The sequence below is a fragment of the Cebidichthys violaceus genome, unplaced genomic scaffold, assembly GCF_023349555.1.
Source record: "Cebidichthys violaceus isolate CVI_PGR_0920_01 unplaced genomic scaffold, fCebVio1.0.p SCAF_11, whole genome shotgun sequence".
Classification (NCBI taxonomy): Eukaryota; Metazoa; Chordata; class Actinopteri; order Perciformes; family Stichaeidae; genus Cebidichthys; species Cebidichthys violaceus.
Genome location: NW_027176274.1, coordinates 17,064,960 through 17,207,733, shown reverse-complemented (window position 1 = coordinate 17,207,733; position 142,774 = coordinate 17,064,960). Strand labels below are relative to the sequence as shown.

The 142,774-nt window shown below is 40.8% G+C and overlaps 8 protein-coding genes across 16 annotated transcripts in view; 5 read left to right on the top strand and 3 right to left on the bottom strand.

Moving 5' to 3' along the window:
* Positions 1 to 11,860: 11,860 nt before the first annotated feature.
* Positions 11,861 to 24,104, bottom strand: LOC137891364 (alpha-1,6-mannosylglycoprotein 6-beta-N-acetylglucosaminyltransferase A-like). Its single transcript, XM_068735935.1, has 16 exons — positions 24,006 to 24,104; positions 22,467 to 22,650; positions 21,515 to 21,576; positions 21,190 to 21,279; positions 21,021 to 21,086; positions 18,143 to 18,319; positions 17,601 to 17,770; positions 17,302 to 17,430; positions 17,042 to 17,175; positions 16,768 to 16,901; positions 15,326 to 15,469; positions 13,975 to 14,121; positions 13,666 to 13,779; positions 13,456 to 13,530; positions 13,215 to 13,372; positions 11,861 to 12,686 (listed from the first exon to the last, which is right to left on the bottom strand). The coding sequence occupies exons 1-16, from the start codon at positions 24,102 to 24,104 to the stop codon at positions 12,485 to 12,487; spliced, it is 2,085 nt and encodes a 694-aa protein (XP_068592036.1). The 3' UTR covers positions 11,861 to 12,484.
* A 22,138-nt stretch (positions 24,105 to 46,242) lies between these two features.
* Positions 46,243 to 52,301, bottom strand: LOC137868401 (gap junction gamma-1 protein-like). Its single transcript, XM_068705179.1, has 3 exons — positions 52,131 to 52,301; positions 46,851 to 48,030; positions 46,243 to 46,740 (listed from the first exon to the last, which is right to left on the bottom strand). The coding sequence occupies exons 2-3, from the start codon at positions 47,995 to 47,997 to the stop codon at positions 46,727 to 46,729; spliced, it is 1,161 nt and encodes a 386-aa protein (XP_068561280.1). The 5' UTR covers positions 47,998 to 48,030; positions 52,131 to 52,301; the 3' UTR covers positions 46,243 to 46,726.
* Positions 52,302 to 73,075: 20,774 nt separating this feature from the next.
* Positions 73,076 to 75,898, top strand: cxcr2 (chemokine (C-X-C motif) receptor 2). Of its 2 annotated transcripts, none has more exons than XM_068735925.1 (2): positions 73,076 to 73,173; positions 74,034 to 75,898. In XM_068735925.1, the coding sequence occupies exons 1-2, from the start codon at positions 73,099 to 73,101 to the stop codon at positions 75,105 to 75,107; spliced, it is 1,149 nt and encodes a 382-aa protein (XP_068592026.1). In that variant the 5' UTR covers positions 73,076 to 73,098; the 3' UTR covers positions 75,108 to 75,898. The 2 variants fall into 2 exon arrangements, with proteins under 2 accessions (XP_068592026.1, XP_068592019.1); XM_068735918.1 differs by having other exon boundaries at positions 74,031 to 75,898.
* A 2,630-nt stretch (positions 75,899 to 78,528) lies between these two features.
* On the top strand, positions 78,529 to 83,744 carry faima (Fas apoptotic inhibitory molecule a). 5 transcript variants are annotated; one of them, XM_068705176.1, is made up of 5 exons: positions 78,529 to 78,645; positions 79,645 to 79,768; positions 79,867 to 80,095; positions 82,253 to 82,302; positions 82,438 to 83,744. In XM_068705176.1, exons 2-5 carry the CDS (start codon positions 79,655 to 79,657, stop codon positions 82,585 to 82,587), a joined length of 543 nt encoding a protein of 180 aa, XP_068561277.1. In that variant the 5' UTR covers positions 78,529 to 78,645; positions 79,645 to 79,654; the 3' UTR covers positions 82,588 to 83,744. The 5 variants fall into 5 exon arrangements, with proteins under 5 accessions (XP_068561277.1, XP_068561274.1, XP_068561278.1 ...); XM_068705173.1 differs by having other exon boundaries at positions 79,642 to 79,768; XM_068705177.1 differs by lacking the exon at positions 78,529 to 78,645 and adding an exon at positions 79,345 to 79,392.
* Positions 83,745 to 83,754: 10 nt separating this feature from the next.
* On the bottom strand, positions 83,755 to 89,502 carry parp9 (poly(ADP-ribose) polymerase family member 9). Of its 3 annotated transcripts, none has more exons than XM_068705170.1 (8): positions 89,080 to 89,502; positions 87,075 to 87,947; positions 86,709 to 86,912; positions 86,148 to 86,378; positions 85,793 to 85,853; positions 85,046 to 85,545; positions 84,733 to 84,895; positions 83,755 to 84,585 (listed from the first exon to the last, which is right to left on the bottom strand). In XM_068705170.1, the coding sequence occupies exons 2-8, from the start codon at positions 87,930 to 87,932 to the stop codon at positions 84,302 to 84,304; spliced, it is 2,301 nt and encodes a 766-aa protein (XP_068561271.1). In that variant the 5' UTR covers positions 87,933 to 87,947; positions 89,080 to 89,502; the 3' UTR covers positions 83,755 to 84,301. The 3 variants fall into 3 exon arrangements, with proteins under 3 accessions (XP_068561271.1, XP_068561273.1, XP_068561272.1); XM_068705172.1 differs by having other exon boundaries at positions 85,046 to 85,542; XM_068705171.1 differs by having other exon boundaries at positions 89,234 to 89,502.
* parp14rs1 (poly(ADP-ribose) polymerase family member 14-related sequence 1) lies at positions 89,279 to 100,130 on the top strand. Of its 2 annotated transcripts, none has more exons than XM_068705169.1 (17): positions 89,279 to 89,546; positions 89,730 to 89,830; positions 90,406 to 90,436; positions 91,200 to 91,481; positions 92,380 to 92,604; positions 92,708 to 94,959; positions 95,122 to 95,352; positions 95,479 to 95,700; positions 96,184 to 96,253; positions 96,380 to 96,526; positions 96,700 to 96,762; positions 96,967 to 97,143; positions 97,271 to 97,489; positions 97,592 to 98,209; positions 98,535 to 98,671; positions 98,882 to 99,056; positions 99,290 to 100,130. In XM_068705169.1, the coding sequence occupies exons 1-17, from the start codon at positions 89,372 to 89,374 to the stop codon at positions 99,574 to 99,576; spliced, it is 5,412 nt and encodes a 1,803-aa protein (XP_068561270.1). In that variant the 5' UTR covers positions 89,279 to 89,371; the 3' UTR covers positions 99,577 to 100,130. The 2 variants fall into 2 exon arrangements, with proteins under 2 accessions (XP_068561270.1, XP_068561269.1); XM_068705168.1 differs by having other exon boundaries at positions 91,197 to 91,481.
* Positions 100,131 to 101,565: 1,435 nt separating this feature from the next.
* esyt3 (extended synaptotagmin-like protein 3) lies at positions 101,566 to 115,093 on the top strand. Its single transcript, XM_068705167.1, has 23 exons — positions 101,566 to 102,163; positions 103,169 to 103,210; positions 103,452 to 103,586; positions 103,759 to 103,835; positions 103,954 to 104,023; positions 104,156 to 104,245; positions 104,340 to 104,395; positions 104,518 to 104,638; positions 104,885 to 105,061; positions 105,528 to 105,610; positions 105,801 to 105,849; positions 107,838 to 107,927; positions 108,045 to 108,107; positions 108,207 to 108,266; positions 110,915 to 110,989; positions 111,193 to 111,279; positions 111,588 to 111,737; positions 112,076 to 112,410; positions 112,549 to 112,647; positions 113,090 to 113,221; positions 113,389 to 113,494; positions 114,102 to 114,151; positions 114,360 to 115,093. Exons 1-23 carry the CDS (start codon positions 101,813 to 101,815, stop codon positions 114,397 to 114,399), a joined length of 2,538 nt encoding a protein of 845 aa, XP_068561268.1. The 5' UTR covers positions 101,566 to 101,812; the 3' UTR covers positions 114,400 to 115,093.
* Positions 115,094 to 116,464: 1,371 nt separating this feature from the next.
* The window catches only part of dnah7 (dynein, axonemal, heavy chain 7), a 71,784-nt gene continuing 45,474 nt past the window's right edge, over positions 116,465 to 142,774 (top strand). The window contains exons 1-30 of the mRNA XM_068705166.1: positions 116,465 to 116,536; positions 116,655 to 116,751; positions 116,840 to 117,008; positions 117,098 to 117,185; positions 117,701 to 117,881; positions 118,030 to 118,099; positions 118,318 to 118,443; positions 119,108 to 119,227; positions 119,369 to 119,552; positions 119,735 to 119,914; positions 120,432 to 120,704; positions 121,047 to 121,174; positions 121,364 to 121,442; positions 121,685 to 121,909; positions 122,068 to 122,214; positions 122,862 to 123,041; positions 124,293 to 124,433; positions 124,599 to 124,966; positions 126,516 to 126,702; positions 133,059 to 133,252; positions 134,987 to 135,185; positions 135,414 to 135,554; positions 136,467 to 136,679; positions 136,764 to 136,873; positions 137,669 to 137,837; positions 138,274 to 138,376; positions 138,863 to 138,990; positions 139,518 to 139,730; positions 140,683 to 140,781; positions 141,780 to 142,028. Of these exons, the coding sequence (XP_068561267.1) occupies positions 116,465 to 116,536; positions 116,655 to 116,751; positions 116,840 to 117,008; positions 117,098 to 117,185; positions 117,701 to 117,881; positions 118,030 to 118,099; positions 118,318 to 118,443; positions 119,108 to 119,227; positions 119,369 to 119,552; positions 119,735 to 119,914; positions 120,432 to 120,704; positions 121,047 to 121,174; positions 121,364 to 121,442; positions 121,685 to 121,909; positions 122,068 to 122,214; positions 122,862 to 123,041; positions 124,293 to 124,433; positions 124,599 to 124,966; positions 126,516 to 126,702; positions 133,059 to 133,252; positions 134,987 to 135,185; positions 135,414 to 135,554; positions 136,467 to 136,679; positions 136,764 to 136,873; positions 137,669 to 137,837; positions 138,274 to 138,376; positions 138,863 to 138,990; positions 139,518 to 139,730; positions 140,683 to 140,781; positions 141,780 to 142,028 (4,833 nt within the window). The remainder of the gene's footprint in view (positions 116,537 to 116,654; positions 116,752 to 116,839; positions 117,009 to 117,097; positions 117,186 to 117,700; positions 117,882 to 118,029; positions 118,100 to 118,317; positions 118,444 to 119,107; positions 119,228 to 119,368; positions 119,553 to 119,734; positions 119,915 to 120,431; positions 120,705 to 121,046; positions 121,175 to 121,363; positions 121,443 to 121,684; positions 121,910 to 122,067; positions 122,215 to 122,861; positions 123,042 to 124,292; positions 124,434 to 124,598; positions 124,967 to 126,515; positions 126,703 to 133,058; positions 133,253 to 134,986; positions 135,186 to 135,413; positions 135,555 to 136,466; positions 136,680 to 136,763; positions 136,874 to 137,668; positions 137,838 to 138,273; positions 138,377 to 138,862; positions 138,991 to 139,517; positions 139,731 to 140,682; positions 140,782 to 141,779; positions 142,029 to 142,774) is intronic.

The window sequence follows — 142,774 nt, the reverse complement described above, 5'->3', positions numbered from 1 at the left end:
GTCGTTCTCTGTCCTTTCTCCACACTGCACTTGAATGCACCACTGACAACAATGGAACTTTGGAGCAGACCGAATGTGTCAAAGTTCACCTGATGACACCACCCAAAAAGAGAAGCGCCATCCGCAGGTTCTGCTCGTCTGTGGGCAAAGTGTTTTGCAACATCTGCAGGTTCTGCTCGTCTGTGTGCAAAGCGTTCTCCAACATCTGCAGGTTCTGCTCGTCTGTGGGCAGAGCCATCGCCACCATCTGCATCTATGGACGTGGTGTTAATTAAGTAGGTGGAGGTAATGTCAGGTTTACTTCAGGCGCTCTACGGATTTCTTTTCTTAAAAAAAAATCTCTTGAAAATTAACCCAATAAAAAAAAGTTCATACACATTCAGTGCAACTAATAACTGACTTAAAACAATTTATAATATGTAAACAAAAAAACTAATAAACATAATAATTGTGCTTATCTCACTTAATATGTTTTGGCCTTAAGAGCAGTAAATAATCCTTTCAGAGTAAAATCCTGTTAGTTCAGTGAATTTCACATATAAAGTACAAAAAAAGTCAAAAACACTTGCATCAGCATTAAAGTTATAGTCTTGACCCAAAATAGAAAGTGGATACGTTCGATTTTAGAGTTTCAAAGGGGGGGGGGTGTCAGAGGACAGTCAAGGCTATATAAATATAATATATTGTCCGGGTCACATGACCGCATGAACCTTCTAGAGCAGCGGTCCCCAACCTTTTTTGCGCAATGGACCGGTTTCATGTCAGACAATATTTTCACGGACCGGCCTTCAAAGTGTAGCGGATAAACACGATGAAATAAAATGATATGGCCGGCATGAAAACAAATATAAAACGCATACAAAATACAACTCACCATAACGCTGAAAAGAAGCTCTCCGAAGACATTTGTTTTTTACTCATCGCTAGCTTGTGGGCTTAATTTTTGAGGTAACGTATCACATGACTAGGGATGGGTATCGTTTGGGTTTTTTCCGATACCGGTGCTAAAAACGATACTTTTAAAACGATACCGGTGCCTAAACGGTGCCTGAACCGATACTTTAAAAAAACAAACACACAAAACGACGATTGACGACATTAAAGAAAGGCTTTTTTTTTATTGCCAAGGCAATTTGTTTTCTTCAAATTGAACAATATATTAACTGTTTGAAGTATACTATAAATATAAATAAATACAAAACACTTGGCTTCAAACTACAGCTTCAAACTTTTTAACTTCAAACTATGAACAATATATTAACTGTTAACAACAGTTTACAGTATACTTAATTAAATATAAATAAACTTAAGCAATTCTTTTGCAGAAATATGAGCATATTTGCCTTGGCACCGAAAGGAAGCACCGAACGTATTTCAGTCGGCTCAGGCACCGAAAGGAAGCACCGAACGTATTTCAATCGGCTCAGGCACCGAAATGAAGCAGCGAACGTATTTCAATCGACTGAGGCACCGAAAGGAAGCACCGACATCTGCGTTGCGTTTCGGTCCGGTAGGCACCGGTGTTACGGTTTAACTAGGGACCCTGTTAACTGGCGACCTTCAGCCGAATGCGTCTGTTGTTGTCGTAGTTACGGCAGCTGTTGTAAATAGGCAGATAACACGTAGTTGTCCTCGTGAATGCCGCATTGATTAGTTTTGCATTATAGTGTCAAACCTTCTCATTTACAGTCTTTGGTCAAAACATACCGGATTCCACGTTGGAGAGTCTTTTGAGAAAACGAGTCCACTCGAGTTTGAAACGTCGCGTGTTGTTTGTGTTGAAACAGGAAGAGAGCACGTTGCTCTTCTTTTGAAATAATAGAGTTGGTAAAAAAAAAACACATAAACGTCTTTGGAGCCTGTTTTGTTCAAACATGTGTCACGTAGAAGAACTATGTAGCACAGTTAAAATAAGACAAATATATATATATATAAATATAAATAAATCATATTTACGGGATTCGAACACATATTGTGTGAGAGGAAAAAAGATGGTATTCAGAAGCACTACCACTACGCCACCATCAACTTAATTACCCGTCTTGGAGACTAAACTCAAACAACGTACAACACAGTCAGCGGTCGCTCTTCAGAGCAAAGGACACCAGATCAACTTGTGACCACACTGTGTGTTTACCGTGGAGCACCCTGTCGTGTACTTCAGAAGCATGTTAAGAATATAGCTGGTTTCCAAAACAAATGGGCGCCTTATTAAAATCAGACAATTCAAAACGTCTTCATGTCGCTGCACATTAATGAGACAAATGTTTGTGATGTTGTCATGAGGTGAAAATACACAATGTGGACATAACGCATCAGAGCAAACAAGAAAAGTCATAAAATGAAGAATTTAACCAGCCAATACCACAGATATGTCAAACAGTTGAGTTCATTTGAATTTAATAAGTAAAATACATAATCAAATTTAATTTCACTCACATAGCATCACACTATGTAATACATGATGGGACTATTTGTGTCCAACTTATTGACCAGGTTGAATGGTTGTCCTTAAAACTGTATATTGTGTGGAAAGCTGATGGCCTCTCTCTAAACCTTGGCTCGGTTTCTTCTTCTGTGCCCTCCATATTACATAGTGTGATGCTATGTGGCTCTGCACTGAAGTACAGGACAGAGTGCTCCACGATAAACACGCAGTGTGGTCACAAGTTGATCTGGTGTCCTTTGCTCTGAAGAGCGACCGCTGACTGTGTTGTACGTTGTTTAAATTTAGTCTCCAAGACAATACATTATGTTGATGGTGGCGTAGTGGTAGTGCTTCTGATTACAGACTTTTTTTCCCCCTCACACAATATGTGTTCGAATCCCGAAAATATTATTTATTTAAATTTATATATATATATATATATATATATATATATATATTTGTCTTATTTTAACTGTGCTACATAGTTCTTCTACGTGACACATGTTTGAACAAAACAGGCTCCAAATACGTTTATGTGGGTTTTTTTTACCAACTTTATTATTTCAAAGGAAGAGCAACGTGCTCTCTTCCTGTTTCAACACAAACAACACACGACGTTTCAAACTCGAGTGGACTCGTTTTCTCAAAAGACTCTCCAACGTGGAATCCGGTATGTTTTGACCAAAGACTGTAAATGAGAAGGTTTGACACTGTAATGCAAAACTAATCAATGCGGCATTCACGAGGACAGCTACGTGTTATCTGACTATTTACAACAGCTGCTGTAACTACGACAACAACAGACGCATTCGGCTGAAGGTCGCCAGTTAACAGGGTCCCTAGTTAAACCGTAACACCGGTCGTATAGTGAGGCGATGCTTATGTTGGCTGTAACGTCCGTTTTAGGCCACCAGTGGCAGTATTTCAATCGGCTCAGGCACCGAAAGCAAGCACCATATTGGCACTGGTTTTCGGTACCCAACCCTACACGTGACCGAGACAAGCATCTTGACATGTGTCAAGAGGCACAGGCGGATGTAATTGGGAGAGAATCCGGTCATTTTTCAAAATAAAACAAAATAAATAATAAAACAAAAATAAAATAGAAATAATATAAGTTATTTATTCTTTCTGTGCAGCCCGGGACCGGTCCGTGGCCCGGTGGTTGGGGACCGCTGTTCTAGAGCGTCCAATAGGACGGCTTTGTTGTTAGAAAGTCACTCAAAACTCATTTCACAGTTTCAATATATAAAATAGAGTTCTCAGTTTATTGTTTATTCATTTTATTGACTTTTTATATGTGTTTATACAGTATGTATATATATATACACATATATATGTATGTATATATACATACATATATTATATGTTTATACAGTATATATATATACATATATATCTAAACATATATATGTATACATATATAGCATTCAGATATATATGTGCATATATATACACATATATGTGTATATATACACACACAGTATATGTATATATATATATGCACAATTGTATGTATATATACAGTATATATATTTTTTTTATTTTAAATGAAAACAAAAAAACAGGGTTGTCATATTTAGTTGGCTTGTAAAAATACTTCAACAGTGAAAAACCGGATTAAACTCATTCGACCAGCTGAGGTGGTGAAGTCATCAGGTAACTGCTGTTTCAACAGCAACTCGACAGAGCAACTTGATATAGCAACCCGACAAAGCTACTCGACAGAGCATTCCGTAGAGCATCCCGTAGAGCATCTCATAGAGCAACTTGACAGAGCTACTCAATAAAGCAACTCGTAGAGGAACTCGACAGAGGAACTCGAAGAACAACGTGTGATCAGGGCTTAGAAAGAGACATTCTTTTGACACTCAGCATCAAAATGTTGCTAATTTAACACGTCGCAGAGCAACATGATCTTTGTCTCCTGAAGGAGTTCATATTTCTACTTCTTTTCTTTCATGATAAAAACTCTGTCCATGTTGTACTTTTGTTGATAAACTTGTATCTGTGTACTTGTACTTCAGTCTAATTGAATCCTGTTTATTTTACTCAAAGTATCACATATCAGCATGTACTCTAGTAGTACTGATCAACTTGTTGCTCAGAAAGTTGTTGATGTGCTACTGAAGACAGTACATACAGTAGTACACAGTGCACTCCAGAGTACTAGTATATATGACTAATAAATAAGTATGCATATACTGAGTAGTCAGTACAAACAGTGTGTATATGTGTAATAATGTACTATAAGTAGTACTACATACTGATACCATAAAGTACACACTGCTGCTGCCGGCCCTCTGCCCGCATACCTGAGACACACAGATGTCAGAGGTCAACGGTTAGCCCCACGTCAGGTTTATAGTTAGGGCTGGCTCAGGCTTAGTTAGGGTTGGCTCAGGTTTATGGTTAGGGCTGGCTCAGGTTTATAGTTAAGACTGGTTCAGGTTTATAGCTAAGACTGGCTCAGGTTTGTCTTGGACCAGCCCTTAGATAAGCTGCCATAGGCCTAGACTTCTGGAGGACTTCCTAGGATACACTGAGCTCCTCTCTCCTCTTCTCCTTCTATATGAATTCACATCCCATTAATGGACATAACTGACTTTGCTCTTCCTCAGAGTCTTTGTTCTTTCTCTCCTCACAGGTTTCCGTGGATCGTGGTTATACCTGGGCCCTGGTCTTGCCTCCTGCCGTGGTCCCGCATGACTCCCATTGAATGTGTTGTAACGCTGTTGTGTTGTTCATTCTGTACACCTGACATCTATCACACTTCATCCTGAGCATCAAAACTATCTGAGCCAACCAAGTTAGTAAATGACAACAGAACAGCATCTAACCTCAGCTTGTAGCAGGTCTGTTATTCATATTCATATCCAATGATTCACTGCTGTCTCCCTCTTCCTAACTTGCCGGATGTTTGGCATCTGCAAATACACATTCATTTGGCACAGTAAGAAATTAAATTTAAAATTAGTTTTAAAACCACAATACATGTCTCAATAAGTTGAATAATTCTATAAATTGCCACATTACCATGTATAGACATGCATATTTAACACATGCATAGACAAATATATTTACCTTAAACCATTGCAGATTTACAATTTCTATATCCATCTTTTCTTTTCTTGATCCTCCTGTAAAGGAAAAAACTCACACAGACGCACGTTACCTACCTTTCTTACTTTAACAGCTTCTTCCTGTCTTTTCTACTTGATTCTTTTCTGCTTCTTGATGTCTCCTTTTGCCTCTCCTCTTCCTTCTCTTTGTCTCTGTTCTCTATTTTTTCAGGCAGGAACATAAACCACAAGAGAGAAATTTGAGTCAAAAACATTACATTTTGGTTAACCCTATGTAGTGAATTTAACAAATATCCATTTTATCTTTAAAGCCACTGGGGGGCGAACGGTAGAACTTGTTCGGACGCGTGTTCATGCCACAAACATTTCACTGTCCAGAGCGCTGTCTTTCTTTCGATCCGTATGATCCGTTTATTCAGCTTGTACATTGACACCATAGCAGAACACCACAGGATACTGCATGACAGTATAATATAACACCTGGAGAAGCCACGCTGACATGCTTGCTGACACGTCACATTGACACGGTCAAAAACTGTTAGCTTCCCGTCCACACAGCTGATTCTCCTCACCAGGCACTTACCTATATGCACTTTTAACTCAATGCGCCACCCTGTGTTCACTGTCAGAACTGCTATGTGTAAATCCACCACATGTTCCCCTCAAAGACAAAATAAAACAACAAAACCACATTATGGCTCCAACACCCTATATATAACCTAGCACTGTATTATATTGGAGGTTTATCTACATAAACAATATTTATAATCATAAGAGCCACTGCTGGCTTTCAATAAATGTACAGACAGTCTCTCTCTCTCTCTCTCTCTCTCTCTCTCTCTCTCTCTCTCTCTCTCTCTCTCTCTCTCTCTCTCTCTCTCACCAACATTGTTTGCATTATTTATTAGAATAATTGTCCATGAATATACTTTATGTAGCCTGGCTTATGAAAATCAAGAAAAACATTTTATTTTACATTTGTCTGCCGTTATGTTTCAGAGCTAACAAACAAACAGCTGCCTACCTTTAACTAGCACTACGATTCTTTGTTTGTTTTTGCCGCGACCACAACTTTTTTTTCAGACAACATTTCTGCCTCCCTCCCCTCGACTACAGATTATGTCACACATCAATGCTATATTTTCATTGGCTAGACAAAGTAGTGTAAAACTAGCTACAAACTACACTCATATGCTAACTCATATTAGCAATACGATGAAAATACAGAGACACTTTTCAAAGTAAAGACCGTCGCCCGAGCGTTGCCGTTGCATGCACCTGCAAAATGTTTGTATTACAGTCTACATAGTCCAACTTAACTGAATGCAAAGGTGTGAGGATAGCTGTACTATTACAGGTATTAAACATGCGACTTGTACAAAAAATGCAGCATAAGAATGTGGGATTGCCGACAAAAACCTGGTGGTTGTAACCGACAATGCTTCTATTATGGGCGTTGCCATTCAGTTAGCGGGATACCTGCATGTGAAGTGTTTCGCTCACCCGGTCAATCTGTCCTCACAACGGGCGTTAAATCTGCCGACAGCAGCCAGGCTCATAGGGAGAGTGCGGCGCGTAACAGCACGGTGGCAAACGTCCGCATTTGATTTAAACGCGGAAACGTCCGACGCGGACGGCGCATTTCTGATTTCTTTCTCCGATGCCTCCATCTTTGTTTTGACCAACTTCCTACCAATCACGCTGACACGGGACCTCTGCTGACCTCACCAGAAAACAACTCAGCACCATCTAGTGGACTGAAAAAGCAATTGATTTTATTTTTCTAGTATCAAAAAGTTTATATAATAAAAGATCGATACTTTGCTTCCCTGTATCGATATATCGCCACGCAAAATATCGCGATACTATGCTGTATCGATTTTTTCCCCCCACCCCTAACCAGTATTTGTGTATCGGGTCCGATGCTGTGCTGATGCACTTGTGATGTACTTGTGATGTACTTCGATACAACCGCACCTGATACCACTAAGACAACATGACGTTAACCTCCCGTCTGTTAAGCCTAATCAGCCGCTCAGCTGCAATGATACCCAAATGCACCAACAGGTTATACTAGGGCCTGGTGATAAATCAACATAATAATTGATTTCCTTTAAAAGTTCGGCAAAGTGGGAAAGATATTCACAGATTCAGGTTTTCCGTATCAATAACTCTTTAGCAAAACACTGTTAAAACACAAACAATGCCCCTCTGTAACCGTAGTAAGGTGGACAACGAGCTACATCCTCATGAGACGAGTCTGTAAAGATCAATGCCGAAAAGACATACTTCAAAAATATTCAACAGCTTCATTGTCATGGAGTGTAGTGTAACCAAATACACTTTGTACATCAATAGGCTCCTCTTGGTTATACTACCATGCTTATTTTAGAAAACAATTCTTCTGCATAATTTTGGCAAATTTATATTCAATAACTTCACTGTTACAAAGTGTAGCATGCCCAACATGATTTCATACATCAATGGCTTCCTCCTGGTCTATAATTTCTATAATAACTATAACAGTTATTATAGAAAAATGTGTAGCATGACCAAAATCCCTTCCTACATAAATGGGCTGCTGCTTTTGATTAATTATGTTAAATTTGTATTGGGAACGTATTCAATAAGTTCTATGTTATCATCACTGGATTGTTGTTCATGAGGACCCCTACTATGTCCATGTCTAATTTCATGAGATTTTACTGTACACTTTTGAGAAAATTAAAGGGTATGATTATAAATCAATAATATACATCAACAAACATCTATCAAACAATTACAAGCATACTACCTAAAAGGAACAAACAATCATGTGTGTGCGTGTGTGTGTGTGTGTGTGTGTGTGTGTGTGTGTGTGTGTGTGTGTGTGTGTGTAGGAGGGGGATGGGGGGGTTCAACCTTGACCTATAGGTTCCTGAGAGCAGTCTCTAGACAAAGTTTATTAGTTCAGATTGTGTCATTGCTCACTACTAATATTTCTTTGTAACGTCTCTGTGTGTGTTTACTGTTTTCCTGCCGACGTCCAGCAGCTGTTGGTGGTTAAAGAAGAGGTTCCCCCTCAGCAGCAGGAGAGGAGCTCCAGTCTGGACCAGGAGGATCCAGAGCCCCCACACATTAATGAGGAACCGGAGGAACTCTGCACCAGTCAGGAGCAGCTTCAAGGGCTGGAGGAGGCTGATATCAAGTTCTCATTCACTCCAGTAAAGATGATGAAGAGGAAGCTCAGTCCTCACAGCTTTCTCTGCATTTGACCCATCCCTGTACCAGGGAGCAGTGGGCTGCCCATGACAGGCGCCCGGGGAGCAGCTAGGGGGATAGTGTCTTGCTCAAGGACACTTCGACTCAGCTAACATCCCAGCCAAGGATCAAATTGCCGACCGTCTGGTTCCCAGACAACCCTCTTAGCCTAGTGAGCTAGTCGCCCCCTGATGCTGATGGAGGGGACTGTGGAGGACCAGAACCAGACAGGAACTCAGATCCAGATAGACATCCAGAACCAGATACTGATGACAAGACTGGACACTCTTCTGACACTGATGACAGTGATGATTGGAAGGAGACCAGAGAACCTCAGTCAGGTTTAAACTCTTTGAAACCTGATGATGTTTCTGTCAGTGATTCAAGATATAGTGCTGGTGAGAATCTATTCAGATGCTCTGAGTGTGGGAAAACAACTGGCAGAAGTGGAAATCTGAAGCAATACATGAGAATCCACATAGGAGAGAAAACTTTCAGCTGCTCAGTTGGTGATAAAAGATTTTTGCACAACGCAGATCTAAAGGTACACATGAAAACTCACACAGGAAATAATCACCTTTAGCCCTTTTACCCAATCACCCCTCCGCATATCCCTTTGAGCGGTGGACCCATAGGGCGTTCTCACTCACTATTTGTTTTTTATTCTCAGGCTTGGCAGAAGAATTAGACCGATTTGATGTATCTGATGTTGAAATGGCTTTATCATATCCCAAAACTCAATATTGGATCAATGTCATTAAGTCATTAAAAAAAGTTGTTGACAAGTTGTTGTTAATTTCATACTGTATATTGTATATAAACCATTAAATGTTGTAATTGTATAATGACTCATTATCTTTGTATATTGAACTCCACTCAATATAAATGTTCAAACTTCACAGCTTTATTTCAAAGTTCTGCACATCTTTCAGACATACTGCACTGAATATTACGGTTGAAAGCATTACAGTTGAAATAAGCCCTAAAAATAATGGAGCTGAATATCACAGTATCACAACTGCAATGCTCTCAGCATTAATATTTCAGTAGTATTCAGTAGTATTTAAGTAGTATTTCACTTGCAAAACACAAATACTTGACTACCACAATACTTCAATTGTAATGTTTTAAACATTATTTCAACACTTACTATTTTAGATTCAAAACCTTTCAGTGCCTCATAGCAAACTGTTGTGTACTTTTTAAAACTTATAATACAACTGCACTGCAATGCACACTATTTACATTTTCAGTGTAATGAAATGGTTTTAAATAAAAATACAACGAAAATGTATGTTTGTCTATCACAAAATATATTCGTACAACTCTATTGCCTTAATGCAAATAAAAACATTCAAATATTTAACAAAGAATAAAAGTAATGTCAAAGAGAAAAGGCACGATTAAGAATTCCTCTAAAGAAACCTGTTAAACCTTCCATCTGACGATAGTAAACAACATCCAGCAACAGAAGTGCATAAATGTCCAGCAAAGATTGTTAGTCTTCTATCTGAACATAATAGTGCACAAATGTAAAAGCTTACCTTTGTTTCATAGACTTTCATTTAATGCATCAATTTGTTTTTTTTATGTGAAATTTCACTCCCTTCCAACTCCTCCATTTAAGGAGGTTTGTTTGTGATGACCCTGAATAAAATGAGATAGTAATTTAATGTTATTCAAAAACCAGCAAGTACTGAGGCTACGATGACAACAGGTCTTGACTGTAGCAGTACACAAAATACTAGTAGAACAACCTGTAGTTGCAGTAACAAAAGTATTTGGAGCAACAATATCGGTAATACAAGAAATAGAACTAGCAGCAGAAATATAGAAGGTAGTTGCAGAAGTATGAACAAAGGCAAGGTTTACCAACACCAACACTAGTTTCAATATTACATGACATAAGTGGAGTACTTCATTTAAAACCACTGGACATTGTCCGTTTAGTCTAGAGGACAATATGTGACAAAATGTAGGACTACAAGAGATCTACTGACCTGAACTAATGAGTCCTTTACAGAGATGATTCTTAATTCAATATACTGGATGATGACCAGGTGCGTGTTTGTCATACAAACGCAGAGAGATAGCATCAAAATAAAGCATCAAAATATCCTCTAAGTATCGAAAGTTAAAGTATACTCACTATAGTTGACTATCATCAACTTCCACTAAGTCACCGAGAGGCTAAGCAGGGGAGACCAACCTGCGGACGCGCTGGGCGTAAATGATTCACGCCAATCCAGTGGCTGAATGTTGTGAGTTTATTCGGGGACGACAAACAAACTTGATTCTGGATAGCATACAGTCAAACAATGCCAATAGTAGTGTATATAGCTTGTAAAATAGCGTGTATAAAGCGAAATACACTATTCTACATCTCAAAGTCCAGTATAGCTTTAAACTAAATGAAAATACTCAACTTAAGTGCAAGTACCTACAAGTTTTACTTAAATATAGTGTTTGAGTAAATGTACCTTGTTACATTCCACCACTGCTAGAACAAGAGCACAAAGTTCTTTATTGATCTAGCCTCTTAATGTTTCTCTATCCTGTGGGTAACAATACATTATGGGCAGTTATTACATTATGACTTGCAACATACGTTTTGTCTCTTGTATATCAAATGTGAAAATGCCTTGCTTAATTAAGTACTTTACTTTTTGATTATTAGACAGGATAACAGGTAGTACAAGTGAAACAGGGAAGTATGAAAAGACAGGTGAGCAGAGGAGGAGAGGCAAGACGTCTTGATGCATTTTATTAAACTTAAGTCAACATCTACAACAGAACAACTGTGTCTGAATCCCTTCTCATGTCAGTGGACTCACAAAATAACTTGCAAAAAATACCTCACTTTGAACAGATTCACTTTTTTGTGTGTGATTCGTCAGAGACCTCCCCAACCAGCAGCATCTTTTCATCCAAACTACCTAAAGATGGAGCACAGATACCCATTCACCCCATAACTGCTGTAGCAAGGATCAGGCCTACACAAAAAGCTCAGTATGTTCCCCATTGGATTTCTTATTGAGAAAAGTATATAATGAGCTCTTTACAGATTTCTTTGCCTCTTCATTGAGTTTTATGAACTTACTATCTTGCATAAGGAGGAGTCCTGCGCTCTTGCTGCTCTGGAAAGATAATGCACATTAAGAGCACCTCAAGTAGATGGATGGAACATGGGCATTCATGCCGTTTTTATCTTTATCTTTATCTCACAGGCGACTGTGAAATGCTCCGGGGCGTTAGCATCATTATCAGACAGGCAGCGGCTGAATTCTTGTGTCTGGATGATGGCTTTGCAGACTATTTCTCATCCCTATTAGTTGGCAAATTAAGTGCTTAGAAGAAGTGAGTGAGTGCCTAAAGGGTTTATGGACTACATTTGGACTAAAATATATCTTTTAATTAATGCTGCATCAGAGAAATGGTGAGGAAAGGTAGGGGAAAGTGTACCAGTGTAATTTACTTCCTTTTACTTTTTTGATCACAATCTGAAACGGTATGTAGTCCAGCTGGCTCTTTTGTATTAAACAGTGTTGTTGCCCTATCAAGGCAACATGTGAAGTCATTACACCTTTGTGTTTGAGCCATCGTAAGGATGCCAGAGACCTCAACCAAAGTCTTTAAGAAAGTGTGAGTGACGAGTCAGGACATTTCGGATAAAACCCACAAAAATACTATTTATTTACCTTTATGTACAAAGGGTTTGTTTTTTATCTAGGACTTAGATACATGCTTTGCATAATGCTATCTGTTCCTTAATGTAGTCTCTACAGGGGCAGATGCGGATCAAGGACCGGTCAGATCTCACGCAGCTGAAGAGCAAGGGGTCGGACTGGAATACACAGTGTTTACTGCTGCTGTTGTAGGCTGGAAACACCAACCGGTTGTCAGAGAGCTCCGATGTTTGACAATCTATGCTGTGGCTGGAAAAAAAGAAAGAATCCTCAGTAGCTGTGTATCAAATCATGAAGTCATAAAGCATTTAATACTAATAATGTTGGAGAATTTCAACTATACATCAAGAGGCGGATTTGAATTCACTGACTCTCGCTCACAAACATAGACTGTATTTAAGAAGTCACTCATTGGTTTGTGGACTACGGTTTTGAAGCATCTAGTTTGACATCACCATCTTTGACGACAATGCTATGGAAACTCCCAGTCAATGATGCGGCCAACACTGTCTGTATCCAGCGTGATGAATTAAACAGTGATAAAAGTACGTTGACTTAATGGTTGCTACATAACATTGTCATGGTAAATGGACATGCAATCATATATTGTACAAGTCCACATTCACCCTATTCACACACACATACAGGCTTCCATGCAAGGAGCCAACCTGCCCATCAGGATTCAACCATTGACTGTATATAAGAAGTGGACGTGATCATCGTCAGGATTCCTATGACTGAATTCATGTTTATGCAAATTAACATGTAAGTACTTACATGGCAAGATTCTTGGCGTTGTTAAGATTGGGGAAGAATGCAGGTTCACAGATCAGCCCTGTCTGCTGGCATGCCTGTTTACAGGAAGTGTCTGCCTCTGCCTTCACAACCTGGAGCGCGCTCAGTGGTGGCCAGCTCCCCGTGTTGTTACAGAAGTCCTGAGGTAAAGATGTGAACGAGATGAGAAGAAAAGACTCTCTCTCTCTCTCTCTCTCTCTCTCTCTCTCTCTATTCCTCCAACCTGTTTCTCAATCAGGATGTTGACCCTCTGGAGCATCCCTTCGCAGGAGAACTCATAGGGAAGGTGCGGCTCAATCTGAAATGTATGTGCAAAACAACGCATCTATAGATAGAGAAAAATTGCAGCTCTGTGTTCATCAAGCTGAGTGTCATCTGTATTTTCGCTGTGTTCTTTGGGGAAAAGGTAGATTTGTCACTGAAAGCTACTTGCAGTCTGATTGAGGATAGCAGTGAGAGCTCTCTCCACATCTGTGGAGTTGTGCATGTCTACCATCCATACGTAGGGCTCTCCTATGGCCTCGGCATAAGGATGCTGGGATGTCACCTGCAACACAAATACACCAACAGTAGATTAAATTGCCTGTTGGATCAACTAGATCATTATTTCATTCCTACTTGTTCATTTGTTTGAGGTTGAAATGGATTTCTGTACAGTGTTTGTGAGGTTCTACACATGTACATTTGTTGAATTCATCATCAGATCACAATAAGTGACTCAGTTTTAAATATAACCCCTGACCTCTCTAATGTTGGGCTTCCCCTTGAAGAATTCTGTGTTCAGGCTACTCTGCGGAGGGTGTAGCCTGGGATTCAGGAAAGCACAGCCATTGGCTATGGCCTCCAACGGGGCGGGGCCTTCATATGGGAAAGACAATCCAACAAAAACCTACAACAGACCACAGATTAAAAAATAAATAAATAAATAGGCAATGAAGAAGTATAACGTAACCACATGCACTGCCTTTCCTGTCACCACACGGTTTGAGTCAACACCAGGACAATCAATGAAGAATTCAGCTCCTACAGTCAGTGTTCTTACAGCATGTGCAGAGAGGGTTGTCATTTAAATGTTGTGTGGACCCACAAAAACAAAAATATGATAATATTTTGTTGTTTTGAATTCAAATGCTCTATAAAATGTTGTATCATGTAAAATGCAGAAATAAAGAAGTGCAATGCTGCTTACATAGTGTTTTTAATCTGTAATGTTGTTGAAACGTGTTTTATCATATTCAGACTTCATGATTCTCCCTAATTTTATGAGAATCGATTATAAACATGTTACAGATATGTTTCAGAAGTCTTCTGCAGAAAATTATACAATACGTCTATATGGGGTGTCATTTGATGTTTAGATACAGCAGATCTACATTCTGTATGATCTACATCTGTGATTGATGTTGACAGTACTTTTTAGACAGCGCTCCCTCGTCAAGTAAGTCTACTTGGATTTATTTATTCATTTGGATCCCCATGCATTTACATACTGTATATAATTACATACAAACACTTTCATGTAAAAAAGGTAATTCAATTAAATCAACCAATACTACTACACTTTTTAATACAACCAACAGTACCGCAGCATACACATTGTAATCAAATGCCCACCGACTAGAAACATAACGTAGACCAATACGCTTGAACATCTGTTTTTGTCATAATAAAAGCCTGGATTCAATCTATGAATATTAAACATTTCTGAAATCTTATTTTTTACCATGAAGAAGGATAAAGCTGATACAATTTTAACTGTCAGAAACTTGTGCAGATTTAAATGTCGGATTTGGATTTGACAGATGTGTCAAATCCAAACATTATAAAATCTGCTTTTATATTCCTAAATATAGAAATGGGTAACACATTTGGATTGCAGATTTTGCTCTGCCAATTTTTGCTTTTATTTTGTCACCGCCATCAAATGAGGAAAGGTTACTCCTAACTTTATACTACATAGGTACAAAGGTCACATTAAAAGAAAAAAATATCAGAGGAGAAAAAGTACTATACTATTTTTTGTACACTTATAGCAGTGTGCTTTTAAGTGAGAAAGAAGTCAACAAGGGTACAATTAAGGGAGACACACTCACCTTGCTCTGTTTCAACAGGACCTGAACCTCAGTGCCTTTGACAATGCCGTGGTTTATCACGTAGTTTGGGATCGAAGTGCTGTGATCAACTGTCCCATGGATCTCCAAGTGTTTGTGGATAACGTTCAGATATGCTCCTTTACCCTGCAGTGTAACAGCAGAAGAAAGCAAAGGGTGACTTGCTAGAAAGACAATGGATGTCAATGGAAAAAGGCACAAAATACATCTGTCCATTGACAGAAGTAAAAAAGATTTATTTATAAAGCGCTTTTCAAAGACATTAGTCACAAAGTGCTTAACAAGAGCAGAATTACAAACATAAAAAACACAATGTGACCATATAAGGGCAAATAATTTACATTTAAGAATGCACAAAAAACAGAAAGTACAAAATTAAAACATGGTTTAAAAGCAGGTCTAGGACATGAATTTTTACCCAAACGCCAGTCTAAACAGGTGTGTTTTGAGCTGATTTTTGAATGAGTTCACAAACTCAGCAAAAGGTAGGGGTGCAGGCAGAGCATTCCACAACCTTGGTGCTACTGCCTCAAAAGCTCGGTCACCATGGGTCTTAAGGCGAGTGTATGGGACAGACAGATAACCTAACACGTTTGACCTGAGAGCGCGGGGGGGGGGTTGAATAAGGGTGAAGTAGTTCAGCCACATATGTAGGAGTCTGACCGTGTAGTGCTCTGTAAGTGAGAGTGAGAATTTTAAAGTAGCCTGTGAAGAGATCGGAGTATGGGAGTGATGTGAGACCGTTGATTTGTCCTAGTGAGTAATCTGGCGGCAGCATTTTGGATTACCTGCAGAGGGTTAAGAGCAGCTACACTGAGTGACGAGAAAACTGTGTTACAGTAGTACAAGAGATAAAGGCTTGTATAATCATCTGTAGTTCAGCTGTTGATACTACAGATATCAGTTTGCTGATATTTCTTAGGTGGAAGAAACATGATCTGGACAGCTACTTAACATGGGGCTCAAATGACGTGGATCGATCAAAAATAACCCCTAGATTTGAAATGGGCAGCAGAGGAGAGTGGACCAATACTCTTGCTTGATCACAGGGACAAATTCATCTGGTGCAATAACTAGAACCTCCGTCTTGGTGCCGTTAAGTTGTAAGCAGTTTTCTGCCGTCCAGTCTCTAATAGCATTTACACAGTTCAGGAGCCTAGTTAATGCAAAAGCCTCACTGGGTTTGAATGACAAATGGAGTGTGTATTTCATGGGGATATCTGAATGAAAAAAAGGGATCCAACAGAGTAAATATTGTTTATATTTGGCAATCACACAACTTTCTGTTGTGAACATGATCGTTTTTTTCCCCTAGAACCTGAATATTTCCTTAATACCTTTACAAATAAATACTGGTGTGTGAAGAAATACACATCTAACATACTTCAGAGAAAAACAACATTTTGTTGTCAGCCCAATATTACCTCCCAAAACGTGGCTCTCTTGCCATACACAACAGCCTGGTTTTGCCTTCTGGTTGAGTTTAACTGCTCAGTTTCTTCAGCTCTCAGATGGTGCTGCACCACAAAGCCCAGGAATGTGTTGTCTGGTGTATGAGCTGCTCACAGTTACAGAGACTACACATTAATCAAGAAAAGTACAAAAAAAGTTGCCCTTTTTGTTCGTCTCAGATCAAGCAAACATCATGTAAATCACCCGATTGGCTGTTGGAAAAGAAAAAAAGAAGCAGAAACATACGGAACATGGTGTAGAACTGAATTGGGATCAGGTTGAGGCTGCCAAATGGACTGTGAAGGTTGTGCTTTTGGGCCCAGGCTACATGATTGAAGTCTGGCTCTGTGCCGAAAGTGTCCAAGATACGAAACCTACACCTGATCAACAGACACAACACAGGTACACAGTTCCACCCGCCAAAACATTAATATGTACATTTGTGCAAAATGTCTCACTCTCATATAACTCACAAATACTTTCAATATAATAATGTCAGGACCCACCTGTATTTGATCCAAGACGCCTGTAGTACTTTCTGAATCTGTTTAAAACCAGCAATGTCTGTGTAGATCAGGTTTGCTTTCACTTTCAAATGACGAGTTGGGCAGCCACCTTTCTCTATCCCTAGAAAACTATATATAGAGAGGGAGATAAACACGAGAATGGATATACATAAATTGAGTTATTATAACACTTATGGGAAAATAATAGAATAAGTGAAAATGTACGATGATGCAATGACACCAGTCACCATGAAAGAAAGCAGCCGGTGACAACAGGCTCTTTTTGTGTGCATACTCACTGCTTGAGGTCGGGTATGGAGACAGTGAGGTGAACATGGTGACCCAGGATGTATAGTGTGGAGATGAGGTCACTCCACTGGACTAGTTCCCCAAGAGGGCCCCCACTAAAGGCAGCCTCTGCTATTCTAAAACCTGATTCATCTGTCAGAGCTCCAGGATGCACCAGAATCTGGGAATTGGTAAAACTCCATGGACAAGATGCAACAACAACTGTTCTCTCTCCTTTAATACAGTTATTTAATCAAGTGAACTAAGACCACAGACAGGGTTGAGACCACATTAATTGTTAAGATTTTCTCTGCCCACCTGTTAAGCTTGGATCCAAAATCAAATCTTTTTAGAATTTCAAAGTAATATTGTCTCATAATAAAACGAGTTTAGACACCTAAGAATTGTAAGAACTTTAAATTAATTTCAAGTGGAAATTGTGCCCCTATCATCAATATAAGGCATATAAGGCATTAAAACAGTATCCAATGGGGGCGGGTTAGTAAACTGTCAACTAGTATTCCAATAAAAGCAATGGGGAGGTATACATTACCTGTTTAGCTTTCCTCCCTGTGATGTTGTATTTGGCTGAAAGAGAGCGTCCAGCCATGACCCAAATCTCTTCCATACTGCGAATTCTTTGGTGAATCCAACGGAACTGGACTCTCTTTTGCAGAGATAGATACAGATCTGTTAGATTTTCCCTTACCATTGCAGGTTCAGTCTCGACCTAGAAAAATAAAGCAAACACAGGTCAGCATTCAGTGTGTAAATGTGCCTTTGTTGGACCATGAACGCCACTCACAGCATTTTAGTGACAGGTTCTAACTCGCACAGGCTCCGCCCTCTACTGGACTCAAAGAGTGAGACACTCCTCCGGTCATTTTCCCATTGGAAATTGCCTACGCATAAGTGTAGCCGACTGTTCAACGACGATTTTACCCACTGACTGTTCATCTCCACTGATGGAGTCGCTGCTTCAAGAACAGCGCTAGCGCCCGTCACGTCCTGGCCTCAGTGCCGGGACGGATCTTCACAACACCTGCTTCCAGTGCCTCAGCGCAGACCACGCAGAGAGCGATGTTCAGCCCATATGAAGGCAAATCACTGTCAAAATCCGAGAGCGCAAATGAGATCCACGCGCGCGCGCAAATCAAACAGCCGCGCGCGTATTTTACTTTGACGAACGCTTTTACATCACTCTGCGAGCAAAATTCACTCTCGCGCGAGCGAAAGTCGCTCGCGAAACTTTACCTTGCTCGCTCGCAGTTTTTCTTTTAGACAGTAAGTGGGCGGACTCAGTCTCCATTGTATCTCTATATCTAATTGGTTACAATCCTCGTATTTGGATTGGCCGGATATCACTCTGACACAGACTCTAGGCAAGTACATTTTACTGTACGGGTACTTTTATTTTCTGCACTTCAAGTACATTTTGCTGATAGTAACATACTTGACTAAGGTTTTGAATGCAGGTATTTTACTCATAGTGGATTATTTCATCAGTATGGTATAAGTACGTTTACTGCAGTGAAGGATCTGAATACTTTTTCATCCACTAATTACTTGTCAGTGATTTAAGTTGGGCAAACAGTTAATATACAAACAGTGGTCCCTAATCTTGGCTACAGATCCTTGAGCAGGTCCAGATTGTTGCTCATATTATATACAACTACATTATATATCTTCTGTAAACACAACAGTATGATTAAATATGATAACATCATGTTTTAATCAATTAAGATCAAAGAGCTTCTTTGAGCTGTTTGTCAAAAGAGGTTTGACTATCAAAATAATAGAATGATGAGTGAATCAATCTGAGCAACTTGACTCCATTTACAAGAGAAACACATTTTTCTTTATTGTACTTCAAAACGCTATTAACATAATTTGTATTTCATCAGCCTCTACAGTCTGAAAAGTTTACAAAACCTGTCAGACAAATGTAGAACATTCTGAGTAGTGCAGTAGTGTTTAGTGGCAAATTGAAAACCACCTCTAACAGACAGTGTCACAGTGATATCTGATCTGTCCAAAGACGAGGATTGTAACCAGTTAGATGTAGAGATACAACGGAGACTGGGTCCGCCCACTTACTGTCAAAAAGAAAAACTGCTGCTCAACACGCAGAAATGGGACCCCATACTTCTCCTCTGTGTGACCTAGGTTATAAAGAAGTAGGTTGGATGTGGCGACTATCGTCTAGCTCAGGAGTGTCAAACTCATTGTCACTCTGGGCCACATCAGCTTCATGATTGCCCTCAAAGGTCCGGTTGTAACTGTAAGACTGTGTAACTGTAACTACTCCCTAACATATTGTTAAATAACTGTCTCTGCATTTGATTATTGTTTATTCAAGTGTAAAAAGATTGTACATGCAGTTATATACATGTAAAATTATATTTAAGGACATTTCTGTTATTATAACATAAATCATTTTAATTTAGGGTTAATAAACCCACATTACTCTATCAAAGATCAAACTTTTAAAGAAAATAACAAAGACAAATATCATCAAACATTAACTTTGTTCAAAGCTATTTTTGTCCTCTCTCTGCATCACTAATGTCCCCCCCCCCTTGTCATCCCATTCATGCAGCTACATCCAAGAGCTCCTCACTGACGGTCAAGTCTGCCTTCAGCCTTTTATAAACATTGATAGATGTATGATGTGTCCGTGTTGTCTGTGCTTTCATCAACAGCTAATGAAAAAGACAAGTACCTGCTCGTCTCTTCAGCTAGCTGTGTTGTTAGATTGCCTGCTAGTTCCTGAACTCGGTCTGCGATGGTGTTTCTTCACAAAACTGACATTTTAAAAGTCTGTATCTGGTCGGAGCTCACCTGCTCACATACCTTTAAGCATGCACTGGGCTGTAGCTTTTGAAAATATATTCTACTGCAATTGCAGTCTGCCTTTTAATTCTTGGACAATTTCATTTTTTTCTTGGAGGCTAAATTTATCTCCGTGATTGGTGTCAAAATGCAGACGTAAATTGTATTCCTTCATCACCGACACTGCCTCATAGCACAGAAGACAGACTGTATTTTCTCCTTGAAGCACAAACATGTATTCGCCTTCCCAACTTTCATAAAATGTTCTTCCCTCTGCATCAATTTTTCTCTTCGTGTACATTTTGGGATTATTTGTCGACCATTTTCAATTCAATCACTTGTTGGAAAACCGCTTTATGGGCTGATGCCCCTCTTGTCCACCTGTTGTGATATGTCGGCACACAGACAACATGCTATCTCCTAATTTCGACTTTCTATCTCACAATTTCGACCATGGGGATATTTTTATTACTTTCAAAAAAATTTTTTTTTTTTTTTTTTCTTTTTTGAGTTTGACATGTCTGCTCTAGCTGGTCAGGATCAGTGTGGTTGGTTGGGTGCTATCCCAAGTAACACACATTCCTTTGCCTTTACTTTACCTCTAAGTTTCCCAGTACAGCTACAGGAATCACGCGGCCTGGAAGCACTGGACACCAGGACTCTATCTTAAAACAACACAGAAAGAAAGAGAGAAATTGAACACGAATGTGGCGAGGTCATCACCGCCACATTCGATGCTGATATGAGAGCTTGAAACCACTTAGGTACCTCACTCAGGTAGATAAGGATGGAGCACAGAGACCCATTCACCCCATAACTGCTGTAGCAAGGAGCAGTCCTCCACATGTCTTTCATCCACTGGAAAAACAACAGAGGGCCATAATAAAAAAACAAGTATACAATCATGATCAACACAATGCTTTATACTGTCTAAGTTACACAACATTAACATAAATGATCTAAGAGCAGGATTCTTGCTGTATCGTTCATAGTTTTACCTCTTTGAAATATTCTGTCGACATTGTTATGATTTATTTTTACTAATGGGGTGTCAATGACAGATTGCTTTTAAAAGGATTAAGACATTTGTTACCTTCAATTTCGCTTTACAGTCTGGGTATCCATCCAAGGGTGGCAGTGGGCAATTTTCATCCCCTTTGATTTGATCATCTACAAAACACACGAACAACAGCACGTTTGCTTGTTTAGAGATGCTCTACGAATTTAAATGTATTTAATTAGTTAGTTGTTTGAGTCCAATTCGTGATATCATTAGAGAAAGGACTAAAGGAGATTGTTTCATTTTTCTTCTGCATGACGTATGAATAAAGTGTGAATAAATGCCACTAATGTAACTTTTCTATTCATTTTATTCATTACAGGTTGTGATAACAATTAAGGTATGTTGAGGATGACAACCCTCATGTTTTCACCAACAGAAGTTGTCTAATTTCTTTCTCATTGGGTAATTGCCAAAGATTCAGCCCCCTTGTGGGGTAAAGGTTGTGCTCTTAATCATTTTGTAAAATCCTGGACACTTTAGTTTACTTTGACTCAATCCCACTTACGTTGTCCTGTTGTAAACTCGCTAGAGCACCAAATGTGTCTCATACCCCGGCTGAAAATAGTCCCGAACAACAGCACCATTTACTCATTTGGGATATCATTTCATATAAACTAGTGTCCAGCTGTGTTGAGGAGCTACTTAGCCTCTTTTGAAAAATCTAATTTTGCATTTTTGACATATTTGTGAAGATATATACGTCTTCAGTAGGGAGGGCATAGAGAAATCTCAACATACTTTGGACTTGTCATTGGATTTGTTAATGAGAAAAATAGTAACATTCGCCTTGTTCCTTATTCTTAGTCAATGAGATACTTCTAGCCAATGTTTATAACATTTTCATATGAACACATCTGAATTCATCACTTATGTGCTGACATAACTGTAATTGCTTTAGACTATCTACTGTATTGTCACTTGTTAGAACCGTCCACTGTGGGAAAACAGTTATCTTTCTTAGTTTGATGAAGAGTCATTTTACCAGTTTTGACTTTCTTCTCTTCCTTCTCTTCCTGTAGCTTCAGGAGTTTCTCCACGAGAGCCACCTGTTTCTGCAGTTGGAGTTTATCAGAACGCAGGTCCTCAATCATCTCATCCTTCAGTTTGTCTTTCTCTTTTTCTGCCTCCATTTTAATCTGGAGAGACTGAAATTCTTCTTTGTAGTCCTTCAAAGGAGGCGGGGGAGAGACTTAGAGAGAGAGTCGCAGTGTTAATCTGAGTATTTATCCCGCTGCTTTGTGTTGGAGAAATTTATCATACCGTTCTCTTAGTTATAACTTGTATTGCTTAAAACCTGCAGAAACGCAGACGAGGCCAACCAGACTAATTTAAAAGCTAATAAGAAATGATCTCTTATTAAAGGTATTTTAGCATTTCTGGCTTGCTGTAGTGCCATCCTGATCTCACCACCTAACCCTCTTCCCACCAGAAGACTGAGGACATGGCCTTGGTGGGTGCATCGGCAGACTGCGAAGGGGGGTGAAGGGAGAGGAGACAAGATAATGTGTATATATACTCTGTTTTGTCTATTCATTGTTGTTAGACCTCCGAACCATCCGTGGGGAAAGAGCTCTATCCATTCAGCTGAATTATTATTAGTGTTCAATAAATATGTTTTTTATATTTAAGAGTTTTCTCATCTAGGTTATTTCTCACAGGGAGGTTAAAAAGATTTTTTTCCACCACACTTTGAACATGTGATCAAGAAACTTGCATCTGGAAAGAGCTGTTTAAGCAATCAGCCACACTATACAATTAGTATTCATAGAATATAGATTTAATTAGTATTACCAGGAAATTCCTATTTTAAATAAGATTTAGTGTTACTTTACTGAAAATACATTTTAGTTACAATAATTATAAAATATTAACTGAGAACTGTGCCATAAGTGTGGAATTGCACAGCAGGAATAATCCCATGAAATAACCAAAAATACACAATGACTTATCTATTAACAAGTATTGTGTTTGTAGATTATTACTCTGCTTAGAGCTCCATTGTTGTCAAAAAATGATTAAAATCACAACAGTGAGCCAAACCATGTTCCCTGACATTTTCCTTCAGTATGAATGTAGTTCAGTTTATTTTGACCATTTACACTGTCTTGCTGTTGTAAACTTGCTATTGCCACAAATATGCCTAAATCCACCGCTTAAATTAGTTCCCTAACAAGAGCACCATTTACAAATTTTTGGGTGACATTTGCCAAAAACTACAGTGCCAAGCTGCTTTGAGAAACCATTTATCCTATTTTAAAAAATCTAGTTATACATTTTTGACACATTTATTAAGGTGTAATTCTTCAGCAGGGAGGGAAAGATAAATAACAACATTCTTTGGAATTTTCATTGGACTTCTCGACAATGAAAAAAACAATTACTTTACTTATAATTTCTAGCCAATTTCTAGCCAATAAGGTTATTCTAGCCCTCTACTACTATATTGTCATGGTCTGGTTTCTGCTGTGGGAAGACAGTTAGCGTTCTTAGTTTGATGAAGAGTCATTTTACCGGTTTTGACTTTCTTCTCTTCCTTCTCTTCCTGTAGCTTCAGGAGTTTCTCCACGTGAGCCACTTGTTGCTGCAGTTGGAGTTTGTCAGAACGCAGGTCCTCAATCATCTCATCCCTCAGTTGTCCTTTCTCTCTTTCTGCCTCCACTTTAATATGGAGTGACTGTAATTCTTCTTTGTAGTTCCACAAGGGAGATGCGAGAGAGACTAAGAGAGAGAGTTTTTTGTTTTTGTTTTGAGGAATCATCCTGCATGCTTTGAACATATCTTCGAGGGGCTTGCAGCTGAAATAAGCTTTTGTAGCAATAAGCTTATATATGTATTAGTGCTGGGCAAGTTATCGCGTTATTATCGCGTTAACGCATTAATTAATTAACGGTGACAATTATTTTATCGCGCGTTAACGCAGTTTATTTTTTATTATTAAGCAGACATTTTTAACACAAGAACCGGTGTTATGGTTTAACCAGGGACCCTGTTAACTGGCGACCTTCAGCCGAATGCGTCAATTTGCAACAGTTGCCATAGCTACGACAACAACAGACGTGATTGGTTAAACCATAACACCGGGCAGCGAGCAGTGAACAGCTGTTTGTGTGTCATCTCTTCCGTCTCTTCCCGTTTCCTTCACCTACATTCCCCTGGGTCCTAAGTCCCTATATTTACAGCTTGTTATCACCCTCTATGTACCAACGTACATTTATAACTAATACCACACATATTACATGGTAATCAGCGTTGCATATGTGTCTGACCAAAATACCAAAAAAAAGCAAAAAAGAAATGATTCATTAAAATTATTTTTTTTAGAATTTTTAAAGTGTTTTTGTTTGGAATATGTATAATAAGCATATTATACATATATAGTTATCGCTACTGAGAATTTAACAAACATAAAAAAAGAAAAAAAACATGACGTAGATAGGTTTGCAGTTTTCAAGGTGTATATTTGAAATTGCATCTATTACACACGTGAAAATAAAGTTGTGAACCGGCTGAATATCTATTATCAGAATCATTATAACTGTATTTTATCTGTTACAGTGTAAAGGGAATACTGCTGTTAAAAAGCACCTTATTTCTTTAAAATGTTTTGTTCATATAGCAGTACTTTAAAAAATAAAAGTGCGCAATACACTACTTTTGAATTCATTATTGAATTTTACGCATAACAATGCGATTAATTGCAAAAAATCATGCGATTAATTGCGATTCAAAATTGTAATCATTGCCCAGCACGAATATGTATATATATATATATATATATATATATATATATATATATATATATATATATATATATATACACATTTATTACTCAGAATATTCAGTTAGCAAACTCTATCAGGACATTCCTATTTCCATTAGATGTAGTGCTACTTAAAAAAAAATTATGTCATATTTACTTAGAACTGTGACATAAAAAAACTCTTTTCTGGACAGTTTGCTTACAGTTATAAGAGGACGATGTTCAGCAGATCATCCGCAACCTTTATAATACTCTTAATTATTACTAGGAGAATACAGGGTGGGTGGGAAAAAAGGAGAGAGAAGACAGACAGAGTTGAGCTGGAAAGACGGGGAGAATTAATAGAGAGAAGGAGCGAAGGCTGACAAGAGGTGACCTTTAAAAAAACAATCATCAGAGGTGCAATATGCATGATTAAGAGCATTAATATAGTAGCAAACAACTATTTTCTATATAAACATATATTGGAGTATAGTGAAGCCGTAATGGCTGTGCATGATTTTAGGGCACATTAGTGCATGTGAGCATACTTGTATGCCTAGGTCACAACCGCCTCACTGCACTGCGCTTATATGTAGAAACAGCTGATAGACTACGTCGTCACTGAAGCATAGCGCCCAACTACCAGTTGAGATTATTTCATTTTCACAAAGGGACATGTTTCATGGTTATATAGTATTTATATTAAATCCTTCTGCTGCTCTGTCACAATCCTTTTCTTTCTCTCTTTTACTACTGACTCCTCCCATTCTCTCTATGCTCTTTGTACCTTCAGGCCTGTGTGTCTCCACTTTGCCATGCTGCCTCAGTCTGTTGTGACCGGTCATTCTGACGTCCTGCTGGTCAGCGTTGCTCTAGAACCAGTTTAGACAAACAAGTCGCACGTTACACAACAAAATGCTGGTTGAAAAAAGGCATGTTTGAATTTTATGTGTGTATAAGGAAAACCGTTGTGTTGTTGGTTGAATGAATTATTGAATGAATGAAGATACAAACCAGGATGAAATATGACAAACTCAGACACCAGATGAAAACAATGCCCAGGAGCATCCACAGAGTCCTCCACAGGGTGGCTGTTGCTTTTCTCATGGTGCAAATGGTCTCAGCCTGATGGATGACATGGACCTTGTTATCAAAAAAGTAAAGTTATTCTACGATAAATGCAGCGTTTCCTTAACACATTCTTTATCATTCTGATGAGACATGAGTGAAGGAATGTGTCTTACGTGTCAGACAGAGAGAGATTGACAAGGAATAATTTAGCAACAGGATTTTCCTCATCAAATTATGATATTTGGGGATTCTGGGTGATTTTCCTTAGCGTCTATCCTTAATCATTGTAATACACATGTTATCATTACATTGTTTTTCATCAGACAGCTCAAATATCCACAGTAAGTATAAATATCTTTAACACTTACCTTTAGACAGTTGGGCAATCCGCTCAGTATAACCAAATGAACACAGTGACTGCTGACTGTGCTCCGGCAGTATCTCTCAGATGCAAATAATCTGCAAAAGGACAGTTCCTTAGGCTTCTGCTTATTTTTTTTTGCAAAGCAGTTTGTTTGCATAACTTGTGAAGTTCCCTACCAAATAAACCAATAAATAAAATTATGCTTCTGTTTCATTCCACCAACAAAACCAGTTTGTTTGCATCAATGCAATGTTTCTCACAGTAATTTTTTGCTCCCCTCCAACAAAACTGATTTTCTTGTTTTCAATGTCACGTCACTGTTTGCTTTTGTTTTGATCCATATAAAATATACTGTGTCATCTCTCCTAGGCACCAGAGCTTGAGTGGTCCAGTCCCATACTGTGTGGCCTTGATCAGCTGGGTACATGGTTGCTGTCATTACTGTTTGTCACTTCTCTTATGTTACATCCACTTGACTTCTTTTGAGCTGCATGTATTAAAAGTTGTATTACTTCTGCAATTAACCTAATATTTATTTATTTATGTTTGTGTACCAAACATTAGGTACATTTTATAAAACAGCATGCTAAACCTTCAATTAAGCTAATCACAAAATGTTCTAAATTTCAGTATTTTGTTTAATTTCGGTTGGAACTGTGAACATAATAAAATGGCTCTCTTATATTCTGAATACCAAAACAATTGCACATTGTATTTTGTTTCAGTGCTTTAGAATTCACTCATAGCCACTCAAACCCTGTTATCATCACCACTCCTAAAAGTTTTGGTGTGGATAAGTCAATAGCAAGTGGAAAAAGGAAACTTGCATCATCATACATTCAGAATACTACAGTAAACCAAAAACGCAGTTCAGGGCAAACAGCTCTCTGTTCCATTTTCTGTGCATGGAAGGTCTTCATGCACTTCACTCAGGGTCCACTAGAGGTCAGTCTTCAATGTTTGTTGCACATGACAATGACAAAGGTGTGAGAGCGTTTCAAAAAGCTTCTTGTTTGAAGTTTTGCATGTGATCAGTTTACATGGAAATACAAATTACTACTGACTCAGTATCTGAAGAAAAAATAACTTTTGTCACTGTATTTTATTAATCATATTAAACATACCATAGTGTTACAAATGGGGCTTCAGAGTAATGAGCTTTCAGCATTATTCTTTATTTTGTTTTATTTTTTTCAAACCAAAACTGCTCTTGAGAAAGAATATTTCACCCCATTTTTTGTGAGGGAGCTTGGATGTCCTTGACAATACATCCATCATAAAATGTGTCCTGCCTCATGTTAAATAAACATACAAAACACACTTTTTTTCATAATATTACTGCATAGTATTTGCCCTGCATGAGGCAACAAGCAAGAAAACCCAATTTTAGTGTATAAATAAAAACAAAATAGGTCTTTAAACGATCAAACATACTTCCTTACATGCATACAATTTGTTTATAAAGTAATTTCCCCCTGGGGATGAATACAGTTTATATCTATCTATCTATCTATCTTAAATCTAAACATGTTAAAAAAAGTGATATTTATCTTATCAATTGTTGGCATCGTGCCCCATGCAGCTTTGCTTCCACCCCCAGACAAAAGGCCGTGCACATTATCTATTCCCCCAGGTGGTTTCTGTAACTTTAATGCCAAAATGCTTTGACTGTACCTGGAGGACTGTTGGTCCCTCTACAATTAACTTTTTTAAATAGCAGTTAAAGTTACTGGGATTAGAATATTTGTATTCATTCAATACTTCTTCCAAAAATATTAGTTTGAATCCAAATTAAATAAAAAACAATGTATTGTAGGAAAAAAAATACGCTAGGTTCAATAATAGCATGTGCAACACAAGTTATTTGTATTAACTCCAGCTTACTTTTGTCAAATGTTTCAATGAGGTCAGAATGTTCTGAAGGGCCAACATATTCTTACCCCAATGCATCAAATACCAAGCTGCTGTACTGCAGGACACAACATTGCAATTGAGCTAGGTTCACCAAAGTATCAATCCAAAGTATCAAGATGAATTCGTTGAATAATACCCAGAATTCCCTGAGTTTGAAACTTAGACGATGTAAAAATATGAAGGCAAATCACTGTCAAAATTCGAGAGGGCAAATTAAACTGCCGCGCGCGTATTTTACTTTGTCGAGCGCTTTTACATCACCCCGCGAGCAAAAGTCCCTCTTGCGCGAGCGAAATTCCCTCTTGCGTGAGCGAAAGTCCCTCTCCCTCGCTCGCGCGAGAGGGACTTTTGCTCGCTCGCGAAACTTTACTCTGCTCGCTCGCAGTTTTTCTTTTTGAAAGTAAGTGGGCGGACCCAGTCTCCGTTGTATCTCTACATCTAATTGGTTACAATCTTCGTCTTTGGATAGACCGGATATCACTGTGACACAGACTCAGATTTTCAGAGATTTTCAGATTGCACTACCCGTGCAGTAATTATGTACATTTTACTGCACGGGTACTTTTACTTTCTGCACTTAAAGTACATTTTGCTAATAATAACATACTTGACTAAGGTTTTGAATGCAGGTATTTACTCGTAATGGATTGTTTCATCAGTATTAGTACGTTTACTGCAGTGAAGGATCTGAATACTTTTTCATCCACTAATTACTTGTCAGTGATTTAAGTTGGGAAAACAGTTAATATAGAAACAGTGGTCCCTAATCTAGAATGATGAGTGAATTTAAATCAATCTGAGCAATTTGACTCCATTTACAAGAGAAACACATTTTTAATTATTGTATTTCAAAACGCTATTAACATAATTTGTATTTCATCAGCCTCTACAGTCTGAAAAGTTTACAAAACCTGTCAGACAAATGTAGAACATTCTGAGTAGTGGAGTAGTGTTTAGTGGCGGATTGAAAACCACCTCTAACAGACAGTGTCACAGTGATATCCGATCTGTCCAAAGACGAGGATTGTAACCAATTAGATGTAGAGATACAACGGAGACTGGGTCCACCCACTTACTGTCAAAAAGAAAAACAGCGAGCGAGCGAGCAGAGTAAAGTTTCGCGAGCGAGCGGAAGTCCCTCTCCCTCGCTCGCGCGAGAGAGGGAATTTCGCTCTCGCCAGAGGGAATTTCGCTCGCGGAGTGATGTAAAAGCGCTCGACAAAGTAAAATACGCGCGCGGCTGTTGGATTTGTGCGCGCGCGTGGATCTCATTTGCGCTCTCGGATTTTGACAGTGATTTGCCTTCATATAAAAAGACTCGTTGGGTTTTTCACTGACAAAGTTATTCAGACATTTCAGTGATCCTTCTTGGAAAAACCCCATTGACAAATAGTATGGTAAGTATGATATTGCAGCTGAACCAAAAAGTCTCCATTCTCTTCCACTCTGTTATCTTCCTTCTACATCAGTGGTGGAGATGACGGTAGACTTGATCTCCATTTTTCTATCCAGAGTAGACAGAGGGGGGTCAGACCGAGAATAGACTGAGAACCATTATTTTGCATAATGTCAAGCAAGCTGCAAGGACAGAAAACAGCTTGAAACCACAAAGATACAACAGTGTGACCCAACAGGATGAACAAAAACATGCAGAGTGATATGCGTGTGTATCCAACCCTTTCATTGAACTTTTGTTTTACAGTTGGGCGTCAGCATGTGGAACTGTTGGATGTGAAGAGTTCAGTTTAGCAGACATCATGACCTTGAGTGGACGGAGAGGCTTGTATGATACAAAGATCCTGAGCGAGAGTAACCTCCTGGTGAATTATATTTCCGTGAGGCTCAAGTCAAACAATAACTTATTAATGCATCTTATAACAAGTACTCCCTGCACAATTTATGTTTAGTAGATTTAAATTTCATCATTTTTTTCTCTTCTTTTTGTACAATTTAGACCTCATTTTATTGCATATAATACACTTTGTAACTCTGTCAAACATTTTTCAAAAATAACTTCAGAACCAGAGTTGTTATTCGTCTTGTTGTTATCATCGTACCTTTTGGAACAACAATTGATAACTGTGGTGGAAAGAAAATCCTATACCCGCTTTGCGTGAGTCTTTTCATGCTGAAATACATAATACCAAAAACCAGGTTGAGGGATATTTCTGTAGGCGCACCTAGCATAAGTGTTGTGAACCAAAAAGAGTAACCTGATAAAAAAAAAACCCGCTTTGCTTAGTCGTAGCATCAGCTGCAGCATTTCCTGTTGAAATGGGATCAGAAGCGTTAGTGTGAGCATCACATTTCATAACACAGACAGTTTTAGGGAATACATTCTTTACTTGTCATCTGAATATAAGAAGTTTTCCTATGACAACTATGACAAATTAATTCATTATTTGTCTTTACTTAAGCATGAATTTGCATTTATTGCCCTATCAGAAACATTGTTTACTGAGGACTCTAGATACATCTTTAAAATAACAAAATACAGTTAAGTTCACCATGCAAGAGAGAATGGATCTGGAGGTGGAGTATCTCTGTTTATTCATGGTGACTATGAATTCAAAAGTTTGTCTTTACTCTAGTTACTTTTTCCTCTTATTCATAAAGCAACATAAGTTCCTGAAAATTCAATGACTTTGATTGACAACATCGTAACCAATTCTTTGAGTGAAATAACAAAATCTGGAGTCTTGTATTCAGACTTGTTAGATCATTTTCCCATTTTTCAGTACTCTGTATTCAAGATTAATAGAGCTAAACATATTAAGAAAATAATGGATAATACATCGTTCCACAGTAATGTTAGGCACATCTAATGTATTAATCTAATCTAATGTGTGAAACGGCAGAAAGGAACCATGAGCTTCCCATGTTCCTGAGTCAAAACTGATGTCATGTAAACGTCTCTTTCGTCAACGTACTGTGTGAACGGTGTGTCAAGTTTAAGCAGTTAAGTGTCAGAGCTGACAGTAATGCATCCTTTACGTCATTAAAGGCAGCAGTCGAGGAGTCACCCCAGGTCAGCAGAAAGATGTTTACCATGAATCATGGAAGAGAGGAATGCCTCTCTTTCTGAGTAGTTTAGGATCCACTGATCTAATATGACGTCATTTATATAAAGCTCATCATTTGTTTCTTAGTTGTGTTTTAGGCACATTTTGAATTGCCTGTATTCTCTTAGGAGAGAGGGTTTTGCCCTCTGCTGTGATCACATGTCCCAGATATGAAACTTTATCGAGAGCAAATTTCAATTTGACCATTTGCAGCCAAAATTTAAGTAGGATAACTGTACTCTATCTGCATGCTTCTTCTGTGGGGCTGCAAATCATGATGTCATCAACATATTGTAACAAGGCAGAACCATTTGGTAACTATAAATTAGCCAGATTGTCTCTCAAGACACTGTTTAACACCAGGGCATTCTGGATATCCCTGAGGACACCGGGTCCCTTTAAATTAGAAGCTACCCAAAATTGACTTTGTGCACAGGTACAGAAATAAAAATCTAAAAAAAACATTGACCAAGTCGAAGACGGAGGAACTGTGTCTGGAGGGATGAGTGACATAATGGTGTGGATTTGAGGTGCTCGCGGTGCACCGAAGCATTAACTGATTGTAAATCTTAGACAAATCGTCACTCAGTCGGTTCCCCCAGGTCTCAAATTTTCTTTACCGGAACGATTGGTGTGCGCACCACCAGAGAATCATCACAAATCAGATTTTGGGTGAACCACCAAAGGTGTCACACCCCTCACCAGTCCTACGTCATATTTGTGTGCAGACCATACTGTAGAGAGGAAGGCACAGCTCAGCCATGTTTACAGATGGAACATTTCAAACCATGGTGTGTGTGTGTGAGAGAGTGTGTGTGTGTGTGTGTGTGTGTGTGTGTGTGTGTGTGTGTGTGTGTGTGTGTGTGTTTTTATCAAACATAAGTTGAGTTACTCTTTTACTGTTAACATTGATGTACATCATATTCTATTCTGTATACATCACCCTTATTACTGAAGTGAGTTGAGTCTTACTGTGCAGCCAGTCAGACATGTCCTTCCATCTCCAATAATGGGCCTTGTGCATAGGACACATAGGACACATGTGTGAACTCCCTCTTAAACAACTCAGATTGTGTGGGAGACAGAAACGGAGACAGCAGCAGCATTTTCTGTCCAATAAATGTCAATCATACATAAATTCTCTACCTACTAAATTTATAGGGCAGTGATCAGACAGTAGAAATGAATGTTTGTCTGTGATGTTATCTAATATACAGGATAAGGGCTTTGTGTACGTTTCACTAATTGGTATTCCCCTGAGCCAATCAAAAATGTAACATATTTACCTTTAATAGTTAATGTGTCTTGTGGTAACTTTCTAAAAACTTAATTTTTGTTCAAGTACATCTGGCATGTGGGTTGAGTGGTGTTTGTATGGTTTCTAATGTGTGTATTGATGTACAAGTTTGTCATAGGCAGAATCTAAAGTTAACTCACCCTCTGTTGTAATGTGTGTGCGTCGAATGGTCCATCACTGAGGTCCGCCTCGCCGCGCCTGCTCCTCCCCTCTTGACTGCTGATATTGAGCCCTCCCACCAGTCCTGCCTCCATAGAGATTGTGGGCCGTCCCTTAGACAATGTCCAAGTTGCCACTTTTATGGCACACAAAGTTTTCAGCTGGTGTCTATTTTCCAAAGTCAATTTTCCGCCTCGCCTATCATGGCCTGATTACATTGTCAGCTGGGCATCCTCAAGTTTGCGCTGATGAAAGTCTTTGCTTGTTCTCTGTCATTGTACTGCTTCTCAGCGTGTTCAGCATCTTGTAATATGGTTGCAGTCTTCCATATCACACAATTCTCTTTAGTGTGATGTTTTTCAGATTCATAGATGGCAGGAAAGCCTTCTTACAAAGTTCTGTCGTATATAACATATAGGTTGATTACGGCTGGTGTGAATGCCGCAGATATTTTATGATAACGCACAAAGGAGGTCATAGTTCTCTTGAATTCTGTGAAGTTGCTCTTTGAACTCTCCACATAAGTCATGGCTTCTCCTTCTTCACGTCTTCTTTCTCTGTTGTAATATCCTCATTTCAGAGTTTCAAGATTTGTTTCTGGCACAATCTGAATAAAAGCCATTGCTCTAGACTCCCAGTCCAAGCCTTCTTTGTAGACGCAGCCATCCTTACGGACTCTTAGTCTCTTTGGTCAAGCGACTCCAGCGCTTAACGCCTAACCCCAAGATAGAGCAGGCGCCAAATGCTCACCTCTGTTTCCCATCATAGGTCAAAGGACTTCAGCGCTTAGCGTACCTCCCTCTAAGGCTAAGGTCTGCAACATGCAACACTAAACCCTCATCCTTGTTTTCCAGTTCTCCTCTTTTCTAGACAACATTTACTTACAGACTTTCGTCTCACAGGTCCAAGGACTGCAGTGCTCAACGTCTACCTCCTCGAAGGTCTGCAACATGCAACTCTAGACACTCATCCCTGCCTCGTTATCTACGGGTCAAAGGACTTCAGTGTTTAGCTTCAAATCCCAAACACTCACCCTTGTTTTCCAGCTACCCAATCATCACTGCTCAGAAAAACGCTAAAATACGAGTTGCGACAACGTCCTCAATAAAACCCACAAAACAAAATTAAAAAACCCAATGTGAACAATAATAGACATATTTGCTTTTCAGTCCCAGGATCAATTTCACTCATACGATTATTTTTAATAATTTCAGCGACTCACCAAATGACAATTTGTAGTTATTTGGACTCAACGGGTCCTTCAGGATCCCAGTGAAGACGACCAGGACAGGGATCGGGCCTCTCTCTCTTAATTTTGTCTGGAGGTACGCAGAGGCAGAAGGGCCAGTTCACCGATCCCTGTTGGCTCCTGACGATCTTGCAAGGGATCCTGTTGTGGTGACGCCAATTGTGGTGGAAAAAAAATCCTATACCCGCTTTGCGTGAGTCTTTTCATGCTGAAATACATAATACCAAAAACCAGGTTGTCTTTTAAGTATTTATTCTCTGCGCAGAGAAGGTTCAATCATCACAACAGAATGCGTTCCGTCTCAGTGAGGAAGAACCTTGAAAAAAGTGAACAAGCTTTCTTTATACAGAATGAGCAAAGGTGGGGGCCGATGACCAACGTTACAGACATTTCGGTCTCAGACTTTTGGTCTCAGACTGATGGGAACAACAAGTGAAAACAAACGGCCAGCACCCAAAACAAGCGGCCCAAAGGCCTTGGCATGGAACATTCTCATACAACACAGTTAGTTATCTATGTGAACAGGCAAGGGAGAATCCTTCTTTTGCATAACAGAGACACGGTGAAGTTCAACAAAGTCCAGAGCAAAATTACTTCTGCATGAACACAATATACTGAGGAGAAATATATACTATATAAAAAATTACCATTACATAACAGCATTGTGAATGGCTGAAGATTGATGCAACTAGCTTATTATTCTTTGCCATTTGGGTTGAATTCAGAGCAGCTGTGCTGTCAATGGTACAAGCAAACTGGTGCATCTCTGCTTTTAGTGCACAGCTGATCAAAGTTATAACTTTGATATATATAACTGATGAAACCACAGCAGATGCTTTCAAGAGCATTGTCCTCTTCTTCTCTCACGCAGCACGATAGGAGAACCCTCACAACCGCATCACTGGGAGCATGTGTGTGTGTGTGTGTGTGTGTGTGTGTGTGTGTGTGTGTGTGTGTGTGTGTGTGTGTGTATGTGTGTGTGATGTAAGACAGCTGCATATTTAGCCATTTGCAATGCTACAGTGCGAACGTGGAAAAATATGCGTAAAGCAGAATTAGATTGAGCCAAAAAAATCAAGTATCCAGGTGGGAAAACCAAAACACTGAGCTGGAAGATGCTAAAACTACACAGCAGTTTAATCATTCTTTTTGGGTTCAGCACTATGAAAGACCCATTTCATATACAAGAAGTCATGTGATTCGTTGTTGGAAAAAAAAACAATATTGCTTATAGCCAATTTAAAATGGTTTCAGTTTATTGAGAGTATTTTTATGGATTTATTGCATTTCATCTGTATTTGAAATTTGGAATTGTCGTTAAACCGCATGCAACTTTAATAAAAATGGATTAAAGGATGATAGTGATTACATTACATTATAGTCATTTAGCAGACGCTTTTATCCACAGCGACTTACAATAAGTGCATTCAACATTGGTAATCAAAAGAACTACTAGTCACCAGAAGTCATAAGTACATCTCCTTTTCCAAACAAGCATCGAAGAGCATGAAGCAGAGCATAACTCAGAGCCAAAGTACAGTACAGAAACAAACAAAAACAGTAAGTGCAAAAAAAAAAGTGATACGAATACAATAAGTGCAACAAGCTATGAATACAATAAGTGTTAAGTGGAAGGTTCAGGGTAGCACTTCCTGAAAAGGTGGGTTTTCAGCCTGCACCGAAAGATGGGCAGCGACTCTGCTGTCCTGACGTCAGTGGGAAGTTCATTCCACCCAGCGTCGGAAATACACGAGGGCAAAGGGCAAAACTGTCCCTAAGAAATATAATTTTGCCCCTGATATCACTAGGAGAGGGGCAAAAAATGCCCCCATAATTTCCTCTAATAATAATGATAATTTAATGAACTTGTCAAAAACATCGTAGCCTATATGACCCGGTCCAGTTGCCATAGAATATTTTAGATTTTCGACTTGACTGATGATGCGTGTACGTGAAGAACCGAACGTTCTAAAAAAATAAATAAATGGAGCGCTTCTTAATACGAATGCCCCCGACCGTCCCTCTTAATCATGGCCCCAGTTCAGAGAAAAAACCCACAAAATAGAACCGGAGTCCTATTCCATTATTCATAACTGCGGTATTCTGGCGACCGGGCCTGCTTTGAACACTCTAATTTGTTCAAAGTAAACGCTTCGGACCCCGCGGGACATTCAGTTAAGAGCATCGAGGGGGCGCCGAGAGGCAGGGGCTGGGACAGACGGTAGCTCGCCTCGCGGCGGACCGTCAGCTCGATCCCGAGATCCAACTACGAGCTTTTTAACTGCAGCAACTTTAAGATACGCTATTGGAGCTGGAATTACCGCGGCTGCTGGCACCAGACTTGCCCGGGTCCGCCCACGGTGAAGCGAGCATCGGAGTGGGGGAATGATGCTGGTAGGGTTTGAGAAATGCGTTTCCCGGAGCACCTGCCGTTATATGTTTTTGTTCTTTGTTTTGTCTGTCCTATCTGTATTTCCTGTACTAGGTAGGTACAACATGATTAAAGGTAACAAACAAAAATCTATAAACATAAAAAGTTATAATTGTTAAGTTGTTTAAAAAATTTTATAATAATAAATAACCACAAAGAAATAAGAATACAATTTAATATGATTGTCTGATTTATTGTTTATTGTTATGTTTGTTTTTTGTTCAAAAAAATCTAAGAAAACACTTTGAATCTGTAGACTACTGCCTAATAGTCTTATTATTGCCATTTGGTGACAATTGCTCACATACTGTAAGCCTAAATAAGTATATATATTATTTAAAAATTATATATATACTTATTAATATTAAGTTTCAAAAAGTGCCCCCAATTTTTTTTTAATGTCCCTGGATTTCAGTCAGTGGGGGCAAAAATCGCCCCCTAAAAAATATGTAAATTTCTTGATTCCACCATTGTGGGGCCAGGACAGAAAACAGCCGTGACCGGGTCGATTGGCCGCAGGGACCTCTGAGCGACGGGGCAACCAATCGCCCCGAGGCAGCAGAGCGAAGTGGTCGGGCGTGTAGGGCTTGACCATGACCTGGAGATAGTGATGAAGACTAGTGATGAAGTGTAAACCCGCACTTTAATTTTTCGCAACAAAAACATCTTCAATTATTGTATATATCTATGTTTACAATAAATCTATGAATGTTTTTCATCAGTGGTGTAAGTTTTGGCTAAATCCTATAACCTAAAGCTACTGTGCCATTTGGCTGAAGCTGCCCGTCTCTTGTTTCAGCTCTGTGTGCGACAGATAAATGCATTTATTGAGAGAGCTGGCTGCTAGGTAAACATTGCTCCACTGAAATGGGTGAGAGAAGCTCATGTCAGACCCATTTAAAAGCAAGATGTGACCATGTTCGTTTATGAGAGCATTAGATGAAGGGGTGAAACTGTATTACTCTCTCCACTGCACGAGCAGAAGTTGAATAGTGTGATGCTAGACTATGCCATTTGGTGTTTGAAGTGAAAACAGAGAGGATGTGCTGGACATTGGTCCACCTGCTGATCCTGACGACACTCAGCTGTCAGTCTTGCGCTGAGGTTAAGACGAAGGTTCCAGTTTCCTGCCCAGACTACTAGAGGGCCTTTGGAGGCTCCTGCTACGAGTTTGTGGATCTCCAGCGCAGTTTTTCTGGTGCACAGGCTTAGTGCGAGCAGCATGGTGGACACCTTGCATTTATCCCAGATGAAAAAACTCAATATTTCCTTCAGAGACTCTCGGATTCCGAGAAGGACGTGTGGCTTGGACTGGCACCCTCTGCCACTCCAAACCTGCAATATTCTGCGACCCTTGAAGGTAAGAAAGCCATGTGGAAATGTGGAATGTGCTAAATTACAAACTGTGAAAATCTGCTCTCATGCAGATGCCCATAGGTATTCATCACCTTAGATGGATGTTTTGTAACAAAACTGTCATGAGTAAGTCTATCACTATTAGATTTTACGTTATTTGTGTTGCTGATTCATGGCAAAAGTCTTAAATTTGGTACAATTGTGTCCAACTACTTTCTCTGTTTGGACTGTGTCTGTAGTGTTCTTGTAGTGTGTACAGCGGGGTGGTATAGTGGTAAAGATTTTACCAACATATCTCTAAGGTTGCATGTAAACTATGAAGGAGTGGAAAATAGTTTGGGCAAATTATGTCTATGCTGATTGTATTCCAGTACCTCTGAATCCAGTTTTTATGAATCCAGGTCCAAAATAAAGTTGACAGAGCTGTGCGTGAAAGTTAACGTCTGGTGATGGTGCTCTTGTTTTAATATCCTAATAAACCTTTGAACCAGACAAAAAAAAAATAAAGGTCTTCATCAGCAGTCCCTCATCACCGTTTCCAGTCAGAATGGTCTAAACCTGCATTTAGGATTTGTCAGTCAAAAATGCTTTGAGCTAAACTTTTAGATATGTCATGATGATTACATGAGAGCACATACGGAGCTACTAATTAAGTACGCGTGTCCATTCAAGATATATCTAGCATGAATGCATTATCAGACTACTCTCATCATGTGGGAATATTTCACAGTACAGCGGTACTGCACACTATTTGATATTACTTTTAGAGGTGGCAGTCGCACTGTGTTTGGTGGTGGCTTTTCTACAAAGTGCTTGTAATGCATCTGGTCAAAAATTAATTCATCAGGCCTTAACCCTTACATACTGTTCATATTGAATGGCTTCACAGTATGGTTCGGGTCAATTTTGACCCAGACCAAGAATTCCCTCATAGTAAGTGTCTATACCAAATTTGAAACTACAGATCTATTTAGAATGTCTAAATAGCCTATGTCTCATTAATACATGTATGATGATTAATCTTTAATAAATGTTTCAGAAAGCAGGGAGAGTGTATTTTTTAAGTTTTACAACATTCGTTTTTGGAGAAAAACATCTACTATTACACATTATCCTGTCCTTTTTTACATAAGACATAAAAACATAAAAGACATAATTACTTAAATATATTTTATTGAATTTGAAAATGGCATGAACAATTTGGAACTGTTTAGGGTATTTTTACTACTGTCAAATGTCAAAAGGAGTCAAATTTGACCCTACGGGTTAAAGCCTCTGGTTGACGTCTGTTTCATGGAAGTGGAGATTGTGACTTTTTCTAATACATGTCTTCTTCCTCAGCTGACTCCTTTCAGCCCCTGAGCACTGAGCGCTCTGATGCAGAGATGCCTCCTGATGACCTGGTTCTTCCTGAGGATGAGGAGGAAACAGTTGGTGTTGATCAGGAGGCCGAGCCTCGTGGAGGTAATGGAAATCGTGTGCAGATGCCTAATGATGACCTGATCCTGCCTGATTACGAGGACAGTGAAGAGGAGGAAGCTTTTGGGGACGACGGACTTTCTTGTGGAAGAGGAGACCGAGATTGAGGTTGAGCTCCCCGAACTGGATCCTGAGGATAGAAAGACAGCCTTCTTCAAAAGGTCAAAGGAAGACTCTTCTGATGATGACGAGCAAGTGGTTCTTACATCTTCTTACACAAAGAGACGCAGGGAAGAGAGCGACGGGTAGGAGGCTGCCGCAAAGAGGCCAAGGTGGGATGATGAGCGACTCGGATTAGCTCTACGATAGATGAATATCTACACCCTAGTTAGCGTCTTGCACTTTATTGTAGTATCTCTTTAACTTTGTGCGGTGGATCGATCAACCTTTCTCTCATCCTAAGGCGATGCCCCAGCTAGCCCTTGCGACTGACGGGGCTGTCGACACCCCGTGCATGTAGTCTTTGCAGTCTTGTACAGCAAGGGTTTGGGGTTGATTCACCCACGTGTCATGCCCTCCAGCTGGCAGTACTGCTGTGTCTCAATTCAGGGGCTGCATCCTTCGGAGGCTGCATTCGTAGACCGGTTGCGTCACAGCGCTGCGACTAGGCTGTCCAATTTCGCAAGTTTGTTGAAGACTCCTTCAAATGCAGACGACAAATACAGCCTTCAGGTCCCAAATTTGGAGGCCACATCTGATGTATCCTTCACGGCCCAGCATATCCCGAGATGCATTGCGTGCCGATGAAGATTTTATTTGAACCAACATGGCGGCGAGTGATGCGGGAGCTGGAGAAGCCGCAGGATTCACTTTTAAATGTAAGTATTGGGTTTTAACTCACTAGAATGTCACCGATACTAATGTTAAAGCTAAATAAGCAACCTTATAACATCATATGTGTGTTAAAATGATCGGTTAAGTTTTGTGATGTGCGTAACTGACAAGCTAACTAGCGTTAGCCGCTGCGCTATAACCGGCAGCTCGTCTGCCTGCATCCGACCGTAGTTAGCCTTAAAGTAACTTTTAATAACTTCACTTTCAAACCTCAGAGGTTCACTAATATCTTACTGAGATTGTGACGATTTTACAGATGATTTATACTTTATATTATGTACATAAGCGGACCAACGGGAGCTCAGGTAGACAGGTTATCAACCTGAGATATCACTTTAAGTCCGGTAACGTTACAAACGTTGAGATTATTTACACGAATACACTGAATTTGAGTAGTTTGCTAAGTCTGTTCTTGTTTTGTTATATAAAAAATAGAAAGTATGTGCATATGTGTTACTGCAAGTTAATAAACATGTTTGCTGAATTTTTTTTGCTGCTGTTAATGTTAACTGTCTTGATTGATTTCCTCTGCCTTATGATTGTTTTGTGTATATATATATATATATATATATATATATATATATATGTATATATATATATATATGTGTGGATGAGATAAAATAAAGTTATTGATAAATACATTGTTTTAATTACACAAACTATAACTGATTGAAAATTAGTTATTTAACATAGTAACTGATTTAATTAACTGATTATTAATTTCGAAAAAAATATTATGAAAAATAACTGAGTTAATTATTGAATATGATTAGAAACACTAATCTAAAACCTTTACAGTATATACTATATACTGAAAAGGTTTTAGTTTAATGTGTTTATGTGTGTGTATATATATATATATATATATATCAGTGGCTGACCGTGCATTTTATACCTGGGCCTTCTGTGCTGTCCTACTAGACTTGAGCCATCTCCTAATAAGCTCATTATGACGCCACAGCTATGGTTATTTGTTTCTAGGGGTGTAATACTACACGTATTCGTATTAAACTGTTTGGTACGAGGCTTAAATATCGAACAATATGTTTGAATAATACTAGTGCATTTGGAAAATGCAGAAGCTTAAATTGTGGGAAATATTATGTTTTCGGTGGACTGCGCTCACGTAACAGACAACAGGCTTTGTGACTTCTGAACCCGGAACAATAACAAAAAACAGCTGAGGCTGTGGCACCGCGCGTGTCTTCAGAGGGGCTTAGCTAACTAGCTTAGCGACGAAACAACAGCCCGAACATTGTCCGGACAATAACCCCGCGCATGACGGGATGCTTCGTAATTAACGGACACTACATATAGTCAAAATCAATGTCAAGAAAAACTCACAAGAACCAGTCACATATATTTATATGACAACAAAGCAACAAATCAATCCAGCAACACTGCAGCGCTAGAGCACGAGCCATTCATATTATTCATAAAAACGACACGATAGACAAATGAACACTGTAGAAACGCTACTGCAGATGTAAAGACTCAAATTCAGTTAACTTACCACAGCGGCTCTTCACTTAAAAAGTCCACTCAGGTCTCTCCAAATGTTTTCAAAAGCACGTAGCTTGTGCATGTCCTCTGCCTTGGTTAGCGTAGCATAGCTCCAAACAGCTCCAAACACCATGAGCTCAGTTACAAATGAAATGCATTCTTAGCCATGAAATGTGCAACGCTTCTCCGCCGCTGACAGCCAGAAATACCGTTCATACAAATCCTTTTGCATGCTGGGTCAAGGCTGCTAGCTGTGGGCTTGACCTGTCCTTCTCCAAAAATCTATTTAAAAACGCTAAAAATGTCATGTCAATGTCATAACTTCTTACATATGTTTCAACTTGAACTCTTACTAAACACTAAGCTCTGCTAGCTACCTTTCTGTTTGACAAAAGTCACGCTGGCCCACTGACCAATCACGGCGCACCTTAATGCTGACATACTTAGCAGGCTACCTAGACAGCTCTGGCATGTCAAAGAATACGCCCAACATGTCAAATTAAAGATCTAATTGGTTGAAGACGATGGCAATCAACAATATCGTCCCCATATACTTTAATCTGCAAGGTTTACCTAGTGGACCTCGGGCCTCTCTCCTTAAATAGAGAAATAGAGGCTGAATCTGATTGGATAAGAGCTCTCATTAAAACAAGCTGCACTGGAAGCGGAGCAACTGAGGAAGACAGGAGCTGTGCAATGAGAAAATAAGCTAATGGGAAAAAAATTATAATACTTGTAGTGTATTTTTGAAAAATTATTAAATTATAAAATAGCTATAACTTTGTGATTCTGTTTAGGCCAGCAGAGAAGGCTTAGCTGGCCCTGACAGCCCAACACTGATAGATAGATAGATAGATAGATAGAGATAGAGATAGAGATATATATATCTATATATATAGATATAGATATATCTATATATATAGATATCTGCGACGGGAGCTGTAAGGGGGGCTGGAACAGCTGGTGATGCAAGCAGGAAGTCCTCTGTAGCATAAGCCGTCTCATTTCGGAGACCGCACGGTCCAGCCTTCGTGGTCCTCAAAGGACGCGGCCGATGTAGACCGCGAAGGCTGGGTCCTCCGAAGGATGAAGGGTGTCTGCAGTCCTCTCCAGGGGAACACTGAAGATATCACTGATATGAGAAGAAGCGGGATTGATTGCCACTTGACTGGCAACCCACTGGACACCTATAATACTCCTGATACAGAACAAAAATGAGTGAAACTCATAACCAGGAAATCTCTCCAAAGGCAGTTTGGTTTAAGTCTATTTGGTAAGTATGCCTCTAGAACAGGGGTATTCAATTAAAATTCCAAAAGGTCTAGATTGAGAAAATCTCCTCGTGCAAAGGTCCGAAACATTACAATAATATCCAACTTGCGCTATTTAGTGTGATATATATATACACAGTTGTGGTCAAAAGTTTACATACACTTGTAAAGAACATAATGTCATGGCTCTCTTGAGTTTCCCCGTTATTTCTACAACTCTGATTTTTCTCTGATAGAGTGATTGGAACAGATACTTCTTTGTCACAAAAAACATTCATGAAGTTTGGTTCTTTCATGACTTTATTATGGGTTAACAGAAAAAGTGATCAAATCTGCTGGGTCAAAAATATACATACAGCAGTGCTAATATTTGGTTACATGTCCCTTGGCCATTTTCACTTCAATTAGGCGCTTTTAGTAGCCATCCACAAGCTTCTGGCAAGCTTCTCGTTGAATCTTTGACCACTCCTCTTGACAGAATTGGTGCAGTTCAGTTAAACTTGATGGCTTTCTGACATGGACTTGTTTCTTCAGCATTGTCCACATGTTCTCAATGGGATTTAAGTCAGGACTTTGGGAAGGCCATTCTAAAACCCTAATTCTAGCCTGATTTAGCCATTCCATTACCACTTTTGATGTGTGTTTGGGGTCATTGTCCTGTTGAAACACCCAACTGCGTCCAAGACCCAACCTTCGGGCTGATGATTTTAGGTTATCTTGAAGAATTTGAAGGTAATCCTCCTTCTTCATTATCCCATTTACTCTCTGTAAAGCACCAGTTCCATTGGCAGCAAAACAGCCCCACAGCATAATACTACCACCACCGTGCTTGACGGTAGGCATGATGTTCTTGGGGTTAAAGGCCTCACCTTTTCTCCAAACATATTGCTGGGCATTGTGGCCAAACAGCTCGATTTTTGTTTCGTCTGACCACAGAACTTTCCTCCAGAAGGTCTTATCTTTGTCCATGTGATCAGCAGCAAACTTCAGTCGAGCCTTAAGGTGCCGCTTTTGGAGCAAGGGCTTCCTTCTTGCACGGCAGCCTCTCAGTCCATGGAGATGCAAAACACGCTTGACTGTGGACACTGACACCTGTGTTCCAGCAGCTTCTAATTCTTGGCAGATCTGCTTTTTGGTGGTTCTCGGTTGACTCTTCACCCTCCTGACCAATTTTCTCTCAGCAGCAGGTGATAGCTTGCGTTTGTTGTTATTTGGAAGATTTTAGCTAAAAAAAAAAAAAAAAATGTAATTATTATTTAGTCACTTTTTTTCTTGTAATTATGTAACATTGCGTTACACATATATACATATATATATATATATATATATATATATATATATATATATATATATATATATATATATATATATATATATACATACACATACATATATATATATATATATACACACATATATATATATATATATACATACACATACATATATATATATATATATATATATATTCAAGAAGTCTAGTAGTAGTAACGTGTAGTCAACAACTGTTAAATAAAGAAAGTGTACATCAATTATATTTTAACAATTATTATTCTCAGTTTTCAAATTGAACTGGATGGATTATAAATAATACATAAATAAATGTTCTTCTCATTTCAAGTAAAATAAAGGCTGGATTAAAGAATAACTGACATAACTGAAAACTTTTAAAAAAAATGTGCATTTTAACCTCAGGTTGATAGCAGACCACCTCAAGGTGTCACTCAGAGAGAACCAGGACATTCTGATGTAGCATTTCAAAATGAAAGCCCTTCAAAATCTCATGCATGAGACAATGTATCTCATGCATGAGACAACTAGTTTCTACTCACGTGCACAGCCAGGGTGCTAATGGAATTGGAAGCTGGACAGTTTATTTCATGTCAAGTAATACTATCAGAATGAAACCACTACCACACTACAACTGTTTTGTTGAAAAAGATTTATTTTAAAAACTAACCACAGAGTACTATCGATACAAAACGTATAAAAAGTACAAAAAGCATTGTTCAAAAATAACTTGAGATGACAATATTTGAGTTGGCACTAATTGGCACTGTGGGTATGATTCAGAATACAAAAAGATGGCGTCTTAGCAGAGCGCGTTCAAGGCATTGACTTCACATTGAAATGATTATATGGTTTACAACCTTCATTAATACTAATCCACAAAAAATAGGCACTTTCAGACGTGAAAGTATTTTTCCCTTATTTAGCTTGAAGATAAAATCAAATCTAGGTCCGTACGGAAAAATGGAAATGTTTGCTGGCCAGAGACGATGTGTGAATAAGACATTAAGCTGCAGGTTATCCATATTTTTCTTTTTTTTGAAAATGCAAATAAACTGAACTCAAATTGTACCGAACCACTTTCAGAACGGTTTACAGACGGGTTTGAAGAGAACTAAGACAGCAGTGAATGTCATTCGTTTAAAGTCAAAATCATGTCTGCCACAGTGACAAGAGCCGCTCGTCGGTACCACAATACTCACTAATACAAAAATAAAGAACAGTATCAAATACAAGTTTAAACAAAGCAAGACGATATCAAGAGTTACATGTTTTTCAAGCATTACCCAGGTTTGTTTGTTCCTTTGGACAGAGGCCCCCTCCCAAGTGTGTTCCAGTTACCATCGAAGCACCAGGCTTGGGAATGCTGACTGGTGCGGTGCCAACATTGTCAAAACAATTGAAGGAAAAAAGAGATTTGATACACACTTGAGAGAAGCCTTTGTATGAATATTAACTGTTCAAAAAGTCTTCATCAGCATGACAATCGCTCCAGTACCTTTCTTCTACGAGTGGTGCGTTTGTCCGTTAACCTTTTGTCTTTCTGCATCTCACTCACCGATTCACTTCCTCACAAAAGTACAAGATTACAGTTTAAACATGTTGTTTTTTTTTGCACTACAACTGGCTTGGCCATACCGTAACAAAATGCCATAAAACGAGAGTTCCAGTTTAGGTCTAAGGCAAACTTGAGATGCATTCACTGTGGACTTCCAACTGAGGACAAACTCTTTATAAAAAAAAAAAAAAAAAAAAGACTAATCGCTCTAAAGTCTCATAATAAAAAATATAAAAACAAATAGCTGCCCTGAGGGAGAAGTACATGATAACCAGAAACCGTTCTTGCTGCACGATGGTAGTTTGTAAGCACTTTGGATCTTCAGACGGGCGTCTCAAGTATTGCTGGATTCGAGACGGCCGCTCTCCTCCTCGTTTGACTCGATGCTCGACCGCGGCTGGTCGTAACACTGGAAGGCTTGGGCTGACTTCATCCACCTCAAGCACATGTAATGACACACACACACACACACACACACACACACACACACACACACACACACACACACACACACACACACACACACACACACACACACACACACACACACACACACACACACACACACACACACACACACACACACACACAGATTCCCTTATGTCCTCTCGCTGATCCTGATGTGAATTCAAGTCTACAGTGTCGGCTGGGCTCGTGAGAACCTATGCACGGAGACCTGTGTACAGAGAGATGGTGTCAGTAAAGCATTTTGTATTGATCTACAAAGTAAAGATTAAAAATCAAAAGTACAAACTTATACAACAAAAAAAGATCAAGAAGCCTCACCTTTCTCACAGGTACTGCTCTGCTTCTCCTGGGCAAAGTTTAGTCTGTTCTGCTCTACCGCGGTGCCGTTGGACTCAGGGCTGCTGCTGCGCGACGGGCTGCTCTCCCCATTCTGATACGCCAAGTCCAGATGCTGCTGGGCCAGTTTCAGGTGCCTCCGCAGTCTCTCCAGCTCACGCGACGAAGCCTCGTCACCGAACGACTCGCGACCCGAGTCTCCCAGGTTGTCCCTGAAGCCCATTTTCCCCGAGGGGTCCTTCTTCAGGGCCGTGTTGTAGCCCGGGGGCGCCGACGGCTGGCGGCAGATGGAGGACCTGTGGCTGGACGGGGCCGTGTGCCGGGGGCTGGGGGGCCGCGGCGTGCAAAAGCAGTCCCGGATGCCGCTGATGCCGAGGTGCAGGATCTCCAGCAGGGTGAAGAGCAGACACAGGGCGCTGACGGCGTACATGATGAGCAGGAAGATGGTTTTCTCCGTGGGGCGGGAGACGAAGCAGTCCACCGTGTGCGGGCAGGGGGAGCGTGTGCACACGTACGACGGCACCACCTCCAGCCCGTAAAGGATGTACTGCCCGAACAGGAAGGACACCTCGAAGGTAGCGCGCGACAGCAGCTGAAACACGTAGATCTTCATCAGGCCGTCGCGCTTGATGCGGCGCCGCCCGTCGTGCTTTTTGCTGGGCTTCTCCGCCACCGGCTTCTCCTTGTCCGGCTCGATCTCCTCCTCCTCCAGGATCATGGGGTCCTCCTCCCCGTTGTCCTCCGCTTCCTCATAGTCCCGGTTGGCGCCGCGGTTCACTATCGGCATCCGCTTCCTGTTCCTCGGCTGGTAGTCGCTGTCCTCCATGCGGGCAATCTTGTGCATGGCGAAGCCGAGGTACATGATGGTGGGGGTGGTGATCATAATCACCTGGAACACCCAGAAACGGATGTGCGACAGCGGCGCGAACGCGTCGTAGCACACGTTCTCACAACCAGGCTGCTGCGTGTTGCACACGAATTTGCTCTGTTCATCGTAGTAGATGGACTCGCCCCCGACGGCGGTCAGCACGATGCGGAAGACGATGAGGAGGGTGAGCCAGATTTTTCCCACAAAGGTGGAGTGATTGGAAATTTCGTCCAGCAGACGCGTGAGGAAGCTCCAGCTCATTATGCCTCTGGAATAGGAGGGAACCTCTCAGACCTGTGCAGAAGAGGAGGAAAGAAATTAAAATATAGACAGACAGAAAAGTGGTAAACAACAGTAAGAGGAGAGCACGTGAAAGGTAATATTTAGTTCTCATTGAAAACATTTAGTCTCAATAACAAAACATTTAGTCTCAATAACAAAACATTTGACATGAAAACAAATCAATACGCCCAAGTTGCATGAAGGACAGCAACTCACAAAGATAAAATGTGATTCAAAACCACATTAACATATTGGAATACATTTTTCATAAACAAACTAGGATACATTTTGACCAGTATACAGTAAAATGAATCAGTTGATGGGCAGGGCCTATTGTTGGCTGAAATTTTAGAATTTTTTTGAATTATCAAGTTGATCAAGTGCAGGTGTGAACTGTGAATGCATCCGACACACATTGAGACCATTTCCTGAGTGGTCTGGGCCGCATTCTTTTTGCAAATCAGTATGCGCGCGTTTCTTTTTTGCACATAGAACGGGTAAATGAGATCCAATCACCACCTGTCACTCTAGACGCATTCCAATGCCAGGTGTGAACAGGGTCCCTTGTGTTTGCACCAGATAGCCACATGGGGGAGCTATTGTGCCACTGCTACAAAGCGAAGACGTCCCAGGACAACCATCACTGCCATGAGAAAGGGGCATGCTCAGGCAGACTTCCCTGAGAAGGTCCCAGACTGCTATGTAAAGAGACTGGAGTGAAGTCATGAGGCACGGTGCTCGGGGCGTCATCACACTAATGTACAAAGCTCACGAGCTTCAGTGTTCAGAAACAAAGCACCAAAGTTTAACTAAACATGCGAAGTGTCTCGTCACGGACCGACTAAAAGATTGCCAAGACAGTGTAATGAGCCGATAGTAAAAAAACAAACAAGAAAGAGGCAACGAGGAGTTCCTGTGGTTTGGTTTCACACCATCTGTGACCAACCTCATAAACAACTTCTGCTGAGTAATTAACCGCTGCCGTAAACTGCCAGGCTCGTCTACAACAGAGTCTTTGTGACTTACAAGATTACACCATTTCATCTCCCACCTTCAGGCGTCAGACCTATTTCACAACTTTCACATCTCGAGTTGTCTTTTGTGAAATCACAAATCTTTGAATCGGCGTCCAGTGAAACTCTGCAGTCCCTCAGGAAAGGATAGGGATCCTAACCTTTAATTAGAAATGCTTTGAACAAAATAGACTACAGACAAACACAAAGCTTAAGGGCTATGAAAACTATGCAATGACACCGATTGTCAAGCCAAATCTCTACATTGTATTGCAAGCCAAAATATGAATAATTTACAATGTTTGCACAGGAACAAAAGTAGATGGATATAAGACATGCAGATGGGATTTGCAGGTTCAGGTTTTTTTTTTTTTTTGTAAGTCTTTCCACTGTTTCAAGACCAGCTGCTTCATCCATTTTGCTAACTGAGACACTAAGTTCATCTATAGAAGAAATACGGAGTGGAACAATCTTCACTCACTTCCAGGGCAACAATGTAATATTCACAGTATTCCTTTTCAGTATAATTCAGCAGAAACATTTTGAAGACCGACAACTACGTATAGATCTACACTTCTCCGCTTAATAAAAAAAAAAAAATACAAAGAGACCACGTACTCTCCCATAATCCCATAAAAAGTAGCACTGTGAAGCCTTTACAGATGATACATCAGCTCCAAGAGCTCCAGCAGAGATCCAAAGAGCGCTTTGTATTGACTCCCAGGTGTGATTGGGAGTGCTGTATGAATGCTTGGCGTTAGTTAGGGAGGAAACCGTCCTTAGAAAAATAAAGAGTTAGAATAAAGCACAACCAGTTACCACTGTGTGACGGCCACTTGGGCACCGAGAACAACCCGCTTTAAGAGAACTCACTTCTATGATCGACCCGGTGGCTCCACCAGACTCTCTGAGGTGATCATTGATTGACTGATACCCGATATACGTTTCTCCACAAATGTCCAGTGCATAGTTGTTTATTCTCTGCTTTTATGGGGCTCTCCTACCTACTGCTCACAAAGACTGCCACTGTCATTATCCTTCATCCGTGGCTTTCTGCAGCACTGCACGAGATACTGCATCCTGCAGCTACACCTGAACATATGACGACTGCAGGGTCGGGTTTCCACATCGAGATAACTGACAAAAGCCTCCATTTAGTGGAGGCTTGTGGTTTTCAAACTGAACATGGATACGGAGGACTTTTTCCTCGCAACAAAAAATGTCATACATGGTGAAATCAAAGTTTGTGAGTCACTGTAAAGCTTTGCTTTATCGGCTTTATTGTGACGTCGTCATCATCAAATGACCTAAAATGTCAGGCTGCAACAGACGACAAAGTCAACGGCACACTTTGCCGCGTGTAATCTAGGTTAACGGTTGCGAGTTGCCCCCAAGCCACTGTCAGAACCGACATCCATGCCCGAGGAAAACCACAGGCCCACATCTCTGAGAGAATGTGTGCCACGTTTGCTTTTAAAAAGCACACAAAGGGAGGGGAATAATCTGACTTAAAGCTCAAGTCTGTAACTCTTTCCTAAAATATTGTATTTGTGGTCATTTCCATAGGCATCTCAGGCCTGGTGTGTTTGTGCCGATCCTCTGTCTCATTGCTCCTGGTAGCAACTTGCTGTTCACAGAGGAACTTTTTAAGGACAATACCAATATTGATACGTTTCGACATATTCTGATGAGGATCGTTACACATACAACTGAACATTTTGGATTAGATTGTTACTTACTGGCCAACATATATGCTGATATGCTTGCAATAAGTCAATAAGCCTGGCGAAATTATCACTATGATGACTATAAACTACCATTAAAAGTTTGGATGACTTCGATAATGTTAATATCTTGAAGCTTGAGTATTTCCAAATTAAAAAAACTGTGAAAGTCTGTCTAAAGTCCATCAAATACACAACAATCTGTGTCATCAATTCTGACAGTGCTTCCTACTCACATTACATGTTTTATGCACCATCTTCAACGGCATCATCCGTCCGTGGCACTTCAACCCGGTGTGTCTGTGTATGCTATGGGAGCAAAGTGAAGCAGCAGTGTGTCTACTCTGATGAGCACTGCAGAACAGAGGGGCTTTTGTGGCTCTCACATCTGGGAGACTAGTTATGGCCATCCCTCCCTTATCCCAAAGCCCTACAGCTGAGAGGGCCTGAGCTCAGAGAGGAAACCAGGAGAGAAAATATGACCTGTATGTCAAACTGGGGGAGGGGGAAGGTAAGGAAGAGGGGGAGGTAATTCACCATTCATATCACCACGAGCCATAATACCATAAACGCTGTAGAAACTATGTTAGGTCAGAAAGTCAGAACATACGCTGTAAGTCAAGCTCTGATAAGGCGCTTTAATTATTTAGACACTAAAAATCTTTAGTGGAGAACTACATTAATCAAATTCACACGGACCACACGAGAAAAAAATGCCTCCGCGTGGCTAACGGCACAACGTCACCGCGCGCGACTCCACATGCGCCACACATTGATGGTTAATTGAGCTAGCGGTGTAACGTTGCGCCACTGTTTGGACAAAGTCAGTAAGTAGTGCTACAAGTAGAGCTTTAGGCTATAAATGCCACTATCCTCCAGTCCAGACTATCAGACTTTGAAGACGTGTGTGTGTGTGTGTGAGGGGGGCACAGCGTTGCTCCATCACCAAACCATGTCGACATAGTCAAGAAGCCCAAATAAAGAAGAAAAACACATTTTCTGCACACCAGCAGAATTACATGGCATGTGATGCTATGCCAACAACCAGTATTCCGTAACCTGCTAATCATTTCAAAAATGTGGTCGAATTTGCGTGCTTGGATTAGCGCTGCGTCCTGCCAGCCTGTGCGCGTGAATTTATGTTAACGTTCATGTTAAAACAAAACGCCTGCCTGGCCCTGGGTTTGCGAATACGGGTTATGAAAAAGCCGAAATTGAGCTAGCAACTTCGAAAAAAAGCTACTCTCCGCTCCTCCTCAAAGTTAATGCTATAACTTCGGCCAAAGCACCATTGTTAGCGAAGGGTAAAGAGCTACGTGGTGATGTTGCCGTGTTCGCGTTATCGCGATTTGTTTGTTTGTGTGCGTTATCTTACCTTCAGTCGTGATTTTGGGTCCCCTTTCTTTGACGCGGCGGCTTCTCGAAGTTCTCGCTTATCTCGAGAGCTTTTCCTCCGCTTTCTCTTTATTAAAATAAAGCCCTCCCGCTCTAATATTAAGACATCCAGTTTTTTTCCTTTCCGCGAGGAGCCCGTGTCCTTCTCCAGTTGTGTGCTGTACTGCGGGGTGAGGACAAAGAATATTCCCTAACACCCCCCTCCTCCTCCTCCTCCTCCTCTTTTCCTCCTCCCAGTTTGAGCTAGGCACCCCACCCCCTTGTCTGCGCAGAGTGGAGGAAAACGATCAACTGCCAGCATTCCTGATGCAATCCTTTCTGCTTGAACTTCTCCCTGGACTCTGAGACTGAGAATAACCTATGGGTCCAGAAGGGCTCAAAAAGCAAAACAAATAAAAAATAAAAAATAATGCGTCATATTTAATGAACAAAACAATATTAAGTTCTTGGAAATTCAAAGACTGTGCTTAGTACTTCAAATGCACAACCTTTCAGTCAATTGTTACCAACAGAACACACAATAAAGTCATTTTAAAGGTGCTTCATGTTATAACCTGAATTACAAAATGTGTGATCTGCCAACAGCGCCTGGAGCAGCAGGTGAAGATAGCATCAGTCAGACAAGAGCTGTCAGGCAAGCAGCTCTATCATAACCTTTGGGATGCGGAGCAACATAAGAGCAAACTGTGAGGCTACTGAGTGCCCCCTCTTCCTGCTGATGCAGATGTTCGGAAGTAGTTGCTACCACGAGGCCCCTTCCTCCATGTCGCACTTATTTTGGCAGGGGGCACATGTATTTCCTCAGCCCCCTCCTTAGCACCGCTTTGAAGCTACACCCTACACTTAATAATGCTCATTAATACTGTTGCGTCAGGATTTATGTCACCCATAAGGACTTGAAGGGGTCTGGACCAGCCGTGTCATGCATCACAAAGTGAATGGGCCGGTGTCTTAACTCAGCACTATGTGGACTTGCTATTCAGAAAAGAAAAAAAAGTGGTATCTACTATCTGCAGTATGGTATGAGCCTTACACTCAATCAAAGGTGAGGTTTTCCTTTTTAGCAGTTGAATTTCCAGCATGCTTACGCTGCACTTTCCCCACCAATGTGACCTAACTGAGAAATGTGCAGTTACCCCAGATTAAATATTGCAGGCATCCAGTCAGCATCGGTTTCCTGAAGGTAGTCGCTCGATGAATTGAATGATCACATTGTTCTGCCCGGAATATCCTGAAATGCCAGTCTTCATTGCTTACCAGCCTCCACAAGCAAAAAAACGAAGCACGTGTACTCTACTTCTATGCATTGCTTGTCACGAATGGGCCGCAGAGACATGGCTGCGGCCCTGGTGAGAGCTCACTGCGAGTGGCAAGATATTGTTTAATATCTGCTGCAAACAGGGAGTCAGTGGAGGAATGCTATGCCCTTCCCCCCTTCCCAGGGAGCAGTGGAGCTCTATTGTGAACCACAAGCATGCTTTTATTCATAGGGTGTAATGTGGGGTGCCCTAGTAAACCGCAGTCCTAATGACAGAGAAAGATAATCTGGAGACTGCCCAGCCCGGCCTCGCGGTTCCCTCAGACCTTGATCTTAAATTAGCTTTTTTTTGTTGCTAACGCAGAATATTTTTATGTTTGTGTATTAATCAGTTATACTTGACATTGACGTACGCTGGTTGGAATTGTTATTTCTAAGAATTCAGATGTAAGGATTAACGTCAACCCTCACTTTAAACACAGTTGGTTTGTCCGTGTTTATACAGAACAATGATATTCTTATTGTTAATGTTCTGTCATAGCCCCTTGAGCCTGGGGGTGTTTTCACTTCCTATATTTTGAGGCAGGGTGTATTGACTCACATGTAGTCCATCCCGTGTGGTGTCATTTTCAAGGCAGAGCATGCTACTCAGACGTGCCACATTGTGAAAGAGAGTGGTGCAGTTTATGTTAGGATGCGCTTTTATGACGAATACGCATCGACGGAGTTTGCATCCAGAGGGTTGGATGGGTTTGAATAAAGCCATCGTTACCATTGTTGCCATTGTTGTGTTTCTCCATATTTCATCCAAGCTGACAAAATCCTAAATCTTTTCAAAAACACCCTCCAGAGTAATTGAATTTTGAAAAAGAGCTCTTCATCGTCAAAGTGTTGATGGGAAAAACTGTTGATTGCGTAAATGCTGATGTATGACATACACAATGTGCTCCCGTGGCCTGTGAATACCCAACAGAGGAGGTTTAAATATTCTCCTATTGTTGTGGTGTTTCAGCGTGGGCCTCATAAATAGCATTTTATGATTCATCCTCATTGGTGTGTATATGGTCTAACCCCTGCTCAATTGTTACTGGTGCTACGCCATACTATTTTTGTCTCTGTTTTACCACAAGAACGGTACTGTACTGGCTGTTCTTTACGACTGCTGCCACTACTGACAGTTTTCCCTCTGTGGTGACTGCTCCGTTGATATGATGTTGCAACATTTCCTACGAGGTGAAAGGGCTTTGCTCAAGACTTGCCCTCTTGTTTGCTTCAGAACCTGACCCACCATAAATCATCCCCTTGTGATGTTTGCTTTCCTACCAAGGCACACACACACACACACACACACACACACACACACACTTGATGGAGGAGTCAGCCTACATCTGTTGTTGTGCTTGAATGCTTGTGCAGGTTCTAGGAAAGCCACAACGTCCCTCTCAAGACAGTTGTCTTCAGCTCATTTGCCAATGGTGGAAACTGAAATGCTTTAGAGGGCCAGGGCGATGGGGAAAAAAAATCGCATTGCGTTTCCCCATCTGCCTAATGCAGGAGATGATGTGTGTATGCATCACCACGTTACAAACACACTGCGAAGGGATTCCCTTTACTCTCCATATTAACATCATCTTCTCGGAGTAGATGAACCGCACAGACCCACAAATGGCCACTTTAGGATGTTTGAGTTAGCAAAAATGCCTGCTGCATGCTCTTGCTGGTTTTTAATCTTTTAACTTGCCTTCTCGAGGTAGTCCCCCTGCCAACACACCCAGGAAAAAAATGCACAAGGAGCGCGACTCATTTTCATTAAATGGCATTAGCGCAATTTTACACTGGCAACCATCCAAGATGACTTAAAAAAAAAAAAAAAGACCAGCCGTGTCTTCGCTGTGTGCTCCAGAGAGGAATTCCTTTCTCTTGCAGCTGGCAGTTGTGAAACGTTTTTTATTATTAATGTATCCACTCCTCAACGCTGTTTTTTATTCTTTATGCAATTCCTTTCTTCAATCATCCGTACTTGGGTCACAAATCTACCTGCACTTGTAAGGCTTTTGGCAATTATTCACTATCAATAGTTAAGTTCAGCAGTAAATCCAGCCCGCATTGTTACATTTATATTCACAGTACAACAGGGAAGTTGAGTTGCCTGCCAAGCAAGACTAATGTTTTCCATCTGTGTGCTGTTTAGGAGTCTGTGTATCCCAAATGGTGCCTAATAAGGTTCTGCCTCAGATCAGAATTACTCAGTTTAACCTAAACCCACAATATGACGGATACAGAAGGATTGGGCTTGTTAGAGACGAGTTATGGACAACGTGTTCTCACATAAGCCAGAATAAAACAGTGCTGACAATCTACAGGGCTGACGTGTTCAGCATTCTGTATTCTGAGGTGCCGTATATCACGCCTATAGACCCATATATATCACAGCAATAGCCAGAGGTGTTGGTGCCATGCATGCCAAGGAAAGTCAATATAATTACTGCGGTCACAAATGGGTTTTGGGATGAAAAGAAAAAACTCATTTTGGAAGTCTGTGTTTTGCACACGATGGCAACAGGAAGTATGACGTTTATTCAATTAATTATGCAGTCCTGTGTGGTACTGAACTTACCAGAGAATGTTGACAATTTCTTTTTTTTATTCAAACAAAGATAAGTCATATTAGATTTAATGATCGCTACCACAATGGACCACTTATTGATAAAGTTAGGCGGATTTTTAAGTTTTTAATTGCAATTCTCTGCTTTTTTGTGTAGCTAACATAGTAACTTTGTGGTGGGATGGGACTTTCATGTTTAACCCCTTTCAGTGAGTGGATACAATCTTTCTTCAGAGCAGTCTCTGAATTTCTTTTTTCTGGTTTACTTCTCCCTCCTTGCTGATTTACTGCTCTTTCCTGCCTGGGATGGTCTGGAGGGGGACAGGGTGACTAGGCATGGGGCTAAAGGGGGTGGGTGGCCTTAATTTGCAAGCTCACCTTGTTTTCATGGGGGAGGGGGACTAATGTCCTCAGCAGTGACATTTCTTTTTTTTTGTCTTTCCTGTGCTGTACTTCCCCAAATCATCTAATCTGTAATACAATCCCCTAGTTTAACTGTCTGATAGGAGAGAAATAGTCCATTATACTGTTATGAAACCTATTGTGAGCACCCCTCAGTATATGACGGGGTACATGTGCGCGGGACACACAAAAGAAACCTCAGTGCTTATAGGGAGGAGGGGTACAGAGTTTCCATGGAAACAGACGGCCCTACCCCCGTAGCAGATGGTGGCGGCGAGGGTGTCGGGGGCTGGGTGTAGTGATGGCGGGACCCGGAGATGATTATCTGTCCCTGAAACAACAGCTTCTCCTTAACTAAACAGGTGGCTTAGGTTTCTGTTCTGTTGTGTGTTAATGCAAGAGACAAGCTTTGTTCTGGGCGCTGCAAGAAAATAGAAGTTATCTCTCAGATCAAATTAAAAGCGTTTGTATATTTGCAACCATTCGTCTAATTTCATTTTAATTAGTTGTAACTTCATTAAAGTCTTTGATTTAGTATTTGTTTGGATTTAACACACTGAAATTGTTAGCTCTAAAATTCACTGGTAGCGCCGGTTTTAGGTTTGCAGTCTAAATCCAGGTTTCCATCCAAATGTAGTGGAAATTTTAACTGTATTTCCAGAAATTTTATCGAAAGAAAAAAAATCTGTTACGTGACTATTAGGAGACCGGTGGGTAGTGGGTATTTTTAATGTTTCCCCAGACAGTGTTCAACATCTGCATTTAAGGTAACACAAAGACTCTAAATTAATTTGGAAGATACTCACTTAAATGGGCCACATATCAGCTCTGTCTAAATTTTAGAATGCATTTTTCCATGGAACAAGGCCTTGTTTTTTTTGTCCTCCAACTCTAAAGCTGTGAGGAGACGCAGTCATGTTCAGCTAAAGAGTTCAACCTGTCTCAATGCGAAATCATCCGGCGGCGCTGCAGTGGCCAATCATCTTCGTGGATTACTTTGTAACATGAACGTTGTATTACTATAGTAATACAACGTTCACAACCAAACAAAATAAAATTGCAACCATGTTAATTTTTTACTCCTGTCTCAGAATGTTATAAACTGCCGTCCAGTCTTTAGCCTTCTGACAAACTTTAACACACTTCCTGGATCTAGGCGATATCTGAGGCAAAACCTCCCCACCAACACTGCCCTGTGGGTTGTTTTAACTTCTCTGTTACATCATGACCGCAACGTTTAGGCGAGAAACATATGCTCCAACTCTGTCTAAGCCAGCGCTGTGCATGACTTAACCTGCTCAGTCTAGCGAGGAGACGGTTAGCATAGCCGCCATAGCTTAACCAGGTTTGCTCTCAGACCCACCACCCCGCTGCAGTTGTTTGTCTTTCCTTTTTTTTCCAACATAACCAAGTCACATCAAGTCAGCCGTGAGCCTTCGCCAGCTTAATGCACATTTTGAATGTTAGTCAGGGAGCTACTCTCCACAAGTCATTTCAACTCAGAAGCATGCTGAAAGACCAATATCTTAACCCGATCCTATCCGTTATGTCCAAGACCTCAAAGAGGCGACTGAGTTTTCAGCTCTCTTAAATTAGAGTGTTACATCACAACAGTTTACAACAGAGTTTCACACTGGTTATAACGGAGCAATCTTTGTTGCCTCGGAGCCACTGTGGTTGAGGCTGAAGAGCAAAGGGAGTCTCTTAAAGAGAGAGAGAGAGAGAGAGAGAGAGAGAGAAAAAAAAAAACTGCTTCAAGGGACAGGAAATGGGGTTATTGAGGATGGCCTCTGAGCCCCGCCGCCCGTGCTGCTTACAACATGTCTCTGGACAGCACTCTCTTCCTTGCACTTGTAGTCTTCTTTGTGAAATAAAACACTTCACAAAGAAGATGCCATACATCTTCTTAGTGAAGTGTTTTACTTGACTTTTAGATGCATGGTTTGAATTAAGAAGCACCAAAACACTTCATGCATGTTGATTTTCAGATTTATACCGGCAACTTCCAGAGCAGCAGCTGTGTGCTGTTCAAGAGAAACTGTTGCCGCTTGCCTAGAGATGTTTAAATCATTTCATGAGACATTATTATCTCCTTATTAATTACTTGATGGGAAAATACCATAACCAGTGAAAACAACTGTATGGGAGTAAAGACTCCCACACAATTAGCAATCTTTGTGTGCATGTGGATACTTTCCTTTAACAGACTCCTTGTGTAACTTAACTCTCCAGCTGCCCGCATCTGGTTTGGAGATTTTGTAACTTTGAACGCTCCCAAGCTCGTCTCCCTCGTTCCACAATCAATGACACCCAATGTGTCTTGTCAAAAAAAACTTTTTTTTTAATCTCTATACGTAGCATCCTCCGTCTTTCAGAAATGCCATCTTATTAGCTCGTTGAAGGGCCATCAAACAAATTGGCAAACTACAAAAAGTAATTGCCTTTAATTCAGGCTATCAACCCACCTCCCCCGCTACTCTGGTGATGTCAGCATGACTGTGCCAAACAGCCATAAATGCGTAAAAGACTTGGCAGCCATATTGTCAAGTCTTGGAGTGAAGTTGGACAGAGAGGAATGATGGGCTGAGTAAAACTGCTAAGATCACCATTGATTCAGCGAATACAGCTCCTCCTCCACTGGATGACAGGAAAATGAGATACTCTATCAAAGCTGCAGAGACTGCAGAGGAAAGCGTGATTTGTGTGTTTGGAGGGAATACAGCATGAAGGCTGGGCTTCAACATCACTTAAGAGTGGAGTCATTTGAATTGAAATCCATATTTTTTTTATTTTTTTTATGTTGTTTGATATACTAGGATCTGTTGTGAATCTTTTTATCCATCAATCAACTCACAACTTTTGCTCTTTTTTTTACTTTCTTTTTCAAAAGGCCAAGGAACTGATGGAATGACGAGATGTATTAAGTTTCAAAACATGCATTTGGACATCCTCACACAGCTTGGACATGGTTCTTCTCTTGCACATGTGTTTAGTCCATCAGGCCCTGCCCTCTCATATCTGAGTGGTGATGTCAGGAAATGAGAGGTTTTTCCGGGTCTCACAGCTATTTGTTACACCCCGGAGCTTACGCACTAGGTCAAAGTCAGACTTTGGGGCTGGATGAGGTATATTACACATACGCTCCTCATGGTCAGAACTACTACTCATTGCTGGAAAATCATGACAACGACTATGAGACGCAGTTTTGCCGTGATGCTTGTTTTAATAGTGAGTTGACATACCAACCGCTGGAGGATATGAGTGGTCACCGAATTCATTTGAATCCACCAGCTGATCCACTATGGCAGCTTAACAAAAGGTTCCAATATAGGAATTCCTCTAATTTGAATACTAAATGGACTGTTACATTTCACACAAGTGCAGCAACGGGTCGGGTAGATCCCCATTATCACGCCATTGTTTCTTTATACATGGAAATAAGAGAGCAAACCATATGCAAATATCCTCATCCCATTGAGACCAAGATCCTGAAGGCAAGGTCACAAATAAGGACACTGAAATGTGTTTGTAAATGAGTAGTCATTAACTCCACTTTGAGGCGACGGTTCTTTTCCGACCTTCTTCTCAATTCAAAATGTGGAACCAGACGGAAAGACAAGCATGAAAGTTCATTCTTGACCTCGGGAGCAATAAATGTGAAAGATCAATAAAAACCTTTAGTTGACCACAAGTAAAGATTATTTTGTCAAGCAGAAATAGTCTGCAGATGAGATAAACAGAACCAAGTTCTATTTTAGACAGCTTAGACATCAATCTTTACGACCATTCAAGCAAAGTCACTGTGACATTGACTTGTAGACTGGGAGGGGATGTCTTTGTAGGGTCAGGGTTTCTTTTACAGCATTGACAGCCTGTTGTGAGCCCATTGTGAAAGGGTGACGTAAAAATCTCTCCTGACTTTGCACTTTTAAACTCATATAGCAGATATTTTACGCCCCCACTGGAAGAAACTGCCTACATACACAGCACTGTCCATGTGTTGCACAGCAACCTTATATACAACACACTTCCCATGCTTCAATTGGAGAACTGCCTATTTTAGTTTGCAATATGAACTTAAGGACATCCAGTAAGCAGAATAACAAGTCACTCCAACTACGCATGTTCCATTGGGGAAGAAAGTTTCGCAACATCACAACTGCTTTTGACAGGACTGCTCAGGGAACTGTTTTGTGCCGGTTTTTGGTCCTTCAATGCGTTTGTAAGTAGATTCTGTTTACTAGGTACGACTGGACTGGACCTGGACATGAAGGGAAATCGCCCAAAACTGTTTTGGTCACTATGCAGTCAAAAATCAGCAAACAGCTGAAACTAAGAACACCAAAGTTTAGGATAAACAAGTTCATACTGAAATAAAAACAGTTAATCAACATGTCTGTGGTATCTCCAGAATGTTTAAAATCTGTTTCTATTTGGCTTTCACTTTTTTTTAATTTGAAGGGATCATTTCAGATTTTAAACATTTTACTGCCCCTAATAAAGTCACCTGTTACTAAAACTTAAAACCAAATTGTGTTAGGTTCATACCGTCTTCCCATTCCACCATACACACATAATAAGTTGGAAGGAGCAACTCAGTTAAAATGTGAATCACCAAAAATGGGATGTTGTCGGCATTATGTTGCTATAATTACACGCATTACACTGCAAGTGGACTAAAGGCCGTTGGTTGCAGTGGACTTCCCTGTCATGATTTCATTGAATCTGTGATATATGTGAAATTTCCTCCAACCACAGAACACTGTACCACGAGTCAGTGTTGCGGCTCGCAGCTACGGTTGCTAACAGTATAAATAGCGCAAACAACGGTAACAGTGTTGACAAAGTTCACCATCAGTTTAACACTGTTTAAAGCATCGTTTAATGTGACGATGCTTTAGGCTGAACTGAGACCACATCACAACAATTATAAAATCTAACGTCACCTCTGGTCACCAACCAAGGGAGGGTCTGGTGGTTTGGCTCAAGAACTAAAACATGAAAGATGACAAAAAGTTCAGACTGTCTGAGCAGCATGAGCAAACCATGTCTCACCAAGGGACAAACACAATTTGTAAAGTCTTTTTAAATGAATTATTCCTTCTATTTATCTATGTGGTGGATTTCCCTGACAAAAAAAGGAGGTGGGGATGTTTGTTCATAAAAAAATAGTGGCAGATTTATAGTAGACTTAAAATTTGTGTCCTCCAAAATAATTTTGAAACGTTCCACTTCTTTCCCAGTCAAGCCACAAAACAGCTGCATGTTTTAAAGTGTAATTATTCTATTCCTGCCGAGACCCACAATGACTACCCACTGCTTCATATAGTCTTCATGACAAATTTAATTTCCAAGAGAAACAGCAGCTATTAGCAATAAGCTAGCTCTTGCAGGTAAATGACCTGTGTGTGTCCGAAACCTGTGTTTCTCAATTGGTGGTACTAGTACCCCTAGGGGTACTGTGGAATACTGCAGGGGGTATGTGAGATTTAAAAAAAAAAATTAAAATATCAGTCATGCATAATTTAATAACGTTATATATTCAATATTCCTATTTCCAATGCTAACATTAACTGCCAAAAACTGTTAACTGCTGCCAAACATGAAATCTTCTTATGTCTTATGCATTTTTTTATAGAAAATTTATTTTGAGGGCCCCCTAACGCAGATTAGCATTTTTGAAAAATAATGTTAGCAAAAAATGAAATACTACTTGTGTCTGCTGAACATTTTAAGAGCACAAAAACCTCATTGTGTATTGTATTGGTAACATTATCATGTACTGAAATCAACCAGAGACAGAGTGACACATTAACCATCTTGACTGCTTTAGGCACTTTAAGCTAGCATGGTTAGCGACGACTCTATGGGCACTTTCGCCACAGAATCTTACAAGGTGGCAGACGTATCTTTGCTGGACGCCCAATAAACAACAAGCCCTCCAAATTAAACTATGACACCACAAAAATGCTTTTTCTGATCTGATCACCATATCAGTGATCTTACGCCACTATGGTAAAGGTTTAGCTTCGGCACAAACAGCCATAAACACACAGTAACAGTGGGAACTGGCCTCACCTTCAAACAAGTGTTTCTCTCTCACCAGTGTCTGCGTAAAACAATTCTAACCATTATTAAATCCATGGCTCTCACCAGGGGCTACAAGCTAATAGCCAATTATGCACAGGGATGTTTCCTTCGAGGCTTATTAGAAGTTCCACTTATTACTTTATCCATTTGTGCGGCTAAGGACACAAAAACAACTTCTCGCGCTAAGGTCGTGGTCATTCTGGCTGTATCTCACAATGGCATTGCTGTCCATTGCCTAAAGCACTTAACTGACTCATGGGGTATAGAGGGTCCTCCGGTACCGCAAGGTTGGCGGTTCGGTCCCTGGCTGCTACGTGTCCTGTGCCAAAGTGTCCCTGAGCAAGACACAGAACCCCAAATCGCTCCCAGGACACTTCACAGCAGCCCACCACTCCTAATATGCCACGGATGGGTTAAATGCAGAGGTTAAATTTCATATATATGTACCAAATGTAAATGACGATTATAATAAAGTTTAAGCTGTAGTTTAAGTTCAAGTTAACTAAAGACTGGATGGCTTCAGTAATGTAACAGGAAAACAGGAAGTCAAAAAAAGCCAGAGGCTGTTGGAAAGCAAGGTTGTTTGTGTCTGGAGTGAGCAGCTCGTATGTGTGAGCGCATGAGAATATGTGAGCGTGTGTCAAAGAGGTAAAGGCTGGGTTATGCTATTGTAGAGGGACAAAGATATCTGTGTTATATGCAACAACCCTAAAAATGAAGAGGTAACGATAAACTGAAAACACACATCTCATCCACAACCTCTTGTTGTAGGTATCCTATGCAAAGTCATGGATCACATGGGTATTGAGAACAAATGCTGTTGTTGAGTCACCAAATCCTGACCCTTCACTGAGAGTCTATTATAATACAATGGTGAATACATGTCGTATTTGATTTGTGTCCTGTCTATCCCTTTATATTGTTGTCACCGTGTAAATAGAGCGTCACTGTAAGGCCAGCGCATTTATTATGCCTGGTATGATGCGATGCTCATTCTTGTTATAGAGGGTCAATATTTGTTTTTTTATGAGGGATGGGGGTTGAACTGGTTCCACCGGATGAAGAAGAATAAAGTTTCCAGGTCACTGAATGAATCCTGGTCTTTGACAGACGGGCCTTTTCTTTTGCGGTGCCCTCTGGCACATTGGACTGTTGCCTCATGGAATTTATTTGATGTGAATTTGTTATACATGATTTATTCCCACGGGAATCAAGAGAAGAAAAAAGCCGACCGCGTGGCAGACTTGAGTGCTCTGTCAATACGATATTTATAATAATGTACTTGGCCCCATGCAGACACACAGAATATTTTCAGCTTATTATGAATGCAAACATTTCTTGCGAGCTGTCAGGTTGATGAACACTCAGTTTTTTGTTGTCGTGCAATGCCTTGATTGTGGTCCTTAGGGTCACTACACATTTGCAAACTCAACCTTCTCATCCTGAATAGCTTTCAGACAAAAACCTTTTTCAGACACGGACCCTCCTCCCAACCTGCTTGTTGTTGATTAGTTTGGCTTGGGGCTCCTGGGAGGTACAGCTGTTTTTCTGTCACCTGACACTTCTGGAGTACCTTTTAGACAACTGCTGAAGCATGAAGGGAAACCCATTTTACCAGTAGAAAAAAAAAGAGAAAAAGTTTGTTTTGGTGACTTTTCATTTATGTTTAAAATACACTTAGGGTCACCTGAGCTGGTATAGTTTAAAAGTCTGCTTTTGGGAGAAATCCAGCCAAAATCTGAAGGAGTGTACATGTTGGCAAAAGGGTTGTTTTGTCTGAGAAACCCAGATAGCTGAAACCTTTTCTCAGCCTCTTAAACACACAGACCACCAGTGTGTGGGTTGGCATAACATTTCCCCAGCTCCTCTCTGCTCTGTGAGAGAACAGGCCTGTTATTTTAAGCCTGACTTAAATGCTCGAAAATATCCTAAATGGCACAGCGGTTGACCTTGATTAAGATTCGTTTTTTTGAAAATATATGCTGCGGTTTGGGTTGCTGTGAATCCTGCTGAGTGTAATATAAACCTGGAAGTCCAACCCAAAGCCTCTGGCTCCTCACGAAAAGGCCAATGGACCCGCCTCCCATTGAAGGAAAAAGAGTTTGGGTTCTAAAATAAGACCATCTGACGTCATCATATAAAACCAGATCCTGAGTGTTTGTTCTTTTGCTCTCCCAAAACTGACATAGTGCGTAATAAGATACCACAGAGTTGAAAAAATAATGAAAAAAGTCATGTGAAACAAGCCATTCTCCCAACAGTCAAAGAACAGCAAAGTGGAACAGTTTTCCAGACTTGTGAACATGGAAACAACCTTCTGTCCTACGCTGCCTCAACTCATGACTATATGCACCTGGGAAAGAAAAAAAAACGAATAACAAAATAGACTTTGTTTAGACAAGATAAAAAAAGACGCTAAACTGAGAAGACATAGAGGCATCTCCAACAGAATCGGCAGTTTTCTGAAACCCAAATGCGTTTACATCTGCAGTGAGTCAAACTGTGTCAGCATATTTTGTCAGTGAAGTTAAACTTAGTCCACAAGTCTTATTTTTTCTTCTTCTACTTAAACATATAAAAATTGAAAGCAGTGCATTTTATTGTCCTTTTTTTTTTTTTTTACCTACTATTCTATGCCTCACAAACTTTAAAGCTTAATTGTGTATCTTGCGTGTGTTGATTCTCCGGTGCCTTCCTGTGTAAACTTGATTCATCCCCATTACAGTTTGAACTCCATACTCAGCTTGACACTCATTGTTGGATTCGTTGTTTTTCGGAGAGACCAATGCTGGAGCAGATACATACACCCAAAACTGTCATAAAACTGGCCAGGGTCTGTTGAAATACCACTTAAGTAAATTAATTCCAAGAAATGTGAAAATGTGAGTCATGTGCAACATGCTTTAAGCTTAAAATAAACGGAATTCAAAAGTTAGTCCAAGTTAGCAGGCAGTGGTCTGTCCTCGGTAAGATTGTACAACTAACATCGGTGGTTATATTTCCCTGTTTCAGGTCGTTACAGAGAAAAACAAAACACACATCCACTGCACTGCACTGTAGACAGGCCGGGCTTCTGGTGAAGGCAGTCTATCACAGATTAATGTTCAATAAAACAGAAGAGAGAGGGGGAGATGTGACTTACTCTTTTGCACAGCAGGGACATTAATGAAAGTGCTGAGTCAGAGTCTTTAAAGGATCCAGTGGTAACTTTTAAAAATGGATTGGTCCTTGGGAATGCCCTAAAATTTTTTGCTGTGTAACAAAATGTCAAGAATACTTTATAAACTATAAAACACATTTTTTAACGACTTCTCCTTCGCTGCACTTCAATGTCAGATAGAAATATGCGGGACTTAAGGGAAAATACTTTTGATTTGAAAAGAAGATTTGATTGCAATACTGAATTCCTAAACATCAGAAACGTCAGGTGGCTCAGGCTCAGCGTGTCACTTACACACAAATAGGGAGCTTTACTGACTAAGTGTATACACCGGCTACTGTTTTCTCATCCAACTCAACACCCATTGTAATACAGGACCTCTCAGTGGTGTGTTCACAGTCTAATCCCCGGCCACGGACCAGATAAAAACAAAAGCAAACAGAGCAGGCGGGGTTGTCTGGGTGGTCCCGATTCACACTGACAGCTCATAAGGCAAATAGGCTGCTGGATTTTCTTTTGGAATACAACTGTATTTATAGAGGTGTTAAAATAGCAGGAAAGTTTAAAATATAGGATTTTGTAAAAGCTGCCACATTATGAGAGCTTTCAGGTTGACACCTGATATTCATGTAAAACAAACAACATGCAGTTAACTGCTCAACTTTATAATCCGCAGCAACTGCAGGGACATAATGAGAATGTTTCACTTGACCATTAAAATAATGTATTTTATTATGACTTTCCTCATTTAGAAGTTCAGCATACCAATATCCCTTAAATCCTGAATGTATTAACTCACCACTAACATGACTCACAACCTCGCAAAGAAATGTAATAATATCTTTGTTATTCTGCACTTGTTTCTCCAGTTTCAAACTTTATATATTCAATATATTTGGGTCACTATTACCATTTTCAAACAGCAACATTCTTGGCTAATTAAGACGTTAAACTCCTTCCCCTGAGGAACTGATTTTAAGTCATTCAGAATTGAAATGCCAGCTGACAATCAATATAAAGTGTGATCTGTTGGTTCTGAACTGTGAGTTCAATCAGGCAGAGATGTGAATGAAGTATAGAAAAACTGTTTATCATCACAGATAATATGTGATAATAAAGTCGTGACAGAAAGCCTTTGGCTCTCAGACAGCTCAGAGACATTTTTAATCTTGGGGCGTCCGTCCTGAGCAGCAGGGAGATAAATCCCCCCCCCCTCCCCCCCATGGAGTCCTGACATTGGTGGTGGTGTCTGATGAGGCTGATGAAATGATGAAGCAGGTGGATCCTCAAATACTGGGGCGATGATGTGGAGGCTAGGGTTGGGGTGGGGGGCATGTGTAACGGCAGCATGAACGTACTGAAGGCTGAGAGAGAATCCTATTTAAAAGAAGACAGCAGCAACATGATAGGCAGTATGTGTGTCGCTGTGCTATTGGATAAATATGATCAGCTGATTTGACATAAATTAACAGTGGCAAACAATGACAGAAGGAATTTATGGGTGAGCATGCGTGAGAGGAGTGAATGGCCGGATGTATGACAAAAAAACTAAAGGCCCAAGCATGCAAAAGAAAAGTCTTCCTGACTGGTCTTACGCTAGAGCCTCATTTATAAATAAAGTTATTGTGATGAGGAATGCCTGGAAACATGAACTGAGTAGAAAGAAGAGAGAGGCTTTGTGTCAAGGTCTTGCAGAAGTAATTCCTTTCCTTAAAGCTTTACTGTATTTCCGCAGATATACTTAAGACAGTGCCTCGCAACTGTAATCATTTTGTCATTCTGTCGACATCCTCCACAATCAATAAAGATTAATTTTGTTTCGGTTTCTTGGCTATCTCATCTTCACAACTTTTCACAACCTACGTGTGTTGGTTAATTAGAGCACATGAAATGGCTGAGGGACAAAGAATGACATTTGACCTCTGCCCAATGCTCCAGGCCTGCAACGTGCTGATTAGAGTAGCCTGTGGTCCGACAGATGGAAAAAGAGACTTTAAATGGACACGGCTGGGTTATATTAGGAAACTTTTCCTTTTAGTTAGCGCTGAGAGCAGGTAGAGGGGTGTGGGGTCACCAGGATGCACCAGTGAGAGAGCGTTGCGGTGGGGATGTCGGCCAAGCTCAGTTTAACATCTGTGGTGGGAGGAGCCTACTTGATAACCCTGACGACATTCCTGCTCTCCAGCTGGAGCTCTTAATCTTAGTTCTATGGATGACTGGCCAAATGTAGATTGCGCTGAGACACGCAGTCAGAATTTAGCCAAAATATGAGACTTGAATGATCACAACTTGTTTTTAGTAAAGTATTTAGTAATAATTGTTGTAATGAGTAACTGTAAAATACTCACTAAAAAGTAGTTGGTTGTTCCAAGTAAGTTTGTTGATCTTGATCTTTTATAAAGTCAAAAAAACTTCATCATCAGGACATCTACAACTATTTTTTTTGCTTTTTTATGTTCCAGAGGTGCAGCGAACACATAGATTAAGACTGCTGCTGCCCTCCACTGGACAAATCAAGTCAAAAATAGTAGGTTTAAAACAGATCATAATAATAAGGGCAGAATATGTAAGAATAGAAACATGTATCATCTCCATAGATTCGGCAAGCACAAGCCAATGTACTGTAAGAGTCTGGGTCTATTCCAAGAATCAAGCCCTGTATTCATCAAACTGCTAAACGTGAAGTGAAAGATTAAAAAGTAAGATTAAAATTAGTCACTTTGAATGCCTTTCACACATTAAACAAAGTGTTAATCCTCCTTATTTTGACTTCAAATATGTTTAAATTCAAAAGAGCTCTGGAGGTGTCTGGTTGAGGTATTTTTAGATGGCTTCCAAACATAGACAGAGCAGAGGATGCACCTTTCTTCAGATGTTTTTGCATGACTTTATTAGTCATTGTATCTGTCAAATGCTCTGATTTAGAAAGTCTGTTACAACCTGAAATAAACAGGATTCAGTCGTAGAGAAACATCATGATGAAAAAAGGCAAGGATCTATGAAAAGGTGTTAAAGTGTGTTCACTAAAAGGTGATACCGTGGCATCAACTACTAGATATACCTTCATACTGTCTGATCGCAGAAGCACATTTCCGAACAGTGTTTTGTGATTGTGTCTTTTGGGTATTTTCTCGTCAACCTTTATGGACTTTGAACTGGAATTTGAACACGCCATGTCTTGTCCTGTAATTTCCTTTCATTTGATGTGTGTTGTGTTGGAAGCCATTGTATAAACACCATTATAGTCCTGACTGCACACAGGCACAATTACACTCTGGTGACCTGCAGCCAAAACTGAGAAATATACTTCCAACTTTCCATTGAGTGCAATAACACTATAAACTAAAGTAAAGTGCATCACTTACTTAATGTAGTCCAAATTAATTCACATTAGATTCAGTTATCAACATTATAATTGAAAAACAATTAACAATCATTAGAAATTAGAAGTTACTTAAGAAAGTCACATTATAAAGGGTCTCAGAACCAATGTCATATTTACATAAAGTACAGTAACACAAGAGTTAGTTTTGTGCAATGTGTCATACATGCAGTAAAAGTTAAGTTCAATGTTCTCTAGTAAGAGCAGGTTTGAGATTGCTCTGTGTAGTACATTTACATATGGGCGTAGCTGTGTTGTACTCATGTGTATGGCAACCTGTTTTCACATTTAATAGCTGGACTGGATATGTGTTGCAGATATGCATAATTTTATTTTTCCTAGTTAAAATGAATATTTCAGATATCAACAACAATGTTCTTTCTATCCACAAATGTAATTTCAGATGTCGGCAGTCTTCCAGAAAAGTCCAAAAGTCACTTTTGCCATTGGTGTGTATTGGGCTTTCAATATCTGCTTTCCACAATTGCATTTTTGATATCTAGAATGAACGTTCTGGGTATGTGCAATGCAATTCTTACTAGGAAAAACTCCCAGATATCCTTTTTCCAGATATCCATAAAGTCATTTTCAATATAAGATAAGATAAGATAATTCTTTATTAGTCCTGCAGTGGGGATATTTACAGGATTACAGCAGCATAGTGGATAGTGCAAACAAGAGACATAGTAAAGAAACAAGATCAAAACAAGTATTATAAATAAGTAATAAAACAGTAAAGAACATTAAATAAGTAAAAAAGTTTAAAAAAATAACACAAAAATATTATATATGCAGACATATATATCCACCAGGGGTGTCAAACTAATCTTCACTCTGGGCCACATCAGCATCATGGTTTCCCTCAAAGGGCCAGTTGTAAATGTAACTACACCCTAACATATTCGTAAATAACTGTCTCTGCATTTGATTATTGTTTATTCAAGTGTAACAATATTGTACATGCAGTTATATAAATGTCAAAATATATTTAAACACATTTCTGTTATTATAATTTAAATCCTTTTAATTTAGGGTTAAGAAACCCACATTACTCTATCAAAGATCAAACTTTTAAAGAAAATAACAAAGACAAATATCAAGCACAAGTTATTACATTCACTTTGTTCAAAGCTTAAAATCCTTTCAAGGGTGCATTTTCACAATCTCATGTGAAATATTTCATCTGTTGTAAAGCCACGTTTAAAGTAGTCTTCAATGTACTCACAATCCATTTATATGTAAAATGTAGGGTAACCTATGAAGAGCTGTTTCTATGACTGTTGTGTTTAAGTATCTTATAATTTTGACTTTCTATCTCGTAATTATGACTTTTTACCTCATAACTTCGACTTTCTATCTCATAATTTCGACTATGAGGATATTTTTATTATCAAATCTAACTTTTAATTATTATTTTTTAAACTTTTTTTTTTTGCTGGCGGATTCGTGGGCCACATAAAATGACGAGGCAGGCCGAATCGAATCGAATTCGGCCCGCGGGCCTTGAGTTTGACACCCCTGAACAGAATAATTGTAGTATGTGCAAGTGTATTTATATTGCACAGATTTTTAGTGTTGTTAGTGTTGTGTGTTCTACTGGGAGCAGAGCTGGTTGTGCAGCCTGACAGTGGCAGGAAGGAAGGACCTGCGGTACCTCTCCTTCACACACAGGGGTGAATCAGCTGGTGGCTGAAGGAGCTGCCCAGAGCTGCCAGGGCGTCCTGCATGGGGTGGGAGGTGTTGTCCATCAGGGACCTCCTGTCTCCCACCACCTCCACCGTATCCAGTGGACACCCCAGCACACTGCTGTCCAATGGACAACAATGGTTAAAGGGAACACATTTTTTCTTAGGATACGGGTCATAATTCTCCTCATCACAGACAAAGCCCTACATAACATAGCCCCCTTCCTACCTTTCTGAGCTCCTGCACTGACACGCTCCCACACGTAACCTCAATTCCGCAGACGGCAGAACTGCACTCAAAACTCACCTTTTTAAATCTGCTTTTAACCTGTGATTCATTGTTGATGCAATGCAATTGTCTTTTTACAGTCATAATGTCAATAATTTGCTTCGTTTGTATTGATATTGCTTTTACTAGTAGCTTGAAAGCTAACACAGCATCTGGAAGCTCCATCTTGAACTTACGTATTCTGTTGCACCAGCGCTCAAACTCGACAATGTAATCGACCATGGAGACGCCATTTTCTCTTGCAATCCGGTCATACTCTGTGTACGCCTCGTACTGCCGATTTTTCCAGCTCTCGTAAGACTTCTTCTCGTCAAACGGCAGCGGAACTTTGTAATTGCCAGCTGCCATCCTCTGCTACCATGTTAATTCAATAACTCCAGCGACAACAGTACATGTTTAATACTTTACTCAAAACGTATGCTCGACATCAACAACAATGACTACACATCTTCCGTTCCTCTAGAACTAGCAACGTTACACACATGCGCACTGGTTAACTCTCCAAAACTTAACAAAAACGGCCACTATATAGTGTGAGGAATTCTAAGTTTTAAAGCATTCCTAGTGCTGGATATTATGTGTCACAGTGTGTAGGAAGTGTTAAACCAAGGAGTGTGGTCATTGAATGTATATTGAGTGTCTGTGATAGGGGTTTGAGGAATGTCAGAAGGTGTAAATCTGCGGGGGAAGAAGGTAGTTGACGGAGGTGTCTGCCCAGGACAATGGGTCAGGATCCAAGGGGGAGCTTATCAGATTTCAGCCAATCGTGGAGCAGATCGATGGGCTGAGGAATGTGACTCTTGGGAGACAAAGAACTGTAAATCCCAGGAGAGGATCAGACCTTCTCCTGACCATGATGCAGATATATACGTATCTGTCTCGTGGCCCGGACAGGGCCTCAGAATCAGACCTTCTCCTGACCATGATGCAGATATATACGTATCTGTCTCGTGGCCCGGACAGGGCCTCAGAATCAGACCTTCTCCTGACCATGATGCAGATATATACGTATCTGTCTCGTGGCCCGGACAGGGCCTCAGAATCAGACCTTCTCCTGACCATGATGCAGATATATACGTATCTGTCTCGTGGCCCGGACAGGGCCTCAGAATCAGACCTTCTCCTGACCATGATGCAGATATATACGTATCTGTCTCGTGGCCCGGACAGGGCCTCAGAATCAGACCTTCTCCTGACCATGATGCAGATATATACGTATCTGTCTCGTGGCCCGGACAGGGCCTCAGAATCAGACCTTCTCCTGACCATGATGCAGATATATACGTATCTGTCTCGTGGCCCGGACAGGGCCTCAGAATCAGACCTTCTCCTGACCATGATGCAGATATATACGTATCTGTCTCGTGGCCCGGACAGGGCCTCAGAATCAGACCTTCTCCTGACCATGATGCAGATATATACGTATCTGTCTCGTGGCCCGGACAGGGCCTCAGAATCAGACCTTCTCCTGACCATGATGCAGATATATACGTATCTGTCTCGTGGCCCGGACAGGGCCTCAGAATCAGACCTCCTCCTGACCATGATGCAGACATGCCTCGTGGCCCGGACAGGGCCTCACTTTCATGAAATGTATTTGTTTGTTTTGTTATTAATAGTGTAATTCAGTTTGTAATTGTATAGCTTATGTTTGTTTTTAAATATCTTTTGATTTGATTGTAAATCGGAACCAGCTGGTTATTTGATACGACTCTGTTGACGAAAAGTACAGTAGAGAGCGTGAGCTGCGGCCTTCCATAGCGAGAGAGGTAGAATCCCAACAATAGCCACTATTACTATTTGTGGACTTGTCACCATCAAATCATACCAAGTCCTTTGCTGTTACTATCAGCTTTGTTCTGCAGGTTCAACTTAAAAACATCCTGTCACATGTAACTGTGAGATCAAACATAAAGGTTTTGAAAGAAACGTTAGACAGATAATATCTATGACACCTACTTCCCTTAAAGCGATGCAATTTCCTAATAGAGCATCAACGATACCACCAGCAGCACACAAGGACCTCTAAGCCAAATAGCTTTATTCTTGTCAACCTGTGTGCAACAAGACCGCAAGGATGAAGCTGCAACTTTTGATCCTTACTGTTTTGCGGTATTTGGTTCTAACCAATCAAGAAGAAGAGGAAAAACAGGTAAACGATGGGACTTTCTCAATTTGTGTTATCCTCAGGTTGTAGTTAGTGTGTTAAACTATCATGCAAATTCCAATCATTCATTCAAATTAGTGGTAAACGTGAGCAAATAGCAAAAGACTTAAACATTAGGCTAAGACTTTAGAACAGGTTTTTTTGCCTTTCAGTATAATTGCACGGTGGACATGTGCTATTATGATACAGTGATGTATAATTCTGTTGTCTAAAATTATTATATTAAGCTAATTTTAATGGACACATTCAAGTTGGTTTGGAGGTTTACCTGGTTTAGGAGGCAATATTCAACTTTTTGTCAAATCTTTTAAGCTGCATTAAGCAATTTCATACACCAGCTAGCCAGGAAATTGGATATATATACAGTATACAGCACTTATTTGGTTTCTCTCTGAGATTTGGATAAGAAAATACCATGTCATGTCTAGCCATTCATGGTAAGGTGACAGCCAGCAGCTTGTTAGCTTAGCTTAGCTTATACCACAAAGTCTGAAAGCAGCTCTCTGACATTCAAAGCTAACATTTAACTGTTGTAAAGAGAAGGGAAGTGAGCGTATTTCCCAAAATGGCAAACCAATCCTTGTGTTTTTTTGATACCTACTGTATACAGAAGATACCCCACCAGTGACCATTACTAAATACCACGACTACTTTCAATAATAATAATGATAATTTGGGCAATTGGGTAAAACTTCCTCTTAATTTGGTCGGATGCCGCCTTTATTGGCTGATAAGATCTTTGCAGTTTTAACATATTCTGTTCTCTATTGCAGCTATGGCAACTGTCTACTGGTACTTCTTCTACTGCTGCTTGTGAACTGTATGACTTTGTTTTTATTCAGCAGCTGATAACAGAGGGATTTTACGAAGACGCTTTCATCAACTCCAGTCACAATTTCACATTTGCGTACGACGACGATGACCCGTCTGCTCCTTGCAGTGTAATGGTGCCTGGATTCAACAGCTTGGGCCTGATGATCACCTACATCGTCGTGTTCGTCCTCAGCGTGGTCGGCAACAGCGTGGTCGTCTATGTGCTTTGCTCCATGAAGAAAGGGAGAGGTAGCACGGATGTCTACCTGATGCACCTGGCGATGGCCGACCTTCTCTTCTGCCTCACCCTCCCGTTCTGGGCCGTCAATGCTCATTCCGGTTGGATCTTTGGCAACTTCCTGTGCAAACTCCTGTCAGGCTTCCAGGAGGCGTCGGTATACAGTGGTGTCTTCCTGCTGGCATGCATCAGCGTCGACCGCCACTTCGCCATCGTGAGAGCTACGCGTGCCCGCCCCTCCCACCACCTGTCGGTTAAAGTGGCGTGCGCTGTGGTGTGGCTCATGGCCGGAGTGCTGTCCTTACCCAGTGCCGTTCAGAAGGAGAGCATGCGCGCTGAGGACCTGGGCCAGAACATTTGCTATGAAAACCTAACTGGCGAAAGCAGCGACCATTGGCGCATCGGAATGCGTGTTCTGCGCCATACGATGGGCTTTTTCCTGCCGCTGGTGGTGATGGCCGTCTGCTATGGCTGGATTGTGGTGACGCTGTGTCACATGCGCAATCAACAAAAGCACAAGGCCATACGCGTCATCCTGGCGGTGGTGTTAGCCTTCGTTCTGTGCTGGCTGCCATACAACATCACCGTGCTGATTGACACGCTCATACGAGGCGAAGCCATTGCATTGGAGACGTGTGAAACGCACTACATAGTGGAAGTGGTGCTGGATGTGACCCAAGTGTTGGCCTTCATGCACTGTGCGGTGAATCCGGTGCTGTACGCCTTCATTGGCGAGAAGTTCCGTAACCAGCTGCTCTCAGCTCTTTACAGACAGGGGCTCATCAGCAAGCGAATCCACATGGCTTACAGGAAGGGCTCAGCCAGCAGCGTAGGCAGCGTCAGATCTAGAAACACCTCGACCATGTAAATAAAAGGGAGGAACAGTTGGCCTGTCCAAAGAAAACAAAATCCATCTGCCCACGTCTCTGAAGGTCACTGTTTTACAGGGGTTTATGTGCCAAAGTAGGCCGGGAGCAGGGGCTGGTAGATTTTAGATCATTAGGCCAGGCTAGCTGTTTCCCCCTTCCTCCCGTCTTTGCTAAGCTAAGCTATCGTTACTGAATAAACAGATCTTAGAGTGGTGTTTCCTCAAAAAAAAATAACAAGCTTTTTTCCTTAAGTGTCAAACATCATCCTCTAATGTTAATTACCCTAACAAGTAATACCATGGGTGGAACATGAATGTACATGGTTCACATGTCTGGTACTCAAGTTAAAGGTTGGGAGTATTTCTATTGACTCTCAACAACTATCAACATGGCAGCCGCTGCAACTGCTCGCAGCTAACGGTGCTAACAGCGCCAACAACTCCAAAAACACGGCAACATTGTTGACAGAGCAAACAGTGTTATTAACCTGAGGGGGAAACGGATTGTGGGCTTCTGCAACAATGCTGCCATTATCAGATATAGCCAGTAGGGCACACTCACATGCACAAACATGCACTAAAAGCATGCACGGCTATGTCAACAATGCAAGGAGAAGCTTGGATTACAGCACACACAGAGGGTAGACATTACGCCACTATATCTTTACACAGCAAAAAGTTGTTTGCTGCTATAACAATGCTCTGAATCCTGTATATTGCACCTTTAAAATTGAATAGTCACTCAAAAGCTTCAGCTGGATGTTTGCTTTAGTATCCTGTCTCAATCCAAATGTGTAGCCTTTAGATTGAGAAGGCAACATATATATGGCGTATATATATATATATATATATATATATATATATATATACATGCCATCTAATTAGTTAATGAGAAAGCTGAAAAGCCATTGAGTAAATAGGGGCCAATACTTTTTCAACTTTGAGAACGGGTCATTCATTGAGAATGTAATGTTATTTCTTTACGTTTTATATAAAAACAAATCCCTTCAAGTCCTTTAACGATGTAATTTCCTTGTGTTTTTGTTCCTGAGACAATGTGGACATGACTGGGGAGCCTTCTTCTTATTTTACCATCTTTTTTGTCCTTAAGCAAAACAGTAGTTAAAAATAAAAAAAGTATTTTTCTCGTTATCAGATATCTTAATCTTTCAAACAGGAAGAGGTGGTGACATCAGCAAAAAAAGGTACCGTCTGTCTCTTTGATGAATGCTTTTCATTTATGCACACATGTGCAAACTGCTGGTGCAGGAAACGTTACATTGTTCTTTATAATCTGTGCTGTGATCTTAAAATGCTGTATTTTCTCATTGTCCAGTAATCTTTTTTCTTGCATACATAAAAAATGCATTATCCCGATTATCCCGACCTTGATCACATGAATGTTTGTGCACGTGCAGGTAGTACATGTGCATGGGTGCATGTGCATATCTGTATCTGAGTGGGTGGCCTTGTGGCTAATATAAAGATCAAGAAGTGGGAGAGTGTCTGCATGAGAAAGTGGGACGGATGTTCTCACATTGTCTAATGATATTAACTATTATGGTATTATCCTATTATTCTCAGCTGCAAAACTCATTTATACTCTTCTTTCTAATAGTTTATAGTGTCCAGAATTGTTTTTAATGTTTGTCTGAAATACAATTTCTAAGATATATAACATGTAGGGTACCTATATTCCCATTTATCAAATATGCAGTATGTATAGCTTTTATAAAAAATTTCATAGTGCAAAAATAAAAAGGAGTACTGGTTGTGAAAGCAGATGAAATGTGATTCTTATACTTAGAATCTAATAAATCCTTGAACCCAAACCATGTGTGGTCTTTCCACAGTAAAGTTGTGTGACACTTAAATAGTTTAATTCTTTCAATAATTCTCCTATCTATGTATTGCATTAGTCTAATTGTACTGAGCAGCAGGTCCTCTGCCGTGGAAAAAAATGTGTATATGGTAAGATTTTTTTTTTTTTACTCCAAGCAATAAGTAAAAAGTTATAAGATTCAAACTCAAACTTTTGGTTTTCGACAGCAATTGTGGAGTTCTTTGGTTAGAAACCTGTTTCTGTTAGCCAATACTTTCTCACACTGTCCATGTTCTGTCCATGTTCCTGTTGTGTTTGTGATCTGATGTTCTGCTGATTACCATAGTGACTATCAAAATTCACCACGTACAACGACAGGGTTTGCGCAACAAAATGCAGCTTGTAGTAAGTAGTATGCTAACACAAAAACACACACGTGTAAAAAGCAAAAATAAAACACACAAAATGGCAAAATGTGTGTAATCTTTAGTCAGTAGATGTGAGTGGATGAATGAATAATTAGTTAAATAGCTGTTTTATGATGGGAAATAACTGGGAATACTTGATGGCAGATCGCAAATTCACTCTCAGAGACTGGCCAGGTGAATCCAGTTGTAACCAGGCAGCACATGTCAGTATTTATCGTATGAAGTTCTACTGTTGGAAGGTTGCTCTGTACAAAGAAAAGTGAAATGAGATGATCTTAAAAAATGTTCACAAGTTTGCTTTATATCTGATCAAAAAAGAAGAAATAAATTGAGGAAGACAAGTACGGTATTTAGCAATGATTTTTGGACCATGTTTCTAGTATGACAACTCATTTTTATTTCTACTATTTAATATGTGTTCCTTTTTATGTTGTGCTCTGTCTTTTAAGACAGTCTATTTTCATTATTATTATTATTATTATTATGCAATATTACTATTATTATCAATTACTAAAAATGGCGAAAAGGATCTTCTGACAACAAAACCAAATCAGGTTAATTAAAAAAACTAAAAAAAATATTGTAATGCAGTGGTTTGATACCAGAATCAGCCCCGTGGAACGCTTGAAATCACTTAACTCTCAACCTTTAATTAAAGTATACAATTATAAATCTACTTTCTCATATGAGGTGAAGCCCTTCTGCCAGAAGATGGAGCCATTTTTCACCAAATCACTGAATCATTTACCTTGATAGTGTGGGACATCGTATATTGTTAAATGCTTATAGTACACAGAGTCTGATGACATCAGTTAATCATGCTACATAGCTCCGGTGGCAACTTTGACGTGAGCAGAGGTCCAATTAGCCAGAATAATGGAAAACACCTGCGAGGGCAGCGCTGGGGGAAGAATCAACACCGGCCTTTTTTCTTTATTTTTTCTTTATTTGAAGGAGTAACTTTGAAGGAGTTACAATACGAAACGTGTTCAATAACAGTGCCCAATATAGAAAACTGCCCACGTGAGTTTTGGATTGGACCAAACACACAATACTCAATTTTAACTTCCCGGAGGGGATTTTAAAACGACCCGTTCCCCAGTGGGCGTGGTCAAGTTTGTACGTATGCGGATATCACGTTTCCATAGTAACAGCATAGCCGCAGCTCGTCTGTTGACTGAATCTCCGTGGTAGCTAACTACCTCTAGCCGAGAATGAACTGCGCTAAAGTGGCCAGCTGATGATTTGTTAACCACTGAGCTAGAGCGCTTCCTTCAGGAGCATTAAGGTAATCCAGATGCATAATGAAGGGTGATATTCCCGAGCTAATGCCTAAAGGTTATCCTCTTATAGCAAAGAAGGTAACGTTAGCGCTCGGTTCAGAGCTACTGAAAAGGTTGACAGCTTTAACGCTTGACTGACGCAGTAATGCTTCCGTTTTATTTTCAAAATAAAATACCAGTTTAGTAATGCCAGCTACTTTGGTTTGATAGCGAGTAGAAAACAAACACCTATTTATGATGTTTTTGAAACTAATGTTTTAGGGACCCATCTGTAAATGTCACATGAGTCTTGCAAATATGCCTTAAAGCATTGTTGAGAGCGGGATATTACGTTAAAAGAAGATTCATGTGGTGCCCGTTAAGTTTGTTAAGTCGTATGTATTGAAGAAAGTACTGTAATGTTATAAGTTACATATGTTGATGTGAAAATTGTACATCAATGTGATTTCCACATCATTATTTTTGTACCACATGCCCCCCTGGCTTTGTAAGTCACTGGTTTACTTTATTATTTATCACGTGAATGTATGGTTTGCTAAGGTTAGTGATTTTTTGTCATTAAGTGGGTGTTGTGGTAGCAACCAAAACACGAGAGCCACTTACTTACTTTGTTTTTAACGCTAAACCATAGCTCGAAATGTTCCTGCTGTTATTTTGAAAGGAAACCCTACCATCGGAAGTCTTAATGCAACAAACAAATACAACTTCCCTCTGTTATCTTCAGCCATGTTTCTATGGCGAGAATACTAATGGTAACGTTTTTTTTGCTACAGAATGCGCTCTAATTACTGTAACGTCCCATAGGAAGGGGAGTCCACAGGTGGAGATACATTCAAACCTGCACTGAAAAGTATTTTTTTAGGCTTTACGTCTTTGTTATTAGCCAACTAAACGTGTGTTAGCTAGTTAGGTAACGTTGACGTGAAACGGCGTTCCCCGTTAGTCATGCATTTGCCTCGAGATGTAGCAGTGTAGCTGGTTGTTTAATTGTTGGTCTCCAGCAGGGTGTGAAGGATGTCTAATGATCTCGCGGGTGTGTGGGAGGTGGCACTGAGTGATGGCGTCCACAGGATAGAGTTCGAACATGGCACGACCACCGGAAAGAGGGTCATCTACGTCGATGGAAAGGTATGGATCACGAAACGTAAAAATACAACCAACAATGTTTTTTATTTATTTATGAATGACAGCAGCTTTTCATTACTGATTTCTACACCGGACTGCAGGAGCTACTGAGACGGGACTGGATGTTCAAACTTGTGGGCAAGGAGACGTTCAATGTGGGCAAATCGGAGACCAAAGCGACCATCAACATCGACGCAGTCAGCGGATTTGCCTACGAGTACACCTTGGAGATCGACGGGAAGAGCTTGAAGAAGTACATGGAGAACAGGTCGAAGGTCACTAGCACCTGGGTCCTCAACTTGGACGGCACCGACTGCAGGGTGGTCCTGGGTGAGCCTCTCTGTGTTCGTACTGTCCTCATCAGGTTAGATATTGGACACCTTGTTTTAGCATAATAGTGTGATGACTGCCCCGTCAGAACTACCCACTGTCATAATGCTGGAGCAGAGGTTAAGCTCTCCAACAGCTTTAAGCCACCTCTGTCATCTGGGCAAGTTAATCCTTCTTATGGTTACACTGCTTACAGTCGATCAGGCGGCATGCCACCTGAAGCACGTGCCACACATAAGGACTACTGTACATTAGCATGCAATAAATATCTATAAAACTCAACAATATTAAGGAAAAACAAACGTGTAAATCATTCACTGAAGTGGCAGAAATATCTGAATGTGATCCGTAGCAGTGGTATCACAGAGAAGGCTTTGTGGCATCATGATGATGTTAAATCGGACGGTTAATGTTGATAAAGCCATGCCTTTTAAGGCGTTAAAGTTTTTAACAAGCCTGTAAACTCCAACTAACTGGTAGCTTTCACTGTTATTAAGGATTAAGAGGTAGTAGCTGCCAGTCAAAATAAGACAGCCAACTCTCAAATCAACCTCTCGGCCGTATAAAAGTCACATTTCAACTTGAGATGCTGGACAATAGTTCATTGGGAATGCATGTGGCTGTGAGAGAGCTGTGTATTATCAGGGATATGTTTTATTCTATGCATGACTGCAGCTGCCACACAGATTTTGTAGCAGCTAATTATCACATTACAAACAGGGGATGACTCCCGTGACATTCGCTCTTTTGAGATTGTTTATTCCGGTACACCACCACAAAGTCTAGTGAGTATCTCCTCATGGAGGGATTTCAAAACCAGGCTCTGTAGTAGTTGTTTAAATGGTGTTGTCACTCATGTTATTATAAAACGGCGTCATTGTTCTATTTTTCATACTTTATATTTATTATTTTACCAAACAAAGATAAGCTAAAGTAAGATAAGCCTTTTATTGATACTCAGAGGGGGGAATCCAGGTGTCCTTGCAGTACAAAGACGCTTAAATAAAGAAAGTACCCAAATAATTAATTAATTAGAGGTATATCAAATAAAAATAAGGACAGAATAAAAAATAGAAATTAAACAAGCGCAATTCAAGTCAATATTACATGGTGGTACAGTGGTGTGATTAGTAGCAGCACATTTAGCATGTTATAGTACACTGTATGTAAACATAATAATATATATTATGATTCAGTAATGATACTTGTTTGTCTGTATTAATACTTAATTTTAATATAGTATATAATGAGATAAAACGGTGAAGGACCTTCCATAAACAAGTGTATCTTAATGAATACATTTTATGAGGATATTGTAGCATAGTCATTACTTCGTAACATATGAAGTCCAAAATATAAATTCTCCTACGACAGATATACACATTATAATATATACAATAGAACTTTATTCATACATTCATAAACAACTAGGGTTACAAACAGATATCCTTTATGATGAATCACACATTTTGTAATGCTCATTTACTTTTTTTGTGATTTGTTCCAGTGCTGTGACTTCAGATGATTTGAAATCCAGTAGTTATTATCTTAATTTAGTTTCAGTTCAGGTTACCCAATCAAAATATGTTTCTTTAAAAGTATCAACTGAAATACCACAAATCAGTATGTATTCACAGAGTTACACAGATAGAAATGTGTGAATACACTGATTTACATTGAATTCAATGTTGTTTTCTAAGAGGTTGTCTCCAAATAATCTGAGTTGTTCTAAGAAACCTCATCATATATGTTTATCTTTACAACTTTAACTACTATAATGTTTTTCAAAAGGCGGTGTATTATTCTGGGTAGATGTTCTATTCGTAAGGTGATCCATCTGTCAGGGGAAGCCTGCAAGTGACCCACAGAGATAAAAACCAGAGCGTTGCTCGCTCGCTCATTGCTCGCTCGCTCGTTGCTCGCTCGCTCGTTGCTCGCTCGCTCGTTGCTCTGGGACACCACGAGGTGATCAGATCAAACTCAAACATTCTGCTGCCTCAAAGCCTTACAAACAAACTACTGAAACGTGGCTGTGTCGTAGCCGGATAAATAAAGACAGACTTGTTCGGCAACTGTTAACTGGCAGTCACATCACACATCATATTATTTATTGCCCCACAGTTGGCGTGATTCAGTGTTTGTTTACTTTCTTTCCAGAGAAAGACACTATGGACGTTTGGTGCAACGGGCAAAACATCGAGACTGCAGTGAGTAGGGAACTGAATTTAAGAAGTCAAATGTTAAAACAGTTGTGACGAACCACAGCACTTGTACAGATTCTGCAGACGACGGGGAACTGAACCGTCTTCCGTCCGCCCTTCTGTCTTTATTCCCACCCGCAGGGGGAGTTTGTGGACGACGGCACCGAAACACACTTCACGCTCGGAGACCACAACTGCTGCGTGAAGGCCGTGAGCAGCGGGAAGCGGCGAGACGGCATCATTCACACGCTGCTCGTGGACGGCACGGTGATAGCCGAGTGCACTGAGTGACCGTGCTTTTTTTTTTTTTGGAGTTGCAAACTGTGATTTTTATATTGATAAACTAGTTTCAGTAATACAATCAGCATTAGAGGCCAGATGTGCCATTATTTATCTATCTCAGCCGGGCTCGGTCTGTCAACATGAGCAGCTGGTAGTAGAAAACCGCCACACACACCGACAGATAACCGGTAAACACTCTCACCGCTCTCCGTGCTCGCTTTATTGTGTCGGTAGGAGGATTAAATACCGGGAAACAAAACGGTTTCCTCGAATGTACTAGCTCGTGCGTGATCTCCGTTTGGTCCTACGTTGACCTGTCACGTGGTGTTTTGTGTGACTGGGTCAGCCGGTTGGTAATACAGTAGCATGTCATTAGCTTTTAGCGGCCCGCTAGGCTACGTCGTCGCCCATTGGAATGGTTGCAACCGTTCCGTAGACAATCATTCAGGAGTGGCACTGTTGCCGGTAATGAATCATGCTCACAGCTGAAATAATTCACCCGCTTATAACCAAACGTGCTCCGTCACCATCAAGAGATGTGTGGGGTTCTGTTTGTGCTGTCAGATTATGTCTCTTTGCTTTTTATGTCAAGGACAGATGTTGTGGTTACTCAGATTAGAACCATTTGTTTTATAAAATCATGATCACAGATTGAATGTTTTTCTAGTGTATTTTAAATGCTTGTTTACGTGCTGAAAAGAGAGACGTTTACTTTTTATGGAGCACTTGTAAAATACAGTGAGAACACTTAAGTCGTGAGCAATAGAGGAAAAAATAGACATCCGCTGACGACAGTTAAAAAGCTACTCAATGGATCTCATGTTAAGTTATTTCCTAGCTGGTCAAGGATGAACTTGAATACTCAATAGAGCAGATGTTAATGTGTTATGAAGTATATGAGGGACTTCCCTTTGTGTCTGTCTAAAGGCTTTATGTTAATACATATATTTTATTTTGTTTACTGTTACGTGTGTACACATTTGTAATATGTATTTAATTTGATTAAATCTATGTAGCTGATCAGGTTTTGTCATTGAGCTTCATGAAAGGATCTTCAAATATAAATTATTATTAGAAGCCATGGGTTGTGTTCCCATATTTTCTGAAGTAGTGTTGTGAATGTTGTTTACGAACAAAAAAAACAATACAATTCATTTTTTTCTTTACATTGTTTAATTTTGATTTCAACATCAGACACTCTTAACCTGCTGTCACCAGGTGCTCCATCCAAATGATATTAGCGTACAATCATTGAAGCCAAAGCTTTGCCTGTTATATGAAGTGATAGAAACTTACTCTAAAATGAATGAAATCAGTTGCATGTCAGTTTACAATCACAGGTACAATGTGTTGCTCTACTGATATTTACATATATAATGTGGGGCCTATAAACAAATGCCTCACAACACCAAGTGTTAAAAGTATGATATTTTTGCCATAAGGGCATTTTTAAAGTAGAATCTTTGATATAGAAATGATTGTGCTACTATGTAGAATATGTTAATCGCCCCCAAAAAACTCAAAGCAAATGCCGTGTCTTTCTTAAGCTGAAATTGCAGTTTTAGTCTCCATTACCTATGCGATTTCAAGAAGTAAGGCAAACTTTTTTTCTAATAGCAAAATACATGAATCAATAATACACTTCAGCGTGTTTTAGAAGAATCTCACTTCCTGTTCCCATACTTACATCTCTATTGGTGAAGGACAATGAAGGAATCACTCCTCAGCCCATCTTACAGGTGATGATGTACGTGGGCAGAGCTTGGTAGCCACTAAACACGACAGAGACATCCGGTCCTCCGCTCACACTGTTGTACATGGTGAGTGGATCTGTCCCCAAAGCAGGTGGCAGAATGAGACCTGCTGTACCGGGGGCGGAGCTTCCTGTCAGCACCTCGGCCTCCACGAAGTACAGATACTCCTCCTTTCCCTCCTTCGGCACCTTCCACACTTCCAAAGCCTTCTTCACTTTGCTAGCAAAGTAGATGCCCTCTCCGTACAATGGCTCTGTACACAGAGAAGCACACAAAAGGAAAACAGCTGCTGAGTTTCTTTGTCTGTCATTCGAATTTTAAGACCCTAGAAATGATAACAAGGCGGAAAATAATTTAGTTTGCACGTTATCAGATGTCATTTGTGGCAGCGCTATCTTACCATCAGGTGGGGCGTACTCTGCATGGAATCCAATATGGCTGACCATCTCACAGAAGTGTGCCGGTATGCGTTGAAGCATTCTTCGGGGAGAAGTGGTGCAGCACAGCTGGTGTTTCTTTTGGTCGAAGAGCTTCTCCAGTGTAATGTTCTCCACTTTGTCCACCTTTGAAAAATAAAAATGTCCAGGTCAACAAGCAGTGGTTCAAAACAAAGACACTTGCAGCTAATTGATCAACAGTATTTGACAGTGCAAATTGCAAATCTTTAGTTTCCCACAACATCATCAAGCATGTTGCATTTACACAAACCGTACCTTCAAGATCTGCAGCCCGTTCTTTTTGAAGGTAGACAATTTCTTCGAGAACTCTGGGCTTGAGTTGTCGACCGTCTTTCTTTCATAGGGCAGGTTCTTAGTCATCATGGCTTGCAGCATGGCGCCCTCTTCCTCCCTGGCGAACTCCTTCTGGATGTGGCAGAGCATGGCCTCCACCTGCAACCCAGTGACTACAACATCCTCCACCGACTCACCGCTCACAGTCAAGCCTGCGCGGCCGTTCTCGAAGAACTCCTCGATGGAGAGGCCCCCTTTGATAAGACGGGACAGCTGCAGGTGTTCCTGCTCGCCGAAATGCTGGATGAAGTTGTTGTAGATGATGACGGGGCCGGAGAATTTGAAGAGAAGGCTGGAGAGCCACCGATCGGCCTCGCGTGTTACTTCATTTGAGGGCCCGTTCAGGCTGATCTGTGGCGTGGGAACACTGCCGCCATGGAAGCCCTCTCTGTGCTCAACTGCCGATGGAGACCAGCCTGCTGCTGAAATTTAGTGTCACCTTAAATATTTCATAATTCCAGCAAGATATGCATTCTTCTCTTGGTGGTATGTGTTCTTTTACGTTAGCTGTCCCACATTAGCTTTACCGGGTTTCTCCGTCGATGTTACTGCAAGGACATTACATATGTAGTAGTTTCTTAAATCAAAAGTAGCGTTCTGCAGCACAGCAAGAAAAGTAATGGTCCCCTTTAAAAGTACATGAAATGATAATTGGAATATGGTTGTTACCTTGTGTAAAGCCGGGATGAGATGCCTTTTGCTTGAGAGATCCCATTTGCTCCTCAAAAGCCTAAAAAGAGAAGGCCATTAATGTACACGTATATCAGATTACATTTCCTCAAGTTATTAAACTGCAGCATTGGCAGCAGAACTTGTGTGACCAGACAAACCTAGTGAACAACTCTCAGCAGGTGTAGCTAGTGTCTCACACCACACATTCCACCTAACAGATATTACATTGAAAGTTATCTTCCTCTTATGATTACTGTGAAGGAAACCTTTCATTTAGCCACCAGCTGCAGACACACATGGCTAACACGGCAATATTATTCTAATATCAATATCATCATTTTTGCAAAACAACCTTAAATGTGTCATTGTCTGAAGGAAATATGACAAAATGAACGTCCATCTTCGTTGCGATGTTCTGGGCGAAGTCTGCCACGGCCTTTGACATGATTTGGGCGGAATCCTTTTTGCTGAACCCGAGCGCTCCAGTTCCGATGGCAGGAAAGGCAATTGACTTGTGATAATTTGCTGCTGCCTGCCACAAGCAGTCCGATACCGATCTGAAAAGAATCTCTGATGAATTCCTCTGTGGACAGACAAAGAGACACAATCAAGCTCCTATTACAGTACATAGCAAACACTTCATTTATAGTAATATCTTTACAGTGTGTGTTTTAGGCTTTCGGTTGTGCTATTTTTCACAATACATCCGTGCTACATGCTAATGCTACTTGAAAGGTGTGCTCGATCAAGAAGACTAATCTAACCAAATTAACTCCTTGATGGAATACGTTTTTCAGGTGTGACATATTCAGTCTACATTTAATTTATTTACAATTATGGATTTATCTAACTCTGAACTTGCGATATCGCCACTTCACTAAAACACCCAATAACAGTTAAACTCATGCCGTACCTGCTCCGCTGCACTGGGGCAGAAAGTATGAAACACCTCTTTACAGTGCAGCTTGTAGGGTTTTGTGGTGATGACATGTCCTTTCTGAGGAGCCTTCTTAATTTCTTCTTGCATTTGTCCGCCAGCTTTCTCCAATAACGCTTTGGAGATTTCACCAACTCTCAAGTCTCGCTGGTATGACGTGGTGTTTACAATGACATCTGCCTGAGAGAAAACATAGTTTGTGCACGATAATGCAAATATGCAGCTAGTGACGTATACTACGTTCATACTGTTACAATTTTTTTTTCATACAAGCAGCGATTCACATTTATTGTATAAAATAAGTAAATAATGATATATTGAAGAAACATTACAGATTCGTACCTGCTGTTCCTCGATTTTACCCCTCTTCAGTGTCAGGAGGACGTTTCCAAGCTGGACGGGAGCTACTGAGGTTTTGGCTTTACCGCTGCTGTTGCCGTTGGGTAATATCTGACGGCAGGCGCGCTCCATTTCTGTCACCGTGGGCTCGTCGTTGTTCACGAGGAGGATCTCTTTGGGGAGATGTGCTGGAAAGTGAGCTTTTTCATAGTAGCGTTTCACAGTCGTCACTATGGTGGTGGCACACTCTGGCAGGGGGTAGTGGAACAGACCAGAGCTTATGGCAGGAATGGCAACGGACTGCAGCTGGTTTTTCTCAACTTTGTCAAGAATGCTGATGATGACCTTCTCCAACAGCCGCTCAGCCCGACTAACATCTGACGTAAGAGGATATCTTGATAGGCATGGGCCCACAGCATGAATAATCTTCTTGCACGGTAGGGACCCGGCACCAAGGACAACTGCATCCCCTGTTTTCAAAGGACCGTACTTCGCAACAAAATCGTCGCTCTCTCTCTGGATTTGTGGACCACCGGCGGTGGACAGAGCTTGAGCAAGACCGCCACAATGCTGAAGAACTTCGTTAGCAGCATTCACGACAGCATCCGCCAGGACATTGGTGAGATCAGCCCTCCACACGGACACCTGGACGCCTCCACGCAGAGTAGCGGCGAACCTTTTCTCTGGGTCGATGGTTGGCCTCCTCTGCTGCGCAGCACGCGGATCTCTTTCGAAATCCACACCGTCGATGGTGGCCACGCATCCAAACTTGGTTTCAAGGACGCCACTCAGAGGAGGGCCACATCGTCTCACAATGTTCAACGAAGGCCCATAAAGAGGAATGTCTAATTTACTGGCCATGGTTCCTAAACAGAGCTATGGGGGGGGGGAATCGTACAATGACACCAGTGTGAATCAACAATGTCTTTATGCTCAACACATACGTTGGAGAAATATGACTGTGGCGTATGGCATGAAGGGGAATGATTTTGAGTTTCTATACAATAATCAAACTGCAGGCTAAGCACATAAAAGGAAATGGGATTGTCAGTCGAACTGGAAGAGCATCATGGATTCATTTTCATAGTCATTTTGATTATTGGTTAAATATCTTCACACTCTATTGGTCTTTCAATAGGATTATAAGATTCCATTCATAAAAACGATCTCCGATACATTAAGTCTATAGCTCTTATATTAACAACTGATAATCATTTTAACATTCAATATACAACTTAATCCCATACTATTGGCAGATTTAACAGGTCTGAAAAATCCTATTTATTGGAAAATAACAGAGCTGAACTTGCCTCCAGGGAACCCACGAAGTAACGGATATAAATGCTGTCTTACTTTCACTCCAGCAGAGGGCGACAGAGACCAGTATCCGATATACAAGATTATTATGCCAATAAACATAATCAATCACCTGTATCAAAAGGACACGAGCAGAGTGTGGTCTATCCCACAGAAGTACATAAAGTATAGACAAATATACTGCTTGGTACGTTAATTGTACAAAAAAGTTATGTTTTACTTGATTGTAAAATGTAAAATTTGGGAACTGCACAAAGAGAAATTAAAACATTAATTTAATACTATGTTTTTCTGACATGTTATTTGAGCTGTCTCATGCGAGTTGCTCCTCAATTACACTCCACTTTTAAATGAGTTATCAAACTGACATGTTACAGTAGCCGACTTCATATCGACAGCTCCCTTGTGAACGCCTTTAGTTGCCATTACGTTTATTTTTGACTCGTCAAAAAGTTTTAATTGCCTTAAGATTAATTAAGCCGCCATTATTATTTGTTCGGTAGTTATACAGTAAAAATTGTCAGCGTGAGCTACTTGACAGTGTTCACGAGACAACAACAACACAAATGCGCGCTAGTTTTAAGTCCTCACAGTTAAAAGTCCACTGTGTATTCCGACGCTTACGTTAAATTCAGCTAATTTAAACGGCTAAAGAAAGTGTAAGAAAGTGCAGAGGTGTTACGCTACTCACCCTCCGCGCTGGAAAGTACCGAGTAAAGCAGAAAGTGAAACGAAAGAAACAGGGCGCGGACCTCCCAGAACTCCGTCACGGGATGTTAGTCAAGCTTCTGTCTAACCTGACATATCATTCACATAACCCACTGGACAATATACCAACAGCCAACCTGCGTCCTGTTTTCGGTTGCAGCACTCTCTGCGTCAGCGTTTCATGGCCGCGCACAAGGTCGAAAAACAAAAAGGTCTCCGTTTCATTTCCTAAGAAACAAAAGCGAAAGTAAAGAGTGTGCCGGGAGCCAGCGACGATGGCAGACGCGTACTCGTATGCTCTGCGCGTCGAGCTCGAAGAAAACAACATACCACGACTCAAAAACAAGTTAGTGAAGTACTTTCAGAGTAAGAAGTCGAACGGCGGCGACTGCGACGTTGAGTATGAAAACGGCGGCAGGACGGCGGTGCTGCGCTTCCGCAGGGAGGAGGGTAAGTTTGGCCCCGAAAAAAACTAGACCGCGGCATATCTTACTTTGCCATTAAAAAAAAGTAACTCTCATTGTATAGATGTCGACTCATGTGTCTAGAAATAAAGTGGAATACTTTATAATCAATCCACTTCTATACCGAGAGTGGTTCAATGTATGTTTTTTCCTCCCACATTAATTAAAGACCAGCAACATGTTTTGGAGAAAGAGACTCATCAGATACGTTTGGATAAAGGCGTGTTGAAGATGACGGTTCACTTACTAACAGATGTGACCACAACTCAGGTAAGTGGAGACAAACGAAGTGTTTATCTTTGAGAAAAAGATTATTTTAAAGACCCCACCTCGATACTTATATACTGTATATGGGGAAGAGTTACAGGGTCAAGGAGCAAATGAATGATTCACCTAAGCCATTCCTATAATATTCACTTCCTGCCCCACATGAAATATCAATGTTATTAAACTAATCTTCATTAACTGGGTGTCATTAACCCATTCTGCTGTAAAACACAATAGAAAAAGCGAGCTGAAGGCCTGCAGGTCCGTCTTACTGGTAGTCACGTGATTAATGATAAACCACCCAAGGCCGTTCCGCAGCCTGTTATTCATCTTTCTCTCACTCTCTGCTGTTTTGGATATCATAGAGGTACACACCAGAAGTACAAAACACTTGGGAAGCATTGTTTGCTGCTTGACAAAAAAACTAAACACCCTGATAATTTGTCTGACTGGATTCCTTTTCAAAGCAGCTGACATTTTGGGCATCGTGCCATGTGAAACCAGTTATATGGGATGTCAAAGTGATCAATAAAACAAGGTGATTCAAATATATTTGTATGTATTTTACCACTCTCTAGGAAGCTCCAGCTGATGAACTCAACAAGAAATGTAAGTACTCATCAAAACAAACATGTGTCCTACTTACTCAATCACTATAAGTGAATTGTATTTAAGGCTTTATGATCTACTGTCGTCTGTCCCTCCCATTCTTGTGAACACGATATCTCAGGAGCACTTCAAGGGGATTTCTTTAAATTTGGCACTAACATCCACTCGGGCTCAAGGATGAACTGATTATAATTTGGTGGTCATAGGTTAAGGTCACTGTGACGTCACTAAACACAATCTTGTGTCGTATCTCAAGAATTCATATGCTAATTATGACACGTAGCACAGTATATGTATGTGAGGAAGGGAATTTATCGTAGCAAAAAATAGAAATATACCACTAACAGTTTTATCAGTTTTATCCATTTTCCGGTTTTCTTTTTAAATTATAACACCAATATGTTTCTTTTTTTTTGCCAATATATTCTACTAAAGTTAATCATTTTATGCATACATGTGGTCAGCAGTTTTCTTTGAATTATTAACCTCAATTATCTTGATAAATATATGTTGATATAAAACATATTCAATATTTACATTTTAATAAAATAAAAAAAACCTTGATAAATTAAAGAAATACATTTTTTTTGGTGTGAGAAATCTGTTTGTCTGGTCACCTAAATAAATCAAATGCAGGGAAACACTTGGAATAAACACAAATAGAGATCTCCGTCATGGTTGGCTGTTATTTAATGTTAAATGATCTCACTTCTTTAATAAACGCGTGTTCAGCCACTAAACCCTCATGTCTCACTCACAGCAGATGTTGCTGTGATCAACAAGCAACCGAGCACCGACGGCCACAAACCTGCAGTCGAGGTTCAAACTAAGGCGCAAGGCGGAGCGGATGACACGGCAGGCGAAGAGCTGTGCTCCACTTCTGCTGTTATAGGAAACATTCCAGAGACGACAAACCAGGAGTTTTTGGAGATGCTGGTGGAGAATGTTTTAAAGGATTCCGACTCTCCATTTGCCACCCAAAGCTTCACTCTGGAAGTCATTCCTGACATCTCCTCTGCAGTGGTGACTTTTAAGAGTGAAAAAGGTACTCATTTACTGTTTGTTTGTTTGTTTATGTGTATGTGTGTGTGTGTGTGTGTGTGTATTAATAGTTCCAAAAAGCTCCATTTAGGCAGAGATTTTCCTTTTACAATCAATCAGGGATGCACCTAGATAATCTCCAGCATACCTGTGGCAATTTTTAGATATAGAAGCATTTAGAAATAACACAAACCTCCTACTTAAAAAAAAACACCCTTTTTGTAGAATAAAATTTAGTGTGAGAAAACATGTATGACAAACATCAATAGACAGGCGATGGCACTAGGTCACATGACCATTGCACAACACTAAGCTGAATTACAACAGAAATGTACTTCTTGTGAGAAATCCCTTTATTCCTGCTGCCACTAATGAGCAGCACAAAAATAAAACATATAGGTGTTTTCACCCTGAATACTGATAGCCAATAGAACATTCCTGCTGCTTGCCCAAACAGCCCTGTTAAAGATCCGCCTGCCAATGGATGTGAGATGATCCAAATGTCCATGCATGCATCCCAACAATAACTTTCTATTTTCGTCTGTTTAGTGACGCGTCATATTTTGGTCTTATTAACCGTATCTACATTGATCAATCAAGTCTCCCAGTCTGTCTGTGAGCAGATTCCCCTCTCTCGCTTCAGCGGGCGGGGAATTAAAATCAATGGATCAATACATGGGCCTACAAACACTGTTGATTTCTTCCTTTGGAGACTACAAGATTACTATTTTGGTTCAGTAAATGCCTGCTGTCAGTAAGCCTGGTAAAGGCAGGTGAGTGAGCCGCTGTCCACTCAGCTCACGTCTCGCTTCCAGTGGGGTTTTGCAGTAAGAAAGCACATAAAGCTGTTTATTGTCTGTGTTATTGCCTAACTACCTTCACCTTTTATCACTATCTCACAGAAAACGCTGATTTCGTGACAAGATGCCCCCAAAACAGGACGTTCACGAGGAAGGGGCTATCAGTCCGGCTTCTTGAAGCCACGGAGCAAGTTGTAGTTGAAGACGTACGACATTTTAGTGAAGATCTCCTCCGCCTTTATTTTGAGAATGCAGGAGGGGACGTGGAAAATGTTGTGCTGAATGAAACAGAACAGTCTGGCATTATCACCTTTGAAGACCGTAAAGGTAGTACTCATTAAATATTACATCAGAGATTGACACCTTTTCTTTAATATGAATTTTAGACAGTGTGACGGTTTAATATTTGATTGTTTTTCTTTCCCCATAGCTGTTCAGAAAATCACAAAGAAGAAGCATCGCATCAAGGAGGAAGAGATCAAAGTCTATCCTTTTTATAAGTCTTTGGGAACAGCCCTCTATGGAAAAGATAGGCCCTTGCTAAAACTCCCTGCTGCTGTCTCTGAGTCCGTCGACGACGCTGTCTGTAGATACCTAAATGACAATAAATTGGCTGCAGAGACCATTCATAGTCAAATGGCAAAAGACTTCTGCAGCGTAAACCTCGACCAATCCGCTGTGTGCTTGAGCCCCCTATCTTCCCTACTACAGGAAAAAGATGCCAAAGACCTCGTCAAAAAATGGCAAGATACTGTGAAGTCAGCCTTTGCACAAGCTCTGTCAAAATTCAAATCCCTGAAGCTTCAGCCAGAGTCCGAGGCATGGGAGGAGACTGAGGAGAAGATCAGAGAGACGCTACTGAATGAGGATGTGGTTGTAGTGCCTGAACAAGCCAGCAGTGTCATATCAGTGGCTGGTCTTGTGGCTGATGTCAACAGACTGGAGCCAACTCTTTGCGAAGTCGTAAACAAGATTGCCAAAAGGGTGCAGAGGGAAAAATCGAGCGAGACCCAAGTGATAAAAATGTCGCCATCAATTCACCACATCCTAAGTCAAGACGGTCTTCAGGACAAGCTGCTACAGGTGTTCCCAGAGCTCAAAATATCGTTTAGGAAAGACAGTACCGGTTTAGAAGTAACTGGCTTTAGGGATGAGATCTCCGCAGCAAGCAACGTCACATATGATGCAATGTTTGCACTAAAACGGCAGAATTTGGAATTAGATAAGTACGTGCTTGACTCGTTGAAGGATGAACAACAAGAGGAGCTGACAAATGCTCTCCTCACATCCAATGGAATAAATGCGGCATTTGAGATCAATGCTCACAAGGTGCAGCTCATTGCCGCTTCCGACAGCGATCTGAGTGATGCTGAAGACCATCTGAAGAGGCTGCTAATATCTCAAAACATTGACGTTGAAGACAGCAATGTGCTCGCAAAGCCAGAGTGGCAGGACCTGGTCAGTCAGTTAGAGAATGCTGACAATAAGTCATGCGGGAGAATTCAAATCCACACCGCTGGGCAACAAGTCGTGGTGTCTGGTCACAAGGACAGTATCAAAACAGTCTGCGGTAAACTTGATGATTTCTTATCGCAGAATGCACAAGTTGAAGAAACCGTTGTGGTCAGGCCCAACACCATCGTTGAATACATTAAAAAGCTTGACACATCTTGTTTGGAGCCAGTGGAAGACAGAGTTGTGGTGTCTTACAGAAAGGAGGCCATCTGTCTAAGTGGTTCCAGAGTTGATGTCACAGAGTGCAAGGCCTTGGTTGAAAACCTGGTCTCTTCTGTGTTCTTTGAAACTTTGAAAAACTCCAAGCCTGGAGTGAAGAAGTTATTCAAAGACAAAGCACACCTGTATGTTTCCTCCCTCTTTGTTAATACTGGCTGCCTGGTCCAGCTGGTTGATGGGACGAGTGGTGGACAGGCGTGTTCGGTCCAAAGACAAGCACCAAAACCTGTGTATCAGCTTCAGACACCCGATGGAGTGGAAATAGCCATTTGCAAGGCAGACATGTGCAGCTACCCAGTGCATGCAGTTGTCAATGCCTCTAATCCGGACTTGAAACACAATGGAGGTCTCGCAAAAGCACTTCTAAATGCTGCCGGCCCCCAGTTTCAGGCTGAATGTGACAAACTAGTGAACTTAAACGGGCAGTTCAAGCCCGGAGACTGTGTGGCAACTGGTGCGGGGGGGCAGCTTTGCTGCAAAATGGTAATCCATGCAGTGGGACCCCAGTATGATTCAGCTAGACCCCAGAAGCCTCTGGCGCAGTTGAAAAGAGCTGTTAAAGGAAGCTTGGAGCTCGCAGCGAAGCAAGGCTGTGTCTCCGTGGCTCTGCCCGCCATCAGCAGCAACCAAGGCTTTCCTCTCAATGTGTGTGCGGCCACCATTGTCAAAGCAGTGAAGGAGCACTGTGAGGACAAGTACGACGACAACACCCTGAAGAGGATCCATTTGGTGAACAACGACGACAGCTCCGTCCAGGCGATGGAGGCAGCTGTCAGACAGGAGTTTGGAAATCATGGTGTCAGTCTTTCTCCGCAAACTCCCCTCACCAAGACCACCAAGTCTCCCCTTGTGACACCTGCTGCATCTGACCCAAACTGCTTGGGTCAAGTGCAGACCAAAGAGGGCTTGAGCATCACTCTCACTAAAGGAAATATCGAGAATGCAACGGTAATTTCATTTGAACTATCAAGCCTACCCTCTAGCTCTAGAGTATCCCTATGATTGGTTGTGGTCTTGACTGATTCTTACATCACTGATTCTCGACTGTTCTATTATCTAAACAAAGGAAAACAACATGCAACTGCTAACACTCTTTTAACACACTTTTAGACCGACGTGACCGTCAATGCTGTGGCTGAAGATCTTGACCTGAACAGAGGGGCAGTTTCACAAGCCATCTTGAGTGAGGCTGGATCCAAACTTCAGCAGTTGATAAATGCAAATCATGCCACTGGGAATTTAGGCGAGGTCATCGTTACCGAGAGCTGCAAGCTGAAGAGCAAACAAGTCTTTCACGCAGTTGCGCCTCATTGGGACAGTGGAAAAGGCACAGCTGACAAGGTAAAGTATAACATGTTGTACATTTTTGGTTAAATGACTAGTCTGACCTGAATTTGATGAGGAATATACTGCACAGCAGCATAAACCTTACCTCGATATTGATGGGATGTATGCTTTGCCTTCCAGCTCTTGAGTGGCATTTTCAAGGACTGCTTGGGCAAGGCGGAGGACAACGGTCTGACCTCCATATCCTTCCCTGCCATTGGCACTGGGAACCTGGGTTTCCCGAAAGATCTTGCAGCATCACTGATGTTGGATGAAATCTTGGCGTTTAGCAGTAACAAACAACCTAAGCACCTGAAGAAGGTCGTGATCATCCTTTACTCACAAGATGCACAGACTATCCAGGTAAGGAAAGAAAATAAGCTTTAGTACTTACCTTCCTCTATGTGCTAAACTAAAATATAACAGTAAGAAAGTAGTGTCTAATTATAATCCTGAAGGTTTTAGTCCTGGTTGATTAGGTGACACCTGTGGTTACTGGTGAGAAAAGTCCCAGAATTCTGTGGGCAGCAAACAATCTTTGAGCAGCTACTTTGCCAGACCAGAACAGTAAACACTGTCGCTGTTATTAATAAGATAAAATTAAAACAGCAACACTGGATGACATGCATGCATCATTTCCTGTGAATCCCGGATGGGAATGGCGGACCCCACCTCTAATCATGAAAATAATTTGCCTAATAATTATAATTTTCATGACAAATCAGCAATATCGACCAGTAATAACTGACTACCACAGCACTGTTAACAAAGAGGGGGTCAGTTTAGTGTGTATTTCTTTAGTTTTATTTTGGTATTTATTTGGTATCTTTGTGATTGGGTCTACAGAATTTCAGTGATGTGTTTACAAAGAAGTTCCCAACCGCCTCAGTGTCCACGAGTTCCCCACAAAGTCAAGGTAGGCAACATTGTTGCATTGGCAAAAATATTGTATTATGATATATGTAAAAATAAACAAAGAGCTTTACTACTTATTGGGCTTTTGCAGCGCTGTTCATTCTTTATTTGTGTTCACTGCCTCAAGGTCCCTTCACTAAAGTTGTCTCGAGCTCAGGAATGCACGAGACCAAAATGGGAAGTGTGGTTCTACAGGTGGTCACGGGAGACATAACCAAGGAGACCTCTGATGTTGTCGTCAACTCCTCCAATGAAAAGTTCTCTCTCAAGTCAGGTAAATGATAGCCAGTCCTGGAATGTTTCAATAACGCAAAATAAGTGTAATATGGATTTAATATAAATATTTACATGCTGTGGATACTACTTTTCACGTGAATCCCACACCTCCAATTTATATATATATATTGATTTTGTATATATATTTGTTTTAATATGCCTCTCCTCTAGGAGTATCCAAGGCCATTCTGGATGCAGCGGGTCAGGCTGTTGAAGCGGAATGCGCAATCCTTGGTAAGGAAATATTTACACAAAGATTTGCCACCAAACAAAGTACAACATGTATCTTGCTTGCCACTGTAATGGATAAAGAGTCAATCATTAAGCCAATCATCTATTCATAACTCAAGATTGTTCCAAAAAGAAGTTTGCTTTAAAACACACGTGACATGGCTGTCAAGGTTCAGAGTCATTCAAATTCACTGTCAACACCTTTAGGTGCCCAGCCCAACCCAGGCATGATAATAACCCAGCCAGGCAACCTCAAGTGTAAGAAGATCCTCCACCTGGTTGGACAGACGGACCCAATAAAAATCAATAAGGTTGTGAAAGACTCACTGCAACTGTGTGTGACCAACTCACACACTTCTGTCTCATTTCCTGCCATCGGCACAGGTGAGATTTGTTAGTAGGACCCCTCTTGGTTGAGTTGTTTGTGTACATGAGTAGAATTCTGAAATTACAGCTTCTTCCCGCTGCACACTTGTAGCAAAGGTCTGCAATTCACGCTGTCCCACTTTAGGTCAAGGCAACGTACAGGCGAAGCAGGTGGCGGACGCCATGCTGGATGCAGTGATTGACGTGTTGAGCCAAAACCCTCCCGGCCCCCTGACGACAATTCGGATAGTCATTTTCCAGCCGCCCATGCTGAAAGACTTCTACAACAGTATGCACCAAAGGGAAGCCACTGACCCAAAAGATATAGGTGGGTTCTGGGGAAACATCGGCTCCAAAATCAAATGTAAGTGTAGTGAGGAGAATCGTTTCAGTGCTCATTTTCTTTCATCCATGATTACTTTTAAGTGTTCAATCCTGATGCAGAGCTTTGAATTTGTTCCCTCAGCATTATTTGTCAGTGGAACAAGTGGCGACAAGCCACAGAGAGAGGGGGATTTTGTCATTGAGGCTCTGAAAGTGGACCCTGCTTCTTTCCACATCTGCGGCGAGTCGCAGGCCAGCGTGAACTTGGCCAAACAGCAGCTCGACCAACTGATAACCCATGAACAAAACAGCCTCTGCATCCCAGACAACTCCATCCTCGCTTTCTCCGATGCGGACCACCAGCGCATTGTTGACATCCAGAAGACCATGGATGTGACGATAAGGACCGAGAACAAGAATGCCCAGGCCTCGCTGACCATCGACGGGCTCAGCAAGGACGTGCTCAGAGCCAGCCACGAGATCCACGTGATGCTGAGGTCGGCCAGAGACAAGGACGACCTGAAGAGGAGAGCGGAGCAGGCGGCCATTGTGGCAGACTGGCAGTACCAGCAGCAGGGGCTTCAGTTTCTGAGTTTTGATTTAATGGCCAACTTCAAGCTTGAGCAAGCTTTGGAAAATAAGCTAACGAGTGTAAAAGTTACAGTCCTGGGTCTTGACTACACCGTCACCATGCCAAAAGGTCCTGCCACTGATAACCAGGGGCGAGTCCTACAGATACAGCGCATTGACAAACTGAAAGGTAACGTGTCCTCTAATAAGTAGATGCATGCTAGCTGTTGCTACCGTGCTTCTGTGTCCTGCCTGACATCCACAATAACGCGGGATAAACTGATTATATCTTCACTATGAAGCAAGAATAAAGTGCATTCACACTGGATTTGAGTCAGTAATGAATTCTCAGGTATTAGCCTGCACTTTGTACAGCTTTGTCAGAATTGTTGTATAATGTATGTTGTTATCTGGTCATGGTCACAGATTTTTTTTGTGCCAGTATTGCAAAAAAAAAATGAATGCCTTGTTGACCCCAGGAATAACAAAAATTAAATTGTTTATTACGCCGCTAGACGAAGACACGCCTGAACACTGGGATAAGATGCCAGCCAATGCCTCGAGTCTGGCCGTCCTCCTCAAGGCTGGGACAGCGGAGCACACCGAAGTCCTCAATCTGTTCCAGGCCACATGCAAACAAACTGTTATTAAGGTAGACTGCATCTAACGTGCACTCCTATTCAATGAATGATGTTTTTTATCTGCCACATTTCACCTGTCTTGTCATTAGATGACATTAACACGCCAATCGCATATTCGTTACTTCTGATCAATCAAATCTGTTAAAAATTCATTATCAGGAAAAGCAGTTAATGTTATGGACACAAACACTCAAAAATGTACTTTTCCCCCTCCTCCTTAGATTGAGAGGATCCAGAACCCCGTATTGTTGAAGAGCTTACAGATCAAGAAGCGCGACATGGAGCAGAGAAACAATCACCACAACAACGAGAGGCGGCTCTTCCATGGCACCTGCCATGACACCATGGCCGAAATCAACGAGCATGGCTTCAACAGGAGCTACGCAGGAAAGAACGGTGAGGAGCTTTAGGTCGAGAATACGGGACACTGTCTTGTCAGAGGCTTCCTTAAACTGTATCGAAAACAGGAAGACAATGACACGTCACTCTAATGTCAATGAGTACTTTTTACATCACAATGAAGCATACAGTATATGTTTAAATCAGTTTACTGTACCTTGGTGTAAAAAAAACGAGAGACAATGCAAGTAACACAGCGGATTAACTCAATATCTTTCTGCGTTTTTCAGCGGCTTGTTACGGCAACGGCACCTACTTTGCCGTCAGAGCTGACTACTCCGCCCAGAACACCTACTCCAAGCCCAATCAAAGTGGGGAGAAGTGCATGTACCTCTGTCGAGTGCTGACCGGGGATTTCACCGTCGGACATCAAGGCATGATCGCACCGCCGGCCAAGGGCGGCTCCGTCTCCGTTCAGAAGTACGACAGCGTCGTGAACAACGTGGGCAACCCCATCATGTTCGTCATCTTCCACGACAGCCAGGCGTGTCCCGAATATTTGATTACGTTCAAGTGACACAGCCATGCACCGAAACAAACAAACGCCTAATGCCCGACACTGCCTTACAACATTTAATAATCGTTTGCTATGAATCATGAGCCGATTCATGTTTTTCTTCAGATATTTGATTTAAACTTTCAATTAGTGCAATAATATAATAATAGTCATGTCTTTGTTTACAAGCAACCTGTAATGACCACTAGGGTCCGTTATGAAGGTTTTAATACTCAGATCCATGTAGTGTCTTGAAATAATCTCTATCGTGCTAAGGAATAATTATGCAAGAAGAAATCAAAAGATCGAAAAGAAAATGAGAGGGTTGTCCAAACATATTTGTGCCTATTTGTTATGCTTTGTAATTTCACTGAACCCTGGACACTGTTTGTGGCCCGTGGGCGGACAATGGAAAGCACCTGCGCTGCTCCAGGAAATTATGGGATGGTAAAAAGCTTGTCTGCCATGCATGTGTAGATCAGGTCACCAATCACTTTTGGTTTTGAAAGGAAAAGTGAAAGTTAACTGCTGTTCCAGTAAACCAGCCTGCACAAATAAAAGTTAATACAAGCACACTCATGTGTCGATTTCTGCACATTTAAAGCACAGCTAATTGCTCCATTTCTATATTTGTTTTCAACTTTTGTCTATTATAGGAGCATACATGTAGTATGCAAAATTAGTAGTTTTCACATTTAGTTTTCCAGTCATCTTTCATTTGGTTTTCCTTTAACAAACATACAGTATATTCCTTACATATCTTTGAAAGGCAGAATTTGTCAAATCTTCCCCACTATTCCATTACATTTATTTATACTAAATACACTAATATATATATATATATATATATATATATATATATATATATATATATATATATATATATATATATATATATATATATAAGCATGACCCAGTTCTTCATTTAGATGAGATATTTGAGGACACTCACTGTTAAATGAGTTAACACTTTCCACATCCCCTCATAAACAGTTTACCTCTCAAAGTTATTTATTCCAAACCTATACAATAAAGGTTCTGATATTTTTAACACAGACACCACTGTTTGATTTATCACTTGTTTTTCCACTTCAGGGCAGTAAATAGCTTCTTTGTAATAAGCACATCTATAAACTTATACTCTTTTGCTCTAAAATAAAGATCCAGAAGGTATATTTAAAATAAAAAACAAAAAACAATGGAATATCAAAAAACGTTTGCAATAACTAAGACATCCTTAGAATGCTTTACTTTGCTATGATGTTATCACCTCTATCAAGATCATATACTTTTTTTGAAGTCCTTGTCTTTAGGTGTTGCCTTCTCGGTCTTAAACATGTACTTCAACGTTTGAAAGTGAATTTGCCTGCTTCTGCAAGTTCGTTAACAAAACACACACGAGCGCATTATTACTCCTAAGTGAGACAGTATTACAGAGGTCTGGAAAATCACTGATGTGTTGTCACACAGCTTTATTAAAATTAGGTGCTTTGTTGAACTCTCTGGCTCCCTCTGCAGGTGAGACTGCATCAGTGCAGATACATTTCGCCTGACTTATTTTCTCCTGACGCCAGGTCATTGGGAGTTACTTTGCATTCAACAGAAATGGAAAACCACTGCGGCTCTACGAGCAATGTGACTTTGATTTTTATAAAAACTGGCGCATTCACAAAAATATTTACGGTAACAAAATCCAATAAAAAACTGCAGACGTCCACAAATTATAAAATGAAGAGTACATATACATTATACAACTATAATAAAGCTGTAGAAGTAAAATAAATAAATAATAATAATAATAATAATAATAATAATAATAATAATAATAAAACATAACAAAATCGAATAAAACTGCAGAAATCCACAAAATATAAAATGATGAAGTACACGATGTGTACATATATAAATATAATAAAGCTGTATAAGTATAAAATAATACAAAATACGCTCCTATAATTAAAGGTTTCCTTTTGTTTTTAGGGTGGAATTTTTTTTTGTTGTTGTTGCGCGCGGTCCACACCCATAGCCGCAGGTGTGTCTACCTGCTTTTTTTTTGGGACGTTTCAAACACGGAAGTTTTAGGACCGTCACGACTCGCTGTATCACTACCCCATGGGTTGTGCAGTAGATTGGCGTCCCTGTTTCGCTTTCCCCCAGAAAGCTGCGCAAAAGTGAGCCGACATTACGCAAATACATCAATCCGTTCAAGGCACAGCGAGCGTTCGGGACTTCGAGGAAAACCCGGAGTCCGAATCTGATGGCGTCCGCCGCCGGACCGACGTACCCGCGGGCGGGAGCCGGCGGGCTCGCGGAGAACCTGTCGATCCACGACAGCGCGGAGAAGCTGGACTCCTCCGCCGTGAACCGCGTCCTGATGGAGTTCCTGGCGTACTTCGGCCGAGCCGTCTTCGTCTTCTATCCCGTGTATCTGACCGGGTACCTGGGCCTCAGTATCAGCTGGGTGCTGCTCTGCATGGTTATGGCCACTTGGTGGAAGAAGAATCGCCAGTGGAAAGACGCCCGGATCGGAACCGCCATCGACTTTGTGGACAACGAGACCCAGGAGGTGAACCGGGAGCTGCAAAGTGGCTTGCAGATGGCAACGTGGGTACGTGTTAGTGTCCTAACGTGGGATGCAGATTTCTACCCTTTTACTGCAGATTTTGGTGTGAGCTGCCTTGCGCAAGGGCACTTCGGCAGCAGCGAGATCGAACACGGCAACTTCCCAGTGGAGAGGTCCAACCTTCAGATGTAAAACCTGTGTCTAATGTGGTTTTTTTTGGGAGTCACTGCACTGAAGCCAAGTCGTGTGAAACATCCTGAAACATTAAGCCCCACACACACTGTGGGACGTGCACGCTCTCCGTTGCCTTGACTACACTGCACTGTATTTGCATGACATGCCAGACTCGGGCCTGGATGCTGGATGCTCAGAGTTGGGTGAAGCTATGTGTGCTGGGAGGGGTTTCGCTGCTCCGGCTGTTTGGTTGCACCACACCCACTTTTAACAGTGACTCATGGGAACTGAGAAGGGAGAGAGACAGCGAGAGGAGTTCTTCTAATGGCAGAGGAATATGAGATGCACACTAGATCAGATGTGAGATGCACACTAGATCAGATGTGAGATGCACACTAGATCAGTTCACCTTTTTAGTTATTGTCTTGCAGCCCACTCTCTATTTGTATCTGTATGTGTGGGTGTGGGTGTGGGTCTTGGGTAGCTCTCACTGATGATACTTTTGGATTCGATGCTCAGAGTCTCTGTACTAGAACATGATGATTCCAAACCTCTGTTACAGTCCACAGCTTTGATGCTGCAAAGGAGCGTTGGTAAGCCTTAACTAACAAATACAGCTGTGCTTGCCCATGTCCACTTTTTCTTTTCTTTACTAAGGAATGCTGCTGATTTTTTAGAAATGGGGAAAATGTGCAGAATCGTTTTTTTTTTATTTGACTGATTTTTTGTAACTCAAGCCATCTTGAAATTTGCATGATGCATAATTAATAATTATTGACACGATCATGTCTTCCATCACCGCCATCATGCACGCTAACTATGTACTAACAAACCCACTTCTAACTTCACTATCTTTTTTTTTTTTTTTTTTCAAAGGTCCACTTTCCTGAGGTGGAGAAAGTTGACTGGGTCAACAAGGTACAGTATCAAAATCTTCTTACCTTTTTTTTATGACTTCTGGAACCGGCTAAATCACGTTGATGCTTTTACAATGACCGCACCAAAATCCAACTGTATGTGTTTCATATTTCTGCAAACTGCAAAGCATGCTTTAAACACTTTGATGCATACTATAGTGCATTTTAAGTGTCCAAGTGCATGTGAAGTTGTATCTGCTGCTTAGTTAAGGTGTGGAATTGATTTTGCTTTGCGTGTTCAGGTGTTGCAGCAGGCCTGGCCTTTCTTTGGGATGTACATGGAGAAGCTCCTCAAGGAAAACATCCAGCCGGCTGTCAGGCTCTCCAGCCCTGCGCTCAAGATGTTCACTTTCACCAAGGTCCACTTTGGACACGTAGTGAGTTTGCGTTTATCTCCTAAACCACTCCTACACTCGGGCCATCATTAAAGCCATTGAAATCCTCCCGAATGTCAATGTGTTCAATCAGCAATCAAATCTGATTAATGGCTACATGTTTTATAAAGCAAAGCCCACAGGTTCTTTTTTAACATGTTCCCCTTAATTCCAGCCTCTCCGGATCACTGGGATGAAAGCATACACGCATGAAGTAGATCAAAGGGAGGTGGTGCTGGACCTGAATATATGGTTGGTCGGACACGTTTCTCACGTCAGGACCTTATCGTTTGGTGTTTAAATGTGTTTTTCCTCCGTCTGTTACGAGCCGCAGTCATTCACGTCTCACCAGAACTTGTTCTCTTCACAGTTACGAAGGTGATGTGGACATCGACGCTGAAGTGAAGCCTCCAATCACAGCCGGCGTTAAGGGACTTAAAGTGGGCATTTCGTTTTTTTCTGTAGCCTCTGCATAACTTGTATTATCATCATCATCATCATCATCATCATCATCACATGTGTTTACTAGTCTTGTTAAAAAAAATAAATAAAAAATCTCTCGACTCTTCCAGCTCCAGGGGATGATGAGGGTCATTTTGGAGCCTCTTATTGGTGAAGCGCCATTGGTGGGAGGAGTCACCTTTTTTTTCATCCGCCGCCCCGTGAGTGACGTTTCAGTGACCGTAAGGTCGTCAACTAAACTAACTTGGATTAGCCAAGTTTAAAGCGCTTAAGTTATTTACATTTTTTTTCCAGACCCTACAAATCAACTGGACCGGCATGACCAACCTCTTGGACAGCCCTGCCTTCAGGTGAGCTTCCACCCCGACTCTCCTGATGCCCGTCCTTTTTCTTGTTGGAGTTCTATTGTTCACACTGGTATCTCGCCCGTTTAATCTGGTAAACTTTCTCATCTCATTTGTCCCCCGTTCAGCTCACTGTCTGAGGAGACCATCATGGACATCATTGCCTCGCTCATGGTGTTGCCCAACCGCATGTGCGTGCCCCTCATAGACCAGGTCAAAGTGGACCAGATGAGGTTCCCACTACCTCGAGTATGTCAGATAGTACTTTCCATGGTACAGGTTGATCTTCATCAGATCACCTGTAGTGGTTTTGTATAGTTTTTTTTAATAATTTACCATTGCACATTTTAGGATAAAATTCCCCCTTTCAAAATAAAAACAATTTTGATGCTTTTATGACAATTGTGGGTAAAGAGTTTTTTTTTGTGTGTGTTTTTTCCCCCTTTTATACGAGACAGTATTGCTAGTTTGGATCTGTCCTTGTCTGCTCCTCAGGGTGTGGTGAGGGTCCACCTGCTGGAGGCCAGAGACCTGTTGGCGAAGGACACGTTCATGATGGGTTTAGTGAAAGGCAAATCAGACCCCTATGCGACGCTCAGAGTGGGCAACCGACATTTCAAGAGCAAGATCGTCAAAGAGAATTTGCACCCCAAGTGGAACGAAGTGTATGAGGTACAGTAAACAGGGAATCACTGGAAAACTTCCGTCATATTAGTATAACTTTTTTCAAATTTTATGCTTTTGTTTTCAATAATATAACTTTCCTTTATGGATCTCTGAAGGCAAGACTTTAATGTAGGACATATGGGTCCAGATGCATAACCTTATATGGTGTTATTGAGCCCTACAAAAAAAAAGAAAAAGTAAGAGACAGTTAAAATGAGAAAAAGAAAATGTTTTCGCTTGAGGTCCATTGTTTGGAAGCTGAGGTTGTCTCCTGCATGTGACAATTTCCTCCAATTTTTACTTCTTTTTTTTTTTCCCAGTACAAACTGTTTGCACGTCCAGGTGCATCATCTAATGTCCCGTGTCTTTGTGTGGTCTGCTGCAGCCTTTCTCTAAATGTGGTAGGAATAATTAGGTATTCTGAACTAAACACTGACTCTCCACCGTCCACCTTTCCTTCATCTGTGTGCAGTTCGTGGTCCATGAAGCCCCAGGGCAAGAGCTGGAGGTGGAACTCTACGACGACGACACAGATAAAGATGACTTTCTTGGATCGTAAGAAAATTTCTAATTAGTTGCACTTCTTGTATTCACTTCACCATATACAGAGCTTCTCAAATATGGAAACTTTTTAATTTCTTTTTACCCTGCCATGCATGGCACTAAACACTGAATATGGTTGCTTGGTTTAAAATGTTTACAATACAGAAGCTTTCACAAACATGATTTTTTATTATCATCTCAGGTATTGCCTTGATTTGGGAAGAGTGAAGAAGGATATAGAAATGGATCAGGTGAGCTTTTAATTAATATTCAGGGTACAAGGTATAATGTAATTTGTGCCTAATAAGTACATTATCTTCTTTGCAATAGGTAAAAGTTTTTTTATATATATATATACAGTTGTGGTCAAAAGTTTACATACACTTGTAAAGAACATAATGTCATGGCTCTCTTGAGTTTCCCCGTTATTTCTACAACTCTGATTTTTCTCTGATAGAGTGATTGGAACAGATACTTCTTTGTCACAAAAAACATTCATGAAGTTTGGTTCTTTCATGACTTTATTATGGGTTAACAGAAAAAGTGACAAAATCTGCTGGGTCAAAAATATACATACAGCAGTGCTAATATTTGGTTACATGTCCCTTGGCCATTTTCACTTCAATTAGGCGCTTTTGGTAGCCATCCACAAGCTTCTGGCAAGCTTCTCGTTGAATCTTTGACCACTCCTCTTGACAGAATTGGTGCAGTTCAGTTAAATTTGATGGCTTTCTGACATGGACTTGTTTCTTCAGCATTGTCCACATGTTCTCAATGGGATTTTAAGTCAGGACTTTGGGAAGGCCATTCTAAAACCCTAATTCTAGCCTGATTTAGCCATTCCATTACCACTTTTGATGTGTTTGGGGTCATTGTCCTGTTGGAACACCCAACTGCGCCCAAGACCCAACCTTCAGGCTGATGATTTTAGGTTATCTTGAAGAATTTGAAGGTAATCCTCCTTCTTCATTATCCCATTTACTCTCTGTAAAGCACCAGTTCCATTGGCAGCAAAACAAAATAATACTACCACCACCGAGCTTGACGGTAGGCATGGTGTTCTTGGGGTTAAAGGCCTCACCTTTTCTCCTCCAAACATATTGCTGGGCATTGTGGCCAAACAGCTCAATTTTTGTTTCGTCTGACCACAGAACTTTCCTCCAGAAGGTCTTATCTTTGTCCATGTGATCAGCAGCAAACTTCAGTCGAGCCTTAAGGTGCCCCTTTTGGAGCAAGGGCTTCCTTCTTGCACGGCAGCCTCTCAGTCCATGGAGATGCAAAACACGCTTGACTGTGGACACTGACACCTGTGTTCCAGCAGCTTCTAATTCTTGGCAGATCTGCTTTTTGGTGGTTCTCGGTTGACTCTTCACCCTCCTGACCAATTTTCTCTCAGCAGCAGGTGATAGCTTGCGTTTTCTTCCTGATCGTGGCAGTGACAAAACAGTGCCATGCACTTTATACTTACAATTGTTTGCACTGTTGCTCTTGGGACCTGCAGCTGCTTTGAAATGGCTCCAAGTGACTTTCCTGACTTGTTCAAGTCAATGATTCGCTTTTTCAGATCCATGCTGAGCTCCTTTGACTTTCCCATTGTAGCGTTTGTGGGCGTTTGTATCCAATGAGCCCTATTTAAATGGCCTCAGAGAAGTCACCAGTTGTAGTCACTCATAATCACTCACAAGAAGTTAAGAGGCCATGCTATGAAGCTCATTTCATTGACACAACTTTCTAAGTCACCAAAATTGCTAATTCATGTTGCTGTATGTATATTTTTGACCCAGCAGATTGTCACTTTTTCTGTTAACCCATAATAAAGTCATGAAAGAACCAAACTTCATGAATGTTTTTTGTGACAAAGAAGTATCTGTTCCAATCACTCTATCAGAGAAAAATCTGAGTTGTAGAAATAACTGGAAACTCAAGAGAGCCATGACATTATGTTCTTTACAAGTGTATGTAAACTTTTGACCACAACTGTGTGTGTGTGTGTGTATATATATATATATATATATATATATATATATATATATATATATATATATATATATATATATATATATATATATATATATATATATATATATATATATATATAAAAAAATGTACAGAAGCAGCATTTTTTAAGAATGGAAAGAAACATTTAAACGCTAATGCCTTCTCTAAGCATTTGCATTTTCTGTTTAAATTGAGGCACATAAATGTCATGATGATAAATTAATCTCCATTACTGCTGTAGTGGTTTCCTCTGGAAGACGTCCAGAATGGAGAGGTCCGTCTCAAGCTCCAGTGGTTTTCCCTCAAGACTGACCCCAGCCTGCTGAGGGAGGTAACATTATTGTTGCCCCATCCAAATTTTCATTAACATTTCTATAATATTTGTTGTCATTCTACATCTCAATCACCCCAAAATACAAATCGTAAATCGCGTATTGCTCTCTTCCAGTCTGCAGACGGCCTTGCGTGTGCTATGCTCGCAGTCTATCTGGACAATGCCTCAAACCTACCAGTAAGTGGCTTCTAATAGGGACGTTGTTTTTGTTGCGAGCAGATGATGCAACATGGGTAGACAGATGTGCTGATGTGTGTTCTTGTGCTCTGTCTCCAGAAAGACCACAACGAGATCACCGAGCATCAGAAACACGGGAAGAACTCCAAGGAAGCTCAGGTAAACTGCCCGGTGCTAATCTAGGCTGGCTTTAGGGACCTTCTTTTGTTCTAGTTTGTTTAACTGACAGGCTGTTTTTTTTTTGTGAATGTTTACCACCAAAGTAAAGTAGGTAATTTTTGCCCTTGAAAAGGAGGTTAAATGCTGTAACAACTAGTCAGCACTTTACCAAAGACATAAAAAGACACATCATACTGTGGCAACCCAGGAGACGTGAAAAACAGGAAAACGCAAAACAGGAGACTCAGACAGTAACCACGTAACAAAAAGTGTCCTTTAATAAACAGGTTAGGGTAAATAGGGATGGGGTCAAACTTAACAAAAGATTCCTCCCGGTCAGGGTCTTTGGCCTTCGGTCTACACCCAGTGTGAGACAATTCCTTCATCCGGTGTGTGTAGGGCAGAGAAGAGAGGTCAGCCTGCTGGATTACCTCCCGTTTCATGCAGCTCTCCTCTCAAGAGGTTCAGAAGATCCTCCTAGTCTTCTGCCCAGTCTGTCTGTTGCTGCTGCTTCACAGCTCTGTGAACATATGCTCACTCTAATTAGCTGATGGGCTGCAGGTGTGACCAATGCCATGTGCCTAGTGGCTGCAGCACCTGCACTGGATAGTAGACTCCTTCTATCACGTCCCCCAACCTGAGCTCGGGGATCCGCCCCCTGTGCTGGGTCTGCTCGGCTTTTCCCCCTGGTTTGCCACAATACTTAAAACTTCATCTTAAATCTGGTTTATTTTCCCTCTGTATTAGGAACTTAAGAATAACACAGCGTTACATAGACATAATCAATATGAATGCATATTTCACTTTTTTTCACCAGTCCGCTACTATTCATAATTGCATTTCTGGTAAATCAGTTTTTAATTCTCTAACACCAGCCGTATCATTGCCAGGAGACTGTCTTAACTCATTAGCTTCTACTTGATTTGGCATATGGATATTAATCTGGGGATGTTTGGTATGCAGAGGCCCAACCCCTCGTCCAACGGAACCTGTTCCTACAAAGGTTTTATCGCTGGACATTCCCCACAGGGTGTGAAAGAATGGCACTTGTAATTCCTTCTCCAGCACGCATCAACTTCAGTTAAAACCTTTTATTTAACTGAATGGCAATGCTTGAAGGCTTATATGTTAGGGGGTGTCAAATATCTAATTGACATCTAACATGAAAAGTGGGATTATTACTTAAAGGGACAGTTCACCCCAAAATCAGCACTCAGTTTGTGGTGCTCAAAGCGGCAAAAAACAGCAGGGTCTCTTTCCAGAAATCATGACCAGGTGACTCAAGATAATCCACAGACCTTGTTGTGAGCAGTTTCATGTAGGAACTGTTTTTCTTTCAACCATAGTTCCAACCTTTCAACCATACTTACTTTCAACCATAATTCGATTGTCCTTATTGTGTCAGACCAAAAGCCTCCGTGTACTTGCCCCTGTGCGTAGCTGGTATTTCCCGTTTGTCCGGTGCGTGCCTTCCACTTCATGTGGGTGCGTTATTACCAGCTGTTCATGTCGCTTTGATTTCTTCCTTTAACTTGAGGCTTGTTTAGGGTGAGGTTCCCAGCATAAAGAAACATGAACAAGTGTTGGTTCACTTGTTCATGTTTCTTTATGCTTGGAACCCCCCCCCCCCCCCCCCCCCCCCCCCCCTTCTGTCTGGTAATTAAGGTAGTCATAATCAAATTATAAGAATTATTTTAGGACACTTTTTTTGACCCAGCCTTGTTAAACAAGTCTATCACAGTACAGGCTCTCCTGACTTGAACTGTCATTAGCAGCAATTGCCTCTGAACGCCCTCTGCTGGTCATTGTGGGAAAATACAGTGAAGTGAAGTGTGAGAGGCAACACTGAATTCTCAACTTGAGATTTAATTATCCTGAGCTACATTGCTTCAAAGCAAATACAGTTGAGAAAAACTACAAAGAAGGCCTTGTCTTAAGGATGTTTTTTTTCCTCAAATCATTCCACCAGTCGTGGTTGGTAACATTTACTTAGCAAAAGTATTTTAAAGTAGATAGTCTCAGCCAACATGTCGAGTCAATTGTAGGTTATTCTTGGAGCCTCAAATGTGTCTGCATCAACCTCAGCATTTTTCCTCTCCCTTGGAATGTTGTCAGTTATGCTCATACTAGCATGCTAGCTGGGGCTACCACCAGTAGCATTCAGTCTTCTCAAGTCAATAAACGTTTTTTGCCAGCATAAACATCTGTTTTACGTGTCCCAGATGGTATGGTGTGTCTGCAATGTATTAGGGAGTGGAATGCAGAGCCTACCTAACCTGGAAGGCAACAGGCTGCTTGTAGGGAGACTCCCAATATTAGCTTGTTAGCTTGTTACCTATTGTAATAAGTGAAAGCAGACTTTTACTCCCAATGTTAGCTTGCTAGCTTGTTGCTGGTGGCCTTTTGTCATAAGTGAAAGCAGACTTACATGCGAAACAATCACTGAAAGCAGTTGAGATATCAAGTATCAAGTAGTCACAAATAAATTGTTGATAATGGTCACCCAGTCCATCAGTATAGTCGCTAACAAATATTCCTTATTGTTCCTGAGGTTTTTTGTGTCCGTGTTATTGCCACACCGTGTATGAAAACATTTTGTCCAAAAAATATAACTCATACGCTGTCTCACTGATTGACTTTCTTTTCAGCTCACTAAAAGGAAAACTGCCTGCCCGGACTCCTTTGTGGAATTCTCTGTTGATAAAGATGTTCAGAAAAGCAAGGTACGGCTCTTGCTTTATCACATTAATACACCGTTTTCTCTTTACGTCCTAAAATGAATACAATATCTCAAATGTCTTGTATTGTACAAGAAGGCGGACGTGTCACTGTTGCACTGAACAGTTAAACTTCAAATTGCCATGTCCGTTTGCACTGAAACCATTCGGCTGTAGTTATTACTCGTCACTGTCTTCTCTTTCCACAGGTTGTGTTTGCATCCAAAGACCCGGTGTGGGAGCAAGGCTTCACCTTCTTTGTGCATAACATCAAAACGCAGCAGCTCATGATCCAGGTTTGTCATTTAATGGTGCACACACACCATACAGCGGGTTTTCCACACACGTTTCTATTTTGATTACAAATGCTACAACATGTATGTGGCTGGATAGTGGTCGCATTTTTTGTAATTCTTATTAACCTGTATGTGTCAAAAGACAGCTACCTTGTAATTTCATCACAATAAAACCTAAAAGAGGGAACACCAATGTTGATGATGTTGTTAAACTACATCTTTTTTCAGTCAATCAAATTCTCAGGAGGTTTAAAACATTTTCCATTTGCTGCTTAGATAATAGTTTTATTTGTGTTCTCGTGGTCCAGGTCAAAGTGAATGAGAAGAAGACTCAGCTCGGTGTTCTCAACTTGCCCCTGAGTCGCCTTCTCAGCAGCTCCAACATGGTCCTGGACCAGCGCTTCCAGCTGGAGCACTCCGGAGCAAACAGCCAGATCAAGCTGAAAGCCACTCTCAGGGTGGGTACACAACATTGGTAAACACACACACACACTCACACTCACACTCACACTCTCTCTCACACACACACACACACACACACACACACACACACACACACACACACACACACACACACACACACACACACACACATACATTTAGCCTGTACAAACTCACATTACACATAGGCCGATCAAGCACATCACACATTGAGTACAAAGATTCCACTCTCATATACCACAACAACATTTGGCTGCTTCAACCAACGCTTATGAAAACTTATGAAAAAGTGCTTCTACACTGATGCTTTTATATTGTGTCACTGACATTAGCCATGTCCTCAATCTCACAATAGATTCTTGCTCTGGAAAAGCCTCCGCCAACGATTATCCTTGAACCTCCTCCTCAAAACAAACAACAAAGACCGCAGACTAACCAAGGAAGCAACGCCCCTGTATCCACTCCCTCCGCCAATACAGCCTCCTCTCCGGCACTTTCCTCCAGCACCAGTCCTGCTGCCCGCGCCTCGTCTGCGCCGTGGCTAGCTGATAACCAGAATGGCTCTGATGAAACCTGGCAGCCGCCTTCTTCCCTGTCGAATATGCGTCGGTACGACTCCCAGAGCCTGCTGTCCGAGAACTCCATCGCCTCGTCCCGTTTCGACCTTTCGGAGGGGGCCTCGTATCCAGAGTGAGTCTATAGCTTTGCTCTTTTGTCTTTTCCAGATGTTTAGCGCGCTGACCTCTGACCTTTCTACAGGTGCAATGAACGAATTTAGCAAGAGTTAAGTAATACAAGTGACGATACAAATATTTTCTGTCCCCACAGGGCCATTAGGAAACATCAGGGTTCGTTTGGGGAGATCCAGCTGACTGTACGCTATGCCACCCTGAGGCACAAACTCATCGTCCTGGTTAACTCCTGCAGGTACAGCAGACAAATCCAGCCTCACTAGTGCCACCCAGCAGCACCATTACTGACAAGCAATATACCCATTTGCTCAACTCACATTTTAGTTCTTAGAACACAGAAAATCACAATCCAGTTTGTGTGATAACCTAAAAAACAACTTTCACAGGTCATTTGTTGATAAACTGTACATATACTTGGATTTTGCATAGATGTGCATCTGTGCTTGAAGGAAATCAGATTAGCATAATTTATTTTTCAGTCCTCAGTAGAACATCAACTGCAAGTTTGGTGTTGAAAATATTTATGGTAGTCAGTATTCTTTTGGTTTAAATACTGTGACTGAATCCAACATAACAAAAGACCTAATTGCTGTAATTGAACAAACAAATGATTTTCTCTTCATTTGAATATGGCTAACCAGCTATGGTAACCCGTTGTGTGTACCTGTTTCCTGCAGGAACATATTCCGCTTCAGTGACAATGGCACAGACTCTTATGTCCGCCTGTATTTTCTCCCTGACCAAACCTGGATACACCGCAAGAGGACACATGTCAAGAAGAGGACAGTCAATCCTGTGTTCGATCACAAGTAAGAATGCTGGATTCATCCTACATCACACATCTGTGTGACCCAAAAACACCCCATTTTCTTTATTTCTTATTACCAAAGTGAAGTAATTGCTGTATATTTAAGGCTCAGAGGTTGAGACGGTGTCTGGAACTTGTTTCTTTCTGCCAAACCCTCTTTCATCACAGGTTTGAATTTGATGTGTCGCTTCAAGAAGCACAAACCAGGAAGTTGGATGTGTCAGTGAAAAATGGAAAGATGTTCCATTCTCGGGAGAGAAAGGACATTGGCATGGTGGGTAATGCTAGTTGTGATAAACTACGTCTTTTCGTTTCTGACCCAAGCTTTCAAAGGGTATGGGCATTGGAAATGCTACAAATGTACAGCTGCTGAATTTTAAACTTTGCCTCATTATTGTACGGAAGCCCTGAAATTCAAGTGAAAAAAAACAAAAATGTATCTAAATTGTTTTCTGTGAAACAAGTGGGGAAAAAAGTTTTGCCGAGAAACTATTTCTAATTCACTTTTTTTTAATTTGTTGGGATCATTGTTTGTTGTTGTAAAACTTATTTGGGCCACAAGAGGCTGATGTGCACCATTACCCCATGTTCTTAAGGGGTAGTGGTGCGCTTAAGCCTCTTGTGACCCAAATGAGTATTACAAAAACAAACACTAGAAAAAATATCCTGAGAATAAAAAAACACCTGCCAAAACTTTTTTTTACACCTGACTTCACAAATTAAATAAAAACAACTACTTGTTTTTAAATCACAAACACAGTGAGAAAACAATTTAGATCTGACAAAAACAATGTCTTTGTTACTTTGGTTGTCACACTTTTGCAGTTTGCATTTCAGTCTGGATAACTGACTGAATATTCCTGTTGTGCTCCTGTCCACAGGTGATGATAGATCTTTCCCAGTTGGATATAGTCAAAGGCATCACAGAATGGTACGGGGCCTAATTTTCTACTTTTCCATGATTTGGCTGAAGTATTCTGAATTGAAGTACCAATACTTCCTACCGTCATTGTGTATATTTTATGTTTTATATTATAATAGTAACAATTTATTTGTTTTGAATTGTATGCGGGGAAACAAATTGCTTCATTGATTCAAGTAAAATTTAAATGGACTTTTCATTTCTCTTTCTTTTTAAGGTATGAGCTCACACTGCCTGGGCTGAAGAAATTCAGCTAGCGGGTAGAGCTGAAAAACTCCTGTTTGCAGTTTTAAGAGCAGCTCCTCAGCCACTGCAAGTCCAAAAGTAGGCCTGGTATATGTTGGGAGGTTTGCATATTCCTTTGTTCTTCCTTATCATTATGGACCAGAGTTGGGTTCTCCAAATGCAGCACATTTTTTGTACTCTATGTCAAAGGCTGTATTCTCAATAGGCAGATATGATAATATTCCACTTGGAGTGGTTAAGTGCATCTAATCCCACTTATCCACTATGATATAAATATATAAAAAAATCTGTTCTAAATGATCTGGAGCAGAGCAGACATAGAACTGCCGGCGACTTTTAAACATGCTTTGGTATCCCAGATAATTTTAGCATTAGCTGGGTTCCAATTTTCCAACCAGTTTATTGCAGCTAATTTTGGTTGACGAGCAGAAATCAATGGTCCTGAATAATGAGGCTGTTTGCTATTAAGCATTTCCCTTTCATTGTATGTAAATAGAATGTAATTCACCAGAACATGTTGGTATTGCTCTATCAAGAAACAAGATCATTTCTTTAATTCAGATATTTTTTTTGTGAGAGGGTTGTTTGTTTTTTTGTTGATCTGAGCCAAAGTTATCCTTTTGGGTTTAAGTGTAAATACTTGTATTGATAAGTTTTATGTAATATTTGAATGTAGGGGAAATAAATGAAAAAGCTGCAGCAATTCAGGAGAGTTATCGCATATTGAGGAAGGGTGACATGCTTTACATATACTGTACATATTCACAGCTGGAAGACGCCAAATACAACTGGATTTTTATGTGGAGCAGCCTAGCAGTTCTACTGAAGCAGTCGGTTCATAGGGAAATGGCCTCCAAGCAAGGCACATGAGGAATAAAGTTATTTGCTCAAGGGCACTTTGACCATAGTTACTGAGAGAGTATGTCTTTTACACCTAATCCTCAGATTTACCACCTGGTGTTTTAGTGATCTTCAACTTTTATATTTAAAAGTACTGTTACACTCACAAACAAACTTCAAAAGAGAGTACTAACAGCTTTCTGCATTTATTTAGAATGTAACTTAAAAACACATGCTAATTCATTAAGACATAGGTAGTTACAACTACCATCCCAATACATTTTGTAGGCGTATATCTTGACTGTCATAGACTTGTGGTGGTCATCTATGCTAAACACGTTGTTTACTGCCAATTGCATAAAATTTAGCGTATATAGTTTGGTCTCGACTTGTGGTGAGCTGTTCATCTGTTGGCCATTTAAATTATTCAGGAGCTGGAGAATTTATGAAGTGTCCAGGGTCTGGTGTTTTTGAATTGACACTGTGACTGTGCCATTTGTTTTCAGCTAGCATTTTAATGGCAAATAAACATCTCCCAAACAATTATTGTTTTGTTTTATTTCCACTTAAATCAGTAACTAATTTTCGGGATTTTGGGCTCATCCCAGAAGCTCTCCATAAGTGTAGTTGTCTCATAACATACCAGTACATACACTCTATATGAGCCCGAGGGAAGGCATGCTTCACCTCCGCCGAGGTCTATCGTGGATATACGAGCCAAACACGATACAATTTGTAGAATACTCATATAAACATTCTAACATATATTTACATACTCTGATACAATTTACAAAATTCCATTCAATTTATTTTCTCACCATCAGTAACCCCCGCACACTGCACATTAATGGACTGTTCCATCAGCTGTACTGCTAGGGGAGCTGAAACTCCCAAATAGAGACTGGAGGTTTTCTACACAACATCAAATATCGTCACTGAAGCCGAGGTATCACAGTGGGCATTTAAGACAAAACGCACGAGGGGGAAGTAGATAAGACATTAGCAAAACTCCAACGGTTAAATTTTTAAATTCAGCAGCCAGTTTAGCTCAGTATTATTAGCTAATAATCTAACCGTTAACTCCTGCTCGTGCCTGCAGCGCATGGGTGGCGCTAAAGCTTCACGCGAGGTCACCGTTGCGTCCTTAACAACGGTCCTAGCAACGACACACGGGGTTTAGTGAAAGAGCTAACTAACGTTTTCTTTCGCTTATGATAACTTTGCACAAGTACCAGCATGAGTTCAGCGAGGAAGAAGAAAACAAATACAACTGATAGTTTCGCGTTCTTGCCACCAAACCCACCACCGGTAAGTTTATCTAAACACGTCTCAAATAGTTTGTGTCAAACACAAAGCTAGTCGATACCTCCTATATTATATATATGATATACATGACATATATCATGTATATCATACTCTTTGTCAGGTCCACAGAAAGCAGCCATGGATGGATGCAATACCTTCATTTTCCCTGTTTCCTCCACTCCGGCCGACACCTCAAGGGACTGAAGCAGCTGTGAATAGTGAGTTCTGATTACATTGGGCTATTCTAGTAACTACTTTAAGGACCGTGTTATTTCTGCTGATCTGTTCGCCCTGTGTGTGCTGTAGGAGAGGACCTGATCGATGGGGCGGTCAATGGACCCAGAAGCCGGAACCTGCTTCAGAGCAGGAAGGCCGTGCAGATCTTTCGGACGTCCAAGCATGGCAGCAGCAGCAGCAGCCTCACAGAAATAAAAAAGCGCAAGAATCTCCGTGCAACTCTGGTTAAATTCATATGGTGAGTTGGTGTATTTTTGTTTATAAAGTTTAACTATCCACATCATTTAGAAGCAATTGTTGTGACTCACATTTCTCCACTCTTTTTAGTCAGGAGGAGGAGGAGGAGGAGGAGGAGGACGGAGACTCTCCACCATGTGGCTCTTCCAAATTTACAGCAAAGAATAACCGTGAAATGGTGAAAAGAGAGCCATACTTGAAACCTTGTATTATAGCACAGACCCCCTTTTGTCTATGTGCCCATAATGAAGGTGTTGTGCCCATCAGAATCTTTTCAAGACACTTGATATGGTGGCCTTTTGTTTTGTCGGTCTCATTGTTTTTAGTTGCTAGGTAGGATACTTTCTCAGTGCAGTCTTTGTTTAATATAAGAACGAAATCTTCGATATAATTGGAATTCTACTATCGCTTGTACTAAACAACACATCTAAGTACAATTTTTATTTTTTTAATTTAGCATTTGCAGTGGTCTAGTTTACACATAAATAAGTGAACACAACATGGAAAAGGAATATTTACTGATAGTCAATGTTGTGCCCTTAATATGTATGACATGCTCCACAACAATTTAACCCTCCCTTCATTATCCAGTTATCATCACTGTCACCAAAAAATAAATAAAATTCCTTTTCAAGGTATTGTTTGTTCAAAATGTGGCGACTGAGAATAGTTTGTGCTGTTCTATCTTGTCAGAGATACAACTACTACATCCAGAAAGGGGTAGACCTGGAGAATGTGGCTCCTCTGGAAGAATCTTGGCTGGAGAACATTCAGGAAATGGTTCCCTACCACCTGAGGAGCCTGAGCACGCCTTTTGAGCTACTGGTCGATGAGATTAAGGAGGACTATCTGCTCAGCATCAAGACAGCAATCTGTATTTAATTACATTTAAACTATGATAAACTAATAGTATTATAATAACAGTGTTACCCCAAAATAAGTGATGACTGGGTGACTTGTAATACACAAGACTGTGGGAATAAAATATTGTTTGTTTTACTATCTTTTGTTTGTGATTGCAGTGCAATTTACATTCAGAGATTCAGAAAATGACGAGGACAAACTGAAAAAGCTGCCCCCCCACAGGCTTGAGTAAGTCAGCAGGACGTGACGGAGAATGTTGCATGTGTGTCTTGTGAGAAGTATAAAGTGCCTCTGCCTACGTGTACTGTGTAGCATGGACGGCTAAATAGAGATTATGTCTTTTCTAAGCAGTGACTGGAAGTCCTTCAGCATTATGAATCATACAGTTTGCTGGAGGAAATGAAAAGTCTGTTCTTCACTGTCCCTCTGATATGTGTCACTGTCAGAATGGAGGTAATGCCAAAACCATGGAACAAAGCCTTTGTCCATTCACGGAAGATGATGAGAGATAAACTTCACTCTATCAACCCCACTATGCTGCAGGTGCTGAACATGTGGCATGTCGTTTACAAGTAAGTATGCAATTATATGACTTGGGGTTCATTGTCTTTAGAATGAAACTGAAATCTAAATAGGCGTTTAGTGAGTTTGATTAACGTAAGTCAAATTAGCCTTTAAAAATGTATTTAATTAATTATTATAAATGAAAAAACAACATACTGTGTTCAATATTTTTTAGATCTTTTATTCTATAATGCTTAATTAAAAACACACATACATTAGTACTTGCCAGCAGGCTATTATGCATTATTGAATGTTACTCTAAATTCTATTCATCAAATATGGTAACTGTAGGTCAATTATTATGCTAATGTATAACATATGGCAGTTGGGAGCACCGTTTTCAGCTGAAAATGAAGGTATTTACACAGCAAATAATAAAACATATGTGCATGATTCTAAATTGTATTTTTAAATTCAAAATGTAAATTCAAAAAAGTTCAAACCTTGTATAAATAATTTCCTGTTTACAAAATTACGGCTGCTTTAACGGCACGGACAGCTTTTTTGAATAATAGAAAATGGTGTTAGGTCATTTAAAAAAATCTAAAATGTGTCTGTGCTTTTCTAAAGACACTTCTATATTATCCCATGTCACACACCCCTGAAAGTACAACTGCTGCAGTAGATCTATGTTTGTCTATCATCTCACCCTGCTGGATGACCTGCTTGCAGAAATCTCCGTCTGATAGATGTGGAGGAGTTCCACAGCAGAGAGGAGTCCATGGAGCTCCCTGAGTTTCAGCAAATTGTCACCAGACATGTTGATAATACCAGAGGAATCCTCCTCAAACAGTGAGTCCACTTAACTTAACACCAAGATACCCGTGCTCAGTTAAATACGTCTTCTAAGTTAACATTCGTAAAATTTATTGACGCTTTGACCATTTGACCATTCTCTGAATATAATCTTCAATTTGCTGTTTTCTACACCAGTTGGGTTCCCGAAGTGCAAAACATTTACTATCAGGGGTGCAGGTCCAAGCTGGTGCCGGCCTCGACACACAAAGCCAAACTGCTGTCTTTCTTCAACTGTGCCGCTGCACTGATGACCTCCCAGCTTCAGAGCCTTGCATTAAACTCAATGAGGGACTACACACACCTATTTTCACAAGACCCGGTAGGAGAATGCTTGCAAAATTGATATAATAACATAATTTAGAAGAGTCGAATGTCCTGGACTTGGAAGAAATGATCATATCATTTCATTAAATGTTTAGATTTTGACCGTTGACGTACAGGTGGACACTAACAGTTGCGTTCTTTCTCTGCCTTGTTTTGGTTTGCTCTCCACCATCTTAGCAGTCAGAGCGAGCCTATGAGCACCCGGGCTTTGTGCTGCATCTGATCCTGGAGGACGGGGAGATCAAGTTTGAGCCCGAACTCAAATTGTACGAGGAGGCCCTCCTTCAAGTCTATGAGCTCATGCTCGGGTCCATCAGCACGGTGCCTCGCGTGGAAACCAAACTGTTCCTTGAATGGGTAAGAGGGACAGTGTGTGTTTAGTATGCACACTTGGTTGCCAGTTTATTAGGTATCCCTAGTGGAAACTAATGCAGTTTAACACAACAACCCTGCAATAAATCCTACCTTTTTTGAAGGTTATAATTCACTTGTTGCATCAACTTTATGATAATTTTCAAGAATCCTTATTACAAGGTGTTTTTCTTATTTAGCCTTCCCTCACTGATGTAAATGGCGTATACAGAATAATGGAGACACCTGTCAGGATAACACAATTCGGTTCAACAGCACCCCAAACTGTAGCCTCCAAAATGATCATGAAGTTGAATCAACACTTCTCTTAAACAACAAAAACTCAGCATCATACTGTATGTGTCTCAGTAATTGTATGGCACATTGCGAATTATCTAAATACTTTTTTTTCCTGCAGTCTTGTTGTCCGGATGCCCTGTTCTGTATTTTAAAATCGCAGTAACTCATCATGGCATTGCGATAGTTAGTTTTTGTGTTTGCACCCTACTCCGTGTCTTCCTAGTCAAGCTCCCGAACTGGAAGCACCTTAAAGCCCATCATCCTGCCAGAGATTCTCCAGGCCCAGCAGGAGGAGGTGCGCAGTGTGTTCTGGGCTGAAAGTGTCAAGCCCAAGGAGTACGTCCACGAGTATGATGAATATGCCACGCTGGTATCCAGGCGGGCAGAGGAGGACGTGGAGCAGTTCCTCAGTGAGCAGCACTCCTTCCAGGAAATCATGGCGGAGGTGGTACACTACCAGCAGCTTGCTGAACGGATCCAGTACACATCATGCCAGGTACTTGATCAGCAAGAAGGAAGTCATCAGAAATGATAATTTGATGGCTGTAAAAGTTATATATTAGACATTTGAGACCATTAGCTGTTGGTGATATCTGAAGAAACCTATTATTACAAGAGTAGAATTTTTATGAGATTGGTAATGGTTCTTTACTCTCTAATACCAGAAATAACTATCACTCTGCATGGAACACTATCTAATAAATCCTGATAACTAAACAATCTGAAAACCTCAAAAGCACCAGTATTTATACCTTGATGTTTTCCGTGACTATGCTCGTATGAAAATCATCTCTTAAATGATGTTGATTGTGTTACTGACCAACACTTTGGGCTTCAGGTGGTACGTCTCAGCATGTTCGAGGTTCAGTCCCAAAAGCTTATCCACTCTCTTGTCAAACGTGCTCAGCAGCTACAGCAGAAACTGGTTTCTCGGATGCTACAGGACCATCAGGAAATCAACAAGAAGTCAGTTGGTTGGAAATACAAATTGTGCCGGTCAAAAGTAGCACCCTTTTTAGTTTTAGTCTCTGTGTTAGCTGCTGTATTGACCTCTATCCCAATGGTGCCCCTTAGCTCCAGGCTCTGCCATAATCAGATTGTAGGTCTGTGAGAACCTTTGCATATGCCACTGAATTAATGCTCTTCCACCCACAGGCTCTGTGATGAATTTGAGAAGATTGCAGAAAAGGCACTGAGCACACCAACTGACACGCAGGAACTGATCCAGCTTAAGGTGACTAGCCCAAATTCTTGTCTCACAGACAAGCTTGGTGCAGTGAGTTACAGGATATGCAATTGTCCCCCACAATTCTGTCCACAAAGCAGTCGGGCATGACATTACGCTTTAAAGATACAGTCAGTAATAAGAGATGAAAACTTTACATGTTTTTGTTCACACCGCCTAACTGGACTGTGGCAATGGCAGTAAGTGAAGTGCTATACTACTGTGCGTTGTTGCCCTGTACTCCCATCCAGGCCTTCATTAGTAAGGTGGAGACCACAGAGATGCCTCTGTTGGCGCAACGATTGGCAGACTCCAGCACACAGTTGTGTTTCCTGATGGACTTTGTCACCCTCGCACCATTGGACATGGAGCTCAACACACAGACCTTCCAGTGGCACAAGCGTATGCCATCCATCTTTAAGGAACACCAACAGATCATTACGGAAAAGACAGAGCAATATCAGAGGGACCTTCAGGTCTGTGTTTCTACACTATCTATCGAACCCATTGATTTGTTGACTGGAATCTGGACGTTATTGCATCAGAACTGTAGGAATAAATTGTTAATGTGAATGGAAAAAAAAAGAAAGTATTGCTAGAGAACAAAGAGGGCATTTCTGTTTGTGCATTCCAGATGTGCCGCGACCAATTTGTGGAAGAACTGGAGAGCTACAGCGTACAGGTGGAGGAGTATACCAGCTTTGGTGAGCTGTCAGATCTCTGCAACTACTTGAAGAAATCCCAGGCCCTCAATGCTAAACTGGAGTTAGCCATGGAAAAGGTACACAAGGCTTTCAATGCTTGAAAATATAGGAGTAGAAAAAAAGCAGTTCAAAACTGTGGCAACAGCTCTGTCAAAGGAAAGCTATGGAAAGTGACAGAAGGCCAATATGGTACTAAATCATGTAGACAAAGTTTAATTATACTGATACCAGAAACATGATAATACATATAGCATGCAGTGTCTTTGTTTGTATCAGTGCAGGCCATTTTACATTGGTGGATAAGATCCAATCTGCTTGCGGTATGATTCGATGCTGAGCATAACATTTGATTTTAGAAGTACTTCACTTAACACATTATATTTAAGAGCAGATGATGTATGAATTAGTGGTCGTGGATAGACCTGCTTCTGATTGAAAGATACACAATCATTGCACAGTGGATCATTGCATTGTATTTGAAGTTGAATTGCAGTATGTGCTTTTAAATATATAACCTGTAGAGGGCAGCATTTGCTGTAAAAAAAAAAAAAAAAAAGTCACAGTCACAGGTGTTGTAGGAGGCTTTGTGAGGTTTTTGTCATCCATACATTGACATTCATCTATTTATCCTTCTATGTTTTCTTTCTTATGTCTTTGTCTACTTCTTCGTTCCTTCTATGCTTCCATCCGTGCTTCTCTTTCAACCTTTTGCCACTCTGGAAAGATAAATAATTTCAATCTGGAGGAGGAGGCCTATGGCTGGTCTGTGTCCCAGTACCCGCAGCGTAAGAAGATCCAGGACAATCTCACACCCTTCCTGCGCCTCTATGAGACAGCCACTGCTTTCCAAAACCAGTACGAGCAGTGGCTCCATGGACCGCTTTCGGATGTGAACCCAGACAAGGTACCAGAGTTTGGAAATTCCTTTGTTATTAAGTTGGACATTATGTCATTACAGCGTCAGTGCTGCTTAGGATGCCGTCGTACCTCCTGAACTGTGTGTGTACTGGGATGTTGCCGGATGTATTTGTGTCACACTATTAGTTGTAAATTGTAAATTGTGATTGCCAGCAGTAACAGCAGGATCTGAGTATAAAGCTTTGTTTGAAATTCTGTGTTCTTTGAAAACTTTGACAGCTCTCTTTCTCTCTCTCTCTCTCTCTCTCTCTCTCTCTCTCTCTCTCTCTCTCTCTCTCTCTCTCTCTCTCTCTCTCTTTCTCTCTCTCTCTCTCTCTCTCTCTCCCTTTAAAGCTATCCAGCTATTCAGTTTCATTCACAATAACTCTACAGGATTTAAAAAGCGGCCTCTCCTGCTCACTGTTACACACACACACCTACACAGGCATTTATGGATTTCAGTCTTCAAACATACTGTATGTCATAAATCAATCATGTTGCATATCAGTCTTTTTGCTTTGATTGGCTGTGTCTACACAACATTGACGGGACATCTTCTATAGCTCGTTAGAGACGGAGACGTGCAGGTGTGAATACATGTTCACAAACACACTCATTTGCCCCATTGTTCTGTTCCCCACTGTTTGATTGACATCTCTGTTTCTGTCTGTACTGATGTTGTAAAGCAAGACAACTCTAATTGGCTCTTGTTATAGCAATCGTTAGGCAAACCTTTTTTTTTTGTATAGCATCTTTCAACAACAAGGCAATTTAAAACACTTTATATTAGACATAAAGGGGCGTTAAGACGAGATATAAAAAAAACACAAGGCAATATAAGAAGACACTTATAAATATGATTTTTTAAAAACAGTGGTATTAAACTATTCGGTACAGCCCTATATTACTCTAACATGGCTACTATTAAAAATGTGGTATTTGGTACTCATTCTAGTCTTAGTACTTCTAGTGCTTCTACTACAACCACTAACAGTATAGTGTATTTAGGACAAAGACACATCTCACTTAAGCAACCGCTCTGAATCACTCAAGCCTGCCCTGCCAACAACTTCACAACTCCTCTCCTGTGTTGACTTCATTTACCATTTTGTGATAGGACTTAACTTTATATATATATATATATATGTATGTATGTATACTGTTTGGTATAATGGAATGTTTTATTATATTAATTCAGTTGGTCATTTTTAATTCATAGTCACTCTATTTGTTTCTGGTGTCTTTGTAACCCTTATAGTTAGAGATGGATGTTGGTAACTACTGGCGCACACTGTACAAGCTGGAGAAAGGCTTCAGTGATGTACCCAAAGCCCTGAGCTTAGCCACCGCTATGAAGACTAAGGTGGAAGACTTCAAGGAGCGCCTTCCTTTAGTGCAGGTACGAACAGAACAGAAACATTTAATATCTGTAGAAGAAGTCAAAATAACTTTAGTTTCAATTACTTTGACATCTTACTAATAATTCATCGTAGTGTCTTTCTAATAGATTATGTCTACTATAAGTATAAAGTTTAAGTCATGTTTTACTACTCCTCCTTCATAGATACTGTGCAACCCAGGCCTGCGTGATCGCCACTGGGACACCATGTCGGAGGTGGCTGGCGTCTCCCTGCAGCCAGCTGATGAGCAGGCCTGCGTGGCTCAGTTCCTATCTATGCGCCTGGAACAGCACCTGAGCAGCTTTGAGGGCATCAGTGAGGTGGCCAGCAAGGAGTACTCCCTAGAGAAGGCAATGGAGAAGATGGCCAGTGAGTGGGGCGACATAGAGTTCAGCCTCCTGGCCTACCGAGACACGGGCACCTCCATCCTGTCATCTGTGGACGAGGTGCAGATGCTGTTGGACGATCACATTGTGAAGACACAAACCATGAGGGGCTCGCCCTTCGTTAAGCCATTTGAGGTGGAGATACGGTAAGATATGAGAAGATTTACTTGAGAATTATTTAGCTTGTTTGAAAAAACAGCAATTCGCTAATGTTGTAAAGTAAGTACACATGGTAGGCCTAGTTAAAAGTACGAAACAGGACTCTTTAAGTTTTATTGTTTGTTAATCAACAGCTTCTACTTGGTAGTAAACTGGTGCAATAATGCCCCAGCGTTATGTTTTCACCCTGGCAGCTATGTTATCTTCTGTTTGTGCTGGTGGATATTTCTGTGTTTGGTGAACCACTCCTGACAGGACAGGACACACAGACTGAAATATCATATGAGAAGCTGTCTGAAGCTAAAGACCTGAATGGTTTGTCTGTCTCAGGATTGTAGTTAAGATATTCTTTGTGAAAGTACGGCTTCAATTGAGCATACTGTGTAATTCATTCAGGTTTTTATCTGCCTCTGAGTTCAGCCAATGATGGCATTTCCCCGTCCACTGTAATTTGTGAGATCATGTTGTTTCCAGGCACAGTTTGACACGGGATTCCCTGTAGCTTTTAGAAACGTATTTTGCAATACTTGGCAGGAGGCTAAAGTAGCTACTGTGAAGTTTTCTTTATGAATTCTTTTGTAATATCACATGAGGCCTTTTTAATGCCATTAGGTAGATTTGTGGGTGTGAGTGGACGATTACTCCACTCACACCCACCCACTCCGAGAGACAATCCCAGCTACATTTTATATTGAGGGGCGAATTCACCAAGTATTGCGGCTGCTGACAGCATCATAATTTACGCATCATTTTCAACCGTTATCTGCCTCGTTTCAAGGTCAGATTCACAAAAGATATTGTGCTAATGATATTACAGCGAAAACTCACCTATAAAGTTTTGCAACTGAATGCAATTAGCCTTATTTTGTTAAGGGACAAGATGGAAATTGTTTGTTAATTTGTTTATACAAGAACCGTATTTTTCCTTTGTTTTTTTCTGATGTATTTTCAAAATTACAGGTATATGGGAGCTATATAATTTTTTTTTTCATGACACAACTCATTGCATCCATCATCACGGGAAACTCTGAGTGAAACACTCATGAATGCTCTTAAGTTACCACCAACGCTCTGAAGATGCAAATAATTTCACTGTAACTGAATGCGGTTATTAGCACCGATTTTTGTGAATTGGACTGCTTTGCATATAAAGGGGCCAATTTTGTGCCAAATGTATGCTTATTACCATATTAATTTAAATATGTGCAAATAGCTCAAGAGAACAGAGAAGCTATTTGCTTGGCAGCGAAGTTAGGAGTGCATTTCACTCTTTGCAGGGGTTTCTTTTTGTCTTATTTGTGCAGGGTTAGCGGCCGCAAAAGCCATGCAATCCTGTTGGGAATTCGCCACTGAGTGAACTGACCACAGATCAGAGGATATCTGGCAATAAATGCAAAATGATATGAAGAAACATTCAGGATTCCCAAACCTGCTTACCTTCCATTCTAGGCTTCTTAAATGATTTTGTTTTCCCAGTTAAGTGATATTAATTGTAGTTGTATATTCCCACTCACATGTACTCATCTTCTTCTGTAGAGAATGGGAGGGAAAATTGATGCTCCTCCAAGAGATCCTGGATGAATGGTTGAAGGTGCAGTCCACTTGGCTCTACCTGGAGCCCATATTCAGCTCCCCGGACATCTTGATTCAGATGCCTGAGGAGGGACGCCGTTTCAGAACTGTTGATAAAACCTGGAGGGACACCATGAAACAAGTTTCACTGGTAAGATTGTATTATTGCAGCAGGGTGCAGTCATGTTTAGGAAGACCTTCTTACAAGGGACTCTTTGTGGAGGGGCATGATCATTAGGATCAGGAGATCCAAAAGGCGGAATCCAAAGGGGGGGATCTACCAGGGCAGGTAATGCCAAGATAAGAGCCCTGGACCACAATCATAACTGTAAGGGGGAACTGCAGCATATTAAACAGATATGTCAAAAATGGCCATGAATGGCTTTAGGTTTGTAATATACTATGTTAGTGCAGTCCACGGATAATCTGGAAAAAGGTTGACAAATAGGGATCTTACGGTAACCCATCAAAACAACTATTAGTGGAAGAAAAACTCAACCTATAATTTCTGAGTAGCCAGACATCTGCTGTTGAAAGAAAAGTACTGGCTGACCTTGCTGAATGCAACAGGTAGTAAAATCACTTGGCTCCAAAAATATGTGTGCAATCCTATGGCTGTTTTAAATGTATTGACGTGTCCCGATCATAGGGAGGGCTTGTCACCCATTAAGAAAATAAATACCCTTGTTAAATAAACCTAAACTATAAGGTCTAATGCTAAATATTTAGGACATGGTCCATCTTTTCATCAGTAACAGTATGGATAGTTTGAGGAGCACACAGTGTCATTCTGTCCAAGAAAAAGAAAAGAAAAGAAAAGCACAGTGCCAGCCGATTATATGTTGGTCGAACAGGAACACATTCAACAATCAAATTGGTGTATTGACGGTACAGAGCCATTTCCTACAGAAGGGTTGCTGTTTTTGTATTATTTCCACACAACTGGAGTGATAATGGTCCTCTGTAACTGCACCACACATTTAAGTAATGAGAAAGAAGAAGAACCAATTGTTGGAAATAGTGACATGCTGCAAGCCTGATCAGAAAGTAGAAGCAGGGAAGCAGACAAGGCTGTGCAGAGATAGAGAGAGAGAGGCAGGAGGAAAAAGGAGAGAGAGAGAGGGGGAGAGAGAGAGAGAGAGAGGGAAGCAGGAGGAAAAAGGAGAGAGAGCAAGACAGAAACAACAGAGCGAGGATAGAGAGTGTTGCACCAGCATCCTCAAAGAGTTTCCAAAGGGTAATTGGCGTCCTCAGTAGACCTGAAATGAGACGCATCAATTTCAGACAGTGTCCTCTAGAAAGCCCAGCCTGACTGCACCATCAAATAGGAATTATGGATTTTGTCTGGAGGGGGCAGGGCCGCACCGAGCCACAAAGAAAATGAGGTCACCAAGGGACAGGCAGCCTACACATGCAGATGTGCACGCGTACTGTCCCGTCCACTGTGAGTTGTGTATGCACGGGGTTATGGAGCAAGTTTTACACTTGCATTTGCACTTATCCAGCTGCAGGAAAGGTTTTCTTTATTGTCTTTAGTTTACCAAGGTTTCTTAAGTTTGTCAAGATTTTGTTAAAGGGACAGTTTGCCCTCAAATCCAAACTGCATATTTTTCTTCTTACCTGTGGTGCTATTCATCAGTCTAGAGCATTTTGGTGTAAGTTGCCTAATTTTATATAATGGGACTATATGGCTATTGGCTTATGGTGCTCGAAGCGCCAAAAATACATTTGAAAAACTTCCAGAAATCATGACCCTGTTACTCAAGATAATTAATCCAAAGACCATATTGTGAGCATTTTCGTGTAGCAACTCTTTTCTTTCAACCATAGTTCATGCATGAAACAAGCCGAGTGCCATACAGTGCATTATATTGGAGAGAAGGCAGAGATCTCTACGACTGATATCTCCAAAACTAGGCAACTCAAACCAAAACAATCTAGATTGATAAATGGCAATGCAGGTTAGAGGAAAAATATGTATTGTTGATTTTTGAGATCCATGAGATTAACTCAGTAAGTACTGTGTGTATACTGAGAAATCATTCTTGTAAATTATGCCAATGTTAGATAAGATACATTTAAATCTACTGATAAACAGAGACTATAATATACTGTATAATTTAATGGTTGATTGCATCATACTTATTTGATAAAAGTAATTTAAGATGGAAATAACATACAACAACAACAAAAACACTGGTACTGAGGTCCTCTGTCAAACACAGATCCTTTGTGTTTGGTAGACAAACGCACCAAGAACACATTTACAGTACATAGTTTAGTTAATGTTGATGTGCTTGTATTTGATTTAGCATTGCAAAAAAGACGTTATCCTAATGTGTATGATGTAACCTGGTGAGAAGCTGAGTTCCCTTAATGGGTTTAGACACTCAGGAAGGATTTTTCATTGTTACCAGCTGTGTGATTTAATGAGAAAGTAAATATGCTATTTTGATACTTGGATTTTCTTTCTTAGTAAGTTAATTGTGTAGGGCACTGGAGATCGTCAAACATCTTTATATAACTATATAATTATATAACTATTGCTTACTGTTTCAATGACAGAAACACAGGCAAAAGCAGTGTGTAAGGGCTCTAATCCTTGTCCCAGTAGTATCCCCTATGTGTTTGAGAGCAATTCTACTCATTGGCTTTTCTCCAGGACCTTTTAATGCAAATGGTTGGAGCAAGACAAGGGAAAACATGTCATTATGCGTTAGTTTGTTCATCACATTTGGCTACTTGGCTGAATTTTTCTTGAGTGTTGTTGCGATTGTGTAAGAAATGTGATCACTATAAGTTGCCTGACATATTAACATGAAAAACACTTTGTTGATCATAAATATATATCATCAAAATTAAGACTCAAAGCTAACTTGTTTCTACCATCCTGAGACTGTCCTAAAACATATTTGAGACACTATGAACACAATCAGCTGAAGTTGGAAGTATGGTGGTGTGGCCCATCTACCTTGAAAGCACAATATTATTTTTTTTCCATCTACAGTAGGTTGCTATTCTCCCAAACTATCCCAAGTGGTCATTTGGACACAGCAGTTAGAGATTCAGAAAAAGCCACTTCCAGCCATTCATTCTGGCACTGTATGTAAACTAACTTCTGATTATTAGTGATAAAAATGAGACTATAATTTGATTTGAGTTATTTTCTATGTCTTTGTTGAGTTGAGTCATGTGAGACAAGTGAGTCGATCTCTTGTAAGGTTCGCAAGAATTATGCATTTTAGGGTATCTCAGTAGATGGGATAGCACTAAATTAAAAACTAGGTTTGTCAGAAAATGTATTACGTTTGGGGAAAATGTAAACCAGGGGGGCCAAGTGACTACTCTTTACTGGAAGGGTCAGCAATTGAATTTTGTAATCCACGCACTGAATGGCTACCAATGTGGACATGAATAACTGCCATGAATAGAGCCATCAGTGATGTCAGTAGAATATTCTGTTCATAGAAATTGTTGGAAAAGGGTACGGTGAGGTGATCCCAAATGATGGCAGCGGGCGTCCTGAATCTAGTTGCTCCACAGGACATTTGAACACTGTTCAGTTATTTATCTAAATTACTTTAGAAACAAAACTAATAATACTGTTTACATGTACCTTTTAACTATTTTCAACTAATACTAGGAAGTATATAATACCACAGGCTAAGATTTATGATTTATTTATTTATTATACTCTTCTTCTTCTTCTTCTTCTTCCTCAATACCTAGTTTCCTGATAAGTTTAAAGCAAATGATTATACACCCCCATACCGTGGAGGCCAGCTATAGGAGAAACATCCCTCCTCATAGGCGTATACTGCATCAAAATCTTGACAAAGAACACATCCCTTCATCTCGTCCATGGCATTGATCAGCAGCGCATGAAATTGGAATCATCTCAACTCCATACTACCACAGGGCTGGAGTGCAGCTCTCCTACCCACAGATCACTTCAGGGTTTTTTCGCCCAGGCTGTTGTCATCAGATCAACCACTGGGAGTTGCTCAAGATCCACTGATCATCCAGCGCCTCACAGCCTCCACATCTTTTTTTTTTTTTATTCACCGCCTGTTTTAATGTGTCACTTATCTACTACTGCGTAGACACTTGAAGAAAAAAAAACCCCCATCAATTTAAAAGACTCATTTCTGTGAACCTGCCGTCTTTCGACATTGCAGCACACCAAACCTTTGCCCCCTCTAATGAGCTGAGGATCGGAGAAACAGTTAACCATCTGAGGTCATGAAGGAGATGACTGACATATTGGTTACTAATAGACTGATGTGTTCACCCAGTACACCACAATAGTCAGCAAAGGAGTAGCTCACTTAATATTATAATCATGCTCTTGCTGATATAATGCTCTGCAGAATGTGCCTTGAACAGGACATTATTTGTGTGGTGTGTGTCAGATTGGAACAAAGAAATATACTCTCTTTAGATTATGTTTTTTAGTTTTTTTCGCCACACAGATTGCAGACCTGCCATATCAGCCGGGTACAGTTGCTGTCCCCATTGAAGCCATCTGTTTGGTGCATAAAACCCACATTATCACACATAATACATGCATTAGAGCATTGTTATCCCTTCACTGTGCTCATGAATAGCTTCCCGCTGGCAGGCTCAATATAAAAATAGCCCGGTTAGTACTTTGTCCGGATGAAATCTATGAAAAGCTAGAATCACTGTTCATCAATCAGTCACCCTTAGCCAGTATAATTAAATGTCCCACTGAAACACAGTCAAAGCTTGATCATTTGATTTAACCTTTGAGGTGAGTTTCAGTTACTGTAGCTTTGGTCTTTTCTATGGATTATTGTCTAAAAACAAAAAAGGTTTTGATCTCTCATTTGTACCATTTGTTTATCACTTGTATCACATGCTGCCGCCAAAAGGGGAAAAAGTCACTTTGACATGAGTCATCAGCCACTGCTTCCACTTAAGTCATCATAAGAAATCCAAAGCAAATCATGAGAGATCAAAAAATAATTTGCATCCCATTCTAGATACTCTTTGTGGTTGTGGTTTCAAAGAGAACTTAATTAAAAGCATGTTTCAGTGGCTGCCCCTCCTTTTAATGGACAGTAACCCTTACTTGATACAAACCAGAAGTTGTGCCACGTCAAAGTAATGCAACGATGAACATCCTCTTCTTTGCTGCAGTCTTGATTGTAGATTTTTCCCGAGCATATGTAACCGTGAAAGGATTTTTTTCATTGTATTTTGTAGCAGCATTATAGCATCATTGCAATATCTTTTTTTGTTTCCAGCTCCACATACATTTAGTAATGACATTTTATTGATTCGTCGACGGTTTCGTCTGCATGTTGCTAGGAGATGTGAAAACTCTCACATCCTGCGAAAACGAGCTCAAGGCAAATTGATCACATCAAACAAAGATGAAAGTGCACCATCCTTTTTGTAGGCTTGCTATATCAACTGTAGCAGCTGTTTCCCTTGCAGTTTATATTGTTCCCATTTGCGAAAGCTAGAAAACGTGTCGTTCAGAAGCGTGGTGTTAGAGGGGGTTAATGGTGATTAAAACACTGTAGGGCAACAGAATAAAAATAGTTTTCTGTTGAGGAGTAAGAAAAAGCAGAGATGGCATCTTATGTTCCTCCATGTTTTTTTCACTGTGGCTCCATACTTGATTTTGCTCTTGATTTTGCTCCTTCCTGCATTTTAGTTTACTTTATTTTGCATTTTATTTTATTTTTTCAGAAGATAATAGACACTTTCATTTTAGAATGTTTTCCTGTGAACAGGTCCAGGCATTCCCTGTCCAACCTTGACAATTAGATGGACTTTTTTTCATGTAGGCACTTCCTGGGGGGTGACGATGCAGTGTGTTTGTTAGTGTACTGTACACACCAGATGATGTCAAAGCTGAAATATTTTATAGGTGCGAGACGGACCCTCAGGTGAAATCTCCTTTACTCTCCTGTCATAGATTTTTATTTTCAGGGCGCTGTGACAAGTGGGCCTCAGTGTGGAACATGGGGTGGATGTTTTGCTAAAGGAAGTGTGTTTTAGTGTTACCTTCAAGGCAGCAGTGCAGTGTTGAAAAATAATGAACACAACAAACCACTTTTCTCTCATATGTTTCCTTGATGAACAAAAAGGTTGCAGCATGTCGCCAGTGCTTTTGTGCATCACATACTGTATAAGGTCCTTTGCAGAGGGAGTAATAGTCATGGTGCAAAAGTCGGGGCTGTACAGTACCTGTCTAGGCAGCGAATGTGATATAATCGCTGCTTTCTTGCGTAGTGGCCTTGAGTGCTTCATTAGAAAAAGCGCTACGGTCTTAATTAGCACCTATGTGAAACTCAGAGAAAACAATGGGTAATAGCTGCCAATTTACCATCATCTCACTAAAGACTTGAAATTATGAGCTTGAAATGAGTCTGAGTGGACCTGAAAGTAGTAAAACATGTCCATTTATGTTATGATTAAATGAAAAGGCCCATGTTAGCTTTGAACTAAACTGTTCTCTCCTGCCTGTGTTAGGACAAGCACGCGTTGGCGGTGATAGCCATCGACAAGATGCTGGGGAGGCTGAAAACGTCCAATGAGCTCCTGGAGATGATCCTCAAAGGTCTCAATACCTACCTGGAGAAGAAACGTCTCTATTTTCCACGGTTCTTCTTCCTGTCTAATGAGGAGCTGCTGGAAATCCTCTCTGAGACCAAAGACCCTACAAGGTAAGCAGCTCAAACATGTAGGCATCACTATGCACCAAGTCATAGTGATATTTCTCATTATATTAAGAGAATGGTTGTTTAAAGTTTGACTACCCCCACAGTAGTGCTCATGATGAGCAGCGCCCTGGCTGGCCCCTTAGTAAAATACATGATTGTCCATCAGTAGCCTACTTAGTCAAAACTAGTGAGCAGACAATGATAAATAAACCTAACCCATACCAGTTTCTGTACCACAATATATATTTTTTCCATAAAAAAGACTGAGATTCAGCATTTGAAAGAAACAAATCTAGAAAAAGGAAATAGAAAACACTGTAAAATAGTTGTTGCCTTTGAGATACAAAATATTCTGCAAACTACCATGCTTACTCAGCCCCCACAGTCCGTACTGATAACCTACTCGTGTCTCATTTCACCCAGGGCGTTTGGTTAATAATGAATGCGATTCCAGACAGAAGAGATTCTCTTTTCTTTTTCACTCCACCATCCCTTTATTCTCTCTTTGGCTTCTGGGAATTGTCATCGCATCAGTAGAGATGCGCACAGTCACGACCTCTTATGTAAAGAAGGGAAGAGAGGGCAGTGTAGCGTCGGGAAAGCGCTCGATAGATTCGCCGAGAATTTCAGTCATCGGTCCCTGAACGCAGTGCTGGACTGACAAAAGGGCTCGCTTTGATTTCAGGGATGTAGAGAAAGCGAGGTACCAAAATGCCAAAGTTTTAATGCTTTGGCATTGTAACATTTCTATTTGCCCTGAATGGTTTTGTGCACAGCGAGAACAAGCAACAGTAGCAATAGAGATACACAGCAGTATGGAAAAGAGGAAATTCTTTGTTTACTGTGTGACATTCAACAAAAGTTAGTAATAATAAGTAGGACTTCAGCAAACATTGCACTTAAGTTGCACTGACCAAAGGCAACAACCGTTTTCGCAACAGCAAAAGTCACAGAACACAGTGTGAATGTGAATGAAAATATTGGTGAATGAGTGTCATCTTCTGGAGGTTTTTTAGGGGAGCAGCTGGATTAGATCACAATTCCTCAGTTAAACACTGACACATAGTCTAATTTAAGTCTTTAAATGTTACAAAAAGTCATAATCATAATATACAAAAACTGTCAGTTAGCAACCCTAAGTGGTTCATTGACCTTTCAAAGAGTAACACTAAAATTACTGTTAAACTTAAGTTGTGACATTAGAAATAATAGTTTGACTTAAAGGTACACTTAGTAGCTTTATTTTTTGTGCATCCTTTGGGTTTTAACTACTGCTTTGTGCTCTGCAAGCAATCATCAACATCCGAGCACAAATAAGCCAGTGCTGTAGTTATCCCACTAAACCAGGCTAAGTTTGACCTTTAGTGGACAAAAGCCAGCAGCTGGTGTTCAGGTGGAGATGCAGCCATGCAGGACAATTGTATAACATGGAAACAGATTTGGAAAAAAATAAAACCGGGATCAGGGACAGTAAAAATAAGTAGTAGCTTTAAGTTCTTCTCATGCTTCATGTCTGCAATCTTTCAATTCTTTTTTCAGTTTGTCACTGGAGGGGGACATGCGTTTAAATTGGGTGCATCATTACTCTTTTATGTAATAAATGTTAACATCTTTATCTGCTGGAATAAAGCAGCATGCACACTCTGTATTAATGTGGTGCACTAAACCACCCTTACTCTAGGGGGTTACCTATAACAATTAAAAGTGATTCACTATTCTTGCCTTACTCTCCTCCAGAGTGCAGCCCCATCTGAAGAAGTGCTTTGAAGGCATCGCTAGTGTGGTGTTCACTGACGTGCTGGACATCACCCACATGAAAAGCAGTGAGGGTGAAGTGGTGCAGTTGCTGGACATCATTTCCACGTCCAAAGCCAGGGGCCAGGTGGAGATGTGGCTCTTGGAACTCGAGAACGGCATGGTTGCCTCCCTGCACAAGGTGTTGTGTGGACTGTTATTGCGCTATTGTTTGAGCTTCACTTATACACACAAAGAAATGTTTTGTTTCTTGTGATGTTCAAACGAGATTTCAACACACCAGACTAGATGTTTGACTCCAAAATTGAGTATGGACTTCCAAAGCTTCTCCCCTATATGATTTCTAATGTCTTCCATGACGCAGGTGCCAGGTAGTTAAAACCTCTGTCCCCTTTGTGGTCTATTGTAGGTAATTGGGGAGGCAATCAAGGCGTACCCCAGTGAGTTAAGGATCAATTGGGTGCGTGCTTGGCCAGGCCAGACCGTGCTCTGCGTCTCCCAGGTCTACTGGACGAAGGATATTCATCAAGCCATTATTTCAGGACAAAAGGTAATCAACAGTTTATTGTATTTCTTTTTTCTTTTTTTTTTTTACATGCTTACGTATTCTGAATTACAGTTTACATATGTAGTGTCGGGGACCTTTCATACAGATGCTCACTTCCAGTTAGACCCAGTTCGTGCCTCTCATGTACCTAACATTGATTTTTCTAAAAGATACATCTCTTTGAAATCTCTTTGAGAAGACGTGCTGTTGTCTGGAAGGTATTTCAAGAATCCTCAAAGAGGCTTGTAACCATCTGGATAGAAAATAGCTTGTTCATGGCACGCATTTATTTTTATAATTTATTTTAAATATTTTGGTTCAAGTCATCCAATTCATGATTCATCTTAGTATTCATTTTTTAAATTTTTTTTTTTACAGATAGACTTAACCCACATTCAAAATTCAGTTAAAAAGCAAGAAAGCCATCATGTTTTCCTGGAACACATCATCCACAATATTCTCTGAAGTCCCATGTTAAAGCTGTAACCTTGGTAGCATACACTGTGAAGTAGGTCATGTCAGACAGTGCGTGAGAAACAGCCTAATAAAAAGATGTCTGAAGTTCTCAAGATGAGGTCAGCTGTAGTGATTCATTTTGGATAAATTGTGTTTCAAACTGATTACCTTTCAATGAACGTGTCACTTACAGTAATGACTAACCTGGTGGCTCCAAGCTACCATCTAATTCAAAACGGTTCAGCGGTTAAACAGAGACTGAAGTGTATTAAATCTGTCACATCAAATGAAGAGCACCTATATCTGATAAGCTGCCACATTTTATTTCGTACATGTAGCCAGCAGAGGTCTGTGCTTTAGTGCTGTTTTGGGAGGACCTTTCGGTTCATAGATGGCGTCTTGATAAAGTCCTCTCCAGCGTGCTCCGACTTCTATCTAATCATGCCTCTCTTCCCTCAGGCATTAGATGTCTACCTGGAGCAGAACAACAGACAGATTGACGACATTGTGGCACTTGTACGCGGCAAGCTGTCCAAACAGACCCGGGTGACTCTCGGAGCCCTCGTTGTGCTGGACGTCCACGCCAGGGATGTGCTCGCTACGCTGGTGCAGAAGGGAATAAGTGATGAGAATGACTTTGAGTGGCTTAGCCAACTGCGCTACTACTGGGAAGTATGTAAAAGTGGCAATCTGAGGATTAATTTCAACCCATGATATATACTCGGTGACTGACCTCTGAACTCCCACCCTGTGCAGGAGAACCACCTCCAAACCAAGATGATCAATGCCGGTTTGCCTTACGGTTATGAATACCTGGGCAACACTCCACGTCTGGTCATTACCCCACTCACTGACCGCTGCTACCGGTAAAGCATCTACACAAGTGTTCACTGTCTGCCTTTTTTCTAAAGCTCATGTGTTTGAGATGCTTGCAGCTAAAAAGTCGTATCTGTCTAATGACTTTACAAACCTTAAGTTGTAGGTAGCTACTTTTACTGCTACACTATTATAACCAATCACCTACCTTGTTAGTCTAATACAAGAGCTCTTGTTGTCCCATTTTAGATGCTAAATTCCTTTTCTTGTCCATCTTCATATTAGTCTGATCTTAAAGAGACAGTATACTGTTGCTGAGCTGCTGGGAGTTATTCCTTACTGTGTTTCTGGAAATAATTGATGTTCATCAAAACCTCTCTGTATGTGCAGGATGCTCCCCAGTTAGCAATCACTGCCAGAGCTTGGCCTACTACTGTCTCTATGAGGCGGGGGTAACTTTATCTGCTTTGGCTCTGAATGGCAGTTTACTCATCATTGCGTAGGGTTACAATAACATTAATGACCTTGTATTACTTTGGATTAATATTATATTAATTTTGATTATAGAATTTGGGTACAAAATTTGAAAGAGCAATAATACAGTGTGTGCTATAATCCAAATGGCATGAGATAATATGTATAAAGAGGGGTTATGAGAACCATGACAAACACTACAGTATATAGAAAAAAAATAATAATAATAAAAAAAAAAAAAATATATATATATATATATATATATATATATATACAGAGTGCTGTGAGCAATCACTTGATCGCATGACTCACTGAAAGGCCATAAGGTGTTACATGAGCTCGCTTTCTCCTGTCTGTTCCTCTAACTTCAGCACTTTGTTTGGCGCCCTCCACCTCCATCTGGGAGGGGCCCCTGAGGGCCCGGCTGGCACGGGAAAAACAGAGACAACCAAAGACTTGGCCAAAGCTGTGGCCAAGCAGTGTGTGGTCTTCAACTGCTCTGACGGACTGGACTACATTGCTCTGGGCAAGTTCTTCAAAGTGAGTGCAATTCTCTCTCACCATGAATTGAACACACTCCACCAGTGAAACAAGTTGTAATAGTTAATCTGAAGATATTCCTAGGTTGTGTACCCCCCCCTCCCGATACTGCTGCAGTTGATCAGTATGAATGTGGGAAACCACAAGAGCCACAATTAATGATTGCAAATATCTTATTTTTGTTTACACTGAAACTGCTTACATCCTGCTGAAATTTCCTCCCACTTGCCATACTGAAATAGCTCTCACATACCCAGGCAAAATGTGCTCATACATACTATTTAAATATGTATTAATGAATTGCGTGTCTGTTGATGTGTGTATTTGTGTGTGCCAATATGTGTGTGTGTGTGTGTGTGTGTGTGTGTGTGTGTGTGTGTGTGTGTGTGTGTGTGTGTGTGTGTGTGTGTGTGTGTGTGTGTGTGTGTATGACTAGGGCCTTTTGTCCTGCGGAGCTTGGGCCTGCTTTGATGAGTTTAACCGCATTGACTTGGAGGTGCTGTCCGTGGTGGCTCAACAGATTCTCACCATACAGAGAGGTTTGTGCTGTTTTTTTTTTTTACATTCTGGCTTTCTATCCCTAAGCTGGCAGTATACCAGAAATACAATTTGTATAGTGTATTCTCACCAGTGAAAAAAACAACCAGAATTTGGACTACAAAGAGAATCAACAGGGAGTTGAGGCAATTTGTGTGAGCTGGCCAGCAGAACTTCACAGCAGTGTGTCCTATGTGTCTTACGGGCTTTGAATGTCTCGTGTCATAAGATTCAAGAGCCATTGGGGTATAAAGATTTTTCTTTGCTCAAAAGGAAAGTTTGAAAATGCAAATTGGTCTCTGTTGCTTAACTGCTGCTGAAACAATTTTTCACAGTAGGTTTTGTGCACCGAAACACACTGTTCTATTCGCGGCCTTTAATTGTGCCAATGTATTGACACAGCACGCTTCCCTTCAACTGTCCTATCAGAGTCAAAAGACACAAAGGACACGTAAATACAATCTGTATCTCACTGCATCTGTGTCCAGGAATTGCCGCCCATGCTGAGATGCTGATGTTTGAAGGGACGGAACTAAAACTGGACCCCTCCTGCGCTGTGTTCATTACTATGAATCCTGGTTACGCTGGACGCTCTGAGCTACCAGACAATCTCAAGGTATAGTATCAGTTTCATCAGTTTCACAGCCTTTCCTTCTCTTTCAAAAGTCTGAACTAGGAGTCCTGGAATGTTAAGTTTGAGGCATATTCCCATTCACACAAGTGAGAAGTTTGAATAACAGTTGGGAAAATCAGCATTTTGTTTTTCTTGACTAAAAGTAGTTTAAAATAAAGGCCTGTTTTATGCTCATGTCCTGTCCCTGTAGGCTATGTTGCTTTTTAAATAATGTATTGCTGACTATTGATGTAGTCCTACGAGTGTTCTCTTATCTTGAATGATTAGTGAGGCTGCTTTCAGTAATTGTAACGTTTCCATGTGTGCAGAAATGTCACTGCAGTAGATATCGCTAGACATTTAGTCAGCAAAACTGAAAACTGTAGACTGTTTAGAAACTCGACAGAGGAAACAGAACTAATCTTTTGGCCTCTGAAATAATTAATGAAGTTATGTTACTGTTTCGCTGTGCATAAATGAGCGTTCAAATGAAAAACTTTCCATTCAGCAGAAGTGTCTCTTTTCACCAGGCACTGTTCAGGACCGTGGCCATGATGGTGCCGGACTATGCCATGATTGCAGAGATCGTGCTCTACTCGTGCGGCTTTGTGACTGCGCGGCCCCTGTCGGTGAAAATTGTGGCCACTTATCGACTCTGTTCGGAGCAGCTGTCCTCACAGCATCACTATGACTATGGGATGAGGGCCGTCAAGTCTGTGCTTACTGCAGCTGGAAACCTCAAGGTATCTTAACACAGATACATTTTGATATGATGGAGTTTCTTGTTCATTTACCTGAATATTTTTGCCACAATATAATCCAGTGTCTGTTACACATACCCACAGTGCCACTGTCAGCATGTTGTTTTTTTTAAATTATGATATAGTATTTTTAAATTCCTTATACTCTTATTGTGTTTTGAGAGATTTAAATTATTATTTATTTTCAGGAAACACATTTCAATCAACAACAACAATCTTTGATCGTTTAACTAAAAGTCAAATGTGAAATAAAAAACAAGTGCCCTAATTGGGGTGCAACGATTTCTCAACTCTTGCTCAGTCTGTGTTGATGAAAGTAGTGCCGGGCAAGTTAAAAAGCAAACATGCACATCGCCCTGTGTAATGTCTTGCCTCATCTTAAAAAAAGATTTAGTTACAGTTTTTATGCAGAAGAGGCACATTTATTTTGAGTAGGGTTGGAATACACATTGGTAGTTCTGTGATACTGTTTGGATTGCGTGCACTATTGAAATTTAGTTTATGCCCCTTGACGCAGCAGTAATCTTTCACACACTGAATACTCTTAAGAATTGTCCCAAACCTCATTTTCCAAAAACAACACAGAGAGCAGTGCTGTGTGAGAGAGGAAGAAAAGAGCTGTCAGTTTGGCTTTCAAAGAGACAGTTATCAACAGGCACCTGCATTTTTTATTCACACGGGGGTGACCTGATGCTGCATACATAGGAATGCTTTCATTGGGTTCTATATAAGACTTAGCAGGGACACTTAACCTGCTGCCTTTTTAAATTTTGAGGTGTCATGTAGACGCTTACACCTGCTAACTGAGGAAGCTTCCTGACTTGGTTGTGATTCTCATGTTGCTCAGACAGACTTTACAGTGACAAACAACTGCTTCTCATTACATGTCATTCTTCTCCTTTTCTCCCCTTCTTCTGGGTTTGCTGCACTGTAGCTCACTTTTCCAGAAGAGAATGAAGACACCCTGCTGCTGAGATCCATTATTGATGTCAATCTGCCCAAGTTTCTGGCCCATGATCTGAAGCTATTTGAGGTGCGATAGAATGGGGCTCCTCCTGTCTTGATTAATGGAGCGATACACATCAAGTGATGTCAGCCCATGTTAATTCCAGTCAGTTCATGTGGAGCCGTGATGCACAAGGACAATTTAAGTCTGTTTGAGTCAGAACAGTTCACCAGAGTGTGTGTGTGTGTGTGTGTGTGTGTGTGTGTGTGTGTGTGTGTGTGAGTGTGTGTGTCCATCAACTGGCCTTACCTAACGTATCCCAAGGTGAACGTGTGTGTGTGTGTGTGTGTGTGTGTGTGTGTGTGTTAGTGTGTGAGTGAAAGTGTGTACGCTTGTTCTTTTCCATTGTATGTTGTTTAAAACTGTTTAAAGTTACTTAATGGAACTTTTAACTGGTTATGAAACAGTCTCAATTTAATACTGATGCCTCTATATATGACTTACATAAGAGAACGAAACCATCAGAATATTATCTATTTCTATATAGTTATTCTTAATACCTTAATGTCATAGTGTCCAATTCCCTTGCTAAATAAAACAAAGCAATTTATGGCACAAAGGTTAACCAAAAACTCCTTCAGCTCAGACTAGAGCCATCTGCGGACGGACCCAAATTTGTAGTCGCTGCCACCTTCAACCTGCAGTCGGAGCTCTGATGGGAGGAGGTGAGCTCCACGCTCCGCAGCAGCGTCTCCTCCTCCGGCCAGGAGCAGAGCTTCGACACGCTGCTTTGCCAGTCCACGCTAGGAGCCAACACCGACACCGTGCTGCTGGAGACCCTGGCCGTATTGCTGGGCCCGCTAGAGGGAAGGGAGGCACAGGGAGAACCAGAACTGTGCGGGGCATATTGTCAGACCCTGCTTCAGTAAAATGAGAGGTTATCTAAAGGGACTCTGGTGCTCGGAAACACAGGGGACCAACAAATTTTACCCCAAATGAAAGTTCCTCATAGTAGCTTTAAGTATGTGTGTTCCCTCATTCAACTGCCCTCACTGTTGCCCAACTACTTTGCCTTTCCGTCCCAGGGTATCACCTCTGACCTCTTCCCGGGGGTCAAGCTTCCACAACGAGATTACCGCATCCTGCTGGAGGCCATCGAGGAAAACTGCCAGAGGATGAACCTGCAAGTCACTGAATTCTTTACTGAAAAAATCCTGCAGATCTTTGAGATGATGATAGTGAGGCATGGTTTCATGCTGGTGGGTGAACCCTTTGGAGGCAAAACCAGCGCCTATCGTGTGCTGGCAGCAGCTCTTCATGACGTCTTTGAAAAGGTATGATGTCCTGTTTGAATCTCAGGTGCATGCTGTGCTCTTTATCTGTTGACAAGAAGAGTTAAGAAAGTAAAAGATGGATATGCTAACTGTGATGGTTGGAGAAACTGTGAAGGAATTGTGAATTGAAAACAGAAGTGGATAAAAGTAGCATGTTAGGCTGCAAGTTGTGTGTCAGCTTACTATACTACTTGATTCCTTGCATGGCACTAAGTCTTGATCAATAGCTACTTCAAACCACTTTATTTTCCTGGTTGCATTTCCTGTGAATGTCCTTGAGGTCCAATTTATTCATTATGTTCCTGTCAGGTATTAACCTGGTCAATTTGTCAGACATTTTTGGAAAAAATGCCTTGTTTTCAGATGGTTAACCATGCATTCTTTAATTGTACTGTATCACGGATTTTGATGGGGTTTCCGGAGTCCTTGAGACATGAACTTGCTCGATCAGTAAGCAAGTTCACAAATCACAAAAACTTTCATGTCAAGTAAAAATATGTGTTGCACCCAATATCCAAGGCTTATCTGAGCTACATGTTTTTCCCAAGTAAACACATCCATCCAATTTGTCAGAGCTGTAGTCTTTGTTTAGCAGTTATCGATCTCCCAGAGAAGAGCAGAACTGGCTTGTTGTATTTACATGGCTGAGAGGGCTGAGAGGCATCCCACCAAGGAGACAGATGAAGGCCTGCTGATGGAACGCCTGGGAATGCCACATTTATCATCGTCATCCTTGTTGCTGCACG

Bases quoted from the DNA above. Each gene is read 5' to 3' on its own strand.
- LOC137891364 (XM_068735935.1), bottom strand. From the start codon at position 24,104: ATGATTGAGGACCTGCGTTCTGACAAACTCCAACTGCAGCAACAAGTG. The intron at 22,651-24,005 runs GTCAAAACCGGT...CCTCCTTTGAAG, and splicing joins AAGAGAAGGAAGAGAAGAAA to GACTACAAAGAAGAATTTCA. The intron at 17,431-17,600 runs GTGAGTATGCAC...CTCTATATATAG, and splicing joins TCCATACCCGACCTCAAGCA to TTTTCTAGGGATAGAGAAAG.
- LOC137868401 (XM_068705179.1), bottom strand. From the start codon at position 47,997: ATGAGCTGGAGCTTCCTCACGCGTCTGCTGGACGAAATTTCCAATCAC.
- cxcr2 (XM_068735918.1), top strand. From the start codon at position 73,099: ATGAAGCTGCAACTTTTGATCCTTACTGTTTTGCGGTATTTGGTTCTA. The intron at 73,174-74,030 runs GTAAACGATGGG...GTTTTTATTCAG, and splicing joins AAGAAGAAGAGGAAAAACAG to CAGCTGATAACAGAGGGATT.
- faima (XM_068705176.1), top strand. From the start codon at position 79,655: ATGTCTAATGATCTCGCGGGTGTGTGGGAGGTGGCACTGAGTGATGGC. The intron at 80,096-82,252 runs GTGAGCCTCTCT...CTTTCTTTCCAG, and splicing joins CGACTGCAGGGTGGTCCTGG to AGAAAGACACTATGGACGTT. The intron at 82,303-82,437 runs GTGAGTAGGGAA...TCCCACCCGCAG, and splicing joins GGCAAAACATCGAGACTGCA to GGGGAGTTTGTGGACGACGG.
- parp9 (XM_068705170.1), bottom strand. From the start codon at position 87,932: ATGGCCAGTAAATTAGACATTCCTCTTTATGGGCCTTCGTTGAACATT. The intron at 86,379-86,708 runs GTACGGCATGAG...GTCTGTCCACAG, and splicing joins GCCCCAGTGCAGCGGAGCAG to AGGAATTCATCAGAGATTCT. The intron at 84,586-84,732 runs GTAAGATAGCGC...CTCTGTGTACAG, and splicing joins AGAGTACGCCCCACCTGATG to AGCCATTGTACGGAGAGGGC.
- parp14rs1 (XM_068705168.1), top strand. From the start codon at position 89,372: ATGGCAGACGCGTACTCGTATGCTCTGCGCGTCGAGCTCGAAGAAAAC. The intron at 90,437-91,196 runs GTAAGTACTCAT...TCTCACTCACAG, and splicing joins TGATGAACTCAACAAGAAAT to CAGATGTTGCTGTGATCAAC. The intron at 96,254-96,379 runs GTAGGCAACATT...CACTGCCTCAAG, and splicing joins GAGTTCCCCACAAAGTCAAG to GTCCCTTCACTAAAGTTGTC.
- esyt3 (XM_068705167.1), top strand. From the start codon at position 101,813: ATGGCGTCCGCCGCCGGACCGACGTACCCGCGGGCGGGAGCCGGCGGG. The intron at 104,246-104,339 runs GTGAGTGACGTT...TTTTTTTTCCAG, and splicing joins TTTTTTTCATCCGCCGCCCC to ACCCTACAAATCAACTGGAC. The intron at 108,108-108,206 runs GTAAGTGGCTTC...CTCTGTCTCCAG, and splicing joins ACAATGCCTCAAACCTACCA to AAAGACCACAACGAGATCAC.